Source organism: Amphiprion ocellaris, chromosome 18, assembly GCF_022539595.1.
Source record: "Amphiprion ocellaris isolate individual 3 ecotype Okinawa chromosome 18, ASM2253959v1, whole genome shotgun sequence".
NCBI lineage: Eukaryota > Metazoa > Chordata > Actinopteri > Pomacentridae > Amphiprion > Amphiprion ocellaris.
This window is the reverse complement of record NC_072783.1, coordinates 152,833-261,735: the sequence shown is the minus strand read 5'-3', so window position 1 is coordinate 261,735 and position 108,903 is coordinate 152,833. Positions and strand designations below refer to the sequence as shown.

The 108,903-nt window shown below is 40.8% G+C and overlaps 7 protein-coding genes across 18 annotated transcripts; 2 read left to right on the top strand and 5 right to left on the bottom strand.

Moving 5' to 3' along the window:
• Window positions 1-1,955: 1,955 nt before the first annotated feature.
• Window positions 1,956-24,541, bottom strand: qki2 (QKI, KH domain containing, RNA binding 2). 6 transcript variants are annotated; one of them, XM_023296711.3, is made up of 9 exons: window positions 23,958-24,541; window positions 19,243-19,391; window positions 18,058-18,174; window positions 11,383-11,526; window positions 9,917-10,004; window positions 9,434-9,718; window positions 5,945-5,968; window positions 5,257-5,334; window positions 1,956-3,346 (listed from the first exon to the last, which is right to left on the bottom strand). In XM_023296711.3, exons 1-9 carry the CDS (start codon window positions 24,097-24,099, stop codon window positions 3,324-3,326), a joined length of 1,050 nt encoding a protein of 349 aa, XP_023152479.1. In that variant the 5' UTR covers window positions 24,100-24,541; the 3' UTR covers window positions 1,956-3,323. The 6 variants fall into 6 exon arrangements, with proteins under 6 accessions (XP_023152479.1, XP_023152480.1, XP_023152481.1 ...); XM_023296712.3 differs by having other exon boundaries at window positions 5,257-5,331; XM_023296713.3 differs by lacking the exon at window positions 5,945-5,968.
• A 6,474-nt stretch (window positions 24,542-31,015) lies between these two features.
• On the bottom strand, window positions 31,016-38,950 carry prph2a (peripherin 2a (retinal degeneration, slow)). Its single transcript, XM_023268570.3, has 3 exons — window positions 36,310-38,950; window positions 34,607-34,853; window positions 31,016-32,316 (listed from the first exon to the last, which is right to left on the bottom strand). Exons 1-3 carry the CDS (start codon window positions 36,888-36,890, stop codon window positions 32,110-32,112), a joined length of 1,035 nt encoding a protein of 344 aa, XP_023124338.1. The 5' UTR covers window positions 36,891-38,950; the 3' UTR covers window positions 31,016-32,109.
• A 143-nt stretch (window positions 38,951-39,093) lies between these two features.
• On the bottom strand, window positions 39,094-40,264 carry tbcc (tubulin folding cofactor C). Its single transcript, XM_023268569.3, has one exon. The coding sequence runs from the start codon at window positions 40,221-40,223 to the stop codon at window positions 39,174-39,176; it is 1,050 nt and encodes a 349-aa protein (XP_023124337.1). The 5' UTR covers window positions 40,224-40,264; the 3' UTR covers window positions 39,094-39,173.
• A 4,549-nt stretch (window positions 40,265-44,813) lies between these two features.
• bicral (BICRA like chromatin remodeling complex associated protein) lies at window positions 44,814-53,748 on the top strand. Of its 4 annotated transcripts, none has more exons than XM_035947403.2 (13): window positions 44,814-44,937; window positions 47,077-47,140; window positions 47,302-47,347; window positions 47,679-47,727; window positions 47,840-47,905; window positions 48,311-49,588; window positions 49,673-49,721; window positions 49,831-49,871; window positions 49,963-50,012; window positions 50,142-50,287; window positions 50,393-50,487; window positions 50,586-50,688; window positions 50,784-53,748. In XM_035947403.2, exons 3-13 carry the CDS (start codon window positions 47,307-47,309, stop codon window positions 51,269-51,271), a joined length of 2,406 nt encoding a protein of 801 aa, XP_035803296.1. In that variant the 5' UTR covers window positions 44,814-44,937; window positions 47,077-47,140; window positions 47,302-47,306; the 3' UTR covers window positions 51,272-53,748. The 4 variants fall into 4 exon arrangements, with proteins under 4 accessions (XP_035803296.1, XP_023124330.1, XP_023124331.1 ...); XM_023268562.3 differs by having other exon boundaries at window positions 44,815-44,937; window positions 48,299-49,588; XM_023268563.3 differs by lacking the exon at window positions 44,814-44,937 and adding an exon at window positions 45,072-45,089 and having other exon boundaries at window positions 48,299-49,588.
• On the bottom strand, window positions 53,587-61,520 carry si:dkey-21c1.4 (mucin-17). Its single transcript, XM_023268564.3, has 5 exons — window positions 61,206-61,520; window positions 56,703-58,004; window positions 56,111-56,221; window positions 55,582-55,698; window positions 53,587-55,492 (listed from the first exon to the last, which is right to left on the bottom strand). The coding sequence occupies exons 1-5, from the start codon at window positions 61,213-61,215 to the stop codon at window positions 55,464-55,466; spliced, it is 1,569 nt and encodes a 522-aa protein (XP_023124332.1). The 5' UTR covers window positions 61,216-61,520; the 3' UTR covers window positions 53,587-55,463.
• A 1,107-nt stretch (window positions 61,521-62,627) lies between these two features.
• Window positions 62,628-73,968, bottom strand: LOC111567436 (guanine nucleotide-binding protein subunit alpha-13). The gene is made up of 5 exons (XM_023268559.3): window positions 73,639-73,968; window positions 72,530-72,756; window positions 69,216-69,266; window positions 67,128-67,328; window positions 62,628-64,272 (listed from the first exon to the last, which is right to left on the bottom strand). The coding sequence occupies exons 1-5, from the start codon at window positions 73,919-73,921 to the stop codon at window positions 63,901-63,903; spliced, it is 1,134 nt and encodes a 377-aa protein (XP_023124327.1). The 5' UTR covers window positions 73,922-73,968; the 3' UTR covers window positions 62,628-63,900.
• Window positions 73,969-74,113: 145 nt separating this feature from the next.
• On the top strand, window positions 74,114-95,815 carry LOC111567440 (regulator of G-protein signaling 9). 4 transcript variants are annotated; one of them, XM_023268567.3, is made up of 20 exons: window positions 74,114-75,005; window positions 76,471-76,567; window positions 77,544-77,594; window positions 77,798-77,904; window positions 78,833-78,884; window positions 78,965-79,023; window positions 79,103-79,179; window positions 79,256-79,337; window positions 82,154-82,216; window positions 83,385-83,414; window positions 83,515-83,576; window positions 87,231-87,344; window positions 87,430-87,545; window positions 87,711-87,798; window positions 88,680-88,818; window positions 88,980-89,062; window positions 89,368-89,491; window positions 91,623-91,990; window positions 94,251-94,428; window positions 95,542-95,815. In XM_023268567.3, exons 1-19 carry the CDS (start codon window positions 74,937-74,939, stop codon window positions 94,411-94,413), a joined length of 1,944 nt encoding a protein of 647 aa, XP_023124335.1. In that variant the 5' UTR covers window positions 74,114-74,936; the 3' UTR covers window positions 94,414-94,428; window positions 95,542-95,815. The 4 variants fall into 4 exon arrangements, with proteins under 4 accessions (XP_023124335.1, XP_023124334.1, XP_054860581.1 ...); XM_023268566.3 differs by having other exon boundaries at window positions 94,251-95,815; XM_055004606.1 differs by lacking the exons at window positions 91,623-91,990; window positions 94,251-94,428; window positions 95,542-95,815 and adding an exon at window positions 89,610-90,524 and having other exon boundaries at window positions 89,368-89,575.
• Window positions 95,816-108,903: the final 13,088 nt, after the last annotated feature.

The following is a 108,903-nucleotide window of genomic DNA, read 5'->3' as shown; positions in this document are numbered from 1 at the left end:
CCCTCTCCTTGCTCTCTCAGGCCGAGCTGCCACCCATTCTGAGGCCTCAGGGCTAATCATCATCATCATCATCCCTATCATCATCACCATCATCACTGGGCCAAATGCTCAGTTTGGGATAAAATAGCGCTGATGTCATCTTTGTTGTCTTTTTCAGCAACTCTTGTTTTCGTCTTCCCCTTCCTCTCTCTCTCCCGTTTCTTTCTGTCTCTCTGAGCTCCCAAACACAAAAGACAAGAGAGGCCACGACAGGACCCCAGTGTATGCTGGTTGTCAAGGAGACAAGGAGACAGTGTTGGGTCTTTAAACGGCCTCAGAGGGGTGTGTGGAGTTAGGGGGAGTTGGCCTTATTTACATGGGAAGAGAGAGCGAGTAAGAGGGGTTTGAAATACAACTTCTGAGCCGTTTCCCTGCAGCTTATGGGACTAAAATCAGTCGCTTACCAAATATTTACCAAGCAGAGGAAATGTGGAGCAGCTTCATTATGTGGAGAATGCTGAGCATACACAGCCATGTAAATCAACTTGTCTTTTTTTTCCTGTGCACTTTCTCTCACACTCTGATTGTGAGCTGTGGGAGCCCTGGGCCCCAGTGTTGGCAGTGGGGCGAGAGCTGACTGCAGAATACATTACCAGATGCTTTAAGAGTGTTTCATACCAGACCTCGAGAAAGCAAAAAAACTCGACTGAAAACAGGAAAAACGAAGACGAGAGCAACACACCCATGCATGCACCCCCACCCATCTCTGCTCTTTTATATTCCCTTTTTTTTGCCGTCTCCACTCTGCTCCTTCCTGTCCAGAGGATTGTCAGAGGCGTCACATTATGTGCTTTTCTCTCCATGATCAGGGGGTTGCAGAGCAGGGCTCAACTCCAAGCCTGAAGTTCAATATCACCCCCGACTCCACAATGAAAGCAGGAAGGGCAGGGAGAGGACGAATAGCCACCCACTGCTGCATTCACCACAGAACCCGTGTGATTTTCTTCCCTTTTTTGTTTTCTGTGGGTGAAACTTTTTTAAATGGGTGCTTTAGTTTTAATACTTTTAACTTTACAGGTCAAACTCTCCAATTATTAAAACACATAAGTGCTGCTTTTTTTGTTGTTTTTTTCCAGACTTCAGGGACAAACTGTGATCCTGTGTAATATTTACTCTGCAGATGTTTGAGGGCGAGCTTGCACAATCAGTTTCCCTTCAATTCCCCGGCCATCTCCCAACCTGAAACTCCCGTTCCTTTTTTTCTGTTGTACATGTGCATGCCTATGAGAAACCATGGTGAGTCGGGTGTTTTCTTCTCTCCTATTACTCACATGGATGTATGCAGTGTCCACTTAAACAGCGGAGGAAGACAGAGAACAAGAGAAAGAACACAGAAAAAAAGGAGAAGTGGGAAAAACATGTTGTGGCCTTTTCCCTGCATTTAGTCTGAAGTGTCCGCTCTGGCTTTTTTTTTTTCCTTCTCTTCCTCCCTCTTCTGTATCTAAGGAGTGTTTGGTGATTAGTATGCAGAAAGGAAGCTGATTTGCATAATTAAGTGCTACAGAGAAAAAGCAACAAAGTTTGTTAGTTTTACAACTATGAGTTTAATAGTTTACAAAGTTATTCCTGCGAAGTTAAACGATCATTGTTCAACACATCTTTCTTTCTGTTTTTCTTATTTTTTTTAGACACCTGTATTTTTTAAAAGGAACCCAAAGCAGAGACAGAAACCAGTAAAGTGGTTAATAATCACAGATGTGGTACCAGTTAGTAACCTACACTTGGCTCTGAAGAGTAGATTAATGTACTACACTGTTAATCGTCACTCATCGTATACGAAAGGCACAGAAGGCAAGCAAAAGGCTGGAGTTAAAACAGAGAACATCAGAGACTCCAGTTCCATCAGGATATTGAGGATGTGACTAATGACACGTAAAGGATATTTATCAAATTATTCTCCATAATAAGGCATAATGTTCTCATCTGAAAAGGTCATTTAATGTTATTTTCACGTACAAAATAGAATATAAAAATACATTATAAACTCGTTACAGGTGTTTTGACTGCATGATTTTCTTTTTTTATCTCAAGGCATCACTTGGTTTGTGTTTGTTTCTGTGTGTCAAAACTGTACCACACCCTTGGAAAAAAAAAGCAGATAACACATGCAAAAATATATGGACGACTTCATCTCCAGCAGCACAATCAACCAAACAAACAACAATAACACAATAAAATAATAGAACACTGTTCTTTAGAGGCGTCCAAACCTCACAGAAACATTTCCTCCATACTGCATTGCACTTCCAATTCAAATGAGACACTTTTTTTCTTTTGGCACTGAAATCTGAATTGAGAAGAGTTTATGGATGTAAAAATGTAGATATTCAGGTTGCGACCCGTCGCCCGCAGTCCGAATTAATCAGCAAAGGATAATCATTTCAAGCACAAAGCCACCATGTTGTAGTGAAAAGATTTAGGTGTAACACTGTTCCGTCGCTCTCCGTAAATAAAGGCACTGTTGTTCAGGCACATACAATAGTGTAGTGTGAAAAAGGCAAAGGCATTGTTGTGCAAGTCCTCTAGATTTCCACATAAAAAGTGCATCTGTACCGTTTACGTCGACTCTTTACCTGTCAAGAAACACTCAGATACTCTGGATTCTGGTTTGTTTTTTTCCTCGCCGAGCACCTCCACGGTTTTCCTCAACTGAAAGATGGCTTCTTTAGTAGTTCATGTTTAAAGGTACGAGTGATGTTTGTAACACATCTTTGGAACCACATTTCAAAGTTAATGTATAAACACCGATTCTAAATATTAAAGGGAATTAATAAGACAAGAGAGGTGCCCGCCGAGGAAAAACACTTCAAAATATCAACATATCTCTCAGTTTAGTGTTTATGGAGGGTTTCTGTGCTGGATGAGTCCCATTATCAGTATCGTTACCATATTAATAGAGTATTATTATTATTATTGCATGGACTGAGGGCGTGGTTTGGCTCGGCCAGGCTCACCAGTTTGGGGCCCGTCTCCAGTAAGAAAGTCTACTGGTTATGCAGCTGTTGTAATTTTGATTCTCAGTGACTTGCTTTGGACTTTTGGAAAAGGAAGGCACGTTTGGTAAAGTTTGGGTTAGGACTCGGTGATGGGCGGGTCCTGAGCTTTATTCCCACGTTCGCTGTCATCTGGTTGGTTGGTTAGACAGAAGCAGCCGGGGTTGTTCCCAATGTTCTGGTCTCTGGTTGGCTGAGCTGGGGGAGTGGCGGGGCCGTGGGCCAATGAGCACGCCAGCGGGCAGAGATGGGTGGGTCATCAGTGGGCGGAAAGGTCAGAAGGTCAAGGGGTCATGGGTTAGTTGCCGTGGCAGCTAGAGTTAGACGGACAGAGACGGACAGACGTGGAAAGGAAACAAAAAGGGCACATAAAAGGGGACATAAAAAGAAAAAAGATAGAAGAGAGATTAGTGTCAGCTAGTGGCGTCGGGATGACAACAAGGCAGATCTACTGCAGTCGCACAGCAGGAGGAGAATCACAGAAGAGCCGGACAACACCTCCATGAGCTCGGCAGAACCATTCACAAGCTCTTACATCAACCACCGGTTGCTGACGTAAGGAATGGTCGGGTAGCTATGCTCGCGTGCTCATGGAGGTGCTGGTTTGAACAGAAAGCCTCCTGCCGTGCGACTGCTGCTATAGTGACGCTACTCATGCTAGCTGGGCTACGTCTAGCAGACAGACAGAAACCATGGACAGACAGGGAGACAGCATGGTTTCATGGGTGAGAGAGTGACCTTTATGTTCAAAGAAGTGTTTGGGCCTCAGAAAGACTTTGGCTTGCTATTGTTTAGCAGCAGGCGTACAACTCTGGATCATTAACAGCTGTGATTAACTGATTATTGATTATTGACTTGTTTGCTATGGAGGATTAGAAGAGACTACCAGTAAGCAAAGAGGCACCGTAAGAGACAGCATGAAAGGTTAAGAGATGGTGATTTTAGAGGGACTTAAGAAACAATTTAACAATAGACAGACTAACTACAAGAATTTAGAGGCTTTGGTTTTCTTTAGAGATTTGTTTCAATAGTCATCTTTATTGCCTTTTAGTGTTTTTTGTCCATTGTATACAACAAGAGCACCACCGCTCACACACACATATATCGTAGCTAGCTAGTCCATTTCTATTGCATAAAACAGTCAGGAGGCCTGTGAATCGAGAAGGTCACCTCATCTTAAATACACAGAGCAAAACACTGCCTTCATTGCCACCTTTCTGGTGACTAAAACAGTAGTAGCTACACACTTTGAATAAAGTTTACATGGAGACACTTCATCTATAAAAAGCATACCATAAAAACAAAAATAAAAATTTACAAACTAAAAAAAACAAAAAACAAAAAAACAACTACAAGTATTTCCAAGCGATTTTGTTCCATAAGCTTCATATAAGCACTTAAATCCTTAAAATCCCTATATACAAATTTATTTTGCAGCTAAATACATGGTAACAGCACCACTCTGGCTAGGAAGTAATGAAAGATGTAAACAGCCCCAATGATAAAGTCCAGTGGGCGACTGATAAGACCACAAACAACAGTATTTCATACAAAAGAGCTCGTAACACAGACTTCAGTAGTTATCACACGCTGTGTTTTAGTAGTAAAAACTAAAGATCATAATGAACTGAATGACCTTTAGAAAACAGACAATCACTGTTGTTTTAAGTGTCATGTAGTCAGTGGGCATAACACAGGATTTAATTCATTATAATAAAAAAAGGTATCTGTGGAATCTAGTGGAATGAAGCTGGGTATAAATAAAACTTCCCACAGTATTTGTAGGGTCAGAAGTAGTACTGAAGAGATAAACAACAACAAACAGTTTCTGAGAGAAGGACTCCAAATCCGGAGTCACAAGGACCGAGTCACATGAACGGAGCGATCTATTCTAACTGAGAGGGTCCGGCCTGCCAGCCGTCCACTTTAAGTTAACAGGAGAGCAAAGATAACCGCTGCAGCGTCACCCTGACATGGTTCCTCCCAATCTGCTCACTTAGTTCACTTTCACTGCAACAAATACTGCTTCACATTTACACACCAGTGACCCTTCTGCCTGATAGTTATTTTTTCTTCTTCTTTTTAGGCATGCCATATTACAGACACATGTAAACTGAAATTGGTCCATTGGTGTGCACGCACACACACACACACACACACACACACACACACACACACACACACACACACACACACACATAAAGTGGCTGGTGAGCTAACTAACCTCTGTCTGTGGTCACTACCCTTTGGTAAGGATGGATTCTCTTGTCGTGGCGTCGTACCTTAGTGGTCATGGCACCTGCTAACAGCCATGGACATTCGCCAAAACAGAACACAGAAGGTTACTCATCAGAAAGACATCAGACAGTCCACCCATGGCACCAACATCAGCGAAAACCAGGAATTTACAAAGTGTTCAAGGCTGAGGGTGAAAATAAGTAAAAAAAAAAAAATCTCACTTCTAAGAGACAGAACTTTTGTTGTTTTGTGGTCTGATCTCTAAAGAAAATATTAATCCAAACCACTAATTTCTCGCTAAGCTTCACTAGTAGATTCAACACCAGCTGTAAGCAAAGTCACTCTATAGCTCTGGGATCAAAATAAGCTTTAACATATGTTAAATCACAAACAGCAGCTCTAAAGTATCTATGGGTTCACTAAAATGTGTTAAAAAATTACAAGCGGAAGCTGAACTATTAAAAAAAGTTAAATATCTGTCACACCACAACACTAGTCTGCTAATACAAAGAGGAAAATGAACAGGAATGGACTCTGGAGGAATGTGTCATCCTAAAGTAGAAGCAAACTCTGAGTGTTTGCTCTGGGATAGTATGTGAGGGGGGGTCTCTGCAAGCCAGTCCATGTGCTAGGAAGGGTTGCTATCACTTAGCCTTTGGTTGGGAAAGCCATACCTGCAAAAACACAGGGAGAAGGGACTGTTAGCCCAGCAATGAGCTTCAGCATGCATCTGTTTATATTCAGGATGTATTACAAGAGCTGGATACGGCAGCCAACGTCCCCCAGCGGTGGACAGGGCGGTCCTGACCACAAAATATGAAAAGAAATCTGCTTTTGGTTGCACTGGGGCTATTTGGGCTTCAGGCTGGGTTTGGCCGTTCTGAATTATGATTTGTAGAGATTTATTTTCAGTTTTGTTCTCTGAGACTAGCCATGTCCAACATTTCAAGGTTCGTTAAACGAGGGTTTAACTGTCAAATGAACCTTGAAATGTTGCAAAAAACAGAAATTTATCTTGTTTGCATGAACTGCTCTGGAGTCAGTAACCTATTCTGAAGTGGTGTACTAGTTCTGTATGGCTGTAATAAAATACAAAACCAGGAGAAGAAAGAAATAAAATCAGTGGCCTTGGCCAACTACTAGAGCAGAACAAAGAGAGGTCCTCAGAAATCATTTCAATTGTGTAAGCTGTAATTATTCCTTCATGTCAGCTGGTATTGGCCATGTTTCCTGGAGTCTCTTCAAGCTGAAAACAGCTGGAAACAGCTGATTAGTCATGTGAGCTAAACGCTAATTATGCCAGAATATATTCAGGAATGGAGTCTCCATCGCCCACGAAACGCAATAACTCTTCTGAAAAAGTCACAAACTGCTTTAAGCGAGCAAATTTTAGAAGATAATTTTAAAATGTCCCTGTTTCCGTTGACCTTTTGTGATGCGATACTTTAAAACATGATGAGAACATGACTACTGACTCCTCTAAAACATTATGAGAACATGACTACTGACTCTGTAAAACATGATGAGAACATGACTGCTGACTCCTCTGTAAAACATCATGAGAACATGACTACTGACTCTTCTGTAAAACATTATGAGAACATGACTACTGACTCCTCTAAAACATTATGAGAACATGACTGTTGACTCCTCTAAAACATCATGAGAACATGACTACTGACTCTGTAAAACATTATGAGAACATGACTGCTGACTCCTCTGTAAAACATCATGAGAACATGACTACTGACTCTTCTGTAAAACATTATGAGAACATGACTACTGACTCCTCACAAACATTATGAGAACATGACTACTGACTCTGTAAAACATTATGAGAACATGACTGCTGACTCCTCTGTAAAACATTATGAGAACATGACTACTGACTCCTCTAAAACATTATGAGAACATGACTGTTGACTCCTCTAAAACATGAGAACATGACTACTGACTCTGTAAAACATTATGAGAACATGACTGCTGACTCCTCTGTAAAACATTATGAGAACATGACTACTGACTCCTCTAAAACATTATGAGAACATGACTGTTGACTCCTCTAAAACATGAGAACATGACTACTGACTCTGTAAAACATTATGAGAACATGACTGCTGACTCCTTTAAAACATTATGAGAACATGACTACTGACTCTGTAAAACATGATGAGAACATGACTGCTGACTCCTCTGTAAAACATCATGAGAACATGACTACTGACTCTTCTGTAAAACATCATGAGAACAGGACTACTGACTCCTCACAAACATTATGAGAACATGACTACTGACTCTGTAAAACATTATGAGAACATGACTGCTGACTCCTCTGTAAAACATTATGAGAACATGACTACTGACTCCTCTAAAACATTATGAGAACATGACTGTTGACTCCTCTAAAACATCATGAGAACATGACTACTGACTCTAAAACATTATGAGAACATGACTGCTGACTCCTCTAAAACATTATGCGAACATGACTACTGACTCTTCTGTAAAACATTATGAGAACATGACTACTGACTCCTCACAAACATTATGAGAACATGACTACTGACTCCTCACAAACATTATGAGTACATGACTACTGACTCCTCTAAAACATTATGAGAACATGACTGTTGACTCCTCTAAAACATCATGAGAACATGACTACTGACTCCTCAAAAACATTATGAGAACATGACTACTGACTGTAAAACATTATGAGAACATGACTGCTGACTCCCCTAAAACATTATGAGAACATGACTGCTGACTGTAAAACATTATGAGAACATGACTACTGACTCCTCTAAAACATGAGAACATGACTGCTGACTGTAAAACATTATGAGAACATGACTGCTGACTCCTCTAAAACATTATGCGAACGTGACTACTGACTCTTCTGTAAAACATTTATGAGAACATGACTGCTGACTCTGTAAAACATTATGGGAACATGACTACTGACTCCTCTAAAACATTATGAAAACATGACTGCTGACTCCTCTAAAACATCATGAGAACATGACTACTGACTCTTCTGTAAAACATTATGAGAACATGACTACTGACTCTTCTGTAAAACATCATGAGAACATGACTACTGACTCCTCTGTAAAACATTATGAGAACATGACTGCTGACTCTGTAAAACATTATGAGAACATGAGTGCTGACTCCTTTAAAACATTATGAGAACATGACTGCTGACTTCTCTGAAACATCATGAGAACATGACTACTGACTCTTCTGTAAAACATTATGAGAACATGACTACTGACTCCTCTCTGGACTGACTTTCTGTCTACTACTCTATCAGATCTTTCTGTGCAATATTAAATTATGCTGTAAATGAATGGTGTGTGTGCTTCTGTGTACCTACTGCACACTGCCTGTCAATTATAATGACATAAAAATAAAATAAATAGATCAAGAGACAAAAATGAGCCCATGTCTAGTGATATGAGTTAACAGTAATAAATAAATGAATATGAGGTCAGTTCAATCTGTAGAGAAAACCAATGGAAATATGCCAGTAAATGGGAGCTAAATATTCAACTTGAGCAAAAACTGCACTTTTCTCTGAGCTTTAAGTAACCTGCTATATATCCTGCAAACAGGAACACGGAGAGCAGCTAGAGGGAACAAAGACACTAAAGTTTTTGGTGAAGTTTAGTTTGAAGCTGAACTCAATAAAACCTCACTAACATCTGTACAGTTGGTTTTCTGGATGAATTAACACAAACTGAATAAATATCAAGCAGTCAAATTAGCACCAAGTTTGCAAATTGGTCAAAAATCTGCCTTGTTTCTGTCTGGAAGCACTTTTATAGATGTAGGCACAAGGCAGGTTTAGTTCTCGGCTAAAGCCAGTGCAGAATTTGGTGGAAAAAGCAAATCCACTATAATCTTCCACTGTACAAACTGTCAACAATTTCACTCTTAGTATTAGAATTTTGTGGTCCATTTACATTTCTGGTTTAGTCTAAGAATGCTATTTTTTTGTGTGATGTGTAATTTTTGGGCCTACAAACAGAAACACTAAAGGAAGCGATCATTTTTTGACGCGTTTGTTTGATGAGCGACTTCCATGGAGTCCAATATCCAGTTCTCATAATACATCCATTGACCAGGTATGAGAGTGATGAACTTCTATTCCTATGTACCTAAAACTCCGGTCGAGTCAATCGGGTATTCCAGGATGGAGGGCGTCAGTGTGTAGGGATACTCGTAGGGCGTGTAGATGATCCCCGATTCGGGCCCTTGCTGCACCAGAGCCGGATGCGGATTGGCTCCCGGCACCAGGGTGGAGCTCTGGATCTGACGGATCAGGGGCATGATGGTGGGCGTGGTGACGGGGGCGGGGTTCCGCAGAGTGGGGGGCAGGACGGGCGTCGGGCCGGTGATGATCCGAGGAGCCTGAGGAGTCGCTAGAGGGAAGGCTGCGGTGGCTGCGGCACACAAACATACAATAACGCAAGTGTGCACACACCCACACGCGAGTGCACACAAAGCGCACATACAAAGGACAGGGAAGGACAGGAGAGGACAAACAGTCTCTTTAACAGCAGAAACACAGGCATTGTTCTACATACAGTGGACTCCTGTCACCCACCAACCCTCCATGGTAACTATGAGCTCAGCCTTACGCGTCTTCACATTGGCGTCTCTGTACGTCCCGTTGAGAATGGCCAGCTCCATCAGCTGCATTTTCTTCAGGTTGTCTTCCCCCTCAGCCTACACATCAAGCAGAGCAGCACAATCAGCTTACTGATCAGTTTATCAGCCACAAAGTCATCCAGCCAGCCACCAGCTAAATGAATGAACTTCTGTGAGTCTCTGGTCAGAAAGCCAACAAATGTTACAGTAGGCTGAACTCATTATGATTCAATCTGCATGTTTTCTCCAGGGAAAAAGATTGTCTTGTTGGCACACAGAACGCTGTCTGTAACGGAGCTGAGCGGGCCCTGAACGCACCACACGAGGCAGATTCAGTGTCCAAGTGGCTAACTTCTTAGCTCCAGTTACAGCTTGGTGAAAAGCTCGACTGATTTACATTCTGAGAAGAAGGTCAGCCAGGTTAAACCAACACAGATCATTACCTTCACCCTCTGCACAGACTTAGACAAACAGGTGTTCAGCTCCTGTTCTTCCATCCTTTAATGCAGAGTGTCGGCTCGTACCACACTGGGACTGAACAGGAAGTGACGGCTGATCGCTGCAACAGAGCTACCGCCCCCCGCTGCTCTTCAAATCTGGCTATTGTTGCAAATAATGATGAAAAAGGAGCAAAAATATGTGGCTTTGTCCTGATGTCACCAACGGGATCATTTAAAGAGTGTGTGTGTGTGTGTGTGTGTGTGTGTGTCTGACTTGTCGTCGTGTTTGTGCAGGTTGATGTGTGTGTGTGTGTCTGACTTGTCGTCGTGTTTGTGCAGGTTGATGTGTGTGTGTGTGTCTGACTTGTTGTGTTTGTGCAGGTTGATGTGTGTGTGTGTGTCTGACTTGTCATGTTTGTGCAGGTTGATGTGTGTGTGTGTCTGACTTGTCGTCGTGTTTGTGCAGGTTGATGTGTGTGTGTGTGTGTCTGACTTGTCGTCGTGTTTGTGCAGGTTGATGTGTGTGTGTGTGTCTGACTTGTCGTCATGTTTGTGCAGGTTGATGTGTGTGTGGGGGGGGCTGTAAGTGGAGAATGTGAGAAATGTTGAGGACTGCAATCAAAATGTTCTGTTGTGTGGATAAAAAAAACAGGAGAAGAAAGAATACTGTAGCCAGTAGTTGGAATGAAGTGAGTTGTGAACGAGTGAAAGGAGTGATGGAGTGGGGAGAACGAGTGAACAGACTCTCCATTCATTCCCTCAGCCTTTCAAACAACCCGGGGTTACCATGGAAACCCCTTTATGCGTGTTCCCTAATTACCCTAACCCCTTACACATTCTCTCTCATACACACAGAGACACACACACAAAAACACAAAAAAGACACAAACACACACACTTTTTGGGCTGACAATCCCCTTCCCCCTTCCATGCATACCAACAGACTGAACTCTCCTCCAGTCTCACACTTTCCCGTCCAGGAAATAAGATTCTGTGGGATTCGGACCGATACTCACAGCGGGCACCAGGAGTTTCTTGACCTCGTTGATGGCCCGCTGGAGTTTGATCTTGGCGCGGTTGTGTGTGTCCTCCACCGTGATGAGGACGTGCAGGTCCTCGCTGAGGTGCTCCCAGTTGGGCTTCCCTCGATTCATCTCCTCCTGAAGAACACAAACATTTAAAAAGCTCAGTCTGAATGCACCTCACACAGGGAGCAGAATTTCACTTTTCTTCTTGTTTGGCTCAGCTTTTTGGATTGCTCTCTAGCCACATACACACACACACACACACACACACACACACACACACACACACACACACACACACACACACACACACACACACACACACACACACACACACACACACACACACACAGCACACGCACACACACACACACACACACACACACACACAGCAGCACACACACACATACACACACACACACAGCAGCACACACACACACATACACACACACAGCAGCACACACACACACACAGCACAGCAGCACACACACACAGCAACACACTCAACACACATTATCTAAATGACTGCAGAAATACCTAAATAGTTTAGAATCAGATGTTAAATTATTTGCAGTATGAATGATTAAGTAATTGTTCAATGAGTCACTTTCAGTAAAACTACTGACAGTTCTGCTGATTGTTCCTGTAGCTAAATAACCTGAACAGTTACTCATGCCATTTGTTTTTTGTGTTTTGGGAACTTCATGCTACAAATAGTTGTTTTCCTTGTTCTCCGCATTCTTGGAAAGTTGTGTTAAGTTCATCAGATAAACGAAGCAATTTGAAGAGAGTCTATCTGGGACCAAGCAGCAGTAAATCAGTCAGCATTAGCATCACTAAAGACTAATTTATGCTTTTAGTGTGTTCATGTGATGTAAATTTTGTCATTTTGTCCAAGTCTGCTGGAGGTAAACTAAACACAGTGTAAGCACATAGACCAGACATTCTCTAGGAAAATGACATAAATGCTTGTTTTGAGAAGATGCTATTCAAGGAGACTCGTCATCATCCACACATTTAGAATTCATCCTTAAAACGAGTTGGAATGGAAGCAGTTCCTGCTGGAGGCAGAGATGCTTTCATTTGCAGCAGACGTACTTTCCATCGATGGCAAACAGTGGAAGTTGGTATTTAATAATGACAAGAATCCTCTGTGGTGTCCACCCACTTTCCTTGACACCTCAGGAATAATCACGTAGACGCCGTTCTAATTTCTAACTGGTCATGAAATGGGTCCAACAGCTCGCTCTGCATCAACTGCTGCCTGTTTCAGGAAGAATCAAACCGCATGCTGCTGTTCACGATTGTTCAAAGTTCACATATGAACATCGAAACCACAAACTGGACTTTACTCTAAAACTCAATTCTGCATGTTTATTTATTTTTAATATTGTGAATCATTCCATCGATTCCATTGCTTTCTTGACTAACCGCTCAGTTGTTTGGTCTATTTAATGTCAGAAAATGGTGAAAGATTATGTCCCTGAATGTCTTGCTTTGTCTACATCGCAAAGATATTCAGTTTACTGAGAAGGAAAGAAACCACAAAAGTTGGAATCAACAAAATGTGACTTTTTTTCAATAAAAAATGACTGCATATTAATCAATAATTGAAATATTTGGAGACAAATCAGCTGATCGACTGTGCTAACAGTAGTGTCTGTTGGTGGTTTGGTTGGTCAGTCCACCATTTTGATCTTGACTCAAACACTTTTTAAAAATTCTGAACGGGTTTTCATTACATTTAATTTAGGTGTTGGTTCCCAGAAGTCTTTTCCACTTGTCTATTTTTTAGTGGTGGGACGCGATAAAAAAATTTAATCTAATTAATTACAGGCTTTGTAATTAATTAATCGCAATTAATTGCAGATAGACAATAAGTGAAGTTTTTCAATTCAAATAAAATTGTGGTTGACAGTTGAATCAATGAATAGACATATACGTGTTTATAATTTAAAATTTATTTTAAAAAAGGAAAATGGGACATATAGAAAAAAGTGATTTTGATGACTTAAAGCCTGAATTTAGTTGTTTTTTCCACTGTATGGCACATAAAATCAGCATAAGTAGTTCAAGGAGCTTCAGAAAGTTGAAAATCCAGAGATTCATTCTGTTTTCATCTTTTCAGGGTCTGATAAATGGTCTAATTTTGATGGTTCTTTTTATAGGAATATCAATTTTTATTTATGTAATCTTTTATAAACAAAAAGTTTATAGTTAAGTTATTAAAAGACAGATATTTTTGTTGTTTAGGTTATTCCTCCTCCAAGGAGGCAGAGCCTCGACGGAGTAAAAACTTAAACCACAAAAATGTTTCATTTCTATTTATCTGCATTTTTCATCTGTCTGCTACATTCACAGATTACTGCAAATCTAAGTGCAATTATAGCGATTTTATTCAACATTTTAAGACTTTCTGTAAACTCAAGCACTGTCTAGAAAAGTGGTCTATTATGGGATGGCTACACCGTTAGCCGTTAGCATGACTCGTAGCTAACATTAGCTCTGGTGCTAACAGCAACATGTTTTACATTGAGTTGATACCGTCGGCTTGAAGTGACGCAGTGATCAGAAAACTCTTTGTTGTACAATTTACACACAACCAGGCTTTTATCCAAGCTGCCATCTGGAACTTTCTGCCCAACAAGCTCAATCTGCTCTTCCTTCACTGTTCACCAGTGCTTGACTTCACTCAGTGCTTCCTGTGCTTCTTCTTCATGGCTACAAACAGACTTTAGGTTCATTACCGCCACCTACTGGGCTGGAGTGTTCATCAGAGTTACCGGTGTGCCAGAAATTAGGGAACTGAGGAGGGTGCAATTAATTGCGTTATTATTTTTAACGCGTTATTTGAGCTGTAATTAATTAATCTAAATAACGTGTTAAAGTCCCAGCCCTAGTATTTTTTAGATATTTTTCAGTTGAGTTTCAACATGCTTTAAATGGATTGTCGTGGAATTTGGTTCTGACATTCCTGTTTACCTCCGGACTAACAGTGGGATCCAGAACTTTCCCTCCATCACCTTTATCAGGTCAAAACTTCACTGACTGAACTTCGATTACTTTCAGCTGCACTGTGAGTTCTGTACCGAGCAAAGTAAGATGACGGTAATAAGGAACATTACCTCCTGTTTATCGGCATGTTAGCACTGTTGCTGCTGACAGCTTGAAGCACAGCTGTGCATTAAGCAGCTGCACATTGTTTGGATCAACAGACAGATACTTCACTGGTATCTGAGTCCAGGAGATGGTAACCAATGGATTACCATTACATCATGATTACTAAGACTGGAAGCAAGCCTGGCTCAGCCACGGAGCAGCAAAATCCACCAACAACAACGTTTAAAGCTCACTAATTAACATGTCTTTGCAAAAACTCGAGTGTTTAAATGATCAATTGTGGTTTTAAGGAGGATTATTTGAAGAAAACTTTTGAGCCAGGCAAGCTGTTTCCCCACTTCCGGTCTTTATGCGAAGCAAAGCAAACCCTCTTTGACTATAGTTTCACGCTAATCTTACAGAAACGAGAGCAGCATCACCTTTCTGATTTCCCTGTAGACGAGGAGCTGAGTGTTTTCCAAAACTACTTCTTTAAGTACAGCTTCACTGCTTCCTGTTCGTATTTTAGGGCATTGACTACCAGATACAGAAAGAATCTGAATTTAATGAAGGTAAGAGTGAAGTTTCAGCCCCAGTTAAAGGAGAAACTGTGAATCCATCTATCTCTGTGTGGCGTTCTAGGAGGTTGGATCCTGTTTTGTCAAGTGAGATGTATCGTTCTGAAGAACACTAAAAGTCAACAGCTTTCTCTCTTCCCCCTGTTGCCTCCCACTGTGTCTCTGTTTTCCTTCCCCTCTGTCTCCGAGGGCGTGAGCAGTAGGGAATGTTCTGGAGAAGGAGACGGGGGAGGCGGAGGGGGGAGGAATGCTGGACTTGCTCCACCTGCCGTTTGGAAAGCTGGAGCCGAATCCGTCCAACAGCAGACACCAGGGGACAGGAAGATAGGACAGATGGACAGATGGAGAGACGGACCGAACACCAGGACAGGAAAGAAAAACTGGGTAGAAAACCTCATTATAGATAGATAGATAGATAGATAGATAGACTAGAGATAGATAGATAGATAGATAGATAGATAGATAGATAGATAGATAGATAGATAGATAGACTACAGATATAGATAGACTATAGATAGATAGATAGATAGATAGACTATAGATAGATAGATACACTATAGATAGATAGATGGATAGATAGACAGACTACATATAGATAGGTAGATAGATAGACTATAGATAGACTATACATGGATAGATATAGATAGATAGACTATAGATAGATAGACGATAGATAGACTATACATAGATAGACTATAGATAGATAGACTATAGATAGATAGATGATAGATCGATAGACTATAGATAGATAGATCGATAGACTATAGATAGATAGATAGATAGATAGATAGAGAGATAGATAGATAGATAGACTAGAGATAGATATAGATAGACTATAGATAGACAGATAGACTATAGATACATAGATAGATAGATAGATAGATAGACTATAGATAGATAGATGATAGATAGACTACAGATAGATAGGTAGATAGATAGACTATAGATAAATAGACTATACATGGATAGATATAGATAGATAGACTATAAATAGACGATAGATATATAGACTATACATAGATAGATATAGATAGATAGATAGACTATAGATAGATAGATAGATAGATAGATAGATAGATAGATAGATAGATAGATAGATAGATAGATAGATAGATAGATAGATAGATAGATAGATAGATAGATAGATAGATAGATAGATATGATAAAAATCATAAATAAAGAGCATGTAGAATTGTCACCTATGAATAAAGTGACAGTTTAGAGTAAGGGTCTGGGTTTACTGACTATAAAAACAGCAGTGGAACTGATGCTGCACATTTATTGAAACTGAGCAAAAATGTACATACAAGGTGCATTTCCGTGTGTATTTATGTGCAGGTTTGGTATATAAATAGAGGCTGCTGCATACAAAAAAAGAAGCATAAAAGGTAGATATTTCCAACATGTGTAAATGTAACAGTGAGTAAATTCTATTTATAATTTCTGTCCATTCCAGTAATTGCTGCAGCTTTACTGTCAAATGTTTGGTGGCTAAACTCCTGCACATAAATAAACCTCCATCTGTGGGAGACATTAGAGCTGTTTGTTTTCTGTAACGTCGTTCTTTTTGTCTGTTTTTGCCATTTCTTGCTTCTGTTAGATTTGGATTATAAAGCTGTGACGTCCTCTAAATAAAGTGTTTTTGGTGCCTGAAGGACTGAAATGTGTTTTTCAAGTTTCTACAAATGGCAGGTTCTCTTCATCATGGTTAAATATTAATGAATTAGTAATCATCATTACTTTAAAATTTCTGAATGTCTTTCTCAGCTTACAGGCAAATATTAGATTCTATTCATGTCAAAGTCCTCCCAAACCGTCTCAGCATCGTGTTTTCTGTTATTTCTGTCAGTTTTGCTGTTGCTGAGCAGTAATGCTAAAAACATGACAGTTAACAACCTGCCAAAGTTGATCTTGGCTGCTTACAGTAGCTGCTAGAAAAAGTGAAAAAACAGTAACTAAAGGAAACCTGTGATAAGCTTTTCAAGCAAAAATAGATGGAAAGATTGGGACCCTCGTCATGTCTGTCCAAAAAATGGGAAGTCACATACAGCGAGAGGCCAGCTTAGCTCAGCAAAAGGCTGGAAGGAGATGGCGTTTCTGGCTTAGCGAAGTGCATTCAGGAAGTTCAGATACTGCTGAGCAGCGCTGAACCAACACGGTATATCTGCAGAAGCAGTACTGTGTCAAAGTCTAACCCTAACCCTAGGATCTCAGTCAGCAGCCTGTGATCAGCTTCATGTTGAGGATCCCTAACCCTAACCCTACAACCTCCACACCAAGCTGTATGAAGGTCCATCAGTTCAGCAGTGCGGCCAAAAGCGTTCTCCTCATTTTCTCCGACATTAACAGGGTCGTGAACCTGGAATTCTGTTTTACTGTAACGTCTTGAGGTGCCTGAGGAAGAACATTCGGCGTAAACGACCTGAACTGTGGCTCAACAGCAGCTTGGTGCTTTAAGGTCATTAGAAAAATGTTCAGGTCAATCGTTGCTCCCACCCTAACCCTAACCCTATCTCTCTGCGACTTCTTCCTCTTCCGCAAAATGAAATCCTAGTTGGAGGGTTGCAGCTATGATATATAATGGGACTGCCAGGGAACTTTAAAAGTGTGGCAGGAGCACTGGGAGCAGAGTGACGCTGCACCAAGCCACTACTTCCAGAGTCATGGTGGCCAAATTTAAAATCATGCACCATTTTTGCTTTCTCTGCACCTTTTGATGGCACACTGTATGTTTCAGGCAATCCAGTCAGCCTTTCAGAACCTCTACAGCTTCTTGATAACACCTAAAAAGTTATCCTATCTTTAATCTTTACAAAAAGCAAGAAGCATAAAGGACAGAGTGCCTGAACCTTTGGACCACGCCATCTAATCCCTTCAGTCATTATCTTCAGTTTGGCTGTATGTACCTTTGATCCAGAAGTGAATGTGTACTGAGCCAGATGAAAGAAGCATGGATCTCCTGTGTTCCAGTGTTTCTCGGTGTGTTTACCTTCTTCTTGTCCCTCATGGAACCCTTTCCTCGCACCATGATCTTGCAGCCGGTTTCTGCCTCCAGTTGTTTGGCCGTCAGTCCGCGAGGGCCCAGGATCCTCCCCACAAAGTTAAACTACACAAAAGAGCAAAATACACTGATTAAAAGGAAAACAGAACCAAAAACCAACATCATCACAGGCCCAGTGTGTGTTTGTACAACGTGTAAGCATTTGTATGAGGTGTGAGTGAGTGTGCCTTTGAGGTTTGTGGATCTGTGATGTGTTTGTGTTCCTGAGACAGAAATAGCTCATTATGTGGAGCTGGCTGGAGCTGGTGGCATGACAGGACAGTTCTCTTCACCTTATCTGTCACTAGGACTGAGTGATTAACCAGACAGCTGCCTCTCTGTGTGCTTTCTTCTGTCACTATTCCTCTTGTCTCCTAACCATTGTCCAGCCGCTTCTGTTATTCGTCCACTCCAGGTTCCTCTGACTTTGCCCTCGTGTTCACTTCAGTTGCGACACATTCCGACCTCTAGGAAGGCCCTCGACTCACAAATCCAGATAAAGGAACTTCTCTCTCTAAATTTAACCTTGATCTCAACCGTTTTCCGATGTGCGTCCTGTTAGTTCTCCTGTCATGTGAGTGAGGACAGCCTGTCATTGTATTTGGTAATTGGCGAGCTGATGTATGGAGAGAATCATGTGAGCTGTTCAATCTGGATCCACGCAGCTCATATTGAAGTGCTTAGCTGTACTTGGCGCAAGCAGGGATGTGCTGGATTGTAAAGTCTCTTCACTGCAGTGCACTTGTCTTTATATTTGGGGAGAAAACTTAATCCACCTCCTTAAGCTCTTATAAATATTTATGGTGTAAACCAGAGGCTGAAAACTGTGTCACTGTGAGGGAATTTACACCAGAATACTGCCCCTTTTTCAGTAAATAATGTGAATTTAACTACAAAATATTGTGAAAACTGAGCCATGGTTCAATATTGATCTATTTTAAGTCACGGTTACATCGCAGGGTGAGCAAAGATGATCTCAGAATGAAATCAGCTTTCAGATAAAATGCAAATGACCTTGTGATTAAGAGGCGCCCTGACTTTCTGGCAGTTCTTCTGTAACTGAGAAGAGATAAACAGTGAAAGCAAACAGACCCTCTTCTGAAAAGGCTAAAGGTCCCTGATTTATCCACTCACGTCTGGGTACTCTTTGACAGGAACGTAGAGCTTCTCCTGCAGCTGAGCCACGGGGCCCACGGCCTCGGGAAGCTCCTCCATGTCCCGGCCGTTGAACATGCCGCCGTTCAGCGTGTCGTTGTACATGTCTTTACGAACCCGGCCGATTTCTGAGGGAGACAAGGGGAAAGAAACAAGGAGGTGAGTCGAGCAAAACCAACCGAAAGACGACAATGAAAACATCGGCGGGGGACAGAGAGTTTCACACTTCTGTCTGAGGACGATGAGTCACTGTCACCAGAAGGAAAGGAAGCTCTGAGTGAGGCAGACAGGCAGGCAGACAAGCAGGCAGGCAGACAGACAGACAGACAGACAAGCAGGCAGACAGGCAGACAGACAGACAGACAGGCAGGCAGACAAGCAGGCAGGCAGACAGACAGACAGACAAGCAGGCAGACAGGCAGACAGACAGACAGACAGGCAGGCAGACAAGCAGGCAGGCAGACAGACAGACAGACAAGCAGGCAGACAGGCAGACAGACAGACAGACAGGCAGGCAGACAAGCAGGCAGGCAGACAGACAGACAGACAGACAAGCAGGCAGACAGACAGACAGACAGACAGGCAGGCAGACAAGCAGGCAGACAGACAGACAGACAGACAGACAGGCAGGCAGCCAGGCAGACAGACAGACAGGCAGGCAGCCAGACAGACAGGCAGGCAGGCATGCAGACAAGCAGGCAGACAGGCAGACAGACAGACAGACAGGCAGGCAGCCAGGCAGACAGGCAGGCAGGCAGACAGGCAGACAGACAGACAGACAGACAGGCAGACAGACAGGCAGGCAGGCAGACAAGCAGGCAGGCAGACAGACAGACAGACAGGCAGGCAGACAAGCAGGCAGGCAGACAGACAGACAGACAGACAGGCAGGCAGGCAGACAGACAAGCAGGCAGACAGGCAGATAAGCAGGCAGACAGACAGACAAGCAGGCAAACAGACAGGCAGGCAGACAGGCAGACAGACAGGCAGACAGACAAGCAGGCAGACAGACAGGCAGGCAGGCAGACAGACAAGAAGACAGACAGACAGGCAGGCAGGCAGACAGACAAGCAGGCAGGCAGACAGGCAGTCAGGCAGGCAGACAGACAGACAAGCAGGCAGACAGACAGACAGACAGGCAGGCAGACAGACAGAAAGGCAGGCAGGCAGGCAGACAGACAAGCAGGCAGACAGACAGGCAGGCAGGCAGACAGACAGACAGACAGGCAGGCAGGCAGACAGACAAGCAGGCAGACAGGCAGATAAGCAGGCAGACAGACAGACAAGCAGGCAAACAGACAGGCAGGCAGACAGGCAGACAGACAGGCAGACAGACAAGCAGGCAGACAGACAGGCAGGCAGGCAGACAGACAAGAAGGCAGACAGACAGGCAGGCAGGCAGACAGACAAGCAGGCAGGCAGACAGGCAGTCAGGCAGGCAGACAGACAGACAAGCAGGCAGACAGACAGACAGACAGGCAGGCAGACAGACAGAAAGGCAGGCAGGCAGGCAGACAGACAAGCAGGCAGACAGACAGGCAGGCAGGCAGACAGACAAGAAGGCAGACAGACAGGCAGGCAGGCAGACAGACAAGAAGGCAGACAGACAGACAAGCAGACAGACAGACAGATAGACAGGCAGGCAGACAGACAGAAAGGCAGGCAGACAGGCAGGCAGACAGGCAGACAGACAAGCAGGCAGACAGGCAGACAGACAAGCAGACAGACAAGCAGACAGGCAGACAGGCAGTCAGGCAGGCAGACAGACAGACAAGCAGGCAGGCAGGCAGGCAGACAGACAGACAGATAGACAGGCAGGCAGACAGACAGAAAGGCAGGCAGACAGGCAGGCAGACAGGCAGACAGACAAGCAGGCAGACAGGCAGACAGACAAGCAGACAGACAAGCAGACAGGCAGACAGGCAGTCAGGCAGGCAGACAGACAGACAAGCAGGCAGACAGACAGGCAGACAGGCTGGCAGACAGACAAGCAGGCAGGCAGACAGGCAGACAGGCAGGCAGGCAGGCAGGCAGGCAGGCAGGCAGACAGACAAGCAGGCAGACATACAGACAAGCAGGCAAACAGACAGGCAGGCAGACAGGCAGACAGACAGGCAGACAGACAGGCAGGCAGTCAGTCAGGCAGGCAGGCAGGCAGGCAGGCAGGCAGGCAGACAGACAAGCAGGCAGACCGGCAGACAGACAGGTAGACAGACAAAAAGGCAGGCAGGCAGGCAGGTAGACAGACAGGCAGACAGGCAGGCAGGCAGGCAGGCAGGCAGACAAGCAGGCAGGCAGGCAGGTAGACAGACAGGCAGGCAGGCAGGCAGGCAGGCAGACAAGCAGGCAGGCAGGCAGGTAGACAGACAAGCAGGCAGGCAGGCAGGTAGACAGGCAGGCAGGCAGACAGGCAGGCAGACAGGCAGACAGTCTGCAGCATTCTGCACCACACTGTAGAATCTAACCACTGAATGCTTCCATCAGGCCTCCTCTATTTCTGACCATTTCTTCTCTTCTATTTCATTTAGTTCAACACTGAGACCACTCCTCCTCTCACTCCGTAAATAATGAAACTAAAAAAGCCGACATGTTAGTTGGGGTCAGAGTGACCGGATCTACCCGGCGGTGTTTATGAAGTTCTAGTTCAGGACGGTTATTTAACAAGTATGCAGAAAAAGTGTTGAACTTCTTAGAAAGTAACATGGCTGTTTTCAACATCCATTTATCTGCAGACTATTTCCTCGATTATTTGTGAAAAACATCGTTTCAGGCTTCTTGTTTGTTTCTGGAAATCAGCTCAAAACCCAAAGATATTCAGTTTAAAATCTTATAAAACAGATAATCCACACTTTAGACAAGATGCAACTGGATCCATTTCTACATTTCTGCTTTAAAAATGACAAAAAGCTGTCAGATTTGTTGTAGCTGCTGAGTTTCACTTCTATAAATAATGAAAATCAGTTTCTTAAAAGGTCAGATTTATGGTTCAGAGGCGTCATGATAAAACGAGACTGTGTTTGTTTGGGGTTGTCTCAATGACCAATGCTGGCCTCTGATGCCTTTGTAATGACACACTAGCACAATAATAACCGACTACTGCACACACACACACGCACGCACACGCACACACACAGAATAACTGCCTTGAGGCGTAAATATCCTGTGACCTCAGCAGTGATCAGTCTGACCATAATAACTACAGTAGGACTCTAGAATTACAGCTTCTGATCTCTAATAACCTCCTCCAACCTGCTGCTCAACAAAAACTGAACATTAAAATGCAAACAAATAAAAACTGAACATTAAAACACAAACAAACAAAAACAGAACATTAAAACACAAACAAACTAATCTGAACAGCTGTCATCACACTGGAGGTAAAAGCAGCCGGAGAGGAAATGAGAAGTGAAAGAAGAACAAGAGGAGAGGAGAGGAGAGGAGAGGAGAGGAGAGGAGAGGAGAGGAGAGGAGAGGAGAGGAGAGGAGAGGAGAGGAGAGGAGAGGAGGGGAGGGGAGGAGGAGAGGAGAGGAGAGGAGGGGAGGGGAGGAGGAGAGGAGAGGAGAGGAGAGGAGAGGAGAGGGGAGAGGAGGAGGGGAGGAGGAGAGGAGAGGAGAGGAGAGGAGAGGAGAGGAGAGGAGAGGAGAGGAGGGGAGAGGAGAGGAGAGGAGAGGAGAGGAGGGGAAGGGAGGAGGGGAGGAGAGGAGGAGAGGGGGGGAGGGGAGGAGGGGAGGGGAGGAGGCTGTAGTAGACCTGATCAGAACAGCTCAACCAGTCCTGGGGTTATATTCAGTTATATTCAGTTATATTTAGTTACATTTATTTTCAGTTATTTTCAGTTATATTCAGTTATATTTAGTTATATTTATATTCAGGTATATTTAGTTACATTTATATTCAGTTATATTCAGTTATATTCAGTTATATTTAGTTATATTTATATTTAGTTATATTCAGTTATATTTAAACCAGACCTGCAACAAACGTGCCACCTGACAACACCTTTCACTAACTTTTCTGGAGACGCTAGAAGACACAGGCTGAACACAGTACAATGCCTTCCATGCTAAAAGTGGGTGTCACATTATCACGTGCATGTTGGGGTGAACGTGCTCAGCTGTCACTCCCCAGCATGAACTGGGAGATGGTAAGAGGCCCACCAGTCCTGCTGGGACTCATCTCAGACGTGAACTTCCTGATGTGTGACAACAGGCTTTAATGGAGGATGAACATCTAAACACACAGCGCCGTGCACAGAATCAACAAGTGCACGGATGGACCACTTATTTTAGCCGGTGACATGGGATGGGCAGCAGCATTAGATCACTGGAAAGACCAACAACCGTCTGTTTATTCCCAGTGTGTGAAGGAATGAGACACAATGACAGATTTACAGCAGGATCCAGCCTCATTTATGCAAGTTAAATATTATTAAATGTTGATTATTAAATATTAAAATGGTACTAATGTGAGTGTAAGTGTTGATTTTAATCATTTAAGCATATATGAGTGATTAAAATTGTGCTAATGTGAGTGTAAGTGTTGATTTTAGCAGCAGCTTCTATCTGTCAGGTTTCCCACTGAGGAACTCACTTCTCTTAATGAGCATTCAGTTTTTACATTCAGTGGAGTGAATTCATCAGTTTTTAAATGAGGAAAACGTGCATGTGGATGGCTGAACCACCTTCAGACCTACCTTCATCCAGCAGCCGCTCCAGATGCGTGAAGATGCCGCTGAAGTTGGGCAGAGAGCTCATGACCTTCCTGTCGTTCATCAACTGCATCAGGTAGTCCGGATTGGACTTGGGTCTCTCCTTCACCTCGGTCTCCCCAACCATGGCTTAACTTTTTATTTTATTTAAAGGTGACCTGACTGGAGCTGCTAAAACTTACAGGGGTTGCTTTGAATTTTATATTAGCAACAAAATAAAAAACCTCCCGACGTTTCCAGGGGAGGGGGTTCCACCGGCCGCTGCTAGCGGATCAAAGTGAACTCTGTAGCCGGGGTGAGGCGCCTGTCCGTCGTTCAGCGAGTCCTCTGCTGGTCGGTCCCCCTAAACTCTCTCTGTCTCCGGAGTTTGGAAAAAGTTCCTGTTCGGGGGAGCTTCGGTTCTGGGTTCAGTTTAGGGTTTTTTTTGGCACTTTGACGTTCTGTTTTCCCGCCTACTTGTTCTTCTCCGGTTCCACCATCAAGTCCTGCGCCTCGGTGCTCCTGATCCTCCCGGTGCGTCGGTATCTGCTCCGGTCTCTATCATATGATTACTGTACGGCTGCACGAGTGGCTGGCGGGAGTGCGCAGCGCGTCGCCGTTATCAGGGAGGGGAGGGGAGGCTCGTGCACGTAGCCTCAGCAGCCAATCTGTGCCCCCGCCCAACGCACACACACGCACACACACAGAGTACAACAATACACAGCTCTCCAGGTATGCACACCTGTTCTGTCCGTCAGCCTTCTGTGGACAGGTGACCTCAGGAGCTGCACTTCTGAAGTACTTGTACTTCATCTAGTGTGTATTTCACCACCTCTAGAAGTACTGCTTCTCTACATTCATCTAAAAAACTAAAAGTAAAACTCTGTAAAGTTAAAGTTGTTAAAGTTGTTTATTCCAGGAAAAGGTGAAAAACACAAAATACAGCAGAGAAAAATTAAATAAATTCAGTTAAAATAATAAAACAGCAGAAAACAACAAAATATATGAAAAATAAAAACATACAGAAGATAAAGGTTTTTAAAAAGTTAAGATGCTGTGATAAAGGCTACAGAAAAGACAAAATACAGCAGTGTAAAGTTAAATTAATTCAATTATTTTCTTTTAAAAATAGTACAGACAAGTTGAATCAATGCAGGATTTTTTTTCACATAAACAATAAAAACTAATTGGATAAAATAGCAGAAAAAGATTAAAGATAAGAAAAATACAATATAGAATACAGCAGAGTAAAATTAAAACCAATACATAAAACTTTAATAAAATGTACACAAACTGATTTTATTGTAAAGCACTTTATCACTTTATTTATTTACTCAGAGGTTATTCAAAGTGCTTTATATGTAAATGTACATAAAGATAAATCATTGAATACAGCAGAATAAAATGAAATAAATTAATTTAAGGTCATTTTAAAGGAAAACAGTACAGACAAGTTGAATAAAGTTCAGGCAAACTTTACAAAAATAATTAAAATTAATTAAACAAAACAGCAGAAAAAGACAAAAGATGAGAAAAAATAAGTATAAAATGAATATTTAAAAAGTGAATTAAAGTACAGAATAAAAATAATGGACTGTACTTTATCAGATAAATTAAAGGTTAATGTTCTTCTGTTTTTCTCTTATTTTTAAATCATGTTTTTCTATAACATCTTACTGTCATTTTACTGCACAAACTGAATGAAAATTTGACAAATAAAACTTTTAAATCTTGAATTTTTATTTAAAAATTTTTACATTTAGGGAGCTGGTTGCAGTAAAACACAAAAAACATAAAATCAGTCATAAAATACCCCAGATAAAAGTATTTTTTCTGCTGTAAATTCCTCGATGACTGATGAACGACTGCACTTTTCAATATAACAGCATTAATATTGGTAAAGCACAGAGTTTAAAAAATGGGAAAACATGCAGAATAAAAAAGTATTTGCAGTTTAAACCAGACTTTATCAAATATAACCAACCAATTAAAGGCAGTCTCTTTAAAGATACATTAACATGAACATCATTGAATTAGTCCTAGAATATCACAAATAAAGGTTCTTTTTCTGTTGTAAATGCTCCTTCTGACTGATAAGTGATTGACTTTGTCCTTATTTCATCTTTAATCCTCACACAACAACGAGTAAACAGCTTTTGTCCAATTAATTCAATTTAAGAGGTCATGAGATGACTCAGGTTGCAGGAAAGACAAACATTGAACCAACTGACCAACTTTTATCCAGAAGTGTTTTGTAATTTCACAGACAGGGACTCTGATGGACACATAATAGTGTTGAAACATGAAATATTAGTACAATTCTAGTCTGTGAATTCACCAGTGTTCCATTTTTCCTTCAGTACTCCAGAAATCTGCTGAGAAACATTGATTTCAACTGCATTTTAGGTCTTTGCGGCTCCTATAGCTGTTGAGATGAATTCAGGATCAGAATCAGAAATATTTTAATGATCCTTGAGAGGAAATTAAAGATGAGAAACGTGATGAAGGATTGTTTTGTTCTCAGAGATCACAGGTCAAGAGTTGGTTTAATGTAAAACAATGCATTCTATAGGCTTATTATATGTTTTTAGATGTAAAATAACACTCAAATAAACCTCCTCACCAATGAAAATGATGCATCCTGACAGGACTTCTGCTGCTTTTTGCTGATAAAACTGAGTGTAAATTTGGAAGCAGCTATTTTTTTTTTTTTTTACTCTAGCAGCTGATTTGAATCCTTCTTCTTCTTCTTTTCCAACCCCTAACCCTTACTGCTTCCACTTTGAGGACTGTTGTTGAGGAATCCTGGAATAATAAGACGGCGTGAAGGGTGGAGGGCAGCATTTGTTCTCTCTGGGTGGCTCTGGGAGGAGAAATGTTATTGCAGAGGGAACAGATAGGTGCGAGGGTCTAAACTTAACTTGCTGTAAATCACACACATGTGCACGCACACGCACACACACACACACACACACACACACACACACACACAGAGGAGACAGTATGTGTGTCCATGCATGCCTCTGCTTCAGCCTCCTCTGTCTGCTAACCCGAACCCTCCACCTGGTTTCACTCCTCCGTCCACGGCTGTGCACAAAGTTTTTGTCTTGAAAGACTGAAACTTATGATTGTGTGTGTGTGTGTGTGTGTGTGTGTGTGTGTGTGTGTGTGTTGTAAAGGGACAGCAGTAATGGCTGGTCAGCTGGTATGGCGAGTATTCAGGGCGGGGGCAGAGCATTGTCCTCTCATAGCTCCAACAAAGGCCCTCTGAGCTCCACATCTACCAGCCTCCCTCTGTCTCCGCTGCTGCTCTTTCCGTCTGCCATATTTATTCAGGCCGTAGTGGAGTGTAAAGTGAGATGTGATCGTCCCTGACTTTTGCCTCCCAACCCTTCAAGGTCAAGCAGGTTTTAATATTAGAGACGTGTCGCCCCTGGAACACGTTCATTACCGCCTTAAATTATGAATTAAAACAACTCAAAACGATGCATATTCATCAGGAGTCGCTCCCCAATGCATAATTCAAGCTCTGCATCGGCTTGTTGCTCACATTCTGGATGTACTGCTGTTTTATTTATTCATTTTTAAAATCAATCTCCTGTATGACCAGACAGAAATGAAGTTAATCTGTGTATAATTTTAATATTTGTTTAATTAAAGCTATTTCTCAAGCAAAGAGATCCAACATGCAGTGAATCCACTTTATTTATTTTTTATAACAGAATGTGTTTTGGTGTTTCCATTCAATAAATAATCGGATTTGTCACTCTGGGCTCTTAAAACTACTCATTTAGAGGCTTAATTGATCAAAACAAGACTAATCATCAGCAGTTTTCCTCAAAATCAATGGCTGAAGCATAAAATGAGGACTTTTCTTTGGTCTCAGTTCCTCCAATGTGAAGATTCGCTGCTTTTCTCTGTTTTCCTATAAACACGATTACACTGGAGTTTGGACTGACTGACAGAAAAAAAACGCCTAAAGATGTTATCGTGGATTATTGGAAACTGGAATGAAAAGTTTTCTGACCTTCTATAGACCAAACACTCAGCCAGTGAACTAAGGATGTGCATTAGATTAACTGAAATAACTGTCACAGGTCATTTTTCACTGTTTTCCATCATCTTCTGGACTAAATTCTTCTGATGTTGATGAAGTGTTTCAGTCATTCACAGTTCTCATGGTTACTATTTCATATTTAGTGACCATGTTTAGTGACATTTCTTGATTTGTTTGGGTTTTTCAACAAGAGGAGACAGAGAAATAATGACAGTATCATCAATGTGTTGCATCATTCTCAATCAAATCTAGTTAGATTTGTGGAAATTGGTTGCACATAGCAACTAAATCAAGCTTTTCTGATGTTTTATTTGCTACATAATGAATCAGAGAGGTAATCAAGACAGCAGTTGTTTACAAAAATGATCATTATTTCCAGTTTTTATCACTTAGTTTTCTCTAAGATGTCTGTGGGGATGATTCTGCTGTTGAACTGTCTCAAGTCAAACTGATAAAATGGATTTTATTTGTGTATTTACATATTTATCTTGAAGATACCTTACTTTCTACATTGTAATTAGGCTAAAGTAAAACATTTTCTGTCCTCTAAAGTTTTCCAGCTATGTGAAGGCCACTCCCGTTGACATTATCACTGATGGAAAGACGCCGCCTTGTGGACTTTTCATGTAACTGAAGCTGTTCAGAGCGAGTCAGTAGTTCACATAACATGTAACTGATCCAAACCACCAAATTTACCACTGAGGACGTCTGGAAGATATTTAGAGTCCAAATAAATGACATTTAAAGAAGCATACTGTAAAAGTTGGAAAGACAGCTGAAGGTTTGGTGAAATTACAGATTATACAGTCACAGAAGTGAAACTAAATCATCTGGAAAACTGACTAAATATGAGATTATTGTTGTTTTTTCAATAATGAGTCAGTGTGGTTTTATGTGAGACTGTAACCTGCAGCCACCAACAGAGAGCAGCAGAATACAGACTGAAGACTCTTGATGATGTCGCAGCTTATTTTGTCTTAACTTTAGAAGTTGTCTCTGTAGGAATGAGGACAGACTTCCTGCTGACTGAAAACAAAATGGAAAATCACTCAGTTAATCACATGTTTCTGCAGATGTGTTGCTGCCTAGTGAACCTACGTTCACTGCTGACAGATATGCTGGTTAGTTATGCAATAGGAGTAGAAACTTGACATTTAAAGGAAACTACAACTACCAGCAGCCAAACTGAAGGAGAACTAGACTTAAATACAGTTTCAGGTACTTTTGCTTTACTAGAATATGATCATATTAATTCTATCTTCTATTTCTTTTAAATGAAAATGATTAAACAGCTATTCAGCTTTTCATGGTGCAGACATGATGCATATTCATCAGATAAAGTCCACAGAATAAAAATGAATAAAATTCATCTCCATGACTACAAACTACAGCACAGTTTATACATTAACACATAAATCCAATAATGTAGTAAAATAATGTAGTAAAACAGCACCAATAGGAGCCATTTAGCACAAGTTGAATGTTGAATGCTTTACTTGTACTTTAATACTTTTTTAATGTCTGAATGCTTCTTTCAACTTTTAAAACATTAAATATTCAAGAAAAAATAAATATTTACTTGAAAAATCTGAGGCACTGCTCTAGATCCAACTACTTAAATTGACTACCGTTCAAAAGTCTGAGCTCACCCAGACAATTCCATGTTTTCCAGTAAGACTCCCACTTTTCTCCATGTGCTAAAATAACTGCACAAGGATTTTCTAATCATCAATGAGCCTTTCAACACCATTAACTAACACAATGTAGCATTAGAACACAGGAGTGATGGTTGCTGGAAATGTTCCTCTGTACCCCTATGGAGATATTCCATTAAAAATCAGCTGTTTCCAGCTACAATAGTCATTTACCACATTAACAATGTCTACACTGGATTTATCATTCATTTAATGTCGTCTTCATTGGAAAAAACTGCTGTGCTTTCAACAATAAGGACATTTCTAAGTGACTCCAGACTTTTGAACGGTGGAGTTCATGTAAAATATTGATGTAAAAAATAGGAAAGTTCTTCTTAAACAGCTAAAACTTTAAAATGTTGTTTGCTTGTAAAATCATCCATAACATTTATTACTTATTAGTCACATCTGCTCCATTTGGACCATTTTTACTTGGTTCTTTAAGCACATTTTATTCATAGCTTTTACTTTTTAAATGCAGCATGTTGGAGAACTTTCACTTTTTCTGTGGTAAAGGATCTGAACTCTTTATCCACAACTACTGGTGCATTTTTACTGTATCATTGTGAAAAAAATGCCCACATTGATGTGTTTTATTTTACTTTGATTCTGCTCTGATGTTCACTTTCTCTTGTTTGTCTCCCGGCGGCTCCGTCTCCATGACGTGAATCCTGCTGCAGGACATCACCTGCTCACCTGGTTGAGGGGCTCATGCTAATCTAAAGCTGATTAGGCTTCTTATCTACTCAGCTCTGGTTATGTGCTTTGGTCCAACAAAAATACCACGAAGAGTTGGCCTCTTTGCTGTTCCTGCTATTGCTAAGCCACGCTGGCTTTGATATCTTGGCTTCTCATGCCTCAGGCTGCTGTTTGCAGAATGTGGGGATCTCAGTTCAGATGCAGTGTTATTAGTGGATCAACAGAACCTGAATAGTTATTATTTATCAATATAATATGGGCTGAAGGGATCAAAGGATTTGTTTCTTGCATCCTCTGAAGTCGAAGCTCATTCTGAGGCACAAAAATGCACGATACCAATAAAACTCCAGAGTTTAGTTTCCTCAGAAAAGTTATTTGCAAACACAAGTGCATCCATTAAATTGTTAGTGTTAAACCGTCCTCCTCACACATGCACTCCTGTCCTTCCATCAGACATGTGAAGAGTCATCCCATGCCCATGTGAAAGCAGTAATGCCATAATAGCCCTTATCCTATTGACTTAATCAGGAACTCAGCAGCAGACCTTGCTTCTTGATCTCTGGTCTGTGCGACTCAAGGTCGAGAAAACACAACGTTACCGTTTCACGCTTGGATCACATCTCTAAAATCCTTTATTCATGTATACAACCAGCAAAATTTCTTTTCTACACAGACACACAAATCCCCAAAAAACATTTGGAAAAAAAACTTTACATGGATTTAAATAAAAGATTTATCTTAATTACATTATTTTAAAAAAGTTAAATGTTTTTGTCATCGTTTCTACACTATGTACAAAGACCCACCAGCTGTTAGAATATACATACATACAACAAACAGATACTGAATGCACATGGGAAACACCAAAGAGGATTTCAGATTACAGTACAGGGGTCAGGAGCCAAGATTTAGCTGCCATATCTGCCGTCCTCCGTGCTTCTCTGAGGCGCTCCTCCTGCTTCCCATGAATCACTCTTCAACCATGTGCTGCAACATTCATGCATAATTCATGCTGATTCATTCAATTCAGATTTTTACTCCATCTCAGGAGCTTAACCAGTCTTCAAAGGTGGACTGAAGTATAAAAAGAGCTGAGCTGGGGAGGTTTAATTTGTTTGCTTTGTCTATATACAGTATCAGCTACGAGCCAAAGCACTATAGACGGGTCAAAAATAAAACACTGTGTCTCGTGGGTGGTAAATATCCTCCATCTGCACCTTAGGCTTCCCTAAGAGGGGGGGTTGCATAGCAACCACCATCCCCGCCAAACTATGTGACGGCAATACAAAGGAAAACTTACGAACTTACTTGTGATTGCAAAATAAATGACATTTATCAATAGAGCGCACACTGACTTGACTTTTCTTTTTTTTTGGGAGGGAAAAAAGGATTGAAATCCACTGAATGTCAGAAATCCAAATAGCAAATATCTTTGAAAATATGCCTTGAAGCTAACTTGGAGTTTGAGATGGATTAGTTTCATTGGGGGAATTAAAAACCATTACTCATGCTACTGAATTTCTCTATGTGTGAATCTGCAGTATTATTGATTCAAGGAGTCCGTTGGTAATGAGTCCATTTAAAAGGAGTTCAAATATGTGAGTAGGTCTACAAAATAAAGGTTGGTACAAAAGTGTAGTACTCTCATAAGTCCTTTTTTCTCCTCGTGAGGTGGAGCGGTGTCAGTTTTTGCAGGTTTGGGTTCAGCTCAGCTCACCGTTGCCACCGCTGCCTCGCCCCCCTCCTCCACTTTTCCTCCTTTGCCCATGGCCTTCATTTTGTCCATGATGTCGGTGAACGTCTCCTTCACCGTCTTCTCCAAGATCCAGCCCTCGCTCTCGCTCTCGGGGTCCTCAGGGTTGGCCAGGGTGGACAGGGAGCTGTTGACGTACTGCATGCCGACAGTCACAGCGATCTGCAGAAAGGGACAGGAAAGCACATCAGATGAAGCTCTCTCATGAGAAATATGTTCTGTTTGTAACCAGACCACATAGACATATAAGAACACAGCTCCAGGGCTCTCTAAATTATTCATTTCTTATGCTGTAGTGGGACAACAAAATGAATTAACTGAGCCCCAAATGCCACCAGAGTGAAGGAACTCACTAGACAGCATTAAAATTCACCACGTTGCATGAGTTAAGGATTATGAAGAGTCGTAAAGGCCAAGCAGATAAAAATCTACATTATCATCTTTATAAGTGATCGAAGTTTTGAATTAGAGTAGCGAAAATAGCAATAATTTTGTAGATTAATTGATTAATTGAATTAATCAAGTGAAATGTTGAACATTTTATGGGTCCAGTTCGTCAGTGTGAGAAATAGCTGGTGGAAAATTAAATATTTTTGAGCTTTTAAATTGAAAACAGCCGGAGCTGTCATTGGCAGGGCAGCTCAAATGAAATTTCATTGTATATGAAAGTGTGCAATGACTAATAAAGGTTTGATTGATAAAATGGAGAAATGAAATGACTAATTCATCAGTAATAAGAATAACTGTTAGTTGCAGATCTATTTTGGATATCTTTCAATAGCTTACATGATTTTTTTTCTTCATTTCTTATTAGTGAAATGTGATGAGATGATAGAGATCAGTTTGAACACGTCTCTGTTGTGAAAGTGAGAATATTACTGGAGGGTATGTTTTATTGATTGGATTTATAACAAATACATATTTCCTAAATCCTCAAAGTAATCCACAGATTCTCTCATTAGGAAAGTGAACAAATCAGGTCCTTTAAATGGAGATATGAGATCAGAGGATCAGGTCCCAGGAAGTGGGTCTGTGCTGTCAGATTAACCGATGACTCCATCTCTGAGCCCACTATTGGTGTCACCATAGAGACGCTTGTGTAACTCCTCTGAAATCTGGGATTCCTCCAACTGGACGTCTGATCTGCTTCCATGTATCACCTCAATCCATGTTTTTACACCAAGGGTTTGTCTTCCACATTTCTGGGACGAAGGGACTATCTAAATCGCTCTACTTACCATCTCCTTCATCACTAACTTTAAGGATTTATCTTTCAGTCTGGTCTGTGTGACAGCGAGCAAATACTTTACCACAACAACAGATGTTCTAGAGGAGAAAGACGATGCCATGTGGCTGCTTCAGGATTACCCTTTGGGTAGCAAGTAGCAGGTGAGATAGAGGTAAGCTCCACACCCATACGTGCCAAAGGTGGTGCCAAGTAACCCAACAGTCGGCCAGCAGGTACAAAAGTTAGGTAAAGAGGATCGAGCTGTTTGGGCAGGAGATGCAGTAAGTGGATATCACTAAATGCGGGGGTGGATTGTTGAAGGGAAGACGAGGAGAAGATGACAGAAATGCCAACTGGGTCAACGCTTTGCATGTTTATACACCTGACTTCTTACAATTAGCTCATCAGAACTCTCACCGACTTTCAGACACTTTATGGAGTCCTCCCTAAACAACTGAAGACCCGACTGTCACACTCACACGTGCACTTATTGTTGCTTCATCTGGATGTTTGACCTTCGTTGTGCAGACTGATATGTGTTCAACATTTCATTTACTGTAGGAGGAAACTTTCTCTGTTGATACCTGAAATCTGGCTGTTTGTCATGATTTTATGACATTAAAGTTAGTTTGCTGCAATCATGGTCCAGTATTTAGCTTATACAAGTGAAATGTGCAAATCTGACTGTAAAGAAGATATCTCATATGAAAATGACACACATTTGTGCATTTTTGACCACTTCTTCAATGACATGTTGTTCGTAAAATGATTGCTAACTGCTAGGTCTGTTTCAGATTGTCTGGTTTCTGTAGAAAAGTTCAGCGACAGGTATTGGAAGTTAACCAGACAAGCATTTAAAACCAGTTTGTCTTCATTCATGAAGTCTTCTCTTCTTTAAAAAAAACTAATACTGGTTAAAAACACTTCAGACTTTCATAAATCTCACTTGTCTGACATGGGAAATAGGCTAAAACGCAGTTTTGAACAACTTTCAAGCACTAGTGGGTGTTTTTTAGTCCTCAGTATGCTTTAAAGACCTCATACTGCACTTCAAATGTGAGATTTAAACTCGATTCATCTCCCATGCAGTAGATGGGACTGTCCCAAGTGTGGTGGGTGTAGGTATTATATGAAATTTGATCTTTTTAAACTACATGAAGTGAGGTGGAACATCATGACATTGGCGTGAACGGTGGTGTCAGTGCCTCTGTGGTTGGTCCTGACCTCCAGCATGATGACCAGTATGACCAGGGCTCCGATGGTGTTCATCATGCCTCCATAGTAGGACAGCAGGGCATCGCGGCAGCCACGCTTCCACACATTCAGCTCCTCGGTGTAGTGGTCGTAGCTGTAGTGGGCAGAGTTGTTGGTCATCTGGAGCTGGATGCAGGGTCTGGGGGAGCTGGGGTTACAGCAGCTGAACGGGACTCCATCCATCAGATACTGGCCGTCCACGTTACTACCGATGCGGCTAAGAGGATGAAGCAAAGAATCATGTCAATGTCACGTTATGATGGGTTGGAGGTGGGATGGGATTAAAGGTCAAGAAGTACAAATTCTATATTTGCAGTGTGGGGGGGCTAAAATTACTGGAGGTATAAATAGCAAGTCAAGGTTAGAATTATCTCCCAGAAATAAGCATAGCGTGCGATGTCTTACTTAATATTTTTGTGACTAAATGCAATCTTTTGAGGTTCTGGTAAATTGTGATCCAGTACTATGTAGTCCAATACATAAGAATAAATCAAAGAAAATAATCTTCACAAACCTCACAAAAACCACTGATGTACATCATCAGTCATCAGTCATTTAAGAAACATCATCACATCTTACTGTTTGTTTAAAGACACCAGAGAAGCACTATTGATTCTGATTATTAATAATGTCTTTCTTTTGCAGATCTACATATGAAGAGTCTAAACAAGTAAGCTGGGAACCCACATTTGCACATTTGGGCCAACGCTTGATTTGAGGAGCAAATCTGAACTGTGATTGATAGTTGTAGGTCAGTGGAAAGACAAGTGTGATCGGATCACAAAGAACAAAGGGTCAGAGTGCATTGGTCATGTCTGAAGCCCAAAATAACGCCCCAGATAGCACAAAACTACACAACAAGCAGGAAAGACCATTTCAGAAAGTTCTGAAATCAAATCAAACCTATTAGAAAGTTGGTCCTGAAGATGATGTTTGGGGTTGCGAGCCAAAGAGACGTCTGTAACGCCATCACAACAATTTAGATTCATCACCAGGAGAACACAACAATAAGGGAGTTATTCTTCTGTGTTTTTGGTATAAAGTCTGTTCTTCTTATTTAAAATCTCTAGAAATGGTTTAATTGGCCGGTGTTGTTTCTGGTGGGTTGCCAAGTCCTCTGCTGATTGGACAGGACACTGATTCTTCAAGGACGTGGAACACTGATCCCAGAGATTAAACACTGATTGCTTCACAATTGTTTACACAAAGTTAAGAGGAACTTGTTGATCAAAAATCGCTGCAGACACACAAGTTAATACAAAGAAGCTACAATAACTCTGATCTGGAACATTATATTTAATCCTGCTCATGCCCTTTTGAATGCATCTTTTCAACTGTAACTTTTCCTGTTGCTAATTACCAAAGCCCCTCCTCTTGACTTCATCCATAAAACTGCCTAGTAACTTTTTCCGAGTGACACATCCCTAGTACTACCTGGGATAGTAATCCTTCGTGAACAAAAGTGAATAATACACCCACCGTGACCCACCTTCCCCTGAAATCCACTTATACTGAACTCAACTTTGCATTACACAACCTTTTAAGCCCCCCTACCTCAGCAACATCCAGCTTACCATCCTCACTCATAAACTAAGGGGACCTACTTTACTGTCACATCACACACTGATGACCTCAAACTTTTACAAGTTATCATTCAATCTTTTCCAACTTACTCTTTGACTTCCTTTGCGCTGAAGTCTAGGTAGCGGTTGCTAACCCACTGGATCTCAAACCAATCTCTGTAGTTGTCATTTCCGCAGCAACGAAACTCCATCTGCATCAGGTCCAGGGTCCTCTTCATGTAGCAGCGTCCGGGCGTGTCCGTGTCTTTGTAGTACTTCATGCCGTTCCTCAGCCCCTCGGCCAGGGTGAACTGCAGGGGGATCCTCATCAGGAAGCACAGCAGGGCTGTGACAAACAGCAGGGCGTTGAACACCACGCAGAACACCAGGAAGCTCTTCAACATGGGCTTCCACTTTGCAAACTTGGTCGGGTCCAGCGAATCGTAGCAGACTTTGCCTCCGAAGGCGTTGATGCCGCAGGCTATTAGACCCATAAGTATGAGCAGGTTGGGCAGGAAGTGGCTCTCGTTGTTGTCCATGAGTTCTGAGCGCTTTCGCAGCTCGATCTTGAAGAACAGGCCCATGCTAAAGACCAGCACACCGGCCAGTACGGCAAACCAGTACATGAACCAGACTGACTGAGCGAGCTTCACTCGCTTTTTCAGATCGAACTTGACCAACATCAAAGCCATTGTTCAATCTGTGAGGTGTCCTTGTCTGAGAAGAAGAGAGTTGAAAGATGATGTAGAACTGCAATATGTCCAGATATTCTTGCCAACCTGCAGTACCAGTCTCCTTGTCTGTTTTGTTATCGAGGTCTCCTCTGGCTGGTCCAACAGGACAGGAGAATCAGCTCAGCCTGTAATCCATCCCACAGCAAAGCAGCAGAGATGAAGACCTCAAGAAGACCCCAGAGTAGCATAGGAGTCTTATTTCTTCAAAGGTTTAACTTCTTCCATTGTACCATAAACTTCAAAGTTCACTAGGCTTTATTTCTCCAAACTTTTACCAGTTTTGCTTCCCTGCAGCACAGGTGAGGCCGATGGTGATGTTCCGCTCTCTCGGAGAGGTGGAGGATTGCCGAGGATCCTCATGATTAAACTCAAAGTTGCAGTACGTCATGCTAAGCTCCAGTAAGCGGCCTGATCCAATTTACAGAAATCCCTCCACACAAGATGAGCCTGATAATAAGCTGCTGCCAGGGGCCATAATTGGTTTGCGTGTTCACGTGGTCACAGTCGCCTCGATGGAACGCACTGGGAGCTGCAGCAGCTGAGGCTTGACCAAGGCCATGGACATGAAAGTGGAGCTAATTAAGGTAGCAGACCCATTCACAGGTGTGGGGTCCACAAGCTCAACACTAACCAGATGCCTCCACAGTGGAGTAAACAGGCTGGAGTAATGAAGCACCAGAAACCCATTGACAGAAACAAAAGAGGATAAATTTAAGGCTCATCTATTAACCACTCCAATATAACTGCACATTGGAAGAACTGATTTATATTTAGGCTGCACAAATCACAGCAAAACTGAGACTAACAGTGCAGATAAAACACAAGGCTGATTAACATGGACAGAAGTAGTTGCAGAAAACTAATAAACTTTAGCACTCTCAGTAATGCACTTAATGTCATTTGCTATCTTGGCAGTTCTAATCAACACAGTGTCTGATGCAAACGTGCCAGATCCTTAAACTGCTTCTCAGTGCTTGCAGCTGGACACGAGAGCTGCAGTGTTGCCAAATGTCTGCAAAATGCAATTAGAATGTTGACTTCCTTATGCACTTTTCAGTGCATCATGCATCGAGAGTTTGTATTTTTATAACTGCATTTATGTGTTAAATCATCAAATGTTATCTGGTTAGCAACATTTTCAAGATTAAATTAAGAAGTTCTTAGTGTATATTAGGTCATTTTTTCCCCCCTTGATGCCACATTAACATACCAAATTCAACTTAGTCTTCCTTTCTAAGGTAAATCCTTTTTTTCCATCAGTGCTACTACATTATCTTCTATTGTCTTATATGATTGTGTCTTGTCTTTTCAAACTGTCAATTTTTCATGATCTGTACCTACATTTATTATGTATAAGCAGAAAAAACAGCTGAAGTATAATTCATAACACACTATAATGTAGTTAAATGCAGCTAGGAGGTCATTTTAAGTATATTATTATGGATGTATTTGACCGTATTGCCATTCATTCCTTGATTAAATACCAGCCTTCAACTTATAGGCCCTACAGAAGCAGTTATATGAACACATATCTGCTTACAATTACATTATCATATATTTTAATACAGTATTTACTGTAGAAAAGTTCAGATGCTGCTTTTAAATGGAAATTAGCAGGATTTAGAGTAACTTTTGCCTCAGAAGCTTGATAAAGGAAGAAATATGGTCTGAGTTTCTACTTTGATTTCTCTACAGGTTAAATAAAGTGGCCTAAGAATTTTTGATGCAGTAGATCTGTATTAAAGATCAGAAACAAACTCTTCAGACTGTAAAAGCTTTATTTCTTGTTGTCTGTTTTTATCTCAGTTCAGCAACGGCTGCTTTTAAAGCTTCCTTTTCTCCAGCAGCACAGGACTCTTTATATAAATGTACGATAATGTAGAATGATTTCCGACCTCTGTGGAGAGCTTTAAAGTTTCTGGTATAATGGATGGAATGAGTTTCTTATTGTATTTTTTTTTTATACAGTAACTTCATTTCTATAACAATTTTTCTCTAATAATAGCAGATCAGAGTAACTGAAAACAAGACATTGAAATTTGTATTTAAGAAACTAAATTTCTTTACTGCAACCTAGCTGTGATTTATTCAGAGGCAGTCAGGAGGATTAGAACAGCTTCTACCTTTGAAAACCCTTCATAAAACCAACAAGGACATCAGGTATGTGAACACGTGCTTTAATCAGTTTATGTGACGCTTTGACGTGTGAATCTGGTAAATATGGGCTTTAAAGGTTCAGTTCTAGGAGTCCCAGCTTGTTTTTCTGTCTGCCTCTGGTAGAACAGTCCAGTTGGGAGAAGGAGTTCCTGCAGCGAGCCAGTTGAAGTCGTCCACCTCCCTCCAGTTGTTCCGCTGCCGGTCTAAACCAGACACGGCGAAGTCCTCCTCCAGGGTGGGGTAGGACCAGGAGAACGGGGCGAAGCTCAGCCCCCAACAGTCCTCTATGATGGCCCGGCTGGTGACGTGGAGGTACACCTGGGTGTCGGAGGTGTTGTGGGTTCTCAGCTGCTGGCAGGGGAAGGCCAGCGTGCTGTTCCTGCACTGATCGATGAACACGGAGCTGGACACCGGACCACATAGGATCTCACAGCTGTCGATGTTCTTCAGGTGCAGCGTGCTAGGAGAGCCAATCAGACGCACCCGACAGTTAGACAGGTGGGTCAGAAGCACGTCCTGTTTCTGGATCTCCTCCGCTGTCTTAATCAGAAGCTCATCTCTAACGTTGGAGAAGCCACACTGCTCAGAGGCTCCATCCACCGCCATCACACCTGGATCTGCAGGTGAGGCAGCAGCAGGTGGAGGTGTTCCAGCAGCAGAGACTTTACCTGCTGCTTTAGTGCGAGCTCTGAAGGTGAACTTCTTTTTGGGCAGAGCTCCTTCTCTGGTCTCGGTGAGGGAGGTCTGGAGCTTCTGGAGAGCAGCCTGGGCTTGTCTGAGTTCATACTGAGTTAAAAACATCAAACTGTCGTTCAGGAACTTCTGCAGCTGGGTGGTTCTATCCGTGGCCTCCTCCAGGTTCTGGGTCACTAGAGAACGTTCAGCTCCGCAGCAGGAAGCCAGCAGCTCCTCTATGTCCGCCCGCTCCCTGCTGAAGCTTCTGGAGAAGTACTGGACCTCCTCCTCGGCCACAGACCGGCTCTCCTTAGCCTCCCTCCTCCGCTCCGCGTCTTCTATCCTCGCCTGGTGCCGCTTCTGGAGCCGCTCCTGGAGCCTGGCGGCACCGCTTCCTCCGGTGACCCCTGTCTCTCCGGTAACCCCGGTCTCTCCTATAACCCCGTTTCTTTCCTCCATGTTGTTGCTGTCGGTTGTTGCGGAAGTGATGACGCCTCTGTTTCTTCTTCGTGACAAACTAAAGCTGCAGATGCGAAGCGCCACCTGCTGTACCGGAAGTGTGCAACAGAAACTCCTGGACAGTGACCTTAAATTATTATTATTATTATTATTATTATTATTATTATTATTATTATTAATAATAATAATAATAATAATAATAATAATAATAATAATAATAATAATAATAATAATAAACACCAAGATATTTAATCAAAATATATGACGTGAGCTAATTATATATTAAAAGCATCTCTAAATACGACATACCTGTTTTCCGGTTGATCAAGACCATAAAGGTTATTTTTATATATCTATATCTATATCTATCTATATCTATATCTATATCTATATATATATATATATATATATAGAGAGAGAGAGAGAGAGAGAGAGAGCGAGAGAGAGCGAGAGAGAGCGAGAGAGAGCGAGAGAGAGAGAGAGAGAGAGAGAGAGAGAGATGTTGGTACCCCTCAGTTAATGAAAGAAAAACCCACAATGGTCACAAAAATAATTTGAATCTGACTAAAGTAATAATAAATAAAAATTCTATGAAAATTAACCAACGAAATTCAGACAGTGCTTTTGAACCGTGGTTTAACAGAACTATTTTAAAAAATAAACTCATGAAACAGACCTGGACAAAAATGATGGAACCCCCAGAAAAGACTGAAAATAATGTGACCGTAGGGACATGTTCAATCAAGGTGTCTCCTCTAATTAGCATCACAGGTGTCTACAAACTTGTAATCAGTCAGTCGGCCTATTTATAGGGTTACAGTAGTCACTGTGCTGTTTGGTGACATGGTGTGTACCACACTAAACATGGACCAGAGGAAGCCAAGGAGAGAGTTGTCTCAGGAGATTAGAAAGAAAATTATAGACCAGCATGTTAAAGGTAAAGGCTATAAGACCATCTCCAAGCAGCTTGATGTTCCTGTGACTACAGCTGCACATATTATTCAGAAATTTAAGATCCATGGGACTGCAGCCAACCTCCCTGGATGTGGCCACAGGAGGAAAACTGATGACAAATGGAAGAGACGAATAATAGGAATGGTAACAAAAAAGCCCAGAACAACCTCTAAAGACATTAAAGGGGAACTCCAAGGTCAAGCTACATCAGTGTCACATTGACACCATTGTTGAAAACAAATCATAAACAAGCCAGACTGGAATTTACCAAACTGCATGTTGACAAGCCACGAAGCTTCTGGGAGAATGTCCTATGGACAGACCAGACAAAACTGGAACTTTTTGGCACATCAGCTCTATGTTCACAGATGCAGAAATGAAGCATATGAAGAAAAGAACACTGTCCCTACTGTGAAACATGGAGGAGGATCTGTTATGTTCTTGGGCTGCTTTGCTGCATCTGGTACAGGGTGTCTGGAATCTGTGCAGGTACAATGAAATCTCATGACTATCAAGGTATTCTAGAGAGAAATGTGCTGCCCAGTGTCAGAAAGCTTGGTCTCAGTCGCAGGTCATGGGTCTTACAACAGGATAATGAGCCAAAACACACAGCTAAAAACAGCCAAGAATGGCTAAGAGGAAAACATTGGACTATTGTGAAGTGGCCTCTATGAGCCCTGATCTAAATCCTATTGAACATCTGTGGAAGGAGCTGAAACATGGCGTCTGGAGAAGGAACCTTCAAACCTGAGACAACTGGAGCAGTCTGCTGATGAGGAGTGGACCAGAATACCTGCTGAGAGGTGCAGAAGTCTCACTGACAGTTACACAAATGGTTTGATTGCAGTGATTGCCTCAAAAGGTTGTGCAACAAGATATTAAATTAAAGGTACCATCACTTTTGTCCAGGCCTGTTTCATGAGTTTATTTTTTAAAATAATTCTGTTGAGCCACGGTTCAAAAGCAATGTCTGATTTTCATTGGTTAATTTTCATAGAATTTTTATTTATCATTACTTTTGTCAGATTCAAGTTATTTCTGTGACCATTGTGTGTTTTTTTTTAAAAACACAGCATATTTTAGCAGTATATAGACAATTTTACTATTATATTAAACTGTTTTATATTTTTTTCATTATTTTAAAATTAAATTCTAAGTTAGTTTATATATATAATGAAATCATATATATTTTGAAAAATTTAAATAGTATATATTTAATATATAATTTTAATATAGCTGCTATTGTTGATCAGCTTAAATATTTTAAAACTGCTTGTAAAGTAAAATAGAGTTTGATTATTTTCTTTAAATTTTAATTTACTTTTTCATAATTTGGTGTACCTTGAATAATAGCAAAAACCAAATAAGTTTTATTTCAAAGCAAAATTATTTTCTGAGCCTGTGTCCACAAAACTCATGATGTAAAATGCCCAGATATAACTTTTACTGTGAATTGCAGTTTGCCTATGAAATTGATTTAAACTGAACTGGCATGAGCTCCAACTTATTACTTTTCTGTTTTAGTTTGATTCAAGATTACTTTTATAGTCACTTACATCTTATAGCTTTTCTATTAAACACATTTATACTATTGTCATTTTTCTGAGTGATATCTGGTACAAGAGTGTCTTTCGGGATTAATAAAGTTCTGTCTTATTGTATCTTGTCTTATCCATATCCTTTACAACTATATTATTATTAATCAGTATTTAATAAAAAAAAATCACTTGTTATTTTTTAATAACATTCATATTAATATAGCAGAGTGAGAAAAAACAAAGATCTTTTTTTTAAGTGTAAAATGTGATTATCACATGTAATATACAAGGAAAGCACTCAGAGAGAGCAGTCCCCCTCCAAGGCTGCTTGTTCCCTGATATGGCATTATCAGAAATGCAGCATTTTTTTTTTGGAAATGCAGTATTTGTTTATTAGTTATTGATGATCAGAAATCACCACAGAATGTGTCCATTTACTATAGATATTAAATATATTATTATTATTATTATTATTAGATATATTCACAAACAAAATGACCTTGCTCTGAGCACAGGCGTGTGTTCTGCATGTGTACGTTATGTACGGATACCGAATCACGTGACCTAAATATGTAGCAGGCGGCAGGAATTGATGGGACTCAGAAACACCCCCACAATTTAATCAGTTGGTCCTTGGATCATTTCTGATGGATAAGTCCTGATAAGTCCTCAGAGATGGATTTGTAGTAGGATCACAATCATGTGATCGTCAGCAGGCAGCTGACATAGTGTTCACTTGTTGTCATGGTTACAGTGACGCCGTACCACTATCTGGCAATGATACAGAAATCTTTAACTAATCTGTGGATCCAGACTATAAGCCGCATCACTGCCAGAATCTAATCACTTGGTTCTTGAGTCATTTCTGACCTTCCCTGGAAATTTCATCCAAATCCGTTAGTCTGTTTTTGAGTGACGTTGCTGACAGACAGCCAGACAGACAGATAGACGGACGGACAGACAGATGCCGATCGTCACATAACTCCACCGCGTTCCTTGGTGGAGTAAAAATGGAAAGTTCAGTGACTAATATTTCATTTTAATGTGCAATATTCTAATTACCTTTACAACATGTCAATGTATTGTGCATTATTTCATTTATCATGTATAATATTTGCATTTTTTGTTGCAATATTTAAATTTTCTGTGCAACATTTCACTTATATTAACGACATTGTGTTATCATGCATAATATTTCACTTTCAGGCACAATATTTTGACTACATGTGCAACATGTCAATGTATAATGTCCAATATTTAATTGTCATGTGTGATATTACTTTAATGGCTCGGTATTGTTGCCTGTATTTCTTTTTAATTTTCTATTCTATAGCCTTATTTTATAAAAAAATGTCTTGATTAATATGTAAGTCAAATCTATACGCATTAAATACAACAAACATTAAGGTTTTTAATAATGTTATATTTCTGATTATTCTGTAAGTTTCACATGTGTTTGTAATGAGGTTACTAGGCAGCATGTCATACTTGACACGCAATATTATAATATAGAATTTCATTATAATGTGCAATATTTACATTTCAGATGCAGTCTTTTAATTGCATGTGCAATATTTCACCTTCTTGTACAACACGTCAGTGTAATGTGCAATATTTGACTTTTCATTTGCAATATTTCAGTTTTATATGTTGACACTACTAGTATTACATCTTAATTTTCTATTCTCTGACTTTATTTTAGCTTTCTGTTTAATTTTAATTGTGTACAGTACATATTCGTTTCCTCCTATATTTTGTAAATGTGTTTTATGAGCAATGTCTGGGAAAAGAATTTCCTTTGGGATTAAAAAAGTTCTATCTAATGAAGGTGTAGTGACAAATATTTCAGCCATCATAAAGGGCAGAATATGTATTAATTTAAACCACTAACTATTGTGACTTTAACATGTTAGTGAGGTAACCAGGCAACATGTCATACCTGAGGAAAGGTGTGTCACAGGCAGGTCCGCCCTCTACTTATGGTAATGATTAATCTAATTACATATATGTAGAATGCACGAGCGCATTAAATCATGTTGTTAAAATTCATAACTATTAAAAATACCGTTATTAGTGTTGTGTGTTTGTTTTGAGTGTCCCACTGAAATGAACGGGCGCCGTGCCGCCGGTGAGGACCGCTGCTCCGGTGTGTGCGCTGCCCCGACGACCCGTGCGGTGATGGCGAGGAAACCCCGTTGACAAGGCACTGCTTTTTCATGACGGTGAGTTTCCCTTTGAGTGTATTATAATTTTGTGATAAAAATTTCAAGGAAAAAACACACACAACCTCCTTCCTCCCTTCCTTCAGGGAGGGAAGAGAGTTTGAGCGGAGAGAAAAATCTATCCGAGACAGAACAGGGACAGAGAAAAATATGTGAGTGGGAGAGGGAGCAGGAGGAGGAGGAGGAGAAGGAGGGGGGAGCAAATTAAAAGTTGCCAAATGGAGATATTGGGTTTCAAGAGGAGTGAGACAGGAGTAAAAAGGGTTCGCCTCTTGAGTCGTCTTTATGTTATGCTAATCGGGATAAATATTTATGGCTCGACGCCGTTTCGTCCTTTAGCCTTTTCGACTGATTCCTTAGCCGAGAAAAACAGGCGGCTAGCTAACCGAGCACAGGCCGGCGGTGGGGAAAAATGCGACCCGCGCTGAACGCAGACCCCGGGTCTAGGCGTTTCGTTTCGGGCAAATCGAGGCGAATGTGACGCTGTTTTTTTTTGTAGCGGTGCTGCTGGTTGATGATGAGCCACAAAGACGACGAATGAAAGCCTCCCCGAGCACAGAAAGAAAGAAGCACGTCAGCGGCGACGGGCGTGTTGTGCCTCCGCCGCTGCTGCTGCTTGAATGTGATTACCTTTCTGTCGATTCAGTCTATTTTTGGAAATAAAACTTGCGAGCTGAGCTGTACATTAGCAGTTATTTTCTGAACCGGCGACTGCGGTGGTACCGAACCGCCCGGACTAGCTTGCGGCGAAGCGAGCATGCTCGGGCGGATTCCGGACAATGCGAATATGGGCTCGAAATTCTAGAAAATATTTGGGGAAAAACATCCATTAGTCGTCTGTCCTGATCGATTTCTTCGTTATACTTCTGAATCCAACGCTGTTGAGCTGCTACAAACCATTTAATGATTTCTACGCACTTTTTGCTCAGTTTTGTGTGTTTTTAATCCTAGCTAACGTTACAGTTCGAATTGAATATGGCGAGATTGGCTGTGAACGTTAAGCTAACATTTACATGTTGGAACAACTAAGATTTAGGTGCTTTTTCTTTAATATTGATGAATTATTTATCATTTTACACACAAACAGGTCACATTCGGGGCTTTTTGTGAAATATGTTAATTTTCTAATCGTTTTAGCTCAGTTTTCTGTTAAAGAAGCTCGACGTTGCTTTTTGTTAACATTAAAGAACAACTTCTAAAGGAGCCTCGCCTTCAGTCTGACTAGCAAATGTCGTTTATGCGCTCCTTAAACTAAAATAACTCGATTTTCTGTGTACTAATTTGCTATAGCAGGCCGTATTATCTTTAAAAAGTGGCAGTAGTTTAATTTTAAAGGCTTGTTTAGTCTGTAGCTCCGTCGTTCTTTGTTCTCCCTGAACCAAAGATGGAGGCTGTAGTTGCTCCTGGTAAAGACAGCCTATGGCCGGGGAACCGCCATTTTGGAGCATTGCAGTTGGAACGTTCTACACTGACAAGAACACACACACAAAAAAACCCCATTTACCAATCACTTACACACAGCAGTCTAAATTGAAAGACATATTATTCAAATGTTGGTTTAGTGACAACAGTAATTTGAATTTACGTGCATTCTTTCAGCATGTGTGCTTCACATTGCATAAATACAATGAATAAAGTAAGTTAACAGCCATTCAAACACTCACTCACTGGTATGCTGAATCAAGTAAGTGCCAATGTGCTTTTCTTTTGTATCCCCCCCACTTTATTGCAATGCACCAAGAGTGTCTATGTTGGCTGCCACAACATAAAGCCAACACCTCTTTCAGTGTAGAGATGAAGCTCAAAACAACTATTCAAAGGTATAAAAGGAAGCAGGGTGGAGTTATTTACACTTAAATGCCCATTTTCACTCTGCAGAGAGACAACCAATGTGGAACAGCAGAGGAGGGTAATGGGTGGGAGTTTGTGTTCCAAGCATTTGTAGGAGGGGATGAAGGCCATCCTGTCCTTTTAGCTGTGTACTGAATAACAAATGTGTCCCCCCGCTTCCCTTCCCATTCCACACCCCCCATTTCACACAGACACTCATCTTTCTTTGTGCCTCTCCAACACTGTCACACCCTGTGTTTCACATGTACAGTTCTGTAATTGTACTAAATGCAGTTTCTCACCCTGCAGCCCAACCTGTTACAGGAAAGAAAGGGTGTTAAATGACTGAATCCATGCTACCTGCTGGAAATCTGTGAGTGAGATATGCTTCCTACAAAAATAAAACAATACGATACATGCCAAGCCTTTGCAGCTCAATCACTTCTACATCAGAATTGATTTTAACAGAACTCTACTGGATTGAATGAAACATTTGGTTTTGGACTTCACTTATGTCCCTCCATATTCTTTCAGGTGTCATGGATGATGAGGACGATCGCCGTCTTCTGGATATTTTAGGGTAAAGAAAAATTAAACTGTATAAAACTGGAATCCTCAATATCTCCACATTTTTACATTTGTTCTTTAATAGTGCAGTGAGACCTCTACTGTTCCTCTTTGAAATCACAGCTACAACTATCTTCAAGCTAATTTTTTCCTCCTTTGTTGAATAAGGGAAGTTAATAAACCAATAGCCCAATTATTAGAGATTTATTCAACGTTTTGTCACTTCTCTAGGCCAGTTAAGCAACATTTAAGTTGCACGCATGCAAAAAAGCAGAGACTGATGTGACATTATGCCTGTTAGTTTTCTAAGGGGCCCATAAAAGTTTCTTGTTTACCCTTTTCAGAGATGTGGATGCACTGAATGATTATCTCCATGGCAGCAACAGCAACTCTGTGAGTGACACTTTTACAATATATTCAAAGTTCATCTGTATAACTTCCTTAATTACATCACGTATGCCTGAAATAACTGAGTGGGGTTTGATTGTCTGTTTTGTTCCTGCAGATTGAGGAGGATGATGTGACAAATGCAGCTTATGGTTCAGATGGATCCTTCTTTGGCAGTGACACGGTGAGTGTACCTATGATTACCTTGATCCAATCAAAACATAAGCAGATTTTAGTCTGTGATTACAGATTTGGTGACTGATAATGGATTAGGGTGCAAAACACAGCGTTTTCTTAGGCTTTTGCTCAGATTGGGGAGATGTGCCATTTGTTCTGTTTGTTTAGTAGAGGAATGATTTATTATGACACTATTAAGAGCCAAGGGAGGTTATGAAAGAACACACATCTGACTAGGTGAACCCCGGTGGTCTTGATCAGGGAACATACACTGTTGGACAATATTTTGCAAGGCATCCTAAATGATATTTAATTAAAAGTTGGTGGCATAGGTCCCCTTTGTCTTTAATAATGAAGAATGCACTGCATATGCAAAAGGTTTTCCATTGTCTTCTCTCAGTGTGTCCTTCAGGCTGGCTCCAACACCAGCCTCAAAGATGGCTCTTCCACAATGGGTGAATTTGGCGAGGACTCAACCGGGGCAGGCCTCCAGCTCTCTAGCAGCCTCTCATTTATCGAGGATGAGCTGGGGGCCGAGGCGTCCCCTGGAGAGGTGGATCTCGGGGGAGAGGACCAGCCCTTCGACATCCTGCAGAAGTCTCTCCTGGAGGCCGACATCACGGAGCAGACGCTGGCCCAAGAGGCCTTACTGGACTCCCAGCCTGCTCCCACTCTGGTGCAGGCTCCTGTTCCCTTCTCCTCCCAGCTGGTCTCAGGGGGTTATGGAGGTGGGGTTGGTGTGGTAACAACGGCAACCACTGCCTTCACCACAGGCCAGTTTCTACAGGGAATGTCCCAGCTACCCAATGGCTCCGCCCAGCACATCCAGGTGTTGGGCTCTTTTGGGGCCAGTGGCGGGGTAATGACTCTGAACAGCTTGGAAAGGACTCCTCAGATCGTGCTAAGGCCGGGGGTGTCTGTAGCCCCGGCAGGGAGTATGCCAGGGGGACAGGTGTTTGCCCCTACCCAAGGTCAAGTAGGCCAAGTGGGCTTACCCTTCAAAAACATCCCCCTTCAAAACATCATCATCCAGAGAGGCCCAGGAGGGACCCAGACTCTTGTTAGACCAATCCAGCCTAAACCCCTTCAAACGGGGGCTCAGACTGTCTACAGCCTTGGTCTTCAGCCCACTTCTACCACTGTGGCTAATGTAGTGAATGCTACCACTGCAGCTCCTGGGGGACAGTACACAGCCAACGGCTCCATCGTAGTGCAGCCGCCCCTGGAGCAGCAACAAGCACAGACCCAGTCCAACATACCACCTGGACAGTTCTTACTTCCCAGCTCTCTAGCGCTCACTCCGTCCAACACTGTCCACAATGGCCCCGCGGACCCCAACTCCAACACCCTGATTACCAGTCAAAACACAGTGCAGATTGTTGCAGGGCAAAACTTCGCTGCCCCTCCAGGGGGTCAGCTGATTTTGAATCAGGGGGTTGTGAGTGGGAGTCAGGTCGGAGGGGGTGTAGCTCAGACATGGACAGGAGTTTCTTGTGCGAGTTCCACCGCTGTTCAGACGTCAGGTGCTCCGGCACGGCTGACGCTGGTTGGCCCGACAACAGCGAGGATCGGTGGTCAAGGCCAAGTGACGGCTAGTCCTGTGCAGCGCCTTCTAGTGACGCAAACCCAGAACTGTGCTTCTTTGTCACCTTTACCTGGTAGTGTGACACAGGAACAAGACTACAGACAGGTATAAATGCAAGTTAATGGTGGGATTTGATTCATTGTCACTTTGACAGTCTTTTGTTGTGCCAACATGACTTTTATTTTTCAGAATTCTTCATCACCGGCCTTTAAACAGGCACATCTCGGCAGCATCCATGGTAACAAACCTTCAGTTGCATTAAATGTTTTTGTTTTTTATGTTTTATATGTTTGAGTTTAGTCTGCTGCACTTTGACCTAATTGCTCTGTTTGTGTGATCTTTTTTAGTTATGAAAACCATGACACAAGATTCAATGCCTAACTCTGAGGTACGTTAGTTATTTGACATGTCTGTTGTCATATTAAGGTGGAACAAGCAAAGATGTCTAATATGACAATTTGGTTTGTTTGTCTTTACAGGCCAGTGCACAGAAGAGGCTTATCCTTCCACCACTTACAAGAGGAGAAATGTGAGTTTTTTGACACACCTTGTGCTTTTTAAACACTTTTGTTGATTTGTCAAGGGAGGTCTTATGTTTTGGATTAGATTATCATTCAGCCATTATCCACGTTTGTCTCTCTTCCTGTTATTTTTAAAGGATTTTACAACATTTACGGAAGGATCATGCTGGAGTTCAGACCCCAGATCGACGTCGGTTCACTTCAGTTGATGATGCTCTGCTTCAACTCCTCCCATACCACGTGTTCCAGGGAGCTCCACCGAGCCAGGACGAGTTCTCACAAGGTACAGTCTTGAAAGAAGTGGCTTCATATGTTGAGAAAGTAAAGTAATAGTTTCAGAAGAAAAGTGCCTTTACCTAAATCTTGTTTTGTATTTGATATTTCATAGTGGATGAGGAATTTGAGGTAGTTGCAAGTAATGTGCTGAAGAGGACCCAGGCCATGGTAAACAAATACAGACGCCTACTAATGGTGGAAGCAGAGGTAGGTACACACAAAACAAACTGTTGCTGACATACAATACATGTTTGGCATGTTTAGACATGCACAGGACTGACAGGCTGCCTCTTCCTTCCCTGCAGCGTTCCAGTCCATCATCAGAAATGGTGATGATTGACAGGACCTTCAACCAAGAGGAGCGCAGCAACCTGACGCAAGACAAACGCATGGTACTAGTGGATCCAGGTAAATGGCAAGTGGAGTAAAGCCATTTTGGAAGCAAACAGCTGATTCACTGTAAGGTTTTGTTGAACTGTTTTTCTTTTCTATCTGGTTTGCAGAAAGCTTCTTGGAGGACTTTTGCTGTGGGATGAAATCCAAACTTTTCCAAGACCCCTTGCCCTTTCAGTCGATGTCCAGCTGTAGTTGGAATCAGTCAGAAGGAGGCTCCACAGAGCCACCGTACAGGACAGACTCCCAGCCCGAGTATGGAGAGCCGGGAGGGGGTGTAGCTGTAGGAGCAGGTTCCACAGAGAGACTCCACCCGCCACACCTAGAAAACAAGAGCGTGCTTGAACTGAAGAGATCCCAGCAGCTTTTTGGGCCCAGGGGCGGCGGTAACAACAGCCACATCGCTGCTAACAGCTACCCCCAAGGAAAACCCTCACATTTTGTGGCAGCATCAGGAGGGCAGACGCACTACCAGGTGTCACATCACCTGTCCTCCCACCCGATGCAGCCCCAGTATACCCCTCCGCTCACCTCACCCCCTCACCTGGACACTGATTCTGCTCTGGAGGCGGCGGTCAACAGCATCCTGGAATGTTAAGACCGATATCATCCCCAATATATCATTTCAACTCCTTTTGTGTGTGTTTCTGCATACATTTTCTTTGTCAAACTGATATTGTAATGTTGGTTTTATGGCCCCAGAGCCCTGTGTGAAGAGAGGTTAACTCTTCCTTTGGGTCTGTGATCTCTGTGTTATGCAGCCATGTAGCATGTATGTACTTTGCGGTGTTTTTTTATGAGGCATTATGTCAGTGAGTCTGCCCATGTGTTAGGTGAACACAGGCACTTACAGTTACCTATAAAGATCCGGGATGGTGTGCAATGCAATAGGCTAACAGATGCAAAATTTAGTTTATTTTGGTTTTGAAGTGGTAGGGTCTGCAGCTGAATGAGTTCCTCTCTTCACACACCAGTTAATATTTAGTGCCAGTTGATTACCCCTTTCTCTACCTTTGCTGAACAGCAGGGATGAGGAGGGACAAAGGGATGACTCGGTGCCTGATTCTAGGTTTTTATATGGAAGTGTTTACCTGAAGAAGCTCTATTCAGAAATATCCATTCACTCATCCCTTCCTGCATTACAAACACGTGAACAGCATGCACACATGCTTTTGTACATTGTGTTAAATGGATTCATGGTTCAGAGCTGTAGTTTTCCTTCACATTCACATGGACAAATTGCACTAAACATACTGTCGCTCATTTCAGGAACTATATCCAGTACAGTTAGGCTAAACAGAATGTGAACATTTGGAACTGAACCAAAATCTGCCTGCTTTCAGCTGCCTGCAACAAGGAAAACCTCTTACACTAGAAACCAGTCAAACTCGCCTCAGACTCATAAAGTAGTGTTACCATACTCAGCAGTGCTTTCTTTCTTGTGCTTAAGTCACATTTTCTTTGGCGTTTTTTTTCTTTTGTACCTTAAAGGTATGCAAGTCCTGACACAGATGCAGGACAAGTCCTTATCTTGACCATTTTTATCATTTCACAGTGAGCTTGTGTTCATGGAGATAAGTCCTCAGATTGAGGAAGATATGTAAAAATATGCTGAATTAATCTTTTTACTTCATTTTTAGAAATGACATTTGAAAAGAGGACTGTTTCTGTTGGTTGTGATGTTGTTCCCAGCGTTGTGAACATGAACATGTCAGTTTAAATGGCCCCGCAGGTCATCGACTGTACGTGTGTTTGTCTGCCTTCTGCATATAATATATATTGATCATATCTGTCTGTGCTTTACTACCATGACACGTCTATCAGTGTGTTCATCTGCATCCTTACAGGTCTGACTGCGTTTTCATGTAGTTTGGTACTTTGCCATATGTTTGTCTTTCTGCCCAAGTGTTTTTCTCAGTTCCCCAGGATGTTTTCTCTGTTTTTTGGTCGTTCTTTTCAAGCATTTCTCACATTTCCTCTCTTTTCCCTCTCAGCAGCTCAACCAAAATTAGTAGTAGAGAGTGTGGTCTCATTCAGAATCCCCCTCAGATTGTTTTAATTCTGTGGCTGTTAGTACAAAGCAGCTTTTGTCCGAATCCAGAATATGACTCAACTAAGTTCTGGTTTTGTCTATTTTTGAGGTTTCATTTAGTTTTAACAGCCAAAACTTAGCTTACTGTGATAAGTCATTATGATGATGAATTATTCCTAAATGTATTTCTGCTTTTGGAATGACACTTTTACAAACAAGTCTACTGGAATCTGCACTGTGGTTTAAGCAAGAAAGGGGGTTCTTCTGAAGCCAACACGGGACCAAAGTTTAGGTTAAAAGCATTAGAAGCTCCTGGGGTTGATTCTGGACAACACCACCTTTCTCTTATGGACATGTCTGTGCTAATAGGCAACTGGAGGAGACTGAAGGCCTTTTACATGGGCTAATAGAGAACCAATCTGTCTTTTTCTCCCTATTTTTGAGTGCCAGTGGCCGTTGCAGCCTGCCTGTATTTCTGCCTCAGCCGTTGCAGATCTCTTCTATCTACTGAGAAAACTGGGCTCTCAGCTTGCAAAGTAAATCTCTGCTGACATATAAGGATCAAGTGAGATTTTGCTTTTGCTCCTTCAAGTGACTGCTTCAAGATTTCGTGCCTCGATAGCATTTCGACCTACAAGGACGATCCTTCAGCTTCAAGTCGGGACGGTGGTGGAACATTCTGGATGCATATCTGGGTCCTGAGGGCCTGATAGGAATATACTGTGCTTTTTCTCCCATATTTTTTTTTGTTTTTCTGCCTCCATTTACACTTTTTGTTTTGTCCCATTTGATTTGTATGGTTTGTTTTTTTGTATAAAAATGAAAAGTTAAACACAAAATATAATTTTTGTATGGCGAAAAAAAGAATGTACACAAAAACATAAGAAAATGGAAATTATTTTTTATTGTGTTTGCTAAGAAGCGGTGTCAGGAGAAATCATTACAAGAATGCTGTCATTTCTTCATTTAATGTGTGTTCACTACAGCAGCAAGGAGAGTCAACAATAAATCATTTTGAACACAATAAACTGGTCCAGTCCGGCTGAGAGCCTCCATTACTATTCTGTGAGGGTTCACATACTGATGGACTAAGCATGCATAATCACATCATGTGACTGAGGAAGCATTTGCAAAAGAAAAACAGATTTGTAACCCTCTGCTACACAGATACAATCTTTTCACAGATACTGGTGTGAGGACGTTTAGATTTTATGTTCTTCTGCATCGCGGCTGCCAGAAGAACATTTTATCAAGTTAGAAATCTGTTGGTTCCCTTTAATCCTCTCATGGACCCCGGCACCAATGCCTCTGCAAGAGCTAAGAAAACTGCATAGCACACTTAAGACAGCAACCCTTTCAGTTTCGGTAACACAACCCAACAATGACACCTAGTGGAGCCTGTTCAACACACAGTGGGACTGTTACACATCAAGGCTAAAACTAGTTTTACTCACAAAAAACCCCAATAAAAAGTAATGCTGTCTTTCAAAACGGAAATAAGACACAAAACACATTAATTAATATGAGAAATAGAATAAACACAGTTAAGTAAATAAATATTTTGGAAAGAAACTGCAGAGTTTACACTCCACAAAAACACAAATGCAGCATGCAAGTATATAAACAGCAGAAAATCTCATTTTTACTGTTGTGGTTAGAAACGTGTTATGTTTTAGCCAATTCTGCACTTAAAGGTTTTGAGAGGTTAATCTGGTGACAAACTGTCAAACACTGAATGAATCCACACCTGGCAAAGGTGTGTCTTTAAAGGACAAAGCTCAGTGTGACCAGTTAACAGATACTCCTTTGACCAGTGACTGGTCGCCTTAAAATGCAGCTATATGACAAGAGAAAGCCAAAAACGGGGTGTTGGGAGGCACTTGAATCTCCGCAAATTCACCATACGTAATGTAGGAAGTCATTTGAGACTGCTGTGGATGGAAGACAGCTTGATTCTGTCCCCTAAAAATGCCTGTCAACTTCACCGAGCCCCAGGAATAGTGGGACAACACAGTAGAAGAAGCATCAACAACGTTATTACCTGTCTGCAGGTGTGTGACGTTACCGACCCCACTCTTTATCTGACCATTATTATTTCCGGTATCTACTTAGTTTTTCTGTGACATTCATTCTGTTGTAGATATTCTGTGTGCAGGAACACACTATGGTAGGAAGAATGGACAGAACATAAGAAAATAGATTCATTATACTTTAGATACTCTTTACAACGGAGTATGAAATAAATTTTATCAGAGGTAAAAATTTTCCAATTTTTGGGATTTGTTTCGTCACTTCATGACATTGAGTACAAGATTGATGGCAGTTTGATATTCGTCAGTTCATAAGCTTGCAGCTGTAGCTTTGCATAAAGACAAGGAGCGAGGAAGACAGCCAGTCTGGTTCTCGACAAAAGTAACAAACTCTTCTAACCAGCACCACTAAAATTCACTAGTTAACATCAATTTTGTTGAATCTAGACAAAGTCCAGCCAAGCTGATTAGCAAGACTTAGATCCAGGCTAAGTCTTGTCCCTATTTTTAGCCTTTTCTATAAGCTAAGCTAACTAGCTGCTGGCCCAGCTACATGCTGATTTACAAAAATCAGTTGTTCTTTTGCGTTGTTTTATCAGAAAAAGGAAACAGCTCAGATTCTGACGAGAAACTGGTGCCAATTTCTCAGATAAATTCATCGTCTGTGTTACCCACGTGTCCTGAATCGTCCCTCAGAATCACGCTGGTCCAAACACCGTATCTTAGCCTCAGTGATACTTTCTCCAGCGATCGAGCTCTGGAAAGACAAAAAGCAACCGACATGTGAAGATAAGTTTAAATCTGCCCATTACAAGAAACATTACTGAAAATGAGCCGCACACTTACTGATATGAGGGTAACTCCAGATGTAGCTGATCACACAGTATCCTGCTAACAACATGCCCAGTCCAGCTACACCACCTTTCTTCACGTCAATATACCTCCTGTAATACCACTGCCAGCCTGCAGGATGAGCAGAAAAACAGACACAAGTCTTTATGTGAATAAAATAGTTGGACATTTTTGCTCAGAGTTATGTGGGAAGATAGAACTGGCTTCTGTACAATATCATCTGGTTAGCTTAGCTTAGCATCAAAGCTACAATCGGGGGAAAGAGCGAGCTTAGGTTTGTCCACAGGTAACAAAATCCACCTAACAGCGCCTCTAAAGCTCACTAAATAACTAGCTACACCTCATTTTGTGAAGTCTGTAAAACAAAATGACTCGTGGTTTTTCAGTGAGTTAAAGCAGATCAGAAGGTGGTGTTGATCTCATCGAACTCTCACCAAAAACACAATGAATAAACATAAGCACACACATGCATGAGCTGATACAAAAACTGCATTTGCATTTTGTCAGATGTGTAAATATTGACCTCTTTGGACCATTTCCACCACTTCTCTGGGATGGCTGGGGGTTCTGCAGGCCATCCACTCAGGTAAGTCCCTCAGGGTCACCTGTCCAAGACTCCGCTGGGTCAGAACTCCTGCATAAAGAATTAATACACTAAACATGCATAACACATCCTCTTTATTACACCCAGGCTTGGATATCATCTAAAGGTTTTTGGTGATAGTGTGAACCTGCGTTTTTCAGTAACTCACACTGAGGATTTCAAACAGGTTTTTCTATTTGATGAGGAATTAAATCATTAAAAATAAATGAAGCATTTTATACACCAAACTAAAATTTGACAGACAAATATCTAGATTTGTTGCAATTAAAATGTTAGGTAATTTAAAGATGACTCAGAAGAAATTGTTCTAAAAATCTGATGACTTGAGATGGAAACTGCCTCAGTATTCATTCTACATACTGAACTGCTTTGGGATGACTAGAAGCTGCAGGTCTAAACAAGAATCAGACACTTTCAATGTCAGCTTTGGTTCTTTTGACAGATTACAATTGGGTCCATAAATGGACTGAAGCTCCACATCCAGCCCTACAGTTTACTGTCCTTTACTGACCTTCAGTTGGATGTTGAGCTGCGTTCTGTTTCCTGACCTTGAGCGGCAACTTCTCCACTCCGTCCACCTTCACAGGCAGAGGGAAATGAAGAGGGCTGGAAAACTGGTTGAGTGGTGGTGAAACTGTGAGGAGTCCTGTAACGTGACGACCCACCTTCAGCCCCTCACTCAGACTGACTGACCGTGGAGGAGGTGAAGTTTGTGCAGAAAGGAGGGTAGCTGTAGTTGGAGACGTTGGTTCTAGCTGGGAGGGAGTGTTGTCTTGCAGAGTGACTAAAGCTGGTTGTTTAGACTTTGAAGCTTTTTTCTTCACTGGTTTTAGCTCCGTATGTTGTGAGGTGGGGCTGAGCGGCTGGTCAGACTGAGTTACTGGAGTTACCAAGCAGCTAACAGCATCTTTCTGGTTTGCAGTAGCTTCAGTCTGGCTCAGGATGCTCGGTCTGCTCGACTGATGGGGGCTGGTACCTCGACCCAGTGTGGATTTCACGTCCTGGAGGGTAACCTTCGATTTCAACTTATTCACAGATAAATTGTCAATCTCCTCTTCACTGTCCACCCAGAAGTCTCTTGCAGGGGGTCTTGTGCTACTTTTATTTAGCCTAGAGTCCAGAAAGTCAGAGGTGTGTGTGGTAGTGGAAGAAGACTGTGAAACCTTCTTAGACTTTGACATCTTCTTTTTAGAGGCATCTTTGGGGTCTGCAGACAACAGGGAAATACTGGCATCATCTTTCACCGAGTCTTTGTCTGGTTTAGTTTTGGTTCTGAAGCTCAGAGTTGAATCTGAAGGCAGGTCTTCTCCTTCCAGTGTTCCCCTTTTAACCCGGTCACACTTTGCAGCTTCTATCAAAGCACAGAGACTCTGCTTTTTTGGTTTAGAGACGATAGGAGACAGAGGTGGAGATGATGGCGAGAAAAGGGTGGCGGTCTTGATTTGATCAGATAACTTCTGTTTCTTCTTCTTAGTTGATGGTAGAAGTGAGGTAGAATTTAGGGGTGATGATGTCAGCGGTGAGGTGGAATTTAGGGGTGATGATGTCAGCAGTGAGGAAGATGATGTATTTGCTGGTGCTGATGATGCAGACACCTTTTCACCCTTCTTTGTTTGAAGTCCTATTGTCTCAGTGGATTTCTTTCCCTTCGCTGTTGCTTTGGATGAAACTGCAGCCAGCTGATGAGATGACGTTGTCTGATTTGCTTCGACATCATGTTTGGTTGGAGGTGTTTTGAAGCTTGCTGCTACTTTGCAATGAGGCAGGTGGCTCTTCAACCTTTTGTAAGTTTTCCCACAGAATGGACAGACCTCTGTGGGAAGAATCAATAACAGTAATATGTCTGAGGAAAAAACAAGTACAGTCTGGCAAAAACATCTAAACAGTGTATATTTCCTTGATTTTTTACATGAAACTAGGGCTGCAACAATGAATCGATAAAATCGATAATAATCGATTATTAAAAGCGTTGGCAACGAATTTCATTATCGATTCGTTGTGTCGCGTGATTCATGTGTCACTCACCATGTTGCGGAGCCGTTTACTTCACCTGCAGAGCTTTGTCAATGCTGGCTGACTGAAATAAAGTTTGTTGTTTTTAAATAAATCCACCTGTAGAGCGAGTTGAACAGAGCAAAGTGGCGGCAAAGCGAAAGTAAATTCAGAGTAATTTCAACGAAACATGACCAACACGGAGAAAACAGTCAGACCGAAATCCTCAAAAGTGTGGGAGCATGTCACGCTTCACAAAACAAAAAACACGCGTAACATGCAAGCTTTACAAAAATGATATGATGTACGGGAGCACCACGATGATGATGCAGCACCTGAAACGGAAACACAGAGTCTCCGATGAGGATGAAGCAGCTCAACAGCAGGTAAGTCACTACATTATCCTATGTTTGTTCTGTTATACAGCGAGGAAACGTAACGTTAGTCTCTCTGGTAACTCGCCTGATGCTAGCGTTTGTTTGTTAGCTGACTAATGACAGTGATAGGGCATGTGTGTGTGTGTGTGTGTGTGTGTGTGTGTGTGTGTGTGTGTGTGTGTGTGTGTGCGTACTTTGTGTTTTGCTCTTTGGACTACTTACATGCCTTAGCCTAATACTGCAAATAAAACAAGATAATTACTGAGTTGTTGTAAATTGTGCTATAATACATACTCAAACTATACTATCTTTCTCATTTTATCAACAGCAAAAAATGACAGGCTTCATGATGAGCAAGACGTCATGTCCACCACAGCAAGCTGCTGTCTTGACTGATCATCACTGACATGAGGCCTCTGTCGATGGTTGAAGACGAAGGCTTCGCTACCATGATCTTATTTGCTCTGTCAGTCCAAATCTTCTCTTTCTGAATAAAGAAGCGGAAATTAAGAATGTGTTGTTTTTTTTTATCCGATTCATCGATTAATCGAAAAAAATAATCGGCCGATTAATCGATTATTAAAATAATCGTTAGTTGCAGCCCTACATGAAACGATACCATCTTTCAAGAGCATAATGTCGTTTATTCAAATTACTTTCACACATAAACCAGTGCAGTGTTCTTGTGGAAACCCTAAGTCCTGGCATTCATGTGGCTGCTACTTTGTCATCCACCTAAGCATTGTTTAGCAGCAGCCTCGCTCTTCAGTACAACGTACTGTACCACGCCTCAAAAACTGCTCATGAACGGCTTGAGGAACACAACCAAGAGCCCAAATCTAGCCTCCATACTCTCCAAGATCCCAGTTTGATTTGGCCTTTGTGACATCCTCAATCAGACTGATTCATGGAGGCCCAAACCTGCATGTCCCAGTGCCACCAGAGGACACCCCTAAAGGTCCATAGCCACAGATCTCACTTTGTGGGAGAACACATAATGGTCCCAGTCCCTCCAGGACATATTGAGCATCAAACACTTCCTTTTTTGCTTTCTGGTGGATTTGTATGCACGAATTTGTACCTTTTTCCACATCAATTTATGGCAAAAATGTGTTTCTTTATATAGAGGAAAACTCAAAAATTAAGGTACAATGAGTAGATGTTACAGCACTTTTGCAAAATGAAAACTCTTTGATTCTTTCATGTTTTTCTAATCCGTTTCACTGTAATCCTCAGAAGTGGCTTTAACAACAAGGCTGTTGATATTCTGTATTTTTTTGTTGCCAACAAAGTTCAAAGAAGAGATCACACACATCTGTAATCTATGCCTATTCCTTTGTCCATGATGAGTCACAGCTACTCAATATCTGGGAGATGGATTTTAATGTTGTGGCTGAAAACATCAATGGGGATAGACTGATGATCAACCTGGCCGATTATTGGTGTCACTACTCAGTATCTTTCAGATTATTGCTCGTACAATTTTTAAAACTGATTCCCAATTAATTTAATACATTTTATAAAATACTACTTTGACTGGTAGTCACTGCTCTGGTTCTGAACAAAATCCCACCAACAGCTAACTGCCTATCAACACTGAGGTATAAATGTTAAAAAAAAGTTCTCTTTCTAATTCAACACATGTAAAATCTAAATAAAAGTTTTGTGTCAGACTTAGTGTTGTTCTATAATTTGACACCCAAAAAGTTTCATTTTTACTGCATTTGGAAATAATTACTAGACCACTGCAACCATCGATTTCTGCTTCTTCCTTTGTGGTTCTTGGTGACGTTAAACCACTGTTTTTTTTAGGGTGGAAATGAAAAAAGTTTTGCTGATTCCAGGAAAGTCAGCAATGGTTCTTCCTATGTATCCCTCTTCATAAGTTAGTTGTGTTCTCATCATCTCGTAGTTCTCTCTTTTAGGCATTGCTTAGTGGTTATTTAGTTTGGATGAACTGTTCTTTACATATACAGGTTATGGCCAAAATAATAGTGACTCACAAACTGTTTTCTGCCACCTGGTGAGAATTAAGAACTTTTAGAGCTTCAAAATATAGTTTTAAACTTGAGTTTATTGTTTAGGTTGAATTATTTTAAGATTTTTTTCATGTCTTTTAGAAAATGCTGTAATTATTTTACCACCACTAAGATAAATTTTTAACAAAATTAATGATTTCAAACGCATTTTGTATGGAATTTGAAAAACGGCAGGTGGTCTAATAAAAGTCCAAAGACATAAATTGGTTTCAAAAATCGGTCCTTGATTACTAATAACTGGTAAAGAATGGTTGACCCCTAATCAAAACTGCACATTTATTAAGGTGAAGCCTTTTCTGGAACAAAATATTTAGCATTTTTGCTTGAAAAACTGTCACTAATAAATTGCCTGCCGTCTGTTTTATGCTCTAAATACATAAAAACCCATGACATTGTCAAATACCAGTAAATACCCACCAATATCAATATATTTAAAGTACATTTGGCCTTTGGCATTCAAGAAGAGAGCTTCTAGACGAGGATATAAGCAGTTTTCTCGCTGTTCCGCTGTGCATTAAATTCCAAAAGACGGTAATAATATTAATATAAATAATCTTGGTTCTGATTAGTTGCTATTTTTCTGGGTTATTGTGACTTTTTACTCACCAGAGCTCATTTTCTCTGTTAATCAGCCGTCAGATGGAAGCATGTTCCCTCAGTTAGACAGCTCCAGTTACTTTAAACGCCATTAATTATCACATTAACTCTCAGTTTGTTCCACTTTTAACCTCTTTCTGTTCGGAGAGGTTCCACGTTCAGGGTCGTCACCGTGTTATGAGAGGAAAGACCCTTTTAGGTGGCGCGTTAGAAGCCTGACTGTAAATCACTGAAATGACCGCAAATAAAAAGCTTTTTGTCGCTTATTGCTTAATTTAGCGCCAGATTTAAAACCGCAGACCGGACATGTGGGTTCTAACGGGGCTGTGTGATGTATCAGTAACAGGTAAAGTCGTGTAGAGACACGAGGGGATCATTCAGTGGGTGTGGCGCGTTAAGATGAGTCACTCCTCCCGGCTTCCGTCTTTGCGTAAATCCCCAAACAGGCCGGAACACTTCTGGATGAATTTCACGAAAAAAAAACCCGCAAAATGTTTACATTTAGTCACAGGAAGATCTGATGCACCCCCAGTAGTGTCTGTCACAGTTTCTGACAGAAGAAGACATTTAATTGATTATAAAATAGGTAGTTTTTTTCCAGGGCTATAGTAAAAATGTTCTCAAATAAGCTTAAAAATATGCATTTATTTACATTTTTAAGAACCAGACTCAATTAACTGCTGTTTTTGATGTTTTCCACTTTCCTCAGATGTCATGATGGTTTATAAATTATTAATATTTGAGTTAAACAGCCCGGAAGAAAAGTTTCCCTCCAAGAAGTTAGTTAAATGCCTTTTTAAGGACAGTAAGCTAAAAATAATAACTGGATTTAATTTCAGACAGAATATGGTTCAGCCCCATCAAAAATATCACCTCATGTGATTTCTAATATTTAAAAATCATTTAGAATCCTGAATCCCCCTAAATTCAAACTTGCATGTTCAACATATGTGTAGAATATTTAGTTTGTCCTTTTTCTGGGTCAATGTGATTCATAAATAAACAAAACATCCATGTACCAATGTGTATAATAAACACAGGGGCATAATATTAGAAAAGCGTGTTTTATTGATAGGGTTAGAGTGGCATGAGACTTGACATGAGGATGAATCTCAAAAAGATGATGGAAAAAAAATTACACAAAATACATCGAAAAGGTCATCTTCATTGGGAAAGCAGTGATTTGAAAACATTCAGAATGGAAAAAAAAACACAATACGCCATTTCTACAACCATTTACATACAAGGAGATGAACCTGAATATTATTTACATGGCAACAGATTACAGTATTTACAAAGCCAGGACTGGAAGCAGACTGAGCAGTCCCGACGGCTGTTTGTGGCAGCACAGATCTGAACAGAACCTGGAAACGATCCTCTAACAAACATCGGCCTCCTGAATACAGAACCGGCATAACAATTCAACTCAAGCACGTTTTTCCCCGACAAATTCAAAATGTGTTTGAGGGAAATCCTAAACGGCACAAAAAATGAAAGGATTTTTATTCTTTTCAGAGACGCCTGGAGTCAGTGCCAATACAGATATTCTCACATGATGGGTTACAGTATATTCAAACAATCTAGAGCAAATCTCTGTACATTTATTCACAGACATTCATGATTCAGGAAAACAGGAGGAGGGAAGTCTGTCCCTTTACAAGGCATCTAAAAAAGAGAGAAGAGGGGATTCTGGGTAAGGTCAGGATTCAGAGCCAGGAGGGTTCAGGACTAAACCAGCTAATGGTATGGAGGTCTGGCTGAGTCCCACCCAGATAAAAGGTTCGATTATTCAGTCAGTTCATGAACAACTAACATCAGCATTAACACCGGTTTAGATTCAACCCTGAGAAAACAGTGGACTGCATGTTCACCTGCTGGCACACCTGTGCCGTCTTTTTACCCTCTAAGGACCAAAAATAAAAGGTACAATTTGTTTGGAAACTCAGACTTCAATTACCTGATTAAAGAAGCTAAGACTGAGTTTAATTTTAAATTTAAACAGTGATTAGGAAATTAAATGGAAAGACATCGTAGGTTCAGTCTTTAGCAGATCTCCACGGTGCTGGAGCCAGTTTTAAACGTTGAACCGTTCAGAGTGCTTCCATGATCCTCTGTCCTTCAGCTGTTCTGGCAAAGTCTGGCTCCTACTGACACCTTAAACCTGCCGATCTCCAACGAGGACAGGAAGACGGAGGAAACTATGCAGATCATTAGCAAGCTGACAAAACCTCCTGTTGAGTGAAGAGGCTGAGAAACAACATTCACAAAGCAGCAGAAGGAAAGGAGTGACTCTGGACTAAATCAGTGCTTGGACACAGTTTGACCATCTAACTCTGCAAATTCAAAGTATTTCACTGTGGTTATTTCCTGTGTGTAGCTTGGCAGGTTGCATATCTGGATTCTAAACCGAACGCCTCGTTTGTAAAAAGTTTTGCTGGTTTCCACTGGCACCAGCACCGACACCCGGTGAGTTTAAAGCCCCAGCGAGTCGAGTACTGAAGGCAGAGCTCAGGAAGAAGCAGCAGGGATCTGATGTTATCCAAGACCCAAAGCAGCTCCTGGTCTTTCAACCGCTAAGAGGAGAGTAAAAAATAATATAAAAATGTCTGAAGAAGGTTGCTGACGGACTCTTCAGAGGCTCCTCTCGGGGAGCGATGGGGTGGTTCTGTTCCCGTTCGGGTCCTCTATTTCACAGGTTCCAGGGTCATTGAAGCATGAGCTGTTTGAGGTTGTCGTGCAGGATGGTGTCCTTGACGTCCCGAAACACCAACCTGATGTTCTCCGTGTTGATGGCCGTGGTGAAGTGGTGGTACAGCGGCTTCTGGGTGGCTTCGCGCCTCTTCGCCCGGAAGCACTCCACCAGGAACGTCTGGATGTCCAGAAGGCTGTGCTCCGGCCCGGTGTAGTCAGGAAAGTAGTCCTTAAGGGGAACGCTTTTCACCTTCTCCTCCAGCAGATCCGTCTTGTTGAGGAAGAGGATGATGGAGACGTTGACGAAGACGCGGTTGTTGACGATGGTCTCGAAGATGTTGAGGGATTCACGAAGGCGGTTGGTCTGCCGGTCCTCCATCAGCACCTGGAACAGACGACGGAGGGACTGAGTAGCTGGAATTAAAGCAGTGATAAAGGAAGCAGCATCGCCTGCTAGAGATTCACTTCCTTTTATGGCGTCCTGTGGTCATCCAAAACTCGTATGTGTAAACTAAAAGCTACGATATGAGGACATTTACTCCTGCATTACATAACCTCCTAGCTTTACCAGGCAGGAAGAACTTCACTGGATGAGGAACCAGCAGTCGTTTAGTTGAAACTTTGCTGCTTCCAGGTGAAACATCCAGAATAAGAAGCTGCCTCAGTCCACCAGCTTTATTCACTTTCTAGATCTAACAAACCTCACTAAATGTCCTGCTGTTGGCTGCAAGAGTGAACACAAGACACTCTATGCACTCCCAACATCTGAGGAACTAAAGATTCAGTGCATTGCTTTTACTTTTGATAGAAATTTCACCACAATAGGAAAATAATTAGTGTTAGCATATTGTGCAGCTGATTTAGCTAATTAGCTTTGAGGGACATTCAGGGACAGTAGAAACTCTAAGACTGATTAAAACCAGTAAACAAGGACTGGGTGGGTTAATGCATGTCATCAAGTGTTTGCTTCTCTCTTGTTCTCTGTGCTCACATGCACTGCCACAGTAATACATGTTGATTCTCAACAAAGAGGTTTTCATTTACAGATTTGTTTCTATTTGTAAGAACAGCAGAATGAGTGCAGCTAGTGACACAAATACTTGTGCCATGACTAAATTTGAAAGCTAACATCTTGTAGTTTCTGAAAATGTGCTTATTTAGCATGTGGCTAAAATACAACCTAAGTTATATCAGTTCAAACATGTTTTAAAAGTTCACCCGTTAACCTCTTAGCCTCCACATTTTTATGGAATTTTTGCTCATTTGGAAGGCAAATGGAAAAGCTCATAACAGAACTGTATGACCAAAATGCTTGACTAAGACTAAATTTGAAAGCTAACATCTTGTAGGTTCTGAAAATGTGCTTATTTAGCATGTGGCTAAAATAACGGCTAAACTACATCAGTTCAATCATGGCTCTTCGTCGACCCGGCTCTAAATATAAAGCTACTTTTTTGCCTATTTTCCTTAAAATGGGAACATAATTTGAAAAATATCCATCATGCTGTACTGAAGGAGAATTGGAACTAGTGATTGAGACCATAAATCCATCAGGAAAACGTTTACTGAGCTAAAAAATCCAGTGACAAGTTGGCTAATTTCCTCATATACTTCTATACAATTTAGCTTTCTTCTGCAGCCAGAGGAGTCGCCCCCTGCTGGCTGATAAAAAGAACATGTATTTAGGGCTTCGCATTTCATCTTTTATGTAAAAAGAAAGTTGCATTTAAAGCTACAGATGCTACAACAGCCCACTTAGAACAGAGCTAAAACCAGAAGCTATGAAGTCAGGGTGGAATGGACCACCTCTGAGCTAAAAAAATCCCTCATTTTTGGGACATGCAAGACTTTCATTAATTTGATGAAAAAGGGTACAATAAGGGACCTTTTATTTTGTAGGCAACGTCCTGTCAGATCTCGATGGTACCTTCATAAAATCTGGTGCTCGTACTGAGAAAGTGTTGTGTCAGTACTTCCTGTGAACCATACTTAAAGCAGAAAGCTGTCAGTGGGTCAGTGGTCATCCACCACAGAAACCAGTTAACCGTGATGTTCGTACGCTGCACAGAAATACTAAACTACAGCTGGAAGAGTCTCCTGTCTTTCCCTAATTACAGCAATAAGGAAAAAGGAGATGAAAGTACATGACAGCGCTGCTCAATGGAGGAAACACAACAAACATGTCCTCAGAGAAGTCATCAGTTAACCCTAACCCTGTTACCTGGAGGCAGGAATGGACTCTCTCCTCCCACAGGGTTCTGACTAAACATCCTATCTTTATAAACCTTCATCACGGCTACAGAAGCCAGCTGGACTAGTCTAACTTTATTCTGCTGCAGTGAATATGGGCTGACCCTATTCTTTTATTTCAGATGTTACCAGATGAATCGGTGTCCGTACATGGTAGAAATGTCTCCACAAAATAATCAATATCTGCCCTGAAAAAGCCACAACCCCATACTGAGGAACAGCTGTAAAAGGCTCTGCCCTGTTTAGAACTATTTAACAGCTCCTTCAGCAGAAACTAAAATCTAAACATCATGTGTGTACATTGTTAAAAACCAATAGGAAAAATCCTGCTAGAGTTGAATTAGATTTTTATAACTGTCCAATATCAGCATCACCTGTTCAACATGTTAATTTAGTTTCTCTCTTGTGCTTAATGTGTACAGAAAATTAAAGAAAAAAAAGAAGCAAACCTCAAGCCCCAAACTAAGCTCTGTATTAAACTGTACATCTGTTTTTTATTACTTTTACATCCTTTGGGTAAATGATGAACACACTCACACCACTGACCAATGAGCTGAGGTTATTCTAATGTGTACAACTTCTATAAAAGGTATTTATTAAGAGCTGGGGCAGCATTTTAACCTTTTCTGGTAGAACAATAGAAAGAAAAGAGGAAATAAACATAGATTGAATAAAACTGCAGACATTACTGAACACAGTGTGAATGCTCACTGAAACTAAATTAACACTGAGTCATTACGGGTTAAACTTAACGTCATTTAACAGTTTCAGACGGATTTATATGATTAATATTTATTAGAGAAAGTCGTACATACTGAGAGGTAACTCCTGGTAGTAAGGGAGCACGTGTAGAAACAGCAGTGATGATTTAACAGAATCCACCAGCGTTATCTGGTTGAACTAACTGATAAACAGCTCCTCTTATCTCCAGTATGTGTGTTTGCTGGTGAGGAAATCAGACGTTAGCTCGGTGCAGTAACGGTGTTTTACCTGGTCGTATTCAGAGGAAGACACCAGGAAGAGGATAGAAGTGACAGAGTCGAAACACTCGAACCAACGCCTCCGCTCCGACCGCTGGCCTCCCACGTCCACCATCTTAAACGGGACATTCTTGATCTCGAAGTCGTACTCGTGGATGCCCTTGGTGGGTTTACGGGCCAGCAGGATGTCCTGCTGACTGGGAAGATAATCCTGCAGCGGAAGCACAACATCTCTGTGATTCTGAGAAAGGATTCAATTTGTACACGTTAAGAATTAACTGATCTAAAACACCTTGAAAACCCCCAAGTGATTACAGTAAAACATCCACGAAGACAAAGAATAAAAGAAAAAACACATTTCAGCCAAAAGAGAGTTCTCTGGGTTCTGAATGAATCTTTTGGGAGAACTTAATGTTGACCAGAAGGTGAATATTGATCCGTTATTTGGGTGATATTTAACCGAAAACAGACACTGGTTTGATGGATAAAGTCTAGAATCTATGACACATTTATGAGCGCTGAAGAAACCACAGCCAAGTAGAACATTAAAGACATTTATTTCAATATTTTCTACAGAAAACAAGTCACTGGAAGGCCCACATTTTTACTCAACATAGAATAAAAGTGGAAATAAAAGAATAGGCTGGTTTTTATCCTCAGAGTCCAAATTAGACACTGAAGTTTGTAGGAAAGTCTGTCTGAAGGCTGATGACAGAAATAGAACCATCTGATTTAAATAAATATAAAGGTACTCTAATGTGTTTGTGGGTTAAAGTAAAGAAGTTTTTATCATAATGTCTTTAACTGTCCAACGTTTACACTCAGCTGTAGTATTTATGAGCAGTTTACAAACTTTAACTATTTAAAGCACTCTGTTCTTGTTGTCAGTGAATTTAAGTGTTATTTCATGTATTCATATAATAACTCTGACCTCTATTATAGGTATTAACAGGTGGAGAATAGAAGCAGATAATTAAAAAGAGCTGGAATAATACAGAAGATGACTTTATAAGAAAAGGTAGAATTTTAGTCAAGTATTGTACATTAATAAACTCTTAAAATGTCCTCATAGCTCCTTAAAACTACTTTATAATCTGCAATAAACCACTTATTAAAAGTCTGCAGATGCATTTAGTGGCCTTTTGTAAATTAATGCAACCAAATACAACTATTATTCTTCTTATGTGATCTGATGTTTTTAACAGCATTAAAGAGTTTTAAATTTTATTAAAGTACTGAGGTCAAAATGTCGATGGTTTTGGTGAATTGCTTTTGATTCATCAAATCTAATGTAATTCAGTGCAACAATACTTCTATGTAACTCAAAAATGGAATTAAATTGCAATTAAACTGTAAAAGAATATATGTGAAAACACCTGATTGTAAAAAAACAAACAGATCTTTATTTTTCATTTAAATCCTCTGGTTCCTGATTTCAGAGGAATATGAATCTATAGATCTGGAGAAATAAGGAAAAAATCTGGTTTTGGAAATAAAAAAGAAAAAGCAAATTATAAGCTTGGGGGAAAACAGACTGAGGCTGTTTAGGAAATCTAAGTTTGGAGAGTTTCATCCAAGATAGTGTGAAAATGCTCCATTATATGTAGAAAAATAGGCCTTAATTAAAGTAAAATGGTGCTTTTATGCTGTTCAAACTGCTATTGGACAGCATCTTTAGATGAGAAATATTCTGTAAAAGATGGCAGATATTGGGCAGTAACTTGGAGAAAACGATAGAAAAATATTTGCTCTAAAATGTACAAGATTTAAAGAGTTTAAGAATTTTTTTATGCTGTAGAACAGTTTGTTTGGTTTTCATGATCATACCAGAAAGAATGATGGAAACCAGTTGGGATAATGTGACCTCCAGTTATTGATCATTAATAAAACATATTTTTATAACATTACAGCCTTTAAGTTATTTCTCACTTCATCTTCCATCGCCACCTTTCTTATGGCAAACTGGTCAGCAGTAAGAAACTTTTTGGACTAAATGTGAGCATTTTTACTAACTTTACATGGTCTAGACATGTTGTAATATGAACTATAACATGAACACGTGTGATTATAACAATAAGTGCAGGCAGAAACCACTTACCGGCTCGCCAAGCTTATCCAGATTATCCAAGAAATACTTCACTGACTCACCCTGCGACAGGACAGAGAAGGAATTTCTGTTAATTAACACCATTAATGAGCTGCTGTCATTTATCACATCATTCTGCATTCAGGTACAAACATTAGTTGTTGTTGTAAAGTCCTGGAGATAAATCTTTCTTCAGTGGTGTCTAAACATTCACAGGTTCATCTGTTTCTCTTTCAGTCTGCAGCAGGATGTAAATCTGGAGACACGTGTTCAAAGTGTGCCTTTGATGTAAATAGAAATGAAGCTCGGTTTGTGTGTCTGCTTAGCGCCGTTATTTTTCTAAACCATTCTGACACTGCTCTTGTGCAGTTAGTGCAAGTCTAGACACGGAGATGAATTCCTTTATCAGTGAATGGGTCCTAGGCTCAACATACACCAAAAACTGACTGAGAAAAGACAAACACACTCTCCTGTTCATCTTTCATGTGACCCACAGTCTCTGCTGGAACTCACCACACCTCTACAGGGATTACTGTGAATTTCATTTGCATTAATGACATGCCGGCCATAAAATTCAAATATTAGGATCAGCAGTGACTGGATGGTATTTCTGTTCTAACCAGACGTTTCCCCACCGCTGCCAGCGTCTCTGCTCACCTTCTGATCTTTGTTACAAAACTAACCCGACCTGAAAGACCTGTGTGAGTGTGTGTGAGTGTGTGTGAGTGTGTGTGCACGGCTAACATTGCAGCAGGGAGGAGCACAGTAACGTGGTGCTTCACTAAAGGCAGACAAACAGGAGTCACCTTTCTGGTTCCACATGAGTAAAGAAGCTCAAGTCTAAAATCTGAAAGGAACGGTGGTTTGGAAATGATCAAAAATCTGTCAGATTCACAAGTAAAAGGAGAAGAGAAACACGAAGAGTAATCACTGAGTTCTCATTATAAAGCAGTTTGGTAAAAACAAAACTGAAACCCAACAACGTGAACGCCGTCAGGAAGACACAAACTGATCTCAGGTGAGAAATGTTCTTTTAGTAAAGTTCTACAGAAAGCAAAGTGATGATCGGTACACACGTGTTTCATGATCATCATTTATACTCTAAAAGGTCAAAACAAGAAACCAACTGGTCCTCACTAACTACGCTCCATAATACCCCCAATTTCACATTATATTCACATTTACTAAAGTTTATTCACTATGCAGGCAACTAATCACTGTTTTTATATTATAGATCATTCTAACAAGTAGTTTTTTGCTATAATTTGTTGGTATTTTAAGTCAGAAAACAGTTAAAATTTAGTTTATATTTTTGTCATGCCATGTATGATGACAATAAAGCCATTCTAATTCTAATTCTAATTCAAAAAGAAAAAGCACACTCAGAAGGCATAAAGTAAATCTTCTAATGTCTGCTTCCATCTAACCAAACCCCCAAAATATTAATAATAATAATAATAACAATAATAATAATAATAATAATAATAATAATAATAATAATAATAATAATAATAATAATAATGATGGATTAGATTTATATAGCACTTTTCTATTAAGGCATACTCAAAGCGCGTCCATTGATCCATTATTCATTCACTCCGATGGTGGTAAACTACATTAGTAGCCACAGCTGCCCTGAGGCAGTCCGACGGAGGTGTGGCTGACAATCCACTCCTCCAACCACCAACATTCATCCACCAGTGTGAGTAGCAGCACTGGAGGCCAGGTGGGTAAAGTGTCTTAAAGGACACAACAGCACATGACTAGGACAGAGCGGGAATCGAACCGCCGACCCTTCGATCACTGGAAGACCCGCTCTACCACCTGAGCCACAGCCGCCCAAAGTTTGTATTATTAAGTTTATAACGATTTACAGCGGTAGGAAGAGTGGTAAATCTTCCCATGTGAGGAGCTGTCACCACAAAATATTTGTCATTCGTAAAGTAAAAATTAAATAATTTTCTGTCAGAGAATCTGTTCATCTCTATACATATGCAGAACACATACAAACCAGTAAACATTAACTGTTCAGACTATAAAATACAGCCATTTCCATGAAATCTGACAATTTAACAAGAAATCAAAGTTCCATCTTTAGATTGTTTGTTTTGTTCAGGACAAAGATTAAAGATATTTAATTTTTAATCATACGAATCAGTGAAAAACAGCAAATTTCTAACTAATCATTTTGATATTTTTGCTTAAGAAATGTAAAAACTGATCACCTTTCTACCTTTTATTTCTTGTGTTAAGCTTGTTAGCTAACCTGGGACAGAGAGTGGATCATTCATTTAGTTCTACTAAATGTTAGATTAAATACTTGTTTTTTGCTGGGTGCTAATATAAACTCTCCTATTAACCTCCAAATGAAACAAGTTTATTAAATTCACTGGTTTCATTTTCTGAAATCTGAAGTGTTTTCCTCTGTAATGATAAATTTAATATTTCTGAAGGTTTTGGCTCTTTGGCTGAATGAAACAAACACTTGGAAAATGTCAAAATGAACTCTGGGAAAATTATAAACGGCATTAATTAGAACCAGTTTTTACAAAAGATACATGAAAATACCCCCCCCCACACACACACACACAGACAGAGTAACACACAGTAACACATACACACACACTGCTTGTGTAAATGGAGGTGTTTGTGTGTAAATAATGCCATAAAGCTGTTTAACTCCAGATCAACATTCCTGCTCTGATCTCTTATTTCTGCAGATCCAGTTCAGTTCAGACCAACAAACTGCTCCTTATGCAACCAACAGACAAATTGTAATTTTCTGCTTTTGTCTCGTTACTGAACGCCACTTGGAGTTAGAGTGATTCTTATTCTGCTCTCAGTGGGAGAATAATCAAAGTTTATCACAAACTTACATGAAATAAGAAGCCAGAGGGCAAAAACCAGAGCAGGTTATATTAAAGTCTCATGAGACAAAGATCCCAGGAAGGACATGTGAAGGCACCATCGACCCAGCTGCTGCTCTGGGCTGAAGAGAGTTAAAGCAGCATTAAAACGAGTTAAAACAGAGTTAAAACGCTGACAGCCCAGATACAGGGAGAGGGGCGAGGTGTAAACAGGAAGTCTGACCACTCAGAGAAACTAGAATCTGAGCTGAATTACAGGGAGAAAGAAGAGGCAGGAGGAATTTAGAATTGGTTTCACTTTCTGTTTTCGCTTCAAACTGCTTTTCAGCTCTGGATCTTTTCTGTAAAAACCCGACTGTAATGGAACCAGTGAGAGCTGAGGGTAGCAGTGGAGCTGGTAGAAGAACCACAGATCTATCAGTGACGTGATCTCAGAGCGTTTGTTGGTGGAGGACGTACCAGTTGGAACTCCCTGCGACGGTCGAAGGCGTTCTGGATCCCCGAGTCGGCCCACAGAGCTCTAATGGCCGGCAGGTACCGCAGGAACACCGACGTCTCCAGCTGCCCGCTCGCCATCTTAGCCGACCGGGTGTCAAACGCCATCAAGCTGTCGCCATGCTGCTGGTTGTCCGAGTCTCCCCATGGGATGTGCAGCTTCTCCCGGGCGTCCACCAGCACTCGAACACCTGGAGACGAGAGATTAGATCACACGTGTGGGATCTAGCATGTCAGACGTAAATGAAACCTAAAGAGAAGCTAGAAGAGCAGATGAACTGTTGGACAACTAAAACCAACACAACAACGGTTTCAGTCCTTAGTCTGATGAGAGCCATCAGCAGGAAGAAAACTAGCATCAGGATAAACACAATCCTAAGCCACAAATATGTTTATGTAACGGACACAACTTCCTATTATTTCGATAATACAATTACAATACAATACAATTAATTACATAATAAGACTTATAGAAACACTTTACCTTGAAAACATTGCAAATACAGCGTTTTATTTTAGATTTTAAGACAAGTCCTTTATTTCTCCCCATGCCAGGGGAAATTCACATTGTTACAGCAGCTTACGTAGCAATAGACGTAGTAATAGAAATAAAATAATAGTAATTTTACACATTTTTTTTACTATTAAATTGTATTGATTCATGTCTGCTGCAACTTAAAGGCAGATTCGGTGACTCTGGGTGATATTTTACAGGATGTTTGGTTTTCAGGACAAACAGGAACATTATTCTGATTTCTACCGTCCAGTAGCTCAAACCTGCCCATTAGGAACTGCTGTCTGGGTGTAGCTCTGAGGACAAACTGGATCAGAAACACTGGTTCTGTTCAGACTAGCTGATAATAAACTCCTAGGACAGATCTGGGTCCGTTAATAACCTTCTAGGACAGATCTGGGTGTGCCGACAGCAGATGTATTCTGTTTATGTCCTCCAACCCTTCGCTGCTACAGATGTGGAAACTTTCCCGTTTTCAGCGCCTCTCCGGGCCTCTTTCTGTCGCTGAAAAACGGCTCTATTCCTCCCTAAAGTACCTGCCGCTGAGCTGAGAGCTCACCTTTGATAACGTTGCTGTAAATCGTGGCTCTGAAGTCCTCTCGGGCTTGCTGGTCGAAGTCCTGGCCGTGGATGATCCGCATTTGTTTGAGGAAAGTGGACTTGCCGCTCTCTCCGGCGCCGAGCAGCAGGATCTTCACCAGCCGCTTCACGTAGGTTTTCTCCCGGGACAGGCCCCGGTCGATCTCCTTGGACTTTCGGAGCTGCTCCCCTTCGCCGCTGTTGAGCAGGCAGACGGGTAGACAAACTTTTAACACGGACCTGGTCGGCAGGAAATCCGCCATGTTCCAACAAACTTCATCGATGCTAATTTGATGCGCGTTCGCGGGGCGCGGGCACGGGACCAAGCCCCTTCCCTAAAGTCAGGAAGTAGCCGCTGTTTACCTCATATAAAGGCAAAATACGCTGATAAATCCACGTTTAGTTCACACACACACGCTACAATAACACACACCGACACAAACATATAACTACATTAGTTTCACAAAGAAAAATGTCTTTTAAAACTTCAACACGAATCAGTTTGTCGGTTTGAGCAGCTTTAACTATAGACAGTATGGCGACGAAGTTACACCGTTTACATCAAAAAGTGAAATTTAGCCAACACATATAGCTATAAATAGAAAGTGTATATTGTTTAATTAACAAACAACAAAAATATCAAAGTTAAAATAATATAAATCCGATATTAACTGAATTTAGCTGCTGCTCCAGAGCGCCCTCTGCTGCTCCACTTTGGTAACTGCGCCATGGTGGAAAAAAGCTGCGCTCTGATTGGTTGATTCCTCTCTCGCTTTAGTTATGCTGCCTTCATAGGCTGTCGGAAAAAGGGCATCTGTACTTGAACGCTCCTCAAAAGCTCAATAAAATATTAAATAGAGACGGAAGAGCGTCGGTTTTCTAGCTTAGACTTTCAATTTGTTTTCTCTCTGAGTCTTTTGGGCATTTATCAGGCAGATGGCAGAAAACATTTATTTATATTCGATAAATAATGCGTTAATTTGTTATTCATTAAGACTTTTGGGATTTCTGTGTCACTACTTCATACTGTGTAATTGCAGTTGTCTGATTGTATTGCATACCCAAAAGTATAATGCGAATAATTTAAGTCCAGAGTCCAGTTTAATACAAAAACTGTGAGAATCTAACAGCGTAATCCCAATTTCCAAGCTTCCATTTGAGGCCAAATATGGGGCATTTGAAGGCAACATCACCATCGATCATTGCGCTTCGCCTCAAGCATCCCCACACGACACGGATCTCAGAGGCGACAGCAGGACTGTATATGTGACGGACAACATGACCATCAGAAACGCTATCCGGGATCATGGACAGAGGTACCGGCCTCGGATGGCTTGTCTCAGAAAGGTAGGCTCTCCTCTTAGAGATGCTGTGAATCACAGCTGTGCTTCGGTTTATGGACTGCACCTGCAGACAACCAATAGATGGGTCACTTTTTTTGTAAGAATTCTCCAATGCAGTGCTCCAACCCCATAAACAGTTTTTATTATTGTCATTTGTAAACTGCGTTGGTCTCTAACAAAATCTATATTCTCCACAGGTCCTCAGAGAAATCCTGATGATTTGAGTGTATAGATTTAAAGAGACTCACAGGTTCCATTTAAACTGCTGGATGCTGTGAAATCCAACAGAAAAAATCCACTATCTAAATTAGACAACTGTATCTTAATTAGAATTAGATTCAGAATCACATCAAAACATTGTAAATCAGATGCGATCTTGGTTTCTGCGATATCTGCATGTCACATTAAATTGCAGACTGTGCTTTGTCTCAACCTTTTCTCAGTGATAAGGTTGTTCACTTTAATAAGCATTAAGCATGGATCAGTATCAGTGCTTCCATCGACACCCATCGGCTTCTGGAAAGAAGTTAATCCAGCCTCAGAGCAGCAGCTCTGTCCTACAGATTTCACATTCATTCACATCAGGAGCTGCGTATTCATCACAGCCAAACAACTTCTGACATTAAGAAAAACATGTGAAGGAGATAACTGAGATAAAAACTCTGTCATTAGTAAACTATTTTCTTAGTCTATTGATCTCAGACGCAGTGGTCTCAGTGTACAGCTCTCCAGGGGAATGTGCAGAGGTTCATTTGCAGGAGAACGATGTGTTTGGGTCTATGAAAGGCCACTTTAGTCCAGCTCAGGCTGGAGCTTAGAGCCTCTCAGGTCGACTTCAAAGCACAAAGCCACTTCAAACAGGCTCTGGGAGTCAAACACACACAGCATGCACATGCTTCCACACACACTGCATTGATGTGCTCCATGATTTCTGGCTTTCCAGTTCGCTCTCTGATTGTGGGATCTATGGGAGCTGTGGGATCAGATGATTTGATAACTGAAGCAGCTATTCAGAGGTTCAGTGACTCATCGCAAAACTCCCACACAAACCAAACAAAAGCCGTTAGATTAGGGCATGAAACAATCCCATCTCCTCACCCTTCATGGCGTTCTAATGCAGATTTTTAAAACAGTCATGTTGGAAATCAGAATACCTGAATCATCCTGCGTCTATCTGAGAGGAAGTATTAATTAGACGGGGAGCTCTGATATCCCAGAGGGCAGTTTGAGTTTTCAAACCATCAACTTTCATTGAATGGAAATGAGGTGATGCTGGAGATGACCATAATGATGATTATCATCATCCCACATAATCTGGAGCAAATTTCATTCACAGATTCAAAGATCTCCAACCCAATAGTGATTTCTCCCTCCATCCACACTGCCCCCGTTGGCATGGTGACCTCGACCCCCTCCACCAATCAGCTGCTGTGAAAACCTCTTCTTACATTGTAATGTTCCTCCTGCAGGCGGAGAAGGTGCTGCTGGAGATGCAGGACCCCAGAACAGGGGTGAAGTCGCAGCCTCAGAGATTGGTTATCACCACGATACCACACGCTATCACCGGTAAACACACACCCACATGCATGTACACACTGATGAGGGCACGTATGCAGCCTGTACTCATGCTGTTATTCAGCTGGTTGAGTGATTGCATAGGAGGAGGACACCACAGCTCTGGGCTCAGACTGGAGAGATTTCATCTCCATGACAACCCCCACGGTCTCCGAGTCACGGAGAGGGAAAAAATAGGAGGTGAAGGAGGAGGGTGATGATTGAGGAAACGAGCAAGACAGAGACAGAACCTCGAGCAAAACAGAGTGTAGGTGGAAGAGAGGGAACCTCGATGTCGACGTCATTTCAACGCTTTGATTCCAGGAGCTGAATGAATTTCTGCTGTTCCTCTACGACTCTCCGTCTTTTATTTATTTTCTTTCCTTTTTCCCTTTTCTTTCCATGTCTATCCTGTTCTTTCTACCCTTTGCTCTCATTTTCTCACCTGTCGCCTCCTTTTTTCTTTCAGCTCACTTCCATTCCTTTCCCATTATTTCTTTCCTTTCTTGCTTGTCCTTTCCTTTCCCTTCCCTTCTTTCCTTTCCCTTCCCTTCTTTCCCTTCCCTTCCCTTCTTTTCCTTCCCTTCCCTTCTTTCCCTTCTTTTTCTTCCCTTCCCTTCTTTCCCTTCTTTTCCTTCCTTTCCCTTCTTTCCCTTCCCTTCCCTTCCCTTCCCTTCCCTTCCCTTCCCTTCCCTTCCCTTCCCTTCCCTTCCCTTCCCTTCCCTTCCCTTCCCTTCCCTTCCCTTCCCTTCCCTTCCCTTCCCTTCCCTTCCCTTCCCTTCCCTTCCCTTCCCTTCCCTTCCCTTCCCTCACAGACCTCCTCCTTCTCTCCACATCAACTGTTTTGACTGCATTTACTGACAGACTCCAGCCTACCTGTCGACACACAAACAGCCTTTAGTTAAAGTTGTTTTTCTGCCTTTTTAACTGCTGCTGCTGCAAGTTTCTCTGAATTATTTGCCTTAGACTTTGCATTCTTTCTCCTCAGGTGAAGACATAATTGCGTGGCTTGCCGGCAGATTCCAAATAGACACACAAGGTGAGAGATGAGGCAGTCGATTCAATCCGGATGTACTCAGAACATCAGCTGTAGCTGCCTTCTTTTGTTAAAAATCCAGTATTTCAGATATTTTCGTGTTAGATAGTCATTATAAATCGGCCTTGAAGCCTCGTTTGAAGTGAATATCACCAGAAATGCCACAGCGGCTGGTAAATTCCTGCTCATCTGTCTGTTGTCTTTAGAGGCGAGGAGTTTTGGCTCGATGCTGGTGGCGCTGGGATATATCTACCCGCTACAAGACCACAAACGCTTAGTGATCAAACCTGATGCGTCCCTGTATCGCTTCCAGGTAAAAACACCACGATTCAAACCTCAGAATACGTTTCAAACCCAAACATCTTCCAAAACGGAGCTGAGATGATGTCATTGACGGCTCATAGCAGTTTGGATCAGAAGCTTCTCTATTTGTTTCGGCTGATTTAAAGCTGCCCTGTGGTTCTGTTGCTGTTCTGGAGCGATGTTCTTATGAGTAGGTCCACATTCTGTTTACCAGGTGATGCACACAGAGGTGATATACAATCCTGTTGGAGTTTTATTTCAGTACATATAAATCTGATGAATCCATTTTTATTTAGTGTGTTTTCTTCAAAAGCTCAAAGGATGGTGATAAAAACTGCACATTAGTCAAGTTGGTTGGTTTTTACATGTGCTATACATATAATTTATAGTTATAATGACTTGATGTGGTGTTTAGAGAGCTGGCTAGCTGCTCCCTCACACAGCAGCTTCTAAAAAGCTAATTATGCCTGCAACCAATGATTATTTACATCGTTGATTAATCTGTTGAGTATTTTTGATACATAATTTGATTATGCAAAAGTGAAAAATGCTTCTTTCCTGTCTTGTCAAACCGAAATCCAAAAGACATTCATGTTCAATGATAGAAAACAGAGAAAATCACCAAATTATCACATAAAAGTGTGACTGTTTGGCTTCAATATTAGATGAACTGCATGTGAGAATTGTGAATAAAAACTTTTTTTTTTGCATAATTGATCTAACATGCAAATAAAATCAGAGTTTATCATTAAAAACTACATAAAAAGGCAGAAGCAAGAGGAAAACAATTTGCTTAATGTTTATTTTTTGATGTAAAACCACAAATTGTTTTGGTTTAGTTTTCCCCTAGCCACAATAAAAGAGACTAATTCAGGCTGAGGTCTGCAACAAAACAAATCCAGCTCAACAACACTGAACTCTGCATTTGTTGTCCTCAGACTCCATATTTCTGGCCCACACAGCAGTGGCCTGTCGAGGACACGGATTACGGTGAGACTGAAGCTGCCGCATGCATTTTTTCCATCCTGCTACCAACGTTCAGTTAACGCTCTTTTTTATTATCACTAAAGCGATCTACTTGGCAAAAAGAAACATACGGAAGAAAGGAATCCTGGAGCTGCACGAGCAGGTGAGAATGAGACGAGATGTCCAGGAGGAATGCAGTTTTCTTTGTTGCCGTTTACTGAGGTGTTATTTTCCGTCCTCAGGAGCAGTATAACCGTCTCCACAAGTGGATGAATCATAAATGGGATTTCATTGTGATGCAGGCTAAAGAACAGTACAGGTATGCATGTGACAAACTCAAAGGCATCGCTCAGCTTCGAGGTCAAGGAGGCGTTACGATTTCTGTGTGATTTTAGAGCTGCAAAGGAGAGGAAGAAGCCAGACCGTGTGGTGTTCGAGTGCCAGGAGAGAGCCTACTGGGTGGTTCACAGACCTCCGGTGAGGAAACACAAAACACATTAAACCCTCCTGCTTGAAACATGTCATAGTCCAGCCACTCCTCAAAGCCAAACCCAGACAAACTCAACCTCAATAACTTCCTTTAGGCTTCCTTTCCTGTCCAATGTTCTAGAGAAGGTGGTATTTACACAACTTCTACCTCCTTGAAATATTCCAATCAGGTCTCAGGGCTCGTTACAGGACAGAATTAGTCAGCATCCCATACACAGATAGTTATCAGAATGAAGACAGGATGTAGCTTCATATATATGTATATATATGTATGGATATATACATATATATATATATATATATATATATATATATATATATATATATATATATATATATATATATATATATATATATATATGTATGGATATATATATATATATATATATATATATATATATATATATATATATATATATATATATATATATATATATATATATACATATATATATATATATATACATATATATACATGCTTCCCAGGGTCTCTCATTATCTCTACCCATGAAGCCTCATTACCATTACATGTCCAGGCAGAGGAAAAGGGCAGCAGTGATGAATATTTTACGCTGCTAGGAGAACGTCCATCCACAGTCTGGTGTCGTGAAGCCGGATTACGGAGCGACCGAAGGGGACGACTGCTCCTGATAATGGAGCCGTGTGTTTTTGTGTTTACTGGTTTGTGGTAATTTGATTAAACACAAATCTAAATTAAACATCACTTTAATGCTTCATTACGTTGTTCTGAGGCCCAGACATTTAGAACTTCACATTGGGGCTTCATGTTTTGGGGAAAATATCTTTTTTTTTTTCTTCTGTGGCTTGGATTTTTGTAGATATAAAAAAAAGAAGCTTGAGTTTAATAATCACAGTCTAATACGTTGTGAAGGAGCTTTACCACAGGAAATACCATCAAAAGCATCACACGAATGGGAACGGCAAGAAATCAGCTGCTGAATAACGTATATCCTAAATAACAGCATTTTTGATTCTCTAATTGCATTATTTTGGTTTTACTGCATTAACACTGTTTGATAAAACATAATGGAACTAATCTGAAGCTGACCGACACTCAGCAAACAAACCGACTCCAGATCTATTCTGTCTGCTTAGTTTCTGGAGCTGCAGGCGATGTCATGATGCTGCTGCAGAATACAACTCTTATTAGACAGCTGGTGGTAAAAGTTCACTGCAGTTCCAGTATAACCACTATAACCAGTATAACCAGTATCACACATAATGAGGGAGGAGAGGAGTCATAAAGTCAGAGAAGTTCAGAAACATCCTCTAAAGCTTTTCTACATCTGCCATCAGAAGCACAGCTGATTGTTTTTAATGAAACTAGGATGATTTTGATTGCTAATGGATTTAAGTTTTCAAAGGAAAATTGTGTTGTTTTCTTTATAAAGTTGTAAAGTCTGACTCAGAGAGCTGCAGGAATGTGATTGGTCCAGTTCTGTGTCGTCATTCTCTTATTTCCAGTCCTTAGATATGGAGTAAATACTAGAAGGAACTTCTGTGTCCTCATTAAACAAACAAGATGCAGGGAGTTAATTATTATTTTTTCATATAATTTATATTATGTAATTCTACAATTAGAGAGTGTTTGTGTATTTTTGAACTTTTTGAGCACATTTTCTTGTCTACACGTTGAACACCGTAAAGCTGTAGGAAGTTGTTTTATTGCAGTAATTCAGCCCCATGTTCAAACAGAGAACTGGTTCTCTATTAAATGAGTTTATGTGGGATCAGCTGAGATTCCGTTTGTTTTCTGCTGTTCTCTGTTTTCTAAGCCGCTAGCCGTTAGCATAGCATTATCTGATTTCCTGGTTTGTGGCATCGGCTTGTTTTTCTCCTTCAGTTTTTGAGTAGTAGTAGTTTTTGACGTTTCTGAGACCACAGAGTGAAACAGACAGAGAGAGGAGCTGCATCAGAGCTGAAGTAGAGTATTTCATTTATCAATAATCAGTCAATAACGATACCAATAATCCTGGTGGATAATCAGTCCACCCCTAGTATGAAACCCCAGAAATGCGAATCAGTGTTTCTGACACTGTCATAGTGTTGACTGCTTATTTTGCTCATCAGGGGTCTTCTAATATATAAAAACGGCATGTTAACATGAAATAATATTTATTATCACGTGTCACTTTGTTTATTTCCTTCAGTCTCAGAAAATGTTTACACTTTTCCTCGAGTCGGAGAATTTCCAGGATTTTTTCTCCAAATTGACGAACGCGGTTTTATTAGGAGGGTCTTTGAACCTGCAACCTTTATTCAGCAGCTAAAGGCGATAAAACATCTACAGATTTACATTCACAGACATTTTCAGTACATTTACATCATCGCTTTAACATGTCTTCATTTATTATGTTATTCATCCTACTATTATCTGATAATTACATCTTATATGTACCATCACAGCTGCACTGCACCGTTTTCATTGTTTAGTTGTACTTTTCTGTATGTCTCGGCTTTTATCTTTATTTTCAACCTACTGGAGACTTTAATAATAATCTCTACAAAGCAAATTAAGTAAAATCTTGATCTAAGTTTATTTGGCTGTTTGAGACTCACCTTCATCATTCAGTTACACATTTAATCTTGTAAATGTGGTTTCAAGTCGATAAATATTTAAAGCCTTGGCTGGAATCTAATTGTTGGAAGTTCTATGTATATTGTCACATTTTCCTCGTTGCCCGCCTCTTGTCCTCTCACATTATTGGCTGATGATTAGCATCATAAAACAGCGTCTGCTTCCATTAATTAGTCCTTTGGTAAACACACTTTGCTTTTTCCAGCCGGGGACGGTGAGCGCCATGGACTACGGTCTGGAGCGACGGATAGATCCCAACGCAGACGAGGTAACAGGTGAGGATGACTCGTATGAACAGAAATCCTCTCAATCAGCTTATATTCAATAAGAGGCTTTAATGCATGGATGCAGGATACCTGCTTTCTCTTTCTGCTGCACGTCTGCTGCTGCTTCTGCTAAAATTTATCTCTCCTCTCCTGCAGGCATTTCCCATGACTCTCTCTGTGTCCAGACTTTAGAGTTGGTTCTACACACACGCACACACACATGCACGCACGCACAAAATTTAAAGCGGGTCAATTTTGACTCACAGGACGACACGAGGGTTAAATGTGCTGCAAGGAGAAGGAATGATTTCCCAAATAAGACGAGTGCATTGAATATAAAAGACAATAAGTTTAGTTCTCCTGCATCTATTTTTTTTAATCCAAAGTCCAACAATGTTTAAATCAATCCATGCTAGACTGGTTTAAACCCTACAATCACACATCGTCACCCTCATTATTTTACAAACAAAACTCTGGTGATCAACATGAACAGCATTATCCCAGCTGTTCCCTTCTGGTGACTCATTCTATGAATATCTACCTCTTTACATTTTAAAATAGTTTCCGCACTCGTCTCCCGTCTATTTTGTAGAAACATTGCCTGCAGTTCAATCCAGTCCGGTTGAAAACTTTCAGAATTATTGTGATGTGCCTGTTGGTTACAGCGGTGTCACTAATGGCTTCTCAGTTGCGCTGTAGATTGCATTTTTTTTGCTTTTTACTGAATCTGAATTTTGCAAACGATTTATTTTTGGCAGATTTTTTAATGAAATATTGCAGAATAAACAGATTTTTGTGAAACATTATAGTTTCAAGCTTATTTTTGAGTAGCTGTGGAACTGTCGGAAAGTTGAAAATAAGAGGATTCTTTCTGGTTTTCCAGTTTTTGACTCAGGTCAATAATAATTAGTGCTGTCATTTTGGGGATTTTCTGAAAGATATCATGCCTTTTAATGCTGCTGGTGAATTTTAGGGATCACAGGGTTAACATTCAAACTCCCCTTTGAAGAAAAAATCCGCTAAAATGTCCAGATTTTCCCAAAAAAATAGAAGCTGCTACATGCACACACGTTTGCACCACACAATATTCCACTTGTCCATATATGTACATATATATTTGACATATATTTGATTTCGTGGAGTGATTTGGAATCTCTTTTTTTTTCCTAGACACAAACTCCTGACTTCTACGAGAGAATCGTAAGTGAAGCTTTTACAGTTCACTCCTGCTTTGACTCCATCATCTGGTTTGATTCATGGACTAACATCACAGCTGTCATGTCTCCTCTGCTTCTTCCAGATGATCTTTACGCAGCAGTCCATCATGAGGCCCAGAGTGAAGTCATCTGTGTCTATTGGAGCGTAAGACATCTCCTCGTATCCCTCATATCTGACAAACCTGAAGCAAACTTCTGGAAACAGCATAAACACAGATCAGTTCCACTGTATCTCCACGGACTGATCATGTAGGATCGATAAAAGTCAAGCAGAGGAAATGTGATTCCTTTTATAGATATGTTTAACTGCATTTAGTCAGCCACAGGAATGTAAGGAACAAGATTAGTTTTAAAATAAACACAGAAAATGTGCCTTCGCCAAAGCAGTTCAATGCTCAAAATGTGTTATTTTACAGAAAAAGTAAACCTGCATCCAGATCTGAATCTCTACCAAACACATCTAACATTTTTATTCAGGAACGTGCACGAGCTCTTAACACGTGGCCTGAATTTCTACAAATTCACTCAAATCTTTTACACTTTCCACACGTTATTGTTCCATCCCAAGTGATGAATATAAAACGAGGTGTTCTTGGTTTGGTGAAATAATTTATTGCTTTGTGACATAATTAACAGCAAAAAAGGTACAAAAAAAGCAGTGCTGGTTGGTGCTGCTGAATCAAACAACCAAATAAAACCAAACGAGAGTGAACAGAGTTGCTGAAACCATCCATCCATCCATTATCTATACACTGCTTAATCCTCACTAGGGTCATGGGGGGGCTGGAGTCTATCCCAGCTGACTCAGGTGAAGGCAGGGGACACCCTAGACAGGTCACCAGTCTGTCACAGGGCTACATACAGAGACAAACAATCACTCTCACATTCACACCTACGGGCAATTTAGAATGATCAATTAACCTCAGCATATTTTTGGACTGTGGGAGGAAGCCGGAGTACCCGGAGAAAACCCACACATGCACAGGGAGAACATGCAAACTCCATGCAGAAAGATCCCGGGAAAGCCGGGACACGAACCAGGGACCTTCTTGCTGCAAGGCGAAAGTGCTAACCACTACACCACTGTGCAGCCCTTGCTGAAACCAGCTCAGACAAAATAACAAAAGAAAACTGCTCAGCTCCTCAGTCAGACTTAAAGACGACATAACAGCACCCCTGGCTCACTAAAGTCATTAACACATTTATGCATGTTCAACAAATAAGCTAAACTAGCGTCTCAGAACACACCCGAGCCCAGAGCTGCTGGTATCCCTCTCCCAGAAAACACAGAACAACCAGGAGTTACTGGTTTGAGCACAAACACTGAGCTGCTCATAGTAGCTCCCAGCAGCTCTGACTGTCAATTTGATGCAGATTTAAACCCCAGCTGTGGTGATTGCTACAGCTTGATTGGAGGAGGGAACTGGGTGGTGGACCAATCAGAAAGGAGGTAGGCGGGGAGAAGAATGAGGTCTGGAAGCTGCAGGTTAATCAGGTGAAATGACGTTCAGGTGGGGTCTGGAGCTCTTCAGCCAGATAAAATCCAACATCCACACCAGCCATTTGAATTCCAACATCCACACCAGCCATCTCCCCACTCAGAGTCTACAAACGTCCACCACTGAAGCAGAAGGAATCTGCAGAAGCTCTTTTAAAGTTCCACAGATTCACTCAAATCTTTTATGTTCTCCACATTTTCTACAAATCGTACCAAAAAATAAAGAGAGAACAAACCATTTTTCATGCTATAGATGATAAATCCTTCATCAAATATTTAGACAAACACTTCAGCTGGTCTGTAATTTGTGCCTGATTGATGGGAGAATTCTGTGAATTATTTTTTCCATTTCTCCACTCACTGATCTGCACAAATAGGATCGACAAAAGTCAAGCACAGATGAGACATTTTTATTCAGGGATGTCCAATAGCTCGTCTCTCAGCTTAAAATTCCCCAAATTTACTAAATTATTTTATGTTGTCGATATTTTCTGTGAATCTCACCAAAAAATCAGGAGAAAAAGCAACATTTCATGCCACAGATGATAAGTCCTTCATCAGATACTCAAACACGTCAGCTGGTCTCTAATGTGGGGCTGCTTCACTGCTTTCTTCAACTGTTACTGATAGGGAATGAATTTTATTCAGGGATGTCCATAGTTCTAATCTCAAAGCTTAAAATTCCCCAAATTTACTAAAATATTTTACATTTTCTTCAAATCTTATTAGCAAATAGAGATTAAAACCTTCATGGAGGAGATGATAAAGCCTTCATCCAGTATTTAGGCTGAAACATAACTTGGTCTCGTCACTGATTTATCATCGGTTCATTCATGGGATTAGAATATATTACTGGATTACATTATATTATGGGCGCTCACCCTAACCCTACACCTGAGGGTGCTTCTATAAATTACCTGCTGCTCAGCTGAATCTGTTGCTGCAACACACTGCTTGTGATTAAAGAGTTGTTTCCTCCAGATGTTCCAGTGAATTATTAATTGTTTCCTCCAGATGTTCCAGTGAATTATTATTTGTTTCCCCCAGATGTTCCAGTGAATTATTAGAGTTCTTTCCTCCAGATATTCCAGTGAATTACTAGTTGTTTCCTCCAGATGTTCCAGTGAATTATTAGAGTTGTTTCCTCCAGATGTTCCAGTGAATTATTAGTTATTTCCTCCAGATATTCCAGTGAATTATTAGTTCTTTCCTCCAGATGTTCCAGTAAATTATTAGAGTTCTTTCCTCCAGATGTTCCAGTGAATTATTAGACTTGTTTCCTCCAGATGTTCCAGTGAATTATTAGTTGTTTCCTCCAGATGTTCCAGTGAATTATTAGAGTTCTTTCCTCCAGATGTTCCAGTGAATTATTAGTTGTTTCCTCCAGATGTTCCAGTGAATTATTATTTGTTTCCCCCAGATGTTCCAGTGAATTATTAGAGTTCTTTCCTCCAGATATTCCAGTGAATTACTAGTTGTTTCCTCCAGATGTTCCAGTGAATTATTAGAGTTGTTTCCTCCAGATGTTCCAGTGAATTATTAGTTGTTTCCTCCAGATGTTCCAGTGAATTATTAGTTGTTACTTCCAGATGTTCCAGTGAATTATTAGAGTTCTTTCCTCCACATCTTCCAGTGAATTATTAGACTTGTTTCCTCCAGATTTTCCAGTGAATTATTAGTTGTTTCCTCCAGATGTTCCAGTGAATTATTAGTTGTTTCCTCCAGATGTTCCAGTGAATTATTAGAGTTGTTTCCTCCAGATTTTCCAGTGAATTATTAGTTCTTTCCTCCAGATGTTCCAGTGAATTATTAGTTCTTTCCCCCAGATGTTCCAGTAAATTATTAGACTTGTTTCCTCCAGATTTTCCAGTGAATTATTAGAGTTGTTTCCTCCAGATGTTCCAGTGAATTATTAGAGTTGTGTCCTCCAGATGATCCAGTGAATTATTAGTTATTTCCTCCAGAAGTTCCAGTGAATTATGAGTTGTTTCCTCCAGATGTTCCAGTGAATTATTAGAGTTGTTTCCTCCAGATGTTCCAGTGAATTATTAGTTGTTTCCTCCAGATGTTCCAGTGAATTATTAGAGTTGTTTCCTCCAGATGATCCAGTGAATCATTAGTTCTTTCCTCCAGAAGTTCCAGTGAATTATTAGCTGTTTCCTCCAGATGTTCCAGTGAATTATTAGCTGTTTCCTCCAGATGTTCAAGTGAATTATTGGTTGTTTCCTCCAGATGTTCCAGTGAATTATTAGAGTTGTTTCCTCCAGATGTTCCAGTGAATTGTGTCTCCGTTGGTTGCAGACTGGTGAAATACTGCACCACCTACTACAGCCATGACCCATTCCTCTCCAAGTGTCTTCCCAGCAACCCCTGGCTCACCGACGACGTCACATTCTGGACCCTGAACAGACTCAAGTGAGTCGCTGAGGATTCTGCGTGTTGTTTTCCCTGAATGTAATTAGAAATATCTCGTTGATTTTGATGATTTTCTGTACGACAGTGCGGAAGTACCGTCTAAGATGCGAGTGGAGAGGTGGACGTTCAGCTTCGGAGAGCTGCTCTCAGACCCTCGAGGACGAGATGATTTCAGACTTTTCCTGAAGAAAGAATTCAGCAGTAAGATTTTAATGAAATCATAAAACCCAATGGAGCAGCACTCGTGTGTTATTGTAAACTTGCTGCACTGTGAGGTCATTTCTGAGCCACTGGAAGTGGCCAACAATAATGTGGAAGTTGTGTTTTGTTCTATGTTGTTTTCTCTTTAATTCTGACCCTCCTCAGGTGAGAACTTGGCATTCTGGGAAAGTTGTGAGGATCTGAAGTGGGGCACTGCTGCGACAATGAGAGGGAAAGCCGAGCAGATCTACAAGTAATGTTTCCGTCTTTCCCTTTGCAGAAATTATCGACAGCTGTGGAGGGTAAATATAGAAAAACCAAGCAACAGAAAAACAACCAGGAACTATTTTGAATTTAAATTTTAAAGGTAGTTAAATTATACGGCTGCAGTTTCTCAGATATTAGGATTTACTCTTTTTTTTTAAATCACTGCAGCTGCTTTTTAGATAAAACAAGACATTTTGAAAGTTGTTTTTATATATAGTTTTTTTTTTTTTTACATTTTTTTAACCCTTAGATGTCACTTTAAATAGTTAGACAGAAGTTCTTAAGTTCAAAGATGTTTGAGTCAAAAACAGCTATAAAAGTATTAGATATTAATAGTATTTTCCTTTTTCACCTCTGCTTTTCATCCATCATCAGTCCTGATCATAACTACCCAATATTCATTACATTTCAGGATTTTAACCCTTTAAATACCAGTTTCTTTACTTAAGGGTTGCTTTAATAATAATAATAATAATAATAATAATAATAATAATAATAATAATAATAATAATAATAATAATAATAATAATAATAATAATAATAATAATAATAATAATAATAATAATAAATAAAGTGCTATATTTATGTATATTTCAAGCATTCAAAGGTGCTTTCCAAACTAGGCAAAAATGCATAAAATCAATAAAATACAGTGGAGGAAAGAACATATAGAAAAGGTGTTTATGAGTTGTTTGTTAAAAGATGAGTCTTTATGAAACACAGAATATTTAATGTCATTTTAATGAGTGATTGATGATTAAATGATGAAATCAACGTTCAGTTTTGTGGATGTTTCACCATAAACCGACCAGTCTGAGTAACTTTGTTCATGCCACTGTTTAAACACCTTGTCTTTGGTCTTTCCAGGACTTTTCTGGCTCGTGGAGCTCCGCGGTGGATCAACATCGACGGAAAGACGATGGAGATCACAGTGAGTGGCCTGAGACACCCTCACAGATACGTCCTGGATGCAGCCCAGACCCACATCTACATGCTCATGAAGAAGGTCAGTGAAGCCAGCAGGAGGTGGAGAACGGCTGGAATCCACACAAACCTCAGAGATGTTCTGAAGCTCTTTGTTCTTAAATGTCTGTCTCCAACGGGAATGTCTTTTCTGTTCAATAGTCTGAGGAAAGAGACACTAAAAAACAAACTGTTTGTTTGCAGGACAAGTACGGCCGCTACATAAAGTCTCCGGTGTTTAAGGACACCATGAAGAAGGCCATCTGTCCCGAGGAGCACAAGTTCTCGTAAGTGGCAGCTTTTGTGTTTAATTCATCCACTTTTTCAGACAGTTGAGCTCTTTTTCACTGCTTCAGTTGGGAAAAGCTTGAAAATGTTGCTCTATACTTGATCTGGTAAAGAATAAGTGCACACTAATAAAAAAGGAAAAGCAAAGCGTTACATTAATCTGAGGAAGTTTCAGGGCAAAACAACCACAATCCATCACAATAGCAGTATTAATTTTCACCTTGTCTGTCCTCTCTTTTTCATTTCCCCCCTGCGTTTCTCCTCCACCTACTTAATTCTTCCTCTTTGTTTTCTGTCGTCTCAGCGATGCCCAGCTGGAGCAGAACGCCAAGAACAGACGTCCCAGCCTGAGTCCCATCATCCTCCGGCAGCAGGAGCTGGAGCAGAGAGCCAGGATGGCGGCCAACGCCCCGGTGGACATCACTCAGGTCATGAGCAAACTGAGCCAGCAGGGCAAGGAGGCGCCTCAGCGTCGCACCTCCAGATAACAAGGAGGCGCCTCAGCGTCGCACCTCCAGATAACAAGGAGGCGCCTCAGCGTCGCACCTCCAAATAACAAGGAGGCGCCTCAGCGTCGCACCTCCAGATAACGGCCTCATCCTGACTCTTGTCAGGATCAGGATTAGTTCGCTTGTTCTTGTTGATCCTTTAGGTGTTGTTTATTTCCTAATATCGAGTCTAACGGCGTTTTAGTTCAAGTTTAATGCTGCTGCTGTGAATATTTCTACATAGAAATCCCAAAAACTCTTATTTAGTGTGTGTTTCTGACTTTAAATGCAGACAAAAAAAATGCAGATCTAACCTCTAAACTACTGCCAGGTGTATTTATTTGTTAGTGCTGAAAAATGTAGTTTAAAAATGCAAAGTTTTTAGGAATGGGAGCGTGCAATAGTAAAATGCAAATCTAATTTAGTTGCATTAAAGACAGTGTTAAGGCACATGTGGTGTTAGAAATATACAAAAAAACTAATTTATGATATAATAAGTTGCAAAAATGTAGTAAATTCCTCTCTTACATTTTGCTGTTTCTAGTTATGCAACAGAGTTTTGGTTATTTAGTCAGTTTTTGAGATCTTTACTAGCTTTTTCCCACTAGAAACACAGTTAAATGATCTAGAACATGCATATCTCACAACCTACACTAATAAAAGTCTAATTTAGCTGAACTGAACCTTTAAACATGTCCAGCCATGAGTCTACAGGCTCCAGACAAATAATAATAATAATAATAATAATAATAATAATAATAATAATAATAATAATAATAATAATAATAATAATAATAATAATAATAATAATAATAATAAATGTCTGCTCTGAGCCATATGGTTTGTTTCCATCTGTTCCATTTATCTCCATACCAGCTGTTTTCATATCACGTTGTTCTGTTCATCTCTGGAGTTTCTCTGTTTTCTTTGTCATCATTCATGATCAAATAAAAAAATCCACAAAACCACCTCATGATGTTGTGTTTGTCTCATGTTGTCTATTTGTTCACCAATTATCATGTTCCACAAAACATCATACTTTCTGTTCTGTCTGTTCTTTCTTTCTTTGTCTTGTCTTCAATGTGACAGCTACTGTTTAGTTTAAAGAAAATCACCCTTTTGTTGACTGATTGATCTTTTGAGTCACTTTTCAAGCAAAAATCCTAAATATTGTGAATATTCCTGCGTAGGTTCTCAGTCATCTGAGTCATTGTGAATCAAGGAGCTGCAGTAAAAACTAACTGGGATTCTCTTTTAGGTTCTTGAAAATATTTGACCTCTTCTTCAGATAAAATGTCTCCAAGGAAAATATCGTTTACTTTCAATTTTTCAGATGTGCGCATTGAGGATCTAAATGATTAAATAACTAATAAAATGGAAATAGTTGAAGCTGAAAACACTTAATTCCTCATGCATCAGCATTCCTACAGTCTTCAAAGTGCATTATAATGTACTATAACAGCAGGTCATGTGTTTTTATGAGCAATGATTTGTCCAATTTGGTTTGTGTGACGATAACTGTTCCTTTTGAACCAACATTCTGTAAGAATAATGCATATAAGCTGATTTGTAGAACTTTAGGTGCCCTGCTAGTGGTGGAGATGATGAAAAGCTTCATAGTTTTTGTAGATTTCATTCATGAGGCCTTCAGGTTGTCTCTTTTTATTCCAGCTGGTATCTCTTTAACTGGACTCTGGTGTTTCATCTGAGCTGCTGCAGCTCACAGCTTTAATATCAGAGCAAACAGACTTTTATTTACTTTAGAAGAACCACCATGAGCTTCTGCAGCGGCTTTATGATGAACCACAATATTCATTTTCCATAGTTACACAAACCCACACAGTGTTCATGAATTCACTTTGAGAATCAGAGTAATCAGGTCTGATTCTTGACCATGTGAATGTAGTTCTACCATATTTATGTCATAAACTGTCATAATGAGGTTTATAGCAGCTGATATTTCCTGTTAAACATGTTAAATCAGGTTAGTTTGCAGAGAACTCCTCCCGTATTTTGGACTGATGCTCTCTGACTCTTTTGTTTTTTGTCTTTTGTCCTTTTTTCCTTACAGCTGTGCCGCTTCACCACTCCGGTCCCTCACCTGTCCGTCTACTCTGGCATCACTGACTCCCCCTCCCTGGCCTTCCCCAGCCCGGCCTGCCCGTCCCCCATCAGCGTGGCCTTGGACAGCAGCTCGGCCTGCGAGCGACGACTGGAAGTTGACGAGGGGAAACACGAGGCCCGAGGCCCCGTCAGAGGACCTGTGTCCAAGTCCCGCATGGCTCTGTCCCTGCGTCGCCTGCTGAAGAGAGGCTGCACCCCGGCCACCATGTTTGCCAGCCTGTCCCCAAAATGTCACTCAGCTGCCGGGACGAGTAGCCGAATCCAGCCAATCAGCCCTGAGGAACCCAGCCAGGCTCCGCCCAGGAGGATCGGCAAGTAAGTGTGATACAAAGGCCCATTTTCAGTCTCCACCATGAGGCCTAAACCCCACCAGACCTAATGGACATCCCAGCTGGAGTGCTGGAGTGGGAGTTTAGGGGGAGCATTAAAAAAAAGTGGATTCTGACTCTTGATCCATTCAAAGTTTGATCAGCTGCTCGGCTGGACACTCCCTGTTTGTGACACTGCAGTGTTTATACGTCAGCTCAGCCATGAGCATCTGTAAATCCCATGGAGATGTTTCACTGAAAACACAAAAGACTCTACAGAAGTGAAACAAACAACCCCAGTATTAAATAGCTAGATGATGATGCCTCCTCCATGCTTGGTTTGGGTAGCAGGACGCAGGACTTCTACATCTAGAAGTCACCAACTTCTCTTTGAGCTAAAGTCTTCAAAAATAAGCACTCAGAAAGGGGACATAATAGCGTCACACTTTCTGACCTTTAGATAAAATGCTATGTTTAGTAGAAACCATCACACCGTCATCCCCACTGTGAAGCACGGTGGTGTCAGCATCATGACATTTCTCAGCAGCAGCCCTGGAGCGCTTGTAAAGGTAGAGGGTAAAGTAAATGTAGGGAAATCCAACTTGATGCAGTCTGCAAGTGAACTTTGACTATGGAGAAGATTTGTTTTCCAATAAAACAATAAACCAAGACATGCAGTCAAAGAAACGTTCTAAAGACAAAAATGTAAATGTTCTAGAGTGGCCAAATCAGAGATCATGCTTCAGTCAGAGAATCTGTGGCTGGATTTGAATGAGAGCTGCTCACTCACAACCCCATGGAACCTGAAAAAGCTTTTGAGCAGTTTTGCAAAGAAGAAAGTGGTAAAACTGCAGTTTCCAGATGTGCAAGGCTGATTAAGTCCTAATAACTCAGACTCAGGTAGGTAGGGACTTTATTGATCCCAAGGGAAATTCAAGAAACCAGCAGCATATTAAATATCCAGAATATACGGCTCTAAGAGATAAGAGCAGAGCTGGATGTAGAGATAGAAATGTACAGATGCATCTACTAAAGACTGAATACTAATGCAATCACATATTTTTTGTTTTAAATTCTTAATTCATTGACATTAGTTTGTAGAAATCTGTTGTTATTTTGACATGAAAGAGTCTTTTTTGTTCATTCTCACAAAAAAAGTCAAATTAAATTGACCATGATTCGATTTTAAAAAGCAAAAGAAAAGGGGGCAAAATTTCTTGCAGTTAAAATGAACTATTGTAGACACTGTGTGTTATGGATTGGCACTACCTATATAAAACAGAATTGGAAATTGAATTAAAGGATGATTACCCAGGCAACATAAGGCCCCAAAACAAGAAGCTGGTTGTAGATGAGCACCAGCAGGAATGATACCAGATGTCTGCTGATGTCTGCCATTCAATCAATATTCATTTAGAATAAAACAAGAAAAGCACTCAGAGAGCAGTCCTCCTCCAAGGCTGCTCATTCCCCCATATCTCAGAAATGCAGCATTTGTTTATTAGTTATTGATGATCAGAAATCACAGCAACATAGAATGTGTCCATTTAACATAGATGTACCCACAAACACAATGACCTGAGCCCAGGTGTGTGTTCTGCATGTGTATGTTATGTACGGATACCAGATCATGTGACCTAAATATGTAGCGGGCGGCAGGAATTGATGGGACTCAGAAACACCTCCACAATTTAATCAGTTGTTCCTTGGATCATTTCTGATGGATAAGTCCTGATAAGTCCTCAGCGGTGGATTTGTAGTAGGATCACAATCAGCTGATGTAGTGTTCACTTGTTGTCATGGTTACAGTGACGCCATGCCGCTGTCTAGCAACGATACAGAAATCTTTAATAAATCCATGGATCCAGACTATAAGCCGCATCACTGCCAAAATCTAATCAGTTGGTCCTTGTGTCATTTCTGATCTTCCCTGGAAATTTCATCCAAATCTGTTGGTCTGTTTTAGAGGAATGTTGCTGACAGACAGACGGACGGACGGACGGACGGACAGACAGATAGACAGACAGACAGACACAGACGTATGCCGATAGTCACATAACTCCACTGCGTTCTTTGGTGGAGTAACTAAGAAAAACTAATGCAGCTTAAAATAATTCCTATAAAACTGATTTGATGGATAAACTCCCTTGCATCAAAGCTGAAGGTCAAGTGTTGAGTAGAAAGTGAACGCCACAAATAAAGTCATGTCTATTGGAAATCTTTAAGGCTGACGAGTCTCACTGAGTCCCTTCTGCTACATTTCTCAGTTTTTTCCAGATTAAAGTGGATATTCCCCCAGAGTTCCGCATCTACCCCATAGAGTCTGAGGATGAGGATGAGGATAACAGATCTGCCTCTCGGGGAGGAGTAGGAACTAAAGAGATCATCTGTCCCTGGGAGAGCCTCACTCCACCGAACGGGAAGGGATAAAGTCTGGATTCACAGGTAGAAAACCACCAGGATATATAATGATAATATAGAACACAAACAGCTAAAGACAGAAACAAAGCTCTCAGTCTGGTCCTCTAGACCAGGCTGTTGATTTATCTACTGAAGAGAATCAAACACCTGACTGACTGTTGGCTTCAAAGGTCCCAGAGTCACATCTGCTGCAGATAAAGACTTTCAAAATACTTTCCCTAAATTATGGCTCAGTACGCAGTGTTTCTCCACAGCTGTTTACAGCTGTTATGCACTCCTACACCCAGGATTTTACAAATACTGGAGTCATGAGTCCTTCCAGTGCGACTCCTCCTCTCAAAGGAATGCAAGCATCTTCTTTATTCATTTAACTGATGACATTTTCTTTCAATTTTGCCTCCTGATGGTGGTTTAAAGCATTTCAAAGCCTTTCTCACAGTCAAGAAAACCCACCATGAGTAATGTGAATGTAATTTAAGAATGTAAAGTCCTCTTCAGGTCATAGAAAACACCCAGATTCCCAGAAAAACACTGAACACACCAGTCCAGACCTTTAAAGCCAACAGGCAGAGAATGTTTGACACCCAAAACTGAGATTATTGGTGGAGTGTTCATCCAACTGCAGCCTTATATTCATAAACCCTGACCGACCAGCACCAGCTGAGCCCAGCGTTTGGGTTAGAGGTTGAGTTTTGACAGAGGACGCCCCACCAGAGGACAACAAGGTGGACCAAAGTTCAAGTGCTTAGAGGACTTGAGCTGTAGCTTTTTCACATTCGAACCTCATCGTGAATCTGTTGATGACCTTATCCACCTCCACACAGATTCTGTTGGTATTGATTTGGTTTCTTCAAAGCAGGAACAAACTTTTTTAAGGTCACAAGACAACAAAACTGGAAAGAGTGATTGCCAAGGTGCACACTGAAAACCATGAAGTACATTAATGTTTACGTCTCAAAGCCGGTCTGCTTGTGCACAGGAAGACATATTATATTTATATATTTACTGAAGTAGAAAAGTGTTCTTGTGCAGCGAAATAGACTTAGATGCCTCATTTCCACTTCACTTACCTCTTACACTCTATGAAATGCCTGAATAGATGAGAGCACATCAACAGTTGCTCTCCTGTTGTTGCAGATCCACTCCTATCAGCCCAGGAGGAGTTACTGGATTTAAGGTGGAACTCGGTAATAGTTTTGTATTTGGCTCCACTGCTGTTGTGTAGCTGTTGTGTCTGTACACTACCCTGAGCGAGGAGGGGGACAACATGAACTAACTGTCAGAATGTATGATCTTTACCATGTTTACAGATGCAAGAATGTGAAAAATGACCTTAAATTTGTTGTATTTCATTTGTACATTCAATAGCTTGTGTCAAGTGCCTCAATAAATGATTGTCTTTACAAAATTGGTTCATTGATTCAAATGGTTTCTTATTCAGACCAAGCAATTTGTCTAATATTGAAACATCTGTCTGTAGCCAGTGACGACCAGGTGGAAGTTCATGAAGTACGTTACTGTGGTAGAGTTTTGAGGTGCTTTTACTTTACTTGATAGGGTGATATTTTATGCTACTTTCCATTCTACTCTGTAAAAAAAAGAAAAGGAAATCTGGCAGTAAGGGTGCTAGAACACATGTTAAACAGTGGAATGGTACAATGGTGTTCACACACTATAAAAACAAACACAAAAACTGAAAATAGCAACAAAAATGTACAATTTTTCAGTCCTTAGTAGACATATTTTTACTTTCAAATATCAGCAAATATCAGTAAAATAATGTTGTTCTTCTAAACAGTAAAATTATTCTAAGTTTACAGTCAAACACTGTCAAAGAATGAATTGTGAAAATAAAGAATTTTGATGTGGCGGTTTTTGTTTTTTAACGTTTAAGAGCACATTATAAAATATTTACACGACTGTTCAAAATCTTGGGGTCACCCAGACAAAAACTCCCACTTTTATCCATGTGCTAACATGAATAAAAGTGGATAAAACAAGGGTTTTCTAACCATCAGTGAGCCTTTCAACACCATTAGCTAACACAATGTAGCATTAGAACACAGGAGTGATGGTTGCTGGAAATGTTCCTCTGTACCCCTATGGAGATATTCCATTAAAAATCAGCTGTTTCCAGCTACAATAGTCATTTACCACATTAACAATGTCTACACTGGATTTATCATTCAATTCATGCTATCTGCATTGGGAAAAATGCTGTGCGTTCAACAATAAGGACATTTCTAAACTTTAAAAAGTAACGTATCCTCTATGCTTTTTCCTAAAACAGTGTGAATCTATTAAATAACAGTAAATTGTAGAAGAAAAGAGTTAAAAACTGTACATTGTACAACATTATATTGTACTTTATCATCCACTACATTTATCTGACAGCTTACTTACTATATTTTACACAATAAATAATAAAATAAGCTTTTAAATACCATAGATTGTTAAAGATTATACTGACGATTTCCATAAATTTTGGCGTATGATATCTTACAAAAAGCAATATGTAGACAGGGTGGTGTTCCCACAGCTCCTCCTAACAGGGATTTTCCACTTAAACCTTCTGACATGATGTATTTTAAATAAATGTTCAAATGAGCCAATATGCAACCAGAAGTCAAACATCAGAGAAAAACTGAAAACTGATTTGTGTATGCGAACTTAATGCTTTCTTCTTTCCTCCCCCACTAACCATGGAAAAGCCCTCAGATTCATCTACTGCCCATAAAACTGTACATAAAGTGCTTCAAAGTAGCTCCACCTGCAGTAACTACAACAATAAATGATCTGATGTTTACAGTAGGCGAATTTATTAGTGTCCAAATCAGTATTTTACTTTAACCCTCTAACTGCTGTTTGCTGCTGATAATTTCGCACTTTTACTTAAGTAGGACTTGTAATGGAGTATTGTTTTTACATGGTTTAAATAAAACTACAGTAAAGAATGTCAACACTTCTTCCACTACTGGTGATGACAGCATTTAACCACTAGGTGGTGATATAACAGTGGAAATAGAAGATGCAGATGTTTTCGTTCCCTGAAAACTAAATTTGAACAGAACATTAAATGTGTTTTGGGACATTTTCTCCTTATTACGACTCAGATTTTGAGAAATAGTGTCAAGCAGACATTTTTAACACAGAAACAGCCTCCCTGATATCTGATCTCCACATTAACTTCATGGTTTTGGCGAAGGTATGGACTGTATTACAATATATCCCCACAGATCTCAGACTGAAGCACATCATTCCTGCTGGTCCTCGTCTCCCGGCATCACCGAGGTTCCTGATGCCGGAGCAGCTTTGATCCGTCTGAACAGAACCATCCCATCGCTCAGTGGGACATTCACACGCTGTCCGTTCATACATTAGCTTATCAAGAAGGAGGGAATTTATGCAACACACTTAACATTCATCTGAGGTGTGCATATATTAAAATACATTTGGAAGCTCCTTTTAATGAAGCCCTTGGAGTTTGGCCCTTTAACAAACTCAGCCTAATCCAGCTGGAAACAGACTTTCTGTCCTCAGTTTGAGGACATTTGTACATTTTGTTGATTTTCTGTTTTAGTGCTTTCGACTCTTTGATTTCCTCATCACCTATTGCTGGATTTCTTAGGATTTTTTTTGGTTTATTTCTGTTTCATCAGATTTCAATAAAAATACCCAACGGCTAAAAACAGAATTCCCCTCTGGGATGTTTCCCCTTTCATTGCTGTTCAATGCTGAATCAAGATCAACATATTTTGGCTTTTTTGACAAGAATTTGTTCAGTTTTGTTTCAAAGTGAAAACAGATTTTAAAAAAGGTAATGTCAGTTAAATTAATATAAAATGTAAAATAAGTGACTGCATAAGTATTCACCCCATTTAAAGTGACCCACCTAAAATAACACAAGCCAAGCCAGTTGGTGCCAAAAATCACACAATTAGTGAAGCAGAGACCATCTGAGTGCAGTGAATGTGGACAGCTGAGATGGACGAGATGGTTTATAGAGCAACTGTTGGCTGTTCTGTGACATCAACACACCAGACGCAGTGGCCAGGGTTTGATTCCTGCTCCCGGCCCTTTGCTGCATGTCTTCCCTACTTTCCTGTCTACCTCTCAAACTGTACCTATCAAATAAAGCCAAAAAATGACGAGGATGGAACATACACTGACTACATCTTTTTAAAGAATGAAATGGTCAGTGTAATTGATGAACTTTATGTCCAAACTTTCCTCTTCTTTTGTCTCCATCAGTTGCTTTAAGTCAAACTCAGACGTGTTTTCCAGTCTGTAGATCTACTCCTTTAATAATGTACAGCTTCCATTTATTGGCTTAACTTGAATTGGATCCAGGAAACACAAACAAATGTGCACACGCACGCATGCATGCACGCACGCACGCACGCACACACTTACAACTTAAACACACGTGCCGACGCTCCATCTCCCTGCAGACATAAACATGTGTCAGCCGTTGTGTGACCTCGCTGTGACCTCACTGTGACCTCGCTGTGACCTCGCTGTGATGATAAATGACCAAATCAGGAGTGTAATGAAATGCTGCACATTCGTCTGCTGCTTCCTGATGTATGCATGTATGTTTGAGTGTGTGTGTGTGTGTGTGTGTGTGTATGTGTGTGATAGTGTGTGTTTTAGTGTCCAGGACCTCCATCAGAATCCCAGGTGATCCAGAGTCTCTAGTGCCTCCAGGATTGACAGGAGCAGATAATTAGCTGACCTCCCACCTCTTAAACCAACCACGGAGGGAAAGCAGGCGCTGAAGAACGGGAGGAACGACACTGAATCTTCGGCTGTATTTAGGATGTCTTTTATGGCCCTTTTCTCCTCCCTCTGTTTGCCTTTAACCCCCAGCACACCTTCATGACCTCCTCTAATCTCCTGCCTAACTCCAGCCTTTGATCATAGAGATGATTCTTCTCAGCCATAAACCTGTCAGCATCTACAGCCCTGTATCCTGAAACACCAGCAGAGCAACGCAGACATAGTTTAAATAATAATAATTATAACATTTCCCTAAAGTTGATGTGAAGTCTCAGAAACTAATTACAAAAACAATTATTACATTCAAAGGCCAATCTATAGAAATAATTGAAATCCCTGTTCTGACATCCTTCACCAGCAGTAAAACAGGATGGAGCTGAGTGGAAATACACAGAAAATAATACATTTCTAATCAGCTTCACATCTTTGAATCCCATAAACATGTTCGTCATTTAATATGAATAAATATATTACAGCAGCTAACACTGGCTTTGATTAAATAAAACCATCCTTCCCTTTCTCAAACTACACTGTAAAAGAAGGTAATTTTGCTGAATTTTTCCTTTTTATTTTGGGGATTATTCCATACCTTTAAAATGCATGAAGACATCAATAAAATAGAAATAAAATGTAAAAAATATATGCTGTAAATTTGCATATCTAATGTTAAATAGCATTAAAATCTGGTAAACTGTGAAAAATCAAACCTTTTTGATTTTTTCAAAAAAGAAAACAGACTTTTTTGGCATAAAAAGACTGTTAAAATATATTTGCAGATTTATCATAATTTTGCAAATATCCTTTTCATTTAATAGGTAAAACTGCTGAATTCAAATTAAATTCTAATTTGATATTGTACATATATATTTTAATATCAAATACCATTAGTGATAATTAACAGAAAAAAAAGGTATTGTATTGGAGCAGGATACTGAGGACATGATAAAAGAGGTTTTATCATGTCCTCAGTATCCTGCTCAGGTATTTATTGATATTTCTACCATCAGTAAAACACAGCCGGTTGTCAGTAATGTGCAGAAGATAACCAGTGTAGAACGTAAATATTTAAGCTAAAAGTGTATTAAATGGATGCTTCAAGAACAAACCAGTTAGGAATTACAGTCCCAGACCTGGACCTAAACCTGGACCTGGACCAGTTTTGTGCTGTGGTAACTTCCAGTATTGTCAGAATGTGGTGAAATCAGCTGTAGAGATGTGTGATAATAAACCCGTAGCTCTCCGTGTTGTTGTTTACCTCTAGAAGGCGTTAGGGCTGTTTCTATGTCAGTGACAGTACATTTACAGACAGCAGCTGATCCTATGCATGCTCTCTGTACTCAACATGTGAACTATCCTATGACTAATACTACATGGAAACACAACATAGGAGTGGTTCCACCCCGAGAGAGTGATGTGTTGAAGGTTTCAGCTGCTGTATACGTGATCTATGTCCTTATGGAGACCAGTTATCTTCATCTCAACAAGGGTTTTGACCTTCACCTGCTTTATTGTCATTATCTGGGTTGCAAATAAAACCTTTGGTTTGTGTCTTCTTGAAGTGATATTCCTGAAACTTATGTGCACTCAACTGTTTTTTTTAATTGAAGAACACCAAGCACTACTGTTTAAAGGTTTGGAGTCACCCAGATAATTCCATGTTTTCCAGTTAAACTCTCACTTTTATTCATGTGCTAACATAACTGCACAAGGGTTTTCTAATCATCAATGAGCCTTTCAACACCATTAACTAACACAATGTAGCATTAGAACACAGGAGTGATGGTTGCTGGAAATGTTCCTCTGTACCCCTATGGAGATATTCCATTAAAAATCAGCTGTTTCCAGCTACAATAGTCATTTACCACATCAACGATGTCTACACTGGATTTATCATTCAATTAATGCTATCTGAAAAAAAACTGTTCTTCCAACAATAAGGACATTTCTAAGAGACCCCAGACTTCTGAACGGTGGTGTAGATTGACGGTGAATTCTATCCTCAGTTCTCTAAACCATTCTTAGTTAGGAAGGTGTTTTTAACAGCAATAAAGAGGGGCTTGTTTTTGTATTTTCTGCAGTAGTACTGGTTGTGTGATGCCCCTAGAGGTCAGAGAGAGAAACAAGTACTGCACCCAGTGATGTTTGCAGCTATAATCATTGTTTCTTCGTGTTTCCCTGAAGAAAACGTAAGCCGACATGCACTGTTGTGTTTTTAATCTCTCTAGACAACTGAAATAAGGCATTTAACTCTTCAAACCCACCTTGACAAATTGAACCTGGATATTTTAGGCCATTTTTTGTTGTTTTTTTGTTAAACACTTAAAGTGCTTTGAGTCGGAAAACCGTGATATTTCTTTTTGCCTCATACCTGCTCAATGATCATCCTAATATTGGCTATTTCAATAACTGCTTTCTCATAATATATACCTCTGACTGGCACCATACTCTACAATTTAAACCTCCTATTGGTGCCAATCAGTGGGAAAAAAAATCTGCCTCTTAGGATGAAAAAAAGGTTTTATGGTTAGTAGACAGAAATGTGGACATTTTTGACCAAACTTGCACCATCATATAACTGGACTGTATTATTCTGTCAAAGCAGGGTTGTATTGGTGAAGACCAGATGTACAAATTAATGAGCCTGAACATTTCAGGACTGACAAATATGAGACGGTCAGACGTGATCTTTTAAAAACACTTTTCTAATTTTAAAAATTTGGTATTTGAGGTGGAGTGACCATTCTGTATTTACTTTACAGAAGTTTACAAGTAAAGATAAGTAAATTCCACTAAATTCCTAAATCATTGTTTTACAGTCTGAGTTTAGCATGGCTTGATTCAGCTCAGCTTCATTTTAGCCGCGATTCCACAAGCACCTACTCGGCGCGGTGCTGCTCGGCTCGTCTTTGTTTGCGAGCGTTTCCATATGGATTAGTGCATGGTATCAGGCACGATTTTCCGCACCTTCTCGGCTGAGGTTCCAAGTGAGATGAAGTGAGCCGAGATGTGACGTCTATATAGTGCAGACCACTGATTGGACAGGAGTGCAGGCCACTGATTGGACAGGGAGTGACGACACACGAGAGCGACTCCAGCACGAAAACAAAACCGGCATTTAAAAAAAACTAAACAGCGACGGTGTGCATTGCTCTTCACGGAACTCTCTGTTCTTCATAATTTTAATATGACAGCCAGACCTGTACCGTGGGTGAATGAAGAGGTCGAGACTTTTCTGTCTTTGGTGGTGGACCAAAGAATACAGAGGGAGCTGCACGGAGAAAGTTTATCAGGAGGTCTCTGAGCGGATGGCCGCTCACATATACAGTAGACTGTATATAAAGAGGACAATGAAGCAGTGTAGGGAGAAGCTGAAAAAGCTCAAAAATGACTATTGGTTCACCAAGGACCACAGCGGCCGGCGTGGGTCAACCAGTAGGTGTTGGAAGAGGTTTAATGGAAGCTATTTGCTGGCACCGCACTGCCAGCAACAGGAGGGAGACTCAGCTGCTGCATTATTAGAGACGTTCAAGAATGGTTAGTGTTTTGTGACTTCAAGAAATTTTTACATCATTTATCCCATTGGTGGCAAGCTCCCTTTAAGCAAATAAGTATATTTAGAAAGTAACATAATCGTCTCCTGTAGCAGACAATAAGCTAGCTAGTTAGCCATCAGCGCTAGCTAGTTAGCCATCAGCGCTAGCTAGTTAGCCATCAGCGCTAGCTAGTTAGCCATCGGCGCTAGCTCCGTGCTCTGCTTGTATTGCATGCTGTTTCTAATGTTTAGCTCTCAGAAGCTAATACTTAAGTCTGCATGACGAACTAAGCTAGTGGTCGTACAGGTTTATTTTTTTTCATAAGTTACAATGTCGTGTTTTTCGTGTACTTAGGGTGAATGTTTATTTCTGTTCAAGAATCCTTTCCACATACGAAGCCTGCTCCACCTCCGTTATGGAGCCCCCAGCTCCCTGCCTCCTCTCCAGCACCAGCTTTAGCACCAGTACCAACTCGGACACCGACCCTGTCAACATCAACCTCCAGCACGTCACAGCAACTTCTTATCACCGGTAAGACACGGTAAACATAGAGCATGGTTGATTTTCGCATTGTTATTATTGCTACAGGTGTAAATGCCTGCAAGCATGATCAGAACAGTGAGACCAACGACCAAGAATTCAGACAGGTGTAAATGCAAACTGTGCAGCATGCCAGCTCAGGAACACCTGATGAAAGCTACATGTAGCTACAGTGACACATAAACAGAACACACGCAGCTGCATTTTTTTCCCATTGACTTAACAAGTAAGTCACTCTAATTAATTTACGTTCTGGTGCAGTGTAGTATTGCAACCATTCTTCTTATAGTCACTAGGTAGCTGTGAAACTGAATGACTGGATGAAAATATACATAGAAATAAGAAAACACAGCTGTTCTTAGTAACTCCAAAATGTGCACAAGATGAAATGAAGTTCACACCACATTGTTTTTAGTTGTGGTGGAGGAGGTACTGTTTGTGCTTCAGTTAAAGTAAAGAGTCCCAAAAATTTATTAAAGTAAAACTATCAAAGACATGATCATGATTGAAAATCAATGGACGGGTGGCTAAACACACATCACATCATACCTGTGGAGTCCTTCAAGCTCCTGGGGATTACAATCTCTCAGGACCTGCCAGTGGGAGACAAACATCCACTCCATCCTGAAAAAGGCTCAGCAGAGGATGCATTTCCTACGACAGCTGAGGAGACATGGCCTTCTGCAGGAGCTGTTGATCCAGTTCAGATCCAGCAAGGCATGAGAGAATGAAGCGGCCTTGCAGCGGAGAAGATGGCCCAAAATGCTGCCTTCAGTCATTCCTGGGTGTGCTGGGGCAGCTGGTGCAGGCAGTGCTGGGTGTGCTAGGGCAGCTGGGGCAGCTGGTGCAGGCAGTGCTGGGGCAGCTGGGGCAGCTGGTGCAGGCAGTGGGCAGCCAGAGTCCACCTCCCAGAGACTTGAGATTTAGTTGTATATAGTTTTACTTTTAGCCCTCCACTGTAGGACAGGCCCACCACAGTTTGTACTTTGCACATTGTAAACAGTTTTGATTTTGCTGCTGACTAATGAACTATTTTGTGACTTATGTGATTGCATCATAACTTTTCATTTTGTCTGTTAAGACACTGGTAGGAAAAGAGTCAACAGTCTGAACCAAACAATTCTGTATTCCCTAATAATGCATTTATGTTTAATGAGATTTAACATGTTTTAACACAAACTACTTCATGGTTCATAATTCCGTTGACTGAATTACACCAAAGCAATACTGATTTATCAAACTGGAATATTCTTAAAACAGCTGTTTTAATGTTTTGGTGTTTAATTTGTCATGTAATCTTGCTAACCTTCACAAATAAAACAATAGCACAGACACATCTGCAAAAGGTACAAAAGTTTATTGTCAGAATTGCATTAAAGAAAACAATAGCGGCCTGGGGACAGAAAAACAGAAGTATAACGAGAAGAATAACTTCTAACTTCTGCATGACACGTAGTGCATCAGTGCATCCTGTACATCTCTGTCCTCCTCCTCTACACCTTGTGCCACTGCAGGCTCATGTGCTGCTGCTTCAGGTAAATCCCATGAAGTCTCACAAGAGAGCCACCTGAAACACATACACAGCATACATATTTTAATATCTAATAGCGATAAACTGCAGCCATTACAGGGTCGTTCACAGGACTGATACACTATAGCTAGCGAACTAGCATTAGCTTACCCTCATATGTCGTCTCGTTCGTATCCTCTTGTCTTCAGCTTGATACTGCTGCATCGCCTCCCAAACTCTCCTGTGTGTCTCCTGAGTGTTTCGACTCGCCGCTCTCAGCTTTCTCCAACTCTTCTATTACTTTGAATCTGACAGAAAGCCACAGACCGAGCAGCAAGTGTACCATCGTCTCCGTTATGTTGCATTTGTGTCGCACACAAATGACGTTAAGGGACTTTCGGCTCGCCGTGCTATGACGACTCCACCCACGATGAGGCTATATGGATAAACAACTAAACCGAGACGAGCCGAGTCAAATACAATAGTGGCGAACCGTACCGCGCCGAGTAGGTGCTTGTGGAATCGCGGCTTAAGTCTCAACATTTCAGCTTGAGATGCTGTTTTTAAACCTGTGGGTGGCGCTCTGGAGCGTTTATATTTATTAAACACTAATTAATTTAACTGCCAACACTCATCTCTGATCTCTGTCTGTCTGTACAGCTTCTGTCAGCACAATCCATCCGTTAAAAAAGGCTGTTTTTGTCTTTATCTTGTGAAACATTGTGGCCCAAAACATCCTTGCTGCCTCACTGAGTCACTGGAAAACTAACGTGTTTTTCTAAACGTCACAAACTCTACAAAATGAACCAATTACAGAATTTGACCCAATCAGCCCAGTAGCATCTGGAAGGTCTAAAAGAAGCCGTCTGATTGTTCTGTTGGATGCTGTGCACGTTTGATGCCATGCATGTTTGATGCTGTGCGTGTGTGCTGCTCTCTGCTGTCTGGGTCATGACCAGCTGTCAGGGGAATTTCATTCAGAATAAAACTAAAATCTCTGTCAGCTTCGCCTCAGGGTGCAGAAACGACAAACCAACTGAGTCGCTGTCCTTCTGTCTGTCACAGCAAAACATGCACCGACATGCACATGCAGTGTACACGTATGTGCACACACATGCATGCACACATGCGCGCACGCACGCACGCACACACACGCACACACACACACACACACACACACACACACACACACACACGTCCACGTATACAATCTTTGTCTCATGAGGAAATGTATTAATACCTGGCAGGCTTTAAAGAAGCTGCACAAAGATCCAGTTTATTTACAGATCTGACACTTCTCATGTCTTTCAGCTCTCCAGCTATTTTTGCTTTCAAAGTGTCTTTAGAGGAGGAGGAGGAGTAGATGAAGATAAGGGTGGACAGAGGAGTTGAATGCTGGTAAAGGTGTTCGGCCTGGCGGCCACAGCCATCCGCTTGGAGCAGCCAGAATTTTAACCACAACTCTGGAAAACTGTCCCCTCAGACGACACATGGCTGCGATCAAAGAGCTACTGAGTGATAAAAATGCCACAAATGTGGGCTAATCACAAATTTGCATTCAGCCCTGATGGCTGCTTTCTGATATGAGCCGAAGGGTTTATTTCCTCCTCTTCCTCTTGTCTGCTTCCTTTGTCTCACTGTCTGTCTCACTCTTTCATATTCACCCCACAGTCACACTAGTCCAGCTATTTACTCAGTGATGATGACTAGCTGTTTAAACATCTGTCCTCACCACTGTACACACACACACACACACACACACCTACACACACACACACACACACACACACACACACACACACACACACACTCAGCTCCATGTCTGATTGGGTCCAGGACAGCCAGTGGCATCAACGTCTATCTAGATTTCAGATCTTGATAAAGCAGGAGGTTCTGTTCCTGCATTAATTCACACTAAACTAGAGCACAGTTAACCACACAACAGAGGGTCTGATACTAAAGTTATACACTAAGAACATTATATTCTGCCTGAAAATCCCTCTGGTTGCTGATTTGACCCCAAAAAACTCATCTCCATGTATAGAAGTTACACAATTAAAGCTTTTCTTCCATGAAAATAATCATTTTCCTCCTTTAAAATAGTTTAAATGTGATGCTCCACTCACTACTTCCTGTTGGCTGCAGCTCGAGCACACCACAAACATCACCGTTAACTTTGTGCTGCTGAAACAGACTCATTTAAAGGGTTTTACACATTAAGTTCCTCCAGTTCTAACATATCATACTCAGCCTGTGGAAATATTATCGTGTTTTCTGTGGCTCTGAAGCCTGAGAAAATAATCAGCTTTGCCATGCAGAAAGTGTTGACAGAAAGCCAGAGACATGGTTGACAGATGTGCATTCATGAGGCAGCCAAGTGCAAATTTAGGTGTTTTTTTTCATGAAATCAGCCTCAAGACTCTTCATGAAATGTGTGTTTGTTCAACAGGAGAACCAGTGGAGCAGATATTAGCTATAGCTAGCTACAAACATGCATTGTGTGTAGGGTTGCCACCCGTCCCTTAAAATACAGAATCGTCCTTTATTTGACAATTAATCACTGCATCCTGTATTGATTCAATACGGGATGCAAATTGTTCCGTATTTTCATAAATGCCCCGTACACGTCTGTCACACACTCATCAAAACTGTATAATGAACAAAATAAAACACAGGAAATACTAAGGGCAGCCAATTTCATCTTCGTAGGACCCACATAGCGAGGACCCGATGCCAGGTCCAGCAGATAGACCTCAGACTTCTCTGTGTCCCCCGTCCTGCCCGGTCCTGCCCGGTCTTACCCGGTCCTACCCAGTCCTGCCCGGTCCCGTCCGGTCCTGTCTGGTCCTGTCCGGTCCTACCCGGTCCTATCTGGTCCTGTCCGGTCCTGCCCGGTCCTATGGTCCTGTCTGTGGTTGCCTGGCTACAGACGCTGCTGCTCCCACGCGTTGAAAATTGTCTACACCTGAAACACGACCACGTTCAAAGAAGCAAAAATGTCTGCAAATGTACAGTGGGACAGACAGTGGGAAGACTGGAACCCCTGGCAGTGGGTACGAGACAAACTATGTTTTCTGTTGCTCATGGACTGGCTGAAGTAAGGCAGCATCAATATGTAAGAAACATGAGAACAGAGAGAACCCAACCAGCAGGTCACAGTTTATCATCATCTGATCATCTCCTGAAGTCCTTATGGTGAGAGACATCAGTATCTGGTTGTTAGTTTATCAGAGGATGCTTATAATCATGCTGATGTGGTCCTAGACTCTACAGTATTTTAGTGACTTAATAAATGCCTAAGTTGTTTGATATTTTTTAATGCTTTCTAGTTTTTAATAAACATTTATTTAATAGCCTATATGTAATCAATAAATGAACTTTCCCTGTCTAAAGAAAAACTCACTCAGAACTCTGATATGCTAACAGCAATAAATAAATCAACAAATACATGCATACACACATAAATAAGTTAATACATTAATTGTGTTCAGATAAGATTTAAATTTAGATGAAAAAAATGTATGTAGAGAATTTCTTTGTCCAGTTCTCTGCATTCAGTTGTTTACATTTTATTAGTATGGTTTCACTGTTTAAAATGATGACACTTATTTTCAGACAGAATCTGTGATCATAAATCAATACAAAATTCTTAGTTTCATGTTAATAAAGCACTTAAAGCTTTAAGTATGGCTAAATGCTTTTTTCAAAATATAAATATACCACTCCTTGGGTGGTAGTGACCCCAAGTTCAGTAAAGTTGGAAAGATATTCATAGATTCAGACTTCCAGCATCAATAACTCATTAGATATAGGTTGTCAAAACATAAACAGTGCCTCTTTCCCATTGTTGTAAGGCAGACAATGTGCTACAAGCCCAGTTTTATCAACAGTAACTGTCTTTCAAGCTGCAGGAATAACATTGGTGTCTATGGAGTGAACAGGTACAGTCTGGAAATTGCAAAACCGCTGCAACAGCGAAGAGAGACACAAATATTCAATAACTTCACTCTTATATACTGTAGTGTCACCAAAATCACTGCAGCCTTCAACTGGCTCCAGCTACTTTTGATCAAACTGGGCTTGTAGCACATTGTCCACCTTACAACGATTTGAAAGAGGCATCGTTTATGTTCTGAC

Coding starts and splice junctions, on each gene's coding strand:
- LOC111567440 (XM_023268567.3), top strand. CDS start 74,937: ATGACCATCAGAAACGCTATCCGGGATCATGGACAGAGGTACCGGCCT. Junction 77,595..77,797: donor ATTCCAAATAGACACACAAG/GTGAGAGATGAG, acceptor TGTTGTCTTTAG/AGGCGAGGAGTTTTGGCTCG. Junction 82,217..83,384: donor TAGATCCCAACGCAGACGAG/GTAACAGGTGAG, acceptor TTTTTTTCCTAG/ACACAAACTCCTGACTTCTA.
- prph2a (XM_023268570.3), bottom strand. CDS start 36,890: ATGGCTTTGATGTTGGTCAAGTTCGATCTGAAAAAGCGAGTGAAGCTC. Junction 34,854..36,309: donor AGCGCAAAGGAAGTCAAAGA/GTAAGTTGGAAA, acceptor TCATCCTCTTAG/CCGCATCGGTAGTAACGTGG. Junction 32,317..34,606: donor TACTGGTCATCATGCTGGAG/GTCAGGACCAAC, acceptor CCCTTTCTGCAG/ATCGCTGTGACTGTCGGCAT.
- bicral (XM_023268562.3), top strand. CDS start 47,307: ATGGATGATGAGGACGATCGCCGTCTTCTGGATATTTTAGG. Junction 47,728..47,839: donor ATGGCAGCAACAGCAACTCT/GTGAGTGACACT, acceptor TTGTTCCTGCAG/ATTGAGGAGGATGATGTGAC. Junction 49,589..49,672: donor AGGAACAAGACTACAGACAG/GTATAAATGCAA, acceptor TTTATTTTTCAG/AATTCTTCATCACCGGCCTT.
- LOC111567436 (XM_023268559.3), bottom strand. CDS start 73,921: ATGGCGGATTTCCTGCCGACCAGGTCCGTGTTAAAAGTTTGTCTACCC. Junction 72,757..73,638: donor TTACAGCAACGTTATCAAAG/GTGAGCTCTCAG, acceptor TCTCGTCTCCAG/GTGTTCGAGTGCTGGTGGAC. Junction 67,329..69,215: donor TGGATAAGCTTGGCGAGCCG/GTAAGTGGTTTC, acceptor CTTCCGCTGCAG/GATTATCTTCCCAGTCAGCA.
- tbcc (XM_023268569.3), bottom strand. CDS start 40,223: ATGGAGGAAAGAAACGGGGTTATAGGAGAGACCGGGGTTACCGGAGAG.
- qki2 (XM_023296711.3), bottom strand. CDS start 24,099: ATGGTTGGGGAGACCGAGGTGAAGGAGAGACCCAAGTCCAATCCGGAC. Junction 18,175..19,242: donor CTGTCAAAGAGTACCCAGAC/GTGAGTGGATAA, acceptor TCTTTTGTGTAG/TTTAACTTTGTGGGGAGGAT. Junction 10,005..11,382: donor AGAAACTCCTGGTGCCCGCT/GTGAGTATCGGT, acceptor CTTGATGTGTAG/GCTGAGGGGGAAGACAACCT.
- si:dkey-21c1.4 (XM_023268564.3), bottom strand. Junction 55,699..56,110: donor GGTGGAAATGGTCCAAAGAG/GTCAATATTTAC, acceptor CTCATCCTGCAG/GCTGGCAGTGGTATTACAGG. Junction 55,493..55,581: donor CTGGAGTTACCCTCATATCA/GTAAGTGTGCGG, acceptor TTGTCTTTCCAG/AGCTCGATCGCTGGAGAAAG.